The 144,179-nt window shown below is 44.9% G+C and overlaps 1 protein-coding gene across 1 annotated transcript; it reads right to left on the bottom strand.

Annotated features, from left to right (window-relative positions):
* Positions 1–65,278: 65,278 nt before the first annotated feature.
* Positions 65,279–135,513, bottom strand: LOC119186919 (uncharacterized). The gene is made up of 5 exons (XM_075883263.1): positions 135,210–135,513; positions 70,440–70,694; positions 66,991–67,041; positions 65,499–65,724; positions 65,279–65,388 (listed from the first exon to the last, which is right to left on the bottom strand). Exons 1-5 carry the CDS (start codon positions 135,324–135,326, stop codon positions 65,279–65,281), a joined length of 759 nt encoding a protein of 252 aa, XP_075739378.1. The 5' UTR covers positions 135,327–135,513.
* Positions 135,514–144,179: the final 8,666 nt, after the last annotated feature.

Raw genomic sequence — 144,179 nt, 5'->3', positions numbered from 1 at the left:
ATCTGCCTCTCGATGCCTACGGCATCAGATTTCTACCAGTATCAAATGAAGAAGGAATACCTTTCTACCTAGTTATGTTACTGGGCCTGCACGGTATATGGCAATCTAGAATGGCGGTGCGTCATGCTGATGTTAATACTCGTTCGGTTAGGCAATACTTCTTTCAATCTGTCTGTTCGTTCGTGGAATCACAAAAGGTTCAACAGCAGGTGCCCGAATGGCTTCATCAAGTAGAAAGCCTTCTACATATGAAGGAACTTTAAAAATCCTGTTAAATATGACGCTTTTTACCTCTTTTCTTTGTTTCATGTTTCTACTTTGCTTGATGTATATATGTTTGCGAAGGTTGTATCTACACATGCAATAAAAAAACAGAGTAGCTCAGTGGTAGAATGCTGGGCTGGCACCCAGCGGACCCGAGTTCGCGCCCCACCGTGTCTTTAATGCTATGTTTAGTTTTTTTATTTCGAGCGATGTTGTTACAGACACCGGCAGCGGTGGCGGCGGCGGCACACAATTGCGCGTGAACCGAGTTGCGATATCATAACCGCTTTCGCTGTAAAACCGACCAGACTAATACTAGAAGCCGGCAAAATAGCCAAGTTTTGTAGCAATTATGCAAGCCCACAATCATTGTCTCTGTCGGATGAAGAATTGTATTTTGTGAGCGTGCACCCGCTGTCCGCCTCGGTGTAACCGTGGGGGCGCTGCTCTAGTGCTGACCCAAAGGTCACAGGTTCTACCCCAGTGGTGACAGTCGCATTTAATGGAGATGAAATCATAGAGTCACATGTTCTGTGTAGTGTCAGTCCACGTTAAAGAACACGAGATAGTCAAAATATCGGGAGCCCTCCAGTACGGCATCTTTTAAATTCATATCGTGGTTTCTGCTTCCCTTCCTTTTTCGATCAGTCCGTGTTCTCTACTTTTCTGTCTCCCCTTCCCCAGTGCAGGGTAGCAAACCAGATACCTGCTTTTCGGTTAACCTGCCTGCCTTTCTACATAATATATATATATATATATATATATATATATATATATATATATATATATACATATATATATCCTGATTATATATATTTTAATCTTGATGAAGGCCAGACTACTGGACTTTATATATATATCATCAGCCTGAATACATCCACTGCAGGACAAAGGCCTCGCCCATGTTTCGCCTGTCAACTCGGTCCTGTGCTTGCTGCTGACATTTTATACCCGCAAACTCTTTAATCTTATCTGTCCAACTAACCTTCTGTCTCCCCCTTACCAGCTTGCCTTCTCGAGGAATCCGGTTTGTTACCCTTAATGACCAGCGGTTATCTTGTCAACGTGCTATATGCCCTGCCCATGTTCATTTCCTCTTCTTGATTTGAACTACGATATCATTAACTCCGGTTTGTTCCCTAATCCGCTCTGCTCTCTTCTTGTCTCTCAAGGTTACATCTACCAGTTTCTTTTCCATTGCTCGCTGCGTCGTCCTCAATTTAAGCTGAACCCTCTTTGTAAGTCTCCAGGTTTCTGTTCCATAGCTAAGTACCGGCAAGATGCAGCTGTTATATACCTTCCTCTTGAGGGATAGTGGCAATCTACCTGTCATGATTTGACGGTGCTTAACCACATTCTTATCCTTCTAGTTACTTTAGCCACGTGGTTTGGCTCCGTGGTTATGGTGCTTTGGTTGACATTTGACTCCATTCCTTCTTCTCCTTCTGTTTCTCTGCGTCGAATGTTGCCTAACGTCTTACCAACAAGGCCGGATTTCCTCCCTTGTCGTCCGCAGAGGTTGATTGTATTGTGTACTGTAATACCTGAAATGACTGGAGTGCTTTTAGCAGGTGGCACCCAAACAAACCAATAAGTGTAAAAAAATGTCCCACACACACTACGATTCAGGAAAATAACCGAGAGAGTACTAAAGCAGTCCGAAAGTTTACTATGATCAAGGTGAAAACATAAGTGTACACAATTAGAAACAATTTATTGGTGTAAACATGCATATGCATATCTAGGACAAGTATACAACAGGTGAGCCTAATCAAGAAAAAAACAATTATTAAGGAATGAAAATAGGCTAGTGCATTCGGCAGCTACTTCCACAGAATGTGAAGAAGTCAGCTAAGGTGATTAAGGTAAAATGCATGCAATCACTGCGTGCTGTCATCTCTGAAATTTGGGCCTGCAACACTAAGAAGAAAACAACAAAGACGAGAAGTTCAGTGCGCGGCAGCGAGCGATGGAACAAAAAAATGATAGCAGTACACCAAGCGAGTGGAGGCGGCTGAGTGGGTCAGGAAAAAATTAGGCAATGGAGGCAACCTAGTAACATCAAGGTAAAAAAAATGCATCTGATGTGCTCACAAAATACGTAGCCGGTGGACATTGCGAAATACGGCAAAAAGTGGAAAATAACACCAACTGTGTGGTTACCACTGGACGGTAAGCGCAGCCGAGAAAGGAAGAAAAATAGATAGTGTGAGAAAATGAAGACGTTCTTAGGTATAAAATAAAAAAAACAGCTTGACCTGGATAGGGCGAAATAGAAGCCATTGTGTAGGTCTTCATATCCTGCAGTAGACTCAAACAGGTTTAGAATGAGGGTTATAATATTAAGTGACGACGTCCTACAAGAAAGTAGCAAGGTCATACTTTAATGCAAATGCACGTGGCCCAACTGAGACAGGCCGCCTGACAAACAATGATACAACTGTTTGTATGTACACATGAAAATTATGCGCTAAATATCAGCACCCACACTGTATTCCCCCGTTCGTTGGACAGCAAATTAGCAATTTGAGCAAATCAGCAATTATCAGTTAGCAATGGCCTGTGTTTGATCCTCGCTCGACCCGGAAATGTCCTTTTTAAATATATTGGCACATTTCTAGATTCTTCGGTCATGGACAGGATTATGATTTGTCCCTCCCAATCAACGAAGTCTAATGCCAACGCTGACGCGGACGCAGATGTTTCCACGAAACGAGGTCTTCAACGCTATCGCGTTGAGATAAGAGAAGATGACAGTCGGCTCAACAAATGGTTGTGCGGCAATTAAATTTTTTCAGCCTACCAGAAAAGTACCATCACACACAACAAGTATGGGGTACAGAAAATATCCCATTCCCAATACTCACGACTGCTCCACTAAAAATGAAGCAAACAGCAGTTAGTCCTAAGCTAGGGAACGGGAAAGGCAACGGCGGCTGTGAGAGAATCTGAAGTGACGGAAGGCATCATCTTGACACCGACATGCACGTAGTTCTATGAGAGGTGTGAATGCTTGGTTTCGGAGTGAGACTCTGTCCACCGAGTTTAGACGTCCGGCATGTGTCCGTGACTCTGCGCGGCTTACCTCGGACCTCCCTGCTCGAGAATCAATGTAGAAACAACCAGCATCGTCTAGTCAAAGTTTTTCTAAGAGCTAGATGCAACAAAACAAACCCTTCAGCACCCAGTTAATACCTCTAAACGACCTAGGAGCTGGCCTTCGGCCAAGTGGGTGAGGGAGGCTGGAAGCGGTTGTTTTATGAATAATGCACTATTGAAATGCAGAGTTTTCACAACCTTTAAAAAATTCAACCAACCAAAAAATTTCTGGCTATGAGCCTGCCTAGAATGAACCAAATTAGTTTTATGCATAGCCCAGTTTCACTGTTCCAAGGCTTGTGCAATTTTATCTTGCTTCCTTCACAGAACCGTCTATAGTATATTGTGTTGCACTGTATGTTTAATAATATAGTCGCGCATTTTGACTATTGTCTGTGAAAAATACAAAGGCTCACCCAGGAAATTAGCTGCAGTGTATTGGAAAAGGAATTTCTCTCTTAAAAAAGGCACCGGTACTAGACACATCCTCGGTGTTTTCAGACTCTGCTGGAAAGCCTCGAACAACAGTCTTGGCAGTGTCATTAGTAGAAGCTAGCGGAGCATACTGAATGGGCTGTGTGCCGAAGGAAAGCACGGTCAATAATCGTGAAAGTCTCAGAAGGGGAAATAGGCAGGGTGGCGGGGAATAGGCGCCCAAGGTTAGGCATAGGTGTAATTCGTTGACCTGCACACTTTATCGCGCGAAAGTTTGTACGTTGTGCAAAGGAAAAACCGGCCTCATCTTCTAGCTCCTGCGTTGTAACCAGCATGTACTTGTTTATTCGAATGTGAGAGTGGGAGTAGCTCGTAATCGAAGGTACGGTTCTTTTCTTTAGTAGCCATCTCCCTCGACATAAAAGGTGTCAGGCAGAAATTAATGGCTTTCGAAGCGAACACAGCCATAAAGATTTCAGAAGTCTCTTGGCAATTATCAGATTAAACCAAGTCTTCCATCAGTATCATCAGCCTGTTTCCGTGTGCTCTGCAGCAAAAAAAGCCAGTGTCCCATGACTTCTAATTATTATAATACTGTGCTAGCTAATTCAAAGTTTTATCGGCAATGTTATACTATTGCTCCACATCACCACATTATCTGCCATGTTTACTCGATTTCCTCTTCTTACACAAGAGTTTTGTCATTCTTATAACATTCCAAAGAAGGGGTTTGCGGTCTTCTATCTATTTTTTACACTCTCCCAATCGCCATCTACCTCTTCTTCCACTATAGCCTGTTTTTTGTCCCTTTTTCAGATAATTCTCTTGAATTACTACAACCTCCCAGCCTGCTTTTTCCATCTTCCGGAGACGGTATAGAAGTATATATTGTTCCGGAAGGGCACACAGAGAAACGAGGTGATAGTTGAAATATACTTGCACGACGTCAAGCGTAAGCCGAGATGGCAAGCGAGAGCGTGCACCACAACCCAGAATCACGTCGTCTTTCTCGCTGTCTGTCTTGCTTCTTCAGCGTGGTGTAGCCTTGTAACATGACCCCCGGGTGCAGAAAAACCATTTCGGTGCTTTCTGTTGTGTTGCGGATCGGTAGAGCTTCAGGCGGGAGACATGAACAATGTCTGTAGACAGTGGAGCAGAGGGAGATGATTTCAGTGGGGCTATTTCGTAGGTAATTTTGGTCACCTGGCGCAAGGCGCGGTAGGGGCCTCAGTACCGGGAAAGCAGTTTCTCAGAGAGACCAACATGTCGAGTCAAGGTCCACAACAACACAAGTAAACCCGGGGAAAAGGAAACGCCGCGATGATGTGCGTCGTAATGTTGCTTTTAATGCTCTTGCCATGGTAAGAGCTCTGGTGATAGTGTCACGGGCATATTCAGACGGCGAATCTACAGCTGTCGGATAGATGGTGTCTAAAGGTGGAGTTGGGTCACGGCTGAATAAGAGATAGAATGGTGAAAACACAGCGGTATCATGGCGTGAGTAGTTGTATGCAGCAACAACACACAATGCAACGCCCCAGATTATAGGTCGTCAGTGGAGAACGTACATAAAGAGCATATCAGTTAAAGTCCGATAGAATCGTTCGGTAAGGCCATTAGTTTGTGGAGGTTAGGTCGTCGCAAATTCATGTTCGGTTTTGCAAGAGTGAAGCAGATCGTCAATAACTCGGGAGAAAAAATAACGTCCACTATCTGTGGGGAGTTGGCATGGAGCACCATGATGAACGATGACATCGTAGAGAAACAAGTCGGCAACATGTGTGACACAGCTGGTTGGCAAAGCCCGTGTGATGGCTTACCGGGTTGTATGATCCATAGCGACAGCTATTCAATCGTTTCCGGAGGTAGACTCAGGAGATGGGTCTGGGATGTCAAGGCCAACTCGAAAGAAGGGGTCAATAAGAAGATCAAGTGGCTGGAGGAGTCAGGCAGGATTCATAGACGGCTTTTTTTTTACGCTGGCACTGAACGCATGCTACGACGTAGCCGCGGACGGAGCGATAAAGCCTGGGCCAGTAAAATCGATGCTGAACATGGTCGTAAGTCCAAGAGACTGGTGGTGGGGGCATCATGGAGCTGGGCGATAACATTCGATCGTAGGAGGGAAAGCACCACAAGGAGCAGTTCGCGCTCATTTGTGTTGACATTGTAGCGGTACAAAATGCGTTTTTTAATCACAAACTGTACAGTAGACGGATGGGCGTCAGAGAGTTCCGCTTCTCAATAATGTCACGCAAGAAGGGATCTCGACGCTGTTCAACCCGGATGTTGTTCAAAACAGAGAGAGAGAGAGAGAGCACACATGGCGGTGCTTCATTCAAAGTCTCAGGGAAGGGGGGGGGGGAGGTCCAGTGGATGGCGGGACAAACAGTCAGCGTCATAGTGTCAACGGCCAGATTTATAGGACACTCAGTAGTCATACTCTTGGAGCCGTAGTGCCCAGCGACTGAGACGCCCAGTGGGATCCTTTAACGACAAAAGCCAGCAGAGCTCGTCGTGATCAGTTTTGTCGGTGAAACGGCGACCATGTAAGTAGAGCTGAAATTTGCCAACCACCCGAACTAGAGCAAGGCATTCCCGTTCGGTGATCGAGCTGTTCCGCTCAGCCACCGAGTGCAGACGGCAGGCCTATGCGTCACGTGGGCGCAGCCGTTTTGATGCTAGATCAAACAATACAAATTTCGTGACTGCTGGCATCAGTGCGGACTTCTGTTGGGGCGGACATGTCGAAATAGGCCAGAGTAGGTGGTGTTGTGAGCAACGCGATGCGATTAGAGGACGCCGAAGCTTGCATGCGCAGCGTGCCAAAAGAATGAAACATTCTTCTTCATCAAGTCCGTAAGTGGTTGTGCCACGTCCGCGAAAATGTTTACAAAAAGTCGGAAGCAGCAACCTACCCCTAAAATTCTGTGGACTTCTTTAGTGCTGGTCGGGACGCGGAAGTTTCGCGCAGCTCGAACTTTATCAGGATCAGGGCGTACGCCAGAGGAATCGACGAAATGTCCCAACGTGGTTAGTTTCTGGCATCCGAAGTGGCACTTCGTTCAGTTCAGTTGCAGTCGTGCGTTATGAAAAACAGAAAGGATGGAGGAAAGGCGGTCTAGGTGTGTTTCAAAGGTCGGGGAAAATACAATGACGTCGTCGAGGTAACAGACAAATTGACCACTTGAACGTGCGCAAGAGAGTGTCCATCTTTCGCTCGAAAGTGGTTGGAGCATTGCATAATCCGAAGGGCATAACCTTAAACTGGTAAAGATGATCAGGGGTTACCAATCCAGTCTTCTCGCGGTCCATGTCGTCAACAGCAATTTGAGAGTATTGTGATGGAAGGTCGAGAAAGGCAAAATGCTTAGCGCCGTGAAAACATTCAAGGGTGTCGTCAATGTGTGGTTAGCAGGTAGAAGTCTTTTTTTTAGTGATCCAGTTTAGATGTCGGTGGTCGACACGGAATCACCAGCTATTGTCCTTTTTCTTTCCAAGAACAACATGCCAAACCCATGAACTAGAAGTGGCCTAACTATTTCTTTGGGGAGCATCTTGTTGGCTTTCTTTTTAATGATCTGACGCTCCACAGGAGAAACGTGGTACGGCCGTCAATGTACCGGAGATGCATCGCCGGTGTTAATGCAGTGCTTCAGAAAGTTGGTTCAACCTAGCGTACGGTCATAGAAGTCAAATGCATCCAAGTACGTTTCTAGGACGTGATGAAGAGTTTTATGCGGCAAAGGGTCCACTGCCATCAATTTTTCCACATTAGAAGATGGACTCTCGTCAATTAACAGACTTGCGTTCAGTTGAGGCGACGCACATCATTGAGGTTCGAAGCTGAAATGACGCAATCCTCAGATGGTGTCAGCACGGCGAGTGCTATTCTACATGGAAGCACTTGCAAACACAGAGCAAAGTTCAGCAAAGTGATACAAATGCGGTTTTCCCGTAACGGATAATAGTGTGCAGAAAAGCAACACTGTGTGTCAAAAGGACAGATGTAATGGGCGTGAGCGCGTAGTCTCCATCAGGTTCAGGTGGCGACGCTGTTACGGCAATGCACGTAACTCTTTGCGGTGATAAATGGACATGTTCAGCAAAGCAGAGACGAACTTGGAGCTGACTGGGCGTTTCAGGGCAAGTCAAGTTGCACCGTGCCAGCTGAACAGTCAATGAGGGCCTAATTGGTGGACAAAAGGTCTAGACCGAAGATAACGTCATTGGTGCAGTTGGTGAGAACAGTGAAGAGACGGATGTTTGTTGGCCGGCTGTAGTAACGCGTGCTGCAATGCGTGAAGGGGCTGGAATCAAGACTTTCTTTAAGCGGTCACGAAAGTGTGAGCTCATATCATAAATTTGGACGTCAGAGTAAACTGAAGCTTTAACAGAAAAACCATTCACGCTTACATCAATCAGGTTCTGGATGGTCGGGAGGGTCAACAAAGGAATTGTAGGGCAAGTCGTAGCAGCAGCGTCACTTCCAGGAGCTGTGCACATTAGTTTCCCGAAGGAAACCGTCGCGAAAAGAACGAATGGGGAATGAGGTGGTGGAGGAGACCACGAGAATCTACTCCGCGGTGAAGGCGACTGGCTGTACATGGCGTTGGTCTAAGCTGTCATGTCGTAATGAGCTGAGCCATGACGACGCGGTGGTTCTTGGCCAGAATGGCGGGCTGTTGCGTCAATTTTCGTGAAGTTTGATCTTGTGCTTTGGCAATGACGTGAAAAGTGTCCCCCTCGTTCCACCGGAAGCAAATCGGCCAGTCGTCAGGCGTCCTCCATGCGTGTAAATCTCGGTTACGGGGAGCAGGACGCCGGTAGTGCTGTTGGGTGTTCCAGTTAGGTGGATGGACATCGTATTGGCGCACAGAACAGATCGTCTGAAGACCCGAGTTCGTGAACTCTTGGCGCAGAACGCTAGAACGCTCTGTATGAGGGATATGGTGGGCTGTGGATCATTCGGCGTCAAGACTCTCAAGTTCTGGTGACATCGCTTCGATTTCACGTTGAGCGACCCTCGCAATGCCAGCAGAGACTGGATTTGGCTAGGTGTCAAAACGGAAGTCTTCACAAGTTGACGCTGCACTGGTGTTGGGAAGACGGGTGAAGTGGTCGGTGATGCGATGGCTTTTAACGTCTTGAAAGCGTCGGCACTTCTTAATGACGTCTTGGACTGTCGAACAGTCTTTAAATACAAGGATGCTTAAGACATCCGCAGCGATGCCCTTGAGTACGTGCGCAATCTTGCCAGCCTCGGTCACAGTGTTATCAACCTTATGGCAGAGGGTCGAGACATCTTGAATATAGGCGAGGTAAGACTCCATGGGTGTCTGGACACGGGTACAAAGTTCTTTCTTAGCGGTCTGCTTGCACCCGGCAGATTGGCCGAACAACTCGCGCAACTTCGTCTTACAAACGTCCCTGCTGGCGATATCTTTTATGTTATTGTTGAAGCAAGCCTTGGCCGTACCTGTCAAGTAAAAGAGAAAGTTTGCCAGCATCATGGTTGGGTCCAACAATGATTTCCACTAACGAGCTTGTAGAGCTGGAGCCACTCATCGCCGTCTTCACCGTCAGTGTCCCAAAAGTTGCTAGGATTGGGGGTGGAGTGGTCACAATGACCACAGGTGAGGTGGGCGTCGTTGATGCGTTGGGCATGGCTGTTGGCGCATCATTCCTGTCGGTAGATATGTTAGAACCGGCAACTTGACATCTGCTGCGAAGCTCCGTCGTGCTTTGCTGCCCAGCACTTCCGCCAAAATGTTATGGGTGGGCACACAGAGAAACGAGGTTAAAGTTGAAATATATTTGCACGACACCAAGCGTAATCCGAAATGGCAAGCGAGAGCGTGCCCCACATCCCAGAATCACGTCGTTTTGCTCGCTGTCTGTCTCTCTTGCTTCTTCAGTGTGATGTAGTCTTAAAACAATATGTTTGTTAGAGATGCCTTTTCGACCTTGCCCCGAGATCCCTGGTAAAATACCGCGTTGAGTACACCTTGTCGCTTTGTGGTCATGATGCGGAAGTAGAGACCAGTAACGTGAGACTTAGAGTCGAGTCCTTTTCGCAAGAGGACCATGCTTCCAGGCTGCACACTGGGGATCTTTGATCGACGACGCTTATCAAAACTTCTATTCATTGTATGGCTATATCGTTGGTTCCACTCAACCACCATATGTTGTTTTTGAGGATATTGTCCCCTAAATCCTGCTCTATATCAGGGGGCAGCCAACTTGATTTTCCGAAAGCCAGGAATTTGTCTTCAGGGTGATGTTGGGCTGCAAAGCGTAATTTATGCCCTTTTCTTTTTTGCACATTGTCGAAGCTTAGGACTTTGTAAAGCCCGTCTGTTCTCTGCGAGAATTTCTTTACCATCTCTGAGATAATCAGGGTTAACAGTGGAGCTGACTCAGACAAGCTGGACGACGTTTGAATAGGGGGACTTCTCTTTTTCGTTGTTTCCATCTATCGGCTTCCATCTAACGTCTTTGAAGATTTCCCGTTTGAGATATGAAATTACTGCATTCGTATCTTCTCTGCCTGCCTTAGCAGCTACATGGCGCATGCACTCATTGACGACAACCAGAAATGCTTGCATTTTCAGCATGTCCTTACCTTCTTCCTTTCGGCAAAGTTGAGGTGCAGTACCTCCAGAGATACCTCAGAGTATTTCAGCGTTATCGTTTATTGTGGACAAAATTTTGCTTTGAAGACCCGGCATTTGTGGCATGTTTAAATGTAATACCCGCCTTCATGTTCGTCCACGTGAACCTTGCAGTTAGCTTCTTGTACGTTCTTCGAAATTCATCCTGCCCTCCAGATTTCGGGCTATTGTAGTAGAGCCTCAGAATGGTTTCCACTTCGGTATCAGCTACACGTACTTTTCCTTTTCAAAATATGAATTTAGTAGTTGCTTCCCACGGCCTTGCCAAGTTTACGTGCTCAACTGTCCTTGTATTGGGGAATGTGTGTTCTGGATATTGCATCCGCATCCTGGTGACTTTGTCCCGGACGATGAGCTACATCGAAAGTGTACTGTTGAATTTCGCTTATCTAGCGCGCAATTCTCCCCTTTGGCTGTGCCAGAAGCCGCCGAGAGGTGAAAGTCGGGCTGTCGGTGAACAGCTTAAATAAAACATCTCCCTTTCAACTATGCTCTAAAATAACTCAAGGCCTTAAAAACTGCTAGCTGTGCTTTTTCTCTGATGTAATTATATTTTGGGTTTCAGTAAACGTATGTTGAAAATATCTGATCACTTGTAGCTGTCAAGTCACATCCTCTTTGTCATTTCTTTGGTAAAAAAACAGCCCCATTTCCTTGATGGGAAGCACCGATTTAGAGTTTGAATGCCAAGGTAAAATCTGGAAACGTCAATACAAGGTCACAGGAAATGGTGGTCTTTCGCTCTACAAAGATAATTTCACATTTATCAGTCCGCAAGAACGGAACATCTTTTTATGTCAAGGTTACGAGGCAATTGGTCTTCTTGGCCTAGTCTGTTACAAATGCTCGGAAGCGCCCTGCAAGTCCTATAACCACAGGAAGTGAAGGAACGTCGTGGGGCTCCGCAGAAGATCTGATTCGCTGCACGCTTTATTTTTTTGGTACTCTTCGGTTTGTCATCTACTCTCTATTTTGCGCCTGTCTGAAAATACCACCGTGTGACTAAAGAACTCAATTTTCTTCGCATTGATTTTTAGTCTTGCATCACTGAGTGCTTGCAACACTGCTGGAAAGTAAGATATATGGTCGTCACTTGTCCATGAATACACTAGGGTATTGTCAACGTACACATCACAAAACTTTCTGTTAAAGTCTCCGAGTACACTGTTCATCATTTTCCTCAAAACAATTCACCGCAGGTCTTCCACCCGAACGGAAGTCGGTTGTGTTCGAACACGTTAAATGGTGTAACAAACACCGTGAACTTTTTCGTGTATTCCATCAAGCGTACTTGCCGGTATCCTTTCCTCAAATAAATTATAGAGAACTAGTCGCATCCGCTGGTTCATTGATGATTTCGTCTATTTTTCGCATATGGAACAAGAACTGGTCGGTCTGGTGGTTGATAAGCTTGCAATCCGCGCATAAGTGAAGTATATTGTCTTATTTAGGCACGATGGTAATTGTTGAAGCAAGCGACGATGTGGATGGTCTGATGATTCCCGCGTCCGGAAAACCCTGAAGTTCTTGCCTTAACCGGGATTTCATTTCATGGCTCGAAGTATAAGTTTTTTTATTCCACGTTTTTGACACGCAGTACGTTACTGTCGCACAGTCTTTCAAGTTGCTCAACTAGTGTGGTTTTCGTCGCAGCGCGCAGTTCCCTCAAAATGCATTTTTGGCCTTTGAGAGCGAGCGGCAGGTTTTCAAAGAAAACAACAAAAATTTTGGAGGTATTTTATTATGGTCCAATTTTGTTTTATTGCGGAATATAATGCCGAAAAATGTTACCACTGGCCAAAAACATATTTACCGGGCTCATCGACCAAGTCATTAGCGCCAGCTAATAGACCAGACGCCACTGAGGGTACATAGAAGCAGCGCTCGTTAAGCGTGGTACAAAGTCCTCAGACGTAGGACGAAGTCTGGAGACGGCGAAATCCCACTAGGCGCATTGAAAAGGGCTGGTGCTGTGTCCAATTTAGGCGTGCTAGCAGGCGCCTATCAATATAGCACGCTAAGTGAACGATCGCGTCACCGGTTCTCTGAGTAGGCCTCTCTCTCTTGGGATTACCGCAAAGGGGAGCGATGCAGCGAAGCGGAATGATATGTTTTGTTAGATTTTATACTAACTAAATATGAAAGTGTGCTAAACAAAAGTGTCAGAACCAAAGAATTCACTAGATTTATTATCGGTCCTACACTTCTTACTACGAACAACGTCACATGCAGGCTGTAAAGCAAGATAAGTGAAAGCAAGAAGTTCGTGTCGCTCATTTTTATTCTTCTCTGCTGCTAGAGTAGTTACAATGCTGAGAAAAGAAATGAAAGAGAAGTCATAAATGTTCATGTTGGGCCTCTTTATAGGGTATCTTGTTGCATTTAGTGTAAAGGAAATAGTAGAAAACGGCACTTGTATCAGAATTTGTCACCTTTAACCGTGCTGGGGTGTAATTAAGTGCTGCATGTTTTAGTATGACTACCTGCCACACGCACGGGAAAACTTTGTTTCTGTGTGTCGCAGATCGTTGGCCTTCAATACGAGTTAAATATTGATTGAGGTAGGTTATTTCATTCTGAACATGAAGTACTAATAAAAGGGAGAGTTAGAATGGTTCGTCCAATTTCATTTTTAAAAAGCAGAAAAAAAGTTGAGAACCGAACTCTCTGTTTTGTTGAGTACTTGATGCTCACAATTAAACTAATCTATCTCACTCATTATTTAACTAATATTGAAGGCCAGTGATCTGCGACCACACAGAAATAAAGTTTTTTTCCGTGAGTGTGGCACAGGAGTCGTCACACGAGCGCTCGTGCTGTTAAGGCTTTTGATGTTTCGTTCTCTTGTGAGCCATGTCAAATGAAAGCATAGTGTTCAGAATATATATATATATATATATATATATATATATATATATATATATATATATATATATATATATATATTCACCTATGATATGAAGACTCAGTCATAACTAAAAGATGACGCCTTGTTTATCAATTACACAGCTTCAAGTTGCTCCTCGATTAAAAATGGTTCGTCCGAATGCGCCACCACCACGACGTACTCACTGCCTTCACAGGTTAGAGCAACTGAACGTCACTGACGGGATGAAGTTGGGTCGGTGGGGCCTTTGAGATAGGAAAAATACGCTGTGCTCTTTGCAGTGGTTTTCTGTGGTCAAGTTTGTTACAGAAAACCCGCCATTGGTTTCTGTCTAGCTAGTAATTTTCTTTTGCATATGCCTCGCGTCGCTTGTGTTATCTGTAGACAATATCCTACGAGCACGTAATTCAGATCTGTGTTGCATTGCCCGAACACACTCATACTGCACGCCAACCGAGTCGGTTCATGTTGCTATTTAGGAATGCTGCTGTGGAGGCAGTGGAGTGCGCCTTGCTTGGAATGCTGAGTAATCTCACAAATTAGGATAAATGGACAGCTGTCCGCAGCATATCGAAGGCACGCAAACGTCATGCAATATTTTGTGAAGACTCATAGGCCTATTCAAGAAAAAGGGCGTCTCTCATAATCATTTGTGGTTTTTGGACGTTAAACCCCACAAATCAATCAATCTATTCAAGAAAAAGAGAGCAAATGGACGATACCTAAGTTTTGCTTTGCGTCTATCAAGAAAAAAGTGGTTGGTGCATGGCATGCATTTAAACAATCAATTTTACCGAGCCCATACTAAGCCTACAACTGCTGCTGACAAACAAATGAAATAAAAAAACACTTCTGAGCAGCATCGCATATGTAAAAATATGTGTATCAAGTGCTCAGCGTCTTCCTTTATTATTATTTGAATTGTTGCTTGGTCTGAGACTTAGCTCAACGCAAATATATACGATTAAGTATTGACCGTATGCAGCTTTTATGCGAACACGAAGTTCACTTCCTTTGGAAATTCCGGGTAATCAATCTTGACCAGGAACGTCACTGCCACGAAAATGGGAGGAGCTGCACGTCGAGAGTCTTATTTACGTAATATAAAAACGGGCCTGAAGATCAGCAGCAGTACTGAATAAAAACAGTTTAACAATTGCATCAAATTCAGCAAAAGAATATCAGGCTGATTAATGTTTCCAATACAGATTAAAAATGCTTACTGAACTGGAGCATGCGACCTAACACATTAGGTGATGCATTCTTTACAGCATATATTGTAGGATATGGAAAGTGTACAAGTGTTTGTATGGAGACAACTCATGCCACACCGAGGCAGTTTGTTTATTTTTTGAAAATTGTTTTCCAGTAGTGCTGTTATGGTCTCTGTGTGCGGTGTGTTTTATAGAATCAAAATTATCCCCATTTCAATGTCCATTACCCTTGAACAATGCCACATACTTCCACTTGAAAGCAAAGGGGGTTTGATGAAAAGAGCAATCATGATAAAGACCCAAGGTGAAGTTGCTTAACGTACAGCAATAGTTCGTCCTCAGTAGTACACATCATAATCATAGTAAATATCAACAAAAAAGTCACACCTGCTCGCTGTACAAGTTTATACATAGGCCAGTAAGTACTGCGACATTCACAGCCTGGTATGCTACAGCGTACGCCGAAAAATAGTATGCCATGCGTGAACTCTTACTGGTCTAAACCTGGATGCATATGCTTTCTTAATACGAACAATAGTTCACTGTTTCGAGGCTTTAAGCGTGCAACAACTGAGACAAGCGCAAAACGATGTTACATAGGTTCCCGTGTGCACCAACTGTTTCAGCCATAAAATCACAAAGGTTTTCTACTATAATTATGCACCTAATAGCTCGAGTAGTAACGCTACAAGTAACGATTTTTAAGGCACATATTTCCACAAGATCCACCCTTATTTCAACGAATCTGTGTTCCAGCAATTACGTATTTTAATCATGACACCTACACAACAAGTATACAGTTGTGTAGGCGTCAACAAGTATACCGAAAGTGCATGAAGAGCTTACAGAATAGAAAGTTTATTCCGTAGTGTGAAAAAGGTGCTGTGGTGCATTGTTCGCGGGTGCGATCTCGTTCTGAACCAGTGTTGTTACGCAGACACGGTACTGGGTCTTACACGGTCGATGAAAGGATTCCGCGTTTTCGCGTTGTCTGCAACAGCTGCTCTGGTTCTCAATTATGGACTAAAAATACAGGCTAGCTGTTAAGCCGAAGCGACAAGATTTCCTCCGCTTGTTCTTTCTGATGGCGTTGCTGCGCTGGGAAAACAAGGTTTGGAGAGGCTGAGCCAAGGCGTAGGCACGAAGAACGTGGAATTCTAAGAGCCTGAGACACCCGCGAAAATATAGAGGTTGCTGAACTTTCGAAAAATTTCAGGTGTTTTACGGCCGCAACTTGCACTTAAAAATATATCCATTTCAAGGTGATCGTGTACCCACCGTATGGCCTTAGCGAACGTTTCGTAACAGTGTTTTGAAAACATAGCATTCAAGAGAAACGAGAACTGCGAAATACAATATCTGTTTGCCACATTTCGCGTCACAGAGTAGGACTGAAAGTGACATGCTATACAGAATAATTGCATTCTGAAAAAAAAAGAAACACTAAAAAATATACAGGATGCATTCAACTTTTCTAGCATCTTTAAACATTGGAAAGCGTCGTAAGTACAGCACTGGGTATAGGGGTTGTGGTATCGATCCAAAAACAAGGCGCAGCGCAAACGTCTAGGCGCCGCTTCAATTTAACTGAACTTTATTTAGCTGCCTTGTAGAGTGAAAATTTATGGCATGTACACGGTTTTTCATGCTTTATGATGTTTTGTGTGAGTGTTCACATACTATGACGTCAGAATTTTCTTCCCTTAGAAGATGTCAAGTGCACATGCGTAAATAACAAATCGTGACTGATGTTTTTCGAGAACAGTTCTGCTGAAGACAAGTGTTTTGTCATGTATTTATTGGCCTTTAGTTTTAAGGTGCGTAACGGAGATTACCGGCACAACAAAGTGCAAAGACTGGCTAGTAAAGTACTGCTCGCTTGTTCCCCGTTCTCCAATCAAGAAAAACCCGGCAAGAAACAGGCCTTGCAAGATGCGTCGTCTTGCATATAGCTTAATTCAGTGTGCAATACACACAAAATATGGTAAGTTCAGAGTGAAGTTGATTGAGTTTACGACTGACATTTCTATAAATGAAAAGAGCATATTTATCACGCAACATTAGCACAAACACCTCTTACAATACACAATAGAATATTGCTGAATACCACCGAGTAACAAACGAATGCCTCTTCACTGGGACTACCACAGACTATTCAAGATTTTTTAATGGAACATTAGGACAGCAATGAAACATGACCCTTGAATTGCGTACTAGTTTGAGTTGTTTTGGGTGTGTCCGTGGGCAAACGAGTCCACTGCTCAGAGACTAAGCACCTCATAGGAGCGAAAATGACTTAATAAAATATACGTTTATTATCTCGAAACAGTCTTCCGAGCTCGTGATTTCTGGGTCACCCTAGCTGGGAGGGTCCCTCATTGCAGGAATCCTCTGGGCGTGGTCACTTTTCTGACGACGAGTGGTATTTCAATGCCTGTAGAGGACTCCATTGGAAATCTTGGCCTCCCACGTTTTGGAGAGGAGGCACTGTGTGTGGGCGTTACGGGATAGCGATTGCCATCTTCGTGGCGTCGTGAACCCTCGTGTGCCAGTGCGCATCGCACGTCGTACATCATGTATCCATGAAGAGTCGGGTAGGTTCAATGTGGCAAGATACCGTGCGTGTACGTTTTACCTTCAAGTCTTCGAAATGCCGAGGTTTCATCTTTAATCTGGTTGGTGTGAGGTAGCTGGAACACCCTGCTTGCTAGGTGATGCCTATCAGTGCAAGTCAAAGGTATTACATAGTAGACGGTTGATATTTCCTGCAGCACCACAGATTTCACACGCCGCACAGTCTGCCTTCGTGAGAGAAAACAATAACCAAAGCCGAGAAAGGAGAGAAGAATCTCCTCGACGTCTTCACTAAGGAGGCCGGAGTTGCCATGAATGTAGTCTCGTCATCTTACGGGAGGTCTGTTTAACAGAGTTAGGCAGAGGCAACGTCCAGGCACCGAAAATGACATGCAACGCCTATCCTTGAAAACAGAATCGAGACGGCATGCATTTTTTCATGTCATGTGTGAGCCACCTTATATGCGGAATTAATACCACTGCTTCTGCGCTGCCCAGGTATAATCGGAAAAATGTAACTTTGTTTAATTTCCCATGTTGTCACAATTGAACATTTACTCTTTCATATTGTGACTGTCAAGAAACTTCTGTTCATTAAGGTATATAAGACGTAAACAATGTCCATTCATTTATACATACCTGTACGCGGAATCACATTTTCACCCAATGAAAGGAAGTAGCTTGGCTACTTTTTAATATTTCTTTTGTCTATTGTCTATTTGTCTTGACATTATTGACTAGTCTTTTCCTAATAAAATATTAGCCAAGGGGAAGATTTACGTTCAAGTTTTTGCTAACACTGAAACGTTTAGCATGCCATAATGTCAGTACAACGAAATGATGCAAAGAATGATGTTGGTTTTAGGTGCTCGGACAATGTCTCTGTAGTGTCTAATAACAAAGTGAGGGTTCGAGATAGTCGGTACCCCAAGATCAACAATTTGCAGCAAACACTTTTGAAAACTAACGAAAGAGACTCGGACGGGCACCTGTCCCTGTCTGTTTTGTTAATTGTATAATAAATTCGTCGGAAGAAGCAGGCTAATTGGTACACGTTAAGAGCCACATTCAAAAGAGAGATAGTCACGTAATAGATACGAAATGTAGAGCAATGTCGAATAAAACTAGAAAGTTTTATAAAAAAACGATATCACATGCTTCAGGCAGGAAAAATAATACTGTCAAAATCCCAACGAATGGAGGAAGAGAAAGATTTTTGTCTGATATATAGAAGCATCCTGGTGTTGTTGTTTTTTTGCACTGCTTTCAGTGCTTCAAATGTGAAACTTGATTGTTTTGTCGACGAATACTTCAGCAACGTTCTCTAATATTGGTTTTTCAGTTCAAAGTGCTAAATACTGCATAGGCTATCCTTTCAGAAAACCAACGAATCTCTAAATACTTACACAGCCATGTTAATTTAAGGGCTATTGTGAACACTTTCTTTAAGCTAATTTTAGTCGATGATTGCTTCTTTTAAAGAGAAAAACAGGGAAAAATATTCTTTCATTCACCTATAGAGCAACAAAATAGATCATGCCGCGTTTAGAGCCTAAAGCTAAAACAAAGAAAGAAATGCTTCGAATGAGATATGACTAACGTTGACCAACTATATATAATAATAATCAATCTGCGCACCTCAGTTCTTTCGACCCACGGTGCTTTCATAAAAAAAATCGATGTTAAAACAAAAGCATGTACAATTGACTGCATGCTTTCTAGTATACGTGTAGGCAGCTGGTAGCGATATGCTGTATTTTAAAGGAAGTGTGTTCGAAATTTATCGAACGCTTCCTCAGTGATACACTGAAAAGAAAAAAAACTGAATAAAGTACCGTATTGTAAATCATAACATGCAAGCCCTAAAAAACAAACTTCAGTCCAAAATCCGAGACGATGGGTTCACTTTTTTTCCAACTCCTTTCAAGCGAAGCACGTGAGGCACGATGATGGCTGTCATACTTCAACATTACCCTGTAGGCTTTCCTAGAACGAGTTGAGACGGGGTGGCGTATTTGCTATAGCAAGCTGTCTGCAGCATCTGGTGCCGCTAGGCTGAGAGTCCGAAAGCTAAAGCGTTGACTGGGCAGCCGTCAGGCGTCCTTTATTTGCTTTATGTTTCAAGTGATGAAATATAACTGAGGAACGGGCAAACAAACGGATATACTACCCACGCCTCGATCCTCTCTGAGGCACAGAGTGTGAAATGTAAACATTCATGGTGACAGAGAAAGTCTTACATTGGCACGTCGAAAGAGTAAATTGTCACTACATTTGCCGGTTCACTGCCTGGGGAAGTCTATCTTCAACATTTTTGGGGCGATCCTGTTTATTCTTCCACTAGACGGTAGTTTTGGCATAAATTTTGATCGGGGCAAAATGTGGACCCGTATGCGAGGCCATTCTACCACTGCTTGGCCAATGTCAGCATCGCAGTAGGGACGAAACATATTTCAAAAAGTCTGGCCATGTGATGTGTACATAGGGTAAATTGTACAGTGAGTAAAATAAGCGTAAATTAGGCAAAAAACTATTGCCTTTAGCAAGCCATAGAAGAAACACATACATAAAGCCTACTAAAACACTATCCTAGAAAGTGCGCAAACATATCTATGAATGGCCTTTGATTTGAGCTTCTTGCACGCATAAAAAAAGGAAACCTTAGGGCACGAAAAAAGAACGGTATATAATGTTCGAACACGCCATAATCTCTAAACGTCTGCATTGATGGAAATCTCATTGAAAGAACATATTCTTGTGTATGCTTTTAATGAAAATATTTCCATAATTCGACCTTTTGAGACAAGAAAAAAGCAGCCATAACGTGTTGTCTTTAGTCACCTCTACTATATTGACTCGGAGCTTCGTATTTTGGTAGTCAAATGCACTTTTTCAGAAAAGAGATGACGTTACAGTTGTTAAGGTGTCATTTGCTCTCGATTTTGCATCGCTTTACTTTGAGGCGTAAAGAACAGCGTCTTGCTATGGATATTTTGCTATATCTGCACCGATGGGATACAAATTTCTGGTATGTTTATTCATGTGTCGTCTGTTTTAAATACATTCATATTCTCATTTGGCGCCGAAAATCTAAAAGATACGTTGTTCTTTGCTTTGTCAAGTATGGTTGGGGCTTTGTAGCCGTAACCCACTGAAGCTTCTAGATTGTATTTCTATGCGAGTGCGTGCAATACAAGTAGTTATTTATGCAGTCTGCCACGCTACTCACTTGAATGTAGCTTGATAGTTGGAAAATCCTTAAACAGGGTTGGTGTGCTCGTGTGGACGTTTGGTCAAGTTGCCATGTTTTCTTCAAGAATTGAAGAATATTGACGAACACAAGCCCACTTGTCGAAACGACGGAACGAGCACACAACCCCCTGTTGACGCATTTGCTTTATCCACTACATCAGGACATTCACGAGAAATCAGCGTGGCCTTTCTCGACCTTTGTTCAACGCAGTGAAATGCTGTACGGCCATTAATCTAATACAATTAACAGCTTTTCCGAGGTCGTTAGGTGAATTACCACAATATCGACACATACAAATACGGCATATTTACTTCCATTCAGGCTTATATACAACAAAACCAGAAAAGACATATCGTACAAAGTCACCGAGAAGCACAAAATTAGCTCGCAAAGCAATAACTGAAAGTTTAAATTGTGTTAAAGAATAGGTAGTTCATCTGTAAGCAGAAAGGAGTCTACAATTTTCGCAAAGCGATAGCTAAACTTTGAAAATTATGCAAGCATTTTTATGAGTCCTTCACGTTTTCATTACTAAAAAAGCTCGAGGAGGTGCAGAAAATGTTATTTATTGTGCGTAACACATTTAGCCTGACACCTCAAATAAGACAAAAACCTGTCCTTCATTTATGTCTATATATTGTAAAAATCAACTAGCATTATTTCATTGCAATAACTTTTCTGCCTATATTAAAATGAATAGGGCCCTGGAGAATACATTATGCAAAAGCAACACCCCAAAATTGTTTTCTTTTTTTTTGAGTTATTCATTGCGCTGTTATTATATAAGATGCAATCGCCTACTTTATTAAGCAGCTTACGCAGTCGTGCTTTTATTCCAAGCAAATTATGTTAATCATTTGTTGTTAAACCAACTACTTGCGGCCTCCTTCCTTCTTTTTTCTGGTCAAAAGATCTTCAGTGTTATTCGGTTCATATCCACTTCGGTAGTCTTGTAGTTATGGTGTTCGAGTGCTGACGCGAAGGTTGCGAGATGAAACGCCAGCAATCGCGACCACGTTCAGATGAGAGCGGAGGGGTAGAGGTCTTTGTACTTCAATATATGTGCACGGTAAAGCATTCAAGATGGACAAAATTCATAGAATTCCTTCGCTACGGCGTTCCTGATAATAACAATGTGATCTTTGAACGCAAAGCCCCAACAATCCTGATGATTGTTTTGTGCACAGGTGTCGTGTACGACCATGCCGGCTCATCCGGAGAAGAGAAGCTCCTGTGGCAAATGCTCGACCGAGTCAACCTGAACGCCAGCGACGATGGAGAGAAGCCAACGTCAATGACTGGTAACACAGGCACCCACAAGTTGGCTGGCACTTCTAGCAGAGCACCACACCTCAGCCTGGCAATTGAGAGAATCGATACGGAAGACACCTTCAATCGGCAAAGAAAGGTGAATGCCCGTAGCATCACTAAGTTTGCCGAAATAATAAGCTAAATAGCCTGCCGCTAGTTTTACCATACATTGCTTGTTTATATTTCATAAGAGGCGTGTCGAATGAACCAAGAGCGATGAATGAAGTCAAAGCATTCACATATACGTTGTCTATGTGCAGATACATTTCATTAAGATAGAATAAACAATACCTTTGTAAGCACATCTCATGTGTGCACGTCAATATCTGCACAGCACGTGATTCACCGATTGTCTTCGTCCATTTATGGACACTCTTAACTGTTTTAGTATGTCCCATTCAAGGAGCGTTGTAAGACTTACCATTTGGAAATACAAGTTATTGTGTTGCTATAACTGACACAACTCTTGCTTGTAGTTGAATGAATGAATAGACTTTATTTGAAGTCCGGCAGTTTTACCGGGCGAGGCTGGGGAAGAGGAGATAAACCCCTGTCCCTTCCTACTCTCCGTTGATTATGATGGCAGTAACTCAGGTGACCGCTCGAAATCCTTGCACCCGGGCGGCATCTTCAGCACCGGACGGCCCAAAGCTGGTCGGCCAGCTCGTCGATTGTGAGGGCCGCCTCCCAGCGGCATTGCAGCTGACACCGCCTATCGGCAACAGTGACCGCAGCCGCGGCGGAGGCCAGCCCCTGCCCTCGCGCGGTGGTGGCAGCAGCGATTGGCCTCGGATTTCGTCCCTGCCTGACATGCGTCGTGAAGTGAGCGGCAGCAGTGACGTTAACTTTTTCAGCCCACTCCCAAAGCATGTACTGCAGTGTGGCCCTTTCCCCGCACGCTTTACACGCGTCTGTCGGGTATAGATGAGGATAACACAGGCGTGGGATCACCGGGCTGGGGTAAGTATTTGTTTGTAATAACCTCAGAGCTACGGCCTGTTATTTGTCCAATTTATTGTAAGGTGTTGGGTATTTGTAGGTAAAAATTAGACAAAAGATACGTGTGTATTTTATACGAAAGTTTGCGAGGTTCAAGAAATTTTTTGTGCATTTACATAAAAGTTTTGCACAGGTAAGCCATTTAACAAGCTTCCTGGCTGTGCTTGAAATAAACGTCATAACGGTTGCTAATAAAAACCTAAATTTTAGAACTTCGTTCACTGTTTTTGTGCGTAAAAGGAAGGCTTGACGCCAAAATCACTTCACTTGTTCTTCTGAAAAAAGTTAGGAAGAAACACTTTGAGTTTGACGTCTCTGCCTACTTGCATAGAACACTATGAACTCCGTGACGCACAATTAGTATTGTGTTTATTTTTTTTCAGTTGGCGTCAATAGCGGAGTTGCGGGAAAATATTATTCCATTGGAATGAGGAGCAAAGTTAACCCGACTCAATCAGAAAAAATTGCGGGAAATTCAAGTGCAGTTGGGTGCCATGGGACATAGGGTGATGCAGCATCAATGAAAGTGAACAAATGTACGACTTTATTTTTACTTCAACATTATATAAATCATAAAATAACGTATTATTTTAGGCGGCGCTAATTGTCATTGCATTGACAAGGAATTTTCTTTATTTTTAAACACTTTATACTATATTTAGAGGGCATGATTGAAGGGCTTGTTAACCGCCGCAAGTTCAAAGGCGAAACAGTAGTGTCTTTCTCGCCTTGACTACACTTCCCACAAGCGCTACCTCTCTTCGCCACTCATTTCTTGTAAAGCACGCGCAAAGTTGGCACTAAGAGTTTAGCCGGTTATGATTTCGTGCCTCTCGGCCACACGCTGCTGCCTGTGCTTGTGCTGTCGTAAACGCAGTACACGAAGTGAAATCAGTTCATCACGCGTGATAGTCATACATTACAAAGAAGAAAGACCATGTCACAGCTTCGTAAAGCCTTGTATGAAGCAATTCACAGCAGATATGTCACCTATAATAAACAATTGAGAGCTTATTTTGCCCTGACGTCACGTGATCAAACTGCAAGGTCGCGAACTGTGCCGCGAAAAAGATAAACTACGTGAGATAATACGAAGCTGGTTTATTGTTTTCTCAGAGGTGGTTCAGGGGTCCTCTAATATAGTCTCAGTACAAAAATAGGGGTATATCTGACTGCATATATAAAGTGTTCTCTTTATAACGCATAAAGTTTTTTATGTGTTTATTATGACTACAAAAATGAAACAAACGTAAGCGTTTACGGTGCAATTGTTCGTCTTCCCTTGGGCATACTATTATTTGTAATAATCGCCATAGTGTTCTCTAGCGATATGTTCGGTGTTTGGTTCGCGCGTCTGCGCTGTATTTACAACAATCGTTTTGTCATACCTTACGTCGTCTCACAAGTGGTGGAGATGCTAGGATCGTCAGTAGGGGCTGTAAAATCAAAATGAGGAAAAATTTGCTGACGTGAGGCGTCGCTTCAGGATTGAGAAAGCAGCTTCACAAATGGAATTATTCCTAAGGTGTGCGCAAGTAATTTTCCACACCAATGAAAAGGAAGCTGCTAGTCAGTCGAATCGATTTAGACATGTGTATTGTATATAACCATCCACTCTTTCGGAGAGCTTAAGCATAAAAGGACACTAAATGCAACTATTAAGTCGACGTTGATTGTTGAAATGGTGGTCTAGAAACCTCGCAGTGTTACTTTCGTGCCAAGGAAGGGCCTATTTTGAAATAACATCACGTTTTAGTGCTCCGCCTCGGGTTAGCACACTTCAAATTATCCGCTTCAAGAAGCGGACCGACCGGACAATCTCACGTCACTGATGCCGTGCACAACGTTGCTCGTCTTTAGTGCGCTAGTAGCAGCATACCGAAAGAAGCAGGAACAACAGCTGCAACAAAGGCCATTGATCAATTTACCGTCATTGGCTTAGAGATTGCAAACGCTTCTGTTTCAACTAAATATCTTTTGTTTCAAATAAATATCTGCAACAAAGTTACGTTATTTCCCACGCACTTCAACTATTCCTGATGATTGGCGCTCGGTAAAAATTATTCCCCTCCATAAGTCTGGCTCTTCTCTAGAAATTAGCAACTACAGACCAGTTTTCTTAACGAGTACTTGTAAACTTTTCGAGCATATTATTTGTATGGCCATCATTACTTACCTCGAATATAGCAATTTGCTTTATTCCAAACAGCAGGTATTTAGATCTGCTTTGTCAACTGTTACCCAACTATCTGAAATAACTGATGACTTAATTATTACAATAAATACTAATGGTCAAACTGACGCCATATTTCTAAATTTGTCAAAGGCGTTTGATGTAGTCCGCCATCTCGATCTGATTACAAAACTTCTCTCAATTGGCGTTGAACAAAAAGTAGTCGCATAAGTAGTATGTTACTTAAGAAATAGAACACAGTGTGTCAGTTAATTAATATGTAGGGTTTAACGTCTCAAAACCACCATATGGTTATGAGAGACGCCGTAGTGGAGGGCTCGGGAAATTTCGACCACCTGGGGTTCTTTAACGTGCACCCAAATCTGAGCACACGGGCCTACAACATTTCCGCCTCCATCGAAAGTGCAGCCGCCGCAGCGGGGATTCGAACCCGCGACCTGCGGGTCAGTAGCCGAGTATCTTAGCCACTAGACCACCACGGCGGGGCAACACAGTGTGTCGCCACTAACGAGTGTATCTCTGAAGAGTTGGATGTGTGCTCTGGAGTCCCGCAAGGCAGGGCTCTGTACTGGGCCCTCTACTTTTTGTAGTGTATATAAATGATACTTATCTTACTGTTGAACCACTATTCATAGTAAATTATTTGCGAACGACTGTGTGGTATACACAGCTATTGAAACCCGAGATGACGAAATTAAGTTAAACAATGCTTTGCACTCAATTGAGACATGGTTCACAAAGTGGGTATTTTTGAAAACACAGTTGCGCTGTACTCTTCCTGCTGTGAAATTAAACGCTTATAAGGCACTAGTACGACCTAAATTGGAGTATGCAGATGTCATTTGGAGCCCTTACCAACAATACTTAATACGTAAAATTGAAAGAGTTCAAAAATTAGCTTTGCGCTTCATTTATTCTGTTTATTCGCGTCACTCGAGTGTAACCACTTTACGTAACAGGGCAAATCTTCAAACACTCGAGCAACGTCGGGTCATATCCAGATTAAAATTCCTCTATCAGCTTTGCTACGGTGACTTCAATATGTGGCGGAAACCTTTCAAACAATCAGCGAGAATTCATCACGGTTAGCCGATTAGCCACATTTATTTGCATAAGTTTTCTTTGTTTTGTTGAAATATTTCTTATTGGAATATGTTACCTGAAGAGACGATCAACTTTGTGTCATTAGAGGTTTTTTCTCCGCCTTTTTAATATGAGCTTTAGTTAAAGTGTCATTTCAAAATTGGAAGACATTATTATTGTGTTCTTTTACCGTATGCATAACGTATCGTATGGTTACACGCGATTGTGTAAGCATATTTACGCCTCCCCTTATGTGTGCTGTAAGTTTTCAATTTACGTCAAGCAACACTGATGAATTGTCAAGTTGTATGTCGAATTTCTGTCAACGTACTTCTTTATTTTCACTCCTGCATGGGCCCGAGTAGGGCCTGCAGTATCTATAAATAAAAAAAACTACGCCCCGCTAGATGGCATCACCTGTTCCATGTAACCATGCGAAAATTGAATTTTCGAACCATTCGCACCATTTCCCATAGTAACGTCCGGCAGTTCTGTTTTTTCATGAATCAAACAGAAACGAATCTTGATGTACGGAATGTTCTTTATTTAGGGCAGTGTGACCGATTACTAGTGATTAATTGTAGGCAGTCCATCTGGTGTCATCGGGATCATTTTGAAGATGTCCTACTGCAGCGCTGGTGGTTTTGTTCTTGTGCATTTACCTAATTTCTGGTTGAGTATGGCACTGTTGTTGATAATATTTTCACGGGGGGAGAGAAGACAGAGGGTAGAAATATATTTACCGATTGTAGAAGGAGTACACAGTGCCCTTGAACGAAGATGACGGAGTGGCAAGTACACACGAGCTTTTGTTTATTCGTCATCTTCATCGCCTTTACGGTGCATTCGTAGATGTTAATGATGACTTGTATCATATAGCCGCCGCCGGTGAAAGCACCGTCTCGGCGCTTAAGAATTAGTGCAATCCTGCGCAGAGAAGTACAACTTAAGGCGGGAGACGCGTACAATATCAGTGGATGGCAGAGAAGATGACGATGGAGTGTCCAAGGGGGCGATCTCATAGGTGACCTCGGTCAGTTGGCACAAGACTTTGTAAGGCCCGTTGTAGCGAGCGAGGAACTTCGAGGACAGGCCAATGTGACGAGAGGGAGTCCGGAGCAAGACCAATGATCCTGGGGAGTAAGAGACAGCCCTGTAACGGCTGTCGTAGTGATCTTTTTGAGAGAGCTGCGAGGCAGAAAGGTGATCCCGGGCACTCCGGCGGGCCGCTTGAGCCCGAGTTGTTCAATCGTGAGCGTAATCGGTAGGAGTATCAGTATGCGACGGCAGAAGAGTGTCAAAAGGCAAAGTGGGGTGACAGCCGTACAAGAGATAGAAGGGAAAATAGCCAGCGGTGTCATGTCGTGACTAGTTGTAGGCAAACATCACGTAAGGCAAAGTGACATCCCAATCACGACAATCTGCGGAGACATACATGAATAGCATTGTCGTCAATGCGCGGTTAAGGCACTAAGTGAGTCCATCTGTTAGCGGCTGGTAGGCCATCGTGAGTTTATGACGTGTGAAACATGAGCGAAGAATGTCGTCCACGACCTTGGAGAGAAATGAACGACCACGTTTGGTCAGCAGTTGACGCGGTGCTCATGGTGGAGAATAACGTCATGAAGCAGAAAGTCCGCGACATCAGCGGCACAGCTTGTTGGTGGCGCTCGCGTGATGGCAAAGCGTGTCGCATAGTCTGTAGCCACCACTACCCACTTGATCTCACTCAGAGACGTTGGAAATGATCCAACGAGATCGAGGCCGACGCGGTAGAACGGGTCTGTTGAAATGTCGATAGGCTGAAGTGGGCCTGGTGGTGCCAATGAAGGATGCTTGCGGCACTGGCAAGACTCACAAGATGCAACGTATCGGCCCGTAGAGCGGTAAAGGGCGGACCAGAAGAATCAACGCCGTACGCGGTGATACGTGTGGGCTGCTCCGAGATGTCCAGCAGTTGGCGCATCATGAAGTTGTTCGAGCACAGTGGAACGGAGGGTTTTAGGAACCACCAGAAAAAGTTCTGGGCCTTCGGTGCTTGTGTGGCGCCGGTAGAGAATTTCGTAATGAAGCGTGAACAGGCGAAAGGAAGGATCGGAGGCGTCAGAAGGTAGACGGCGTATGATAGACCGCGAATTGGCATCACTGAGTTGTTCCCTACGTATGTCCGTGAAATCAGAAATGACAGACACAAGCATCAGAATCATGCGCTGCAGGTCAGGGGGATCGACGGGATGGCGAGATAGACAGTCGGCATCTTGGTGCATTCGGCCAGACCTCTAGGTCACGTGAAAGCTATATTTCTGTAGCTTTAAAGCCCAACGACCCTGGCATCCAGAAGGATTCTTGAGGGAGGACAACCAGCACAGGGCGTGGTGTGATGTGTGGTGCGCGTTTAAAGTGCGCGCCTTCGAAAAGTGCGCGTCACGGAAAAAAAAAAGAAAAAAAAAAAAAGGAGAAATACCAGAGTGCACGTGCGGTGCTGCTTAAACAAGAATGACGACGTTAAAGAGCGTCAAGCACGAGGATGCGTGGCAGGACGTGAAGTAAACAAAAAGGTAAAACCTCCAATGGGCAGCGAACACGGAGATTTCAAGGCCCAATGGCTTGACACCACGAAACAGCAGTATCTCCAGTGAGAACGAGACAAGTGGGCCAGAGCTGAAGCAGGAGCCTGAGCAGACCAGAGCAAGGGGAGTTCGAGGCAGGCAGTGCAAGCGGAAGGTCGTCACCGGACCGGGCGCTGAAGATGAGCCGTTGGGTTCCGGACCCGAGCCTACAGGACTTCAACCGGCCGGGGCCTCCTGCTGTCGGGTTCCCGTTCCAAAGGACCGTGGCCATCCGGTCCTGAACTCCTTTCCAGGGCCTGCGGACTTTGGTTCCGGCAGGCGAGCTACAGCCGTCGGGCTCCGGGCCCGAGCTGTGCGCCCAGCTGCTTGACTAGGTCGACCCTAGTTCCCTGACGCGTCGCCAGCAGCCTGCGTTCTCCCGTCTCCGACGTGTACACGCTCCTCAAGCCGAAACCATCACGATTTGGTAGGGCTTTCCGACGTGTCGCCAGCAGCCAGCGTTCCCTCGTCCTCGTCCAGCCCACGCACTGACGCCGGAGTCACGGCGTTCCGGTTTCTCATCACCGCCGAAAACCAACTTGTGGGTGAGACTGCACCGATACTCTTGCGCTACTCTCATCACTCAGCCCCTTTCGAACGTTAGGTTTAGTTACTGACTTTGAACGTTCTTGTTGGGTGTTTACAGATGTGTTTCGTCATGTCCAGTCAACTGTTTATTAAGTGTTTTGTTTTGTGAGGAATTTTCGCTTTTTTTTACTTTTCAATTAAACTTTTTGTGTGTTTCTTGGAAACCGAACGGCTTTGTCCTTATTAACAAAACTCTCTGAGGCTCAGCCCAGGAGGAAAACAAATCAGCAACAAGAACCTTGCATCACAAAAAAAAAATCAGCAACAAGAACCTTGCATCACAAACTGGCGTCCGCGACAGGACAAAGTCGTTTGTTTTTCCAGTAGATTTTTTTTTTGACGCGGTTAACACGATGACGAACACGTGGGAGTTAATTGAGTTGGCGGATAAAATGGGACTGACGGGAGCGGAGTTTAGAGTATGGTACGAGGAGCGGATGGAGAGGGAGCGTGAGCAACGGGCTGCAGAACGAAAGGCGGCGAAGGAAAAGCTTGAATTGGTGCTTAGAGCTAAGAAGGAGGAGCTAGAGCGCGTAACGCGTGAAAATAAAGTGTTGCTAGAGCGTCAGACACGCATACTGAAGCAGCAGCTCCAATTAGAGAGGGTGGATTTCGAGCGGCGACTCGAGCTTGCGATGGCGAAAAGGGGGCAGCTGGCGATGCCGAAGGTCGAGCAAGCGGTGAATGTTTGCTCCGATAGCAGCGTTTGCTGGAGGGAAGTCGATTCCTGCAAGGTTGGCCTCGAGCCTCGCGACAGCCTTACTTCGGAGCGAGAAGCTCAGATAGAGGAAGGCAGAGAGGTGGACAGCCAAGAAGGCAGGAGTCATGAGGAGCTTGTTGAAGCGACGGAAAGCTTCTCTGGCTGGGAACATATTACTTCCGTTAGCTGCTTGGGGACCTCTGAGAGGCCAAGCACCTATGAAGAAGAGCGCCTGGATATGGGCGACCTAGAAGCTGTGAAAAATGTTGTGGAGCAAAGCTTCGATAGCAGGGAACAAAGAAGTTCCATTCAGAATGAGGTGTGTATCAGAACGTCTCAAAGGCCGAGCACATTTCAGGAAGAGGTAGGGCTACCTCTCAATAGCTCCATGGAAGGAGCGCTAGAACGTCATTGGGATGATGGCAGCGAATGCCATGAAGGCTCTGATATAGTGGCCACTGATTGTTTTGTACCGACAGAGGTAGCAGCAGGCACCATGTCGATGGTCCTAGACCATACGTATATCTCGCTCAGAGAGAGAGGGGATTCTAGTTCACAGGATAGCGTAACTGCTATTTGTCCGAGAAAACACGATGGGAGTGCTGAAGCACTCTTCAAAATAAACAGTATCGAATCGGAGGTGGGCTCGATAGTAGGTATGGAGAATGCCAGACAGGGTCTTGAACCTGAGAACGTGATTGGTTTTGAACCTATAATTAAGTCCACTCAAGATGAGCTGTATAATGACCGAGCACAAGGGCATTCCTTCTCAAGAATCCAGGAACCTCACACGCTTGTCGGAGCGTTTGGGCTTGTTGAGGGCACACCGAGCTTGTGTTCATTAGATGGTGAACTAAAAGAAAGCATTTGTGTGAGAGATTGTGGCATTTGGACATTCGTGTCTCAGTGCGTTTCGTGTCGACGCCGACGGCTCGAGACCGCGCCCTGTTCCTCTGTGACCGGTAAGCGTTCATGTGGCCGGCGGGGGCGCAGACACGCGTTTCAGCGAACGTGCATAAAAGCATGTTTGCCACAGTTACTTTCGAAACGTGCGAGAAGGGCAGTGCGTCTGGTTTGGGACGCAATAACCTGAGTGTAGAGTTAGAAAACCGGTAGCTCTTTCTGGACTTCGACTTTTAGATGCGGACACAAGTAGCTTTGTCCATAGTCGATTTTGTAGTAAAAAGGTTTATTCTGTGTTTCAGAACTTTTAAATGCAATTGGGTGAATCTAAAGTTTACGTGTGGACATTTGGACGATGTAGCGAACTGTAGCCCGGTGATGTGTTGAACTGCGTGGTGCAAATATGTGGTTTAATTGTGACGTAGTGCAGAACGCGCACTCATCGGCAGTTTTTTTTTCTAAAAAAAAAAAAACTTGAATAAAAGGGGGGCGTATGTGATGTGTGGTGCGCGTTTAAAGTGCGCGCCTTCGAAAAGTGCGCGTCACGGAAAAAAAAAAGAAAAAAAAAAAAAGGAGAAATACCAGAGTGCACGTGCGGTGCTGCTTAAACAAGAATGACGACGTTAAAGAGCGTCAAGCACGAGGATGCGTGGCAGGACGTGAAGTAAACAAAAAGGTAAAACCTCCAATGGGCAGCGAACACGGAGATTTCAAGGCCCAATGGCTTGACACCACGAAACAGCAGTATCTCCAATGAGAACGAGACAAGTGGGCCAGAGCTGAAGCAGGAGCCTGAGCAGACCAGAGCAAGGGGAGTTCGAGGCAGGCAGTGCAAGCGGAAGGTCGTCACCGGACCGGGCGCTGAAGATGAGCCGTTGGGTTCCGGACCCGAGCCTACAGGACTTCAACCGGCCGGGGCCTCCTGCTGTCGGGTTCCCGTTCCAAAGGACCGTGGCCATCCGGTCCTGAACTCCTTTCCAGGGCCTGCGGACTTTGGTTCCGGCAGGCGAGCTACAGCCGTCGGGCTCCGGGCCCGAGCTGTGCGCCCAGCTGCTTGACTAGGTCGACCCTAGTTCCCTGACGCGTCGCCAGCAGCCTGCGTTCTCCCGTCTCCGACGTGTACACGCTCCTCAAGCCGAAACCATCACGATTTGGTAGGGCTTTCCGACGTGTCGCCAGCAGCCAGCGTTCCCTCGTCCTCGTCCAGCCCACGCACTGACGCCGGAGTCACGGCGTTCCGGTTTCTCATCACCGCCGAAAACCAACTTGTGGGTGAGACTGCACCGATACTCTTGCGCTACTCTCATCACTCAGCCCCTTTCGAACGTTAGGTTTAGTTACTGACTTTGAACGTTCTTGTTGGGTGTTTACAGATGTGTTTCGTCATGTCCAGTCAACTGTTTATTAAGTGTTTTGTTTTGTGAGGAATTTTCGCTTTTTTTTACTTTTCAATTAAACTTTTTGTGTGTTTCTTGGAAACCGAACGGCTTTGTCCTTATTAACAAAACTCTCTGAGGCTCAGCCCAGGAGGAAAACAAATCAGCAACAAGAACCTTGCATCACAAAAAAAAAATCAGCAACAAGAACCTTGCATCACACGTGGTGAACCGTGATGACCGAAAAGTGGCGGCCGTACAAGTCTACTCTCAACTTGCACCTTCACCGAAAAGTCACGAGGTGAGAGTAGGAAGAGGGTAGAAATATATTTACTGATTGTAGACGGAGTACAAGTACACAGTGTCATTGAACCAAGATGTTGGTGTGGCAACCACACACGAGCGTTTGTTTAATTGTCATCTTCATCGACGTTATGGCGCATTCGTTGATGTTAATGATGGCGTATATCAATATTGCTGCGATACTGAGGGGACGCGTGGAAGAAGAGGAGAATGAGGTTGGCATGAGCAGATATAGACCAGCCGTCCTGCGGCTTCGGCGTAGTTCTTGAGGTAGCGCGTCCGTTATCATTCGCCTGGGATCGCTCCAATGTACCCCGCACCTTCCACCAATATTGTTACGGTGAGATGTCTTTATTTGCAAGAGCTGATGTATGATGCGAGAGTCCAGGGATCTGGCAGATCACCGCTCGTGCCAACCTCGTTCTCCTCTTCTACCACGCGTCCCCTAGGTATCGTAGCTGTATTGTCGTTTTAGATGTTGTTATACACTGAGCTTTCACTCTGACATAAACTTCTATTAGACTTTAGTATCCTTTTATTCAAGATCGCACTATCAGCTCCTACAGGTCGACTATGACGCAAGAGGTCTTTTGTTTACACTTCTCAGTTCAGCAAAACCCCACCTCCCTTGGGGGCTGTTTTGTAAGCGTTCTATATAGAACGTGAGAGAGACAGAACAAAAGGACGCAAGGGAGCAAACAGCCAACAGGCGAGCCGAGACAATAGAAAATGCTTTCAACGCATGAAGACATATACAAATTATACAGCTCAACATGACTATTGTCCGACATTTCATTCAAATTTTGAGATTACAGACCAAGATGACCTTAAGAATTTATTTGTGGAAATGTTCTGAGTGTACGTTGCCGTCACAATTTAGTGAGTCGTTCGGGGTTTTTCGACATATATAGCACAAGATTGGAGTAAGCCAGGCTCAAAACAGGACTAAATTGATTATCTGCGTTGAAGCACTTACGTTCCACTAGAATTCACGTAATCCAAGAAATTGTTTTTTATCCGTTCTAGTGATAGAACGGGACTGGACCGTTCTATGCACATTCTATGGCTATTCTCAAGCCTTTACTGTCGGGATGCCCTCAACTAATCCGTGTGTCTACCTTTCATCCCTCTGTTTCATACCACCCACGGCAGAACGCTTACAAAATACCGCCCCTTTTCTCGACACACTTCCCCCTTTAAAGGAATTCCTGAGCACCGGGCTGATTCTGCGGCTTTTTTTAGAGATTCAAGTGGGCTCTCATATAAACCTATCCCATGTTTGTAAAGAGCTGTAGACACCGTCGACATATTGAGGCATTTGTAGTGAAGCCTCGACGCGTATGCTCCGCCCAGCTTGATGCTTGCCATGATCACAAGACTACTGCATGACGCAGCAGCTACAAAGCTGCCTCTGAACTCCGATCCAGCTTTGCAGCTTGGTGACATCCTGAGGCGTTTGTAGCACGACGTCACAAGCTGCTCAGTAGGTCGCCGGAGCCTAGCCCTGTTTACGAACATTATTAGGTCTATGGAAAGAAACAAAACAGCGTGGTGAAGGACCCACACCTGAGACTGCGCGAGTGCTTGTGGGCAGTTTCCGGCAGGTGTTACTAGAACGAAAAAATGGCTGCATATCCACGGAGTGAATGATGGATAGTGGGGCGAAGCATCCACCCGTCCATTCGTTCTTGCTTCCATCCGTCCATGCGTCCGCCTGTGTGACCGTCTGTGCGTCCATACGCCCGTCCGTGCATGTGTCTGTTCGTGCGTCCACACGTCCATCTGTGCGACCATCCCTGCGTTCGTCCATGCATTCACTCCTGCGTCCGTCCATGCGTCCATTCGTCTGTGCAGCCATCCGTGCGTCCATCCATGCATCTGTTTGTCTGTCCGTTCGCCCATCTATTCAACACTCCAAGTACCACCTTCTCGCATTTTTTCATCATATATTTTCCAAATAGAAGCACCGCCATTCAGCGGACATTCCAAGGATTAAACGAGAGTTGGCACACGCACACTTTTTTACGGCTTGCGCTTCGTGTCTACTTCCCACCTTTATCCACCTCGAGTTCATGGTATATACTAGTTCACTGTATACTCATGGCACTGCGGCCCAACGCTCGCTAAACGTTTGTAAAACCAAGAAGGTTACGCCGAGCGAGTGTAACGTATCAACCCTTTCTTGTCTGATAGTGCTCAATGTACATGCCAATGGCTGCTAATGGAGAATCAGAGACAGGAAAATTCGGCTTTTAGTTAACGCGCACGCTGCAAATGTTTTATTGTCCAACAACGCACAATTATTTTTTCGCTTTTCGGGTGAAAAAATACGAAAAAACGCTCAACCACTTCTGTGAAAATGAAGTCAACGATTGGTCTAAGGTCGCCACCTCGTGCTTCTTTAAGACATTTAAAAATACTGAAGCTGCCCAATTAGAAATGTGCCGTACGGGAAGAACCAACACCTCTTCAGAAAATTATGCCTGGAATGTGAGCCGCGAACGCGCTGCTGTATACCCTCCGGTTTTACTCTCGTCTTTGAGTACGAAGGCAAGCGTCTCTAACAGCTGCCCCCTGAAAAGACAGCAATGCTCTCACAGTTGCCTCTGAGCAGCCATGATGTCACGTGACAGAGCGGTACGGTAATGTCACGTGACTGAGCGGTACGGAGCCGAGCGGTCTCATAAGGCGGTCGGTCGGAACACAAGGCAAGAAGCATGGCCTCCAAGATTAAGTGCTGAGAGTGACGTTCCACGCTTAGTTTTCATAGGAGGCGTTGGAAGGACGCATAGATTTGAGACGTTGCATGAGCTAGGAAGCTCCGGCCATGATGAACTGCCAACTCGGTCCTGTGCGTGCTGCAGCCATTTCATACCCGCAAACTTCTTAATCTCATCTGCCCACCTAACCTTCTGTCTCACCTTAACTCGCTTGCCTTCCCTGGGAATCCATTTAGTTACCCATAATGACCAGCAGTTATCCTGTCTACGCACTACCTGCCCGGCCAATGTCCATTTTCTCATATTGATTTCAACTATGATATCCTTAGCCCCCGTTTAATTCCTAATCCACTCTGCTCTTTTTCTGTCTCTTAAGGTTACACCTACCATTTTTCTTTCCATTGCTCGCTGCGTCGTCATCAATATAAGCTGAACCCTCTTTGCAGGTCTCCAAGTTTCAGCTCCGCATCTAAGTACCGGCAAGATACAGCTGTTATATACCTTCCTCTTAAGGGATAGTGGCAAACTACGTGTCATAATTTGAGAGTGCATGCCAAGTGTGCTCCACCCCATTCTTATTCTTCCACTTACTTCTATCTCGTGGTTCGGCTCCACGGTTATCACCTGCCCTAAATAGACATAGTCTTTTGCAACTTGATGTGCTGTATTACCTATCTCAAAGCGCTGCTCTCTTCCGAGGCTGTTGTACATTACTTTCGTTTTCTGCAGATTAATTTTAAGACCCACCTTTCTGCTCTCCTTCTCTAAATTCATTATCATGAGATGCAAATTGTCCCCTGAGTTACTCAGCAATGCATTGTCATCAGCGTAGCGCAGGTTACTAAGGTACTCTTCAATAACTCTTGTCCCTAACTGTTCCCATTCTAGGCTTCGGAAAACCTCCTGTAAGCATGCGGTAAATAGCATTGGAGAGATGGCGTCCCCCTGCCTTACACCCTTCTTGATTGGTATTCTATTACTATCTTTATGGAGCACTATGGTTGCAGTTAATCCTCTGTAGAATTCTTCCAGGGTGTTTATATATACTTCATCGACGCCCTGATTCCGCAGTGTCTACATGACGGCCGATATTTCTACTGAATCAAACGCCTTCTCGTAATCTATCAAGGCAATGTATAGTGGTTGGTTATATTCTGAGCAATTCTCTATTACCTGATTGATATTATGAATGTGATCGATTGTTCAGTAGCCCGTTCGAAATCCTGCTCGTTCCTTTGGTTGATTGACATCTACTGTTTTCTTTACTCTGTTAGCAATAGCTTTTGTAAGTAGCTTGTATACTAAAGAGAGCAACCTGATCATCCTGTAATTCTTCAAGTCTTTGTCATCTCCTTTCTTATGTATTAAGATGATGTTAGCATTCTTCCAAGACTCCGGTACTCTTCCCGTCAGGAGACACCTCGTAAAAAGGGTGGCTAGTTTTTTTAACACAATCTGTCCTCTCCCTTTCAGCAGATCTGATATTACCTGATTCTCACCAGCAGCTTTGCGTCTTTGCACGCTCTCCAAAGCTTTTCCGACTTCTTCTATCATTACTGGTGGGGTGTGGTCTGGACTACTGCTAGTTCTTATAGTGTTCAGGTCGTGGTTGTCCCGGCTACTGTACAGATCTCTGTAAAACTCCTCCACTATTTTAACGATCCTATCCATATAGGTAGTTCTTTTGCCTTCTTTGTCCCTAGTGCATACATCCGATTTTCGCCTATCCCAAGTTTCCTCTTTACTGCTTTGACGCTTCCTCCGTTTTTCAGAGCGTGGTCAATTCTCTCTATGTTATACTTTCTTACATCGCATAGCGTACGCCTATTAATGAGATTCTTTGTTTCCTGAGAAAGCTTGCCAGTATCCTGTTTAACTACCCTGCCTGCTACTTCCACTGCACACTCCATAATGATACTCCTCAGATTATCATTCATTGTATCTACACTAAGGTTGGTTTCCTCGCTAAGAGCAGAGTACCTGTTCTGCAGTGACACTCTGAATTCCTGTACTTTCCCTCTCAGTGCTAGCTCATTGATTGGCTTCTTGCGTATCAGTTTCTGTAGTTGCTTCTTCAAGTCTAGGTAGATTCGAGACCGCACTATTCTATGGTCACTGCATTGTACCTTGCCGAAGACTTCCACATCCTGCCCAATGCCTGGGTGTGCACTCATTATAAAGTCTATTTCGTTCCTATTTTCGCCATTAGGGTTTCTCTATGTCCACTTGCGGTTTTCTCGTTTTCGGTAGAAGGTATTCAAAATCCGTAAATTATTGCGTTCTTCGAAATATACTAGAAGCTTTTCTCTGGCGTTCTTAGAACCGATACCATAATCTCCTAGTGCCTGGTCTCCAGCCTGCCTCTTCGCTACCTTTTCATTAAAGTCTCCCATCTGTATAGTATACTGCGTTTTTACCTTGCACATTGCCGATTCCACGTCTTCATAGAAGCTTTCAACTGAAGTGGCATCATAGCTGGATGTGGGTGCGTAATCCAATACCACATTCAACTTGTATCTCTTATTCAGTTTAATTACAATACCTACCACCCTTTCAATAATGCTGTAGTATTACTCTATGTTGCCAGCTATATTCCTGTGACTTAGGAACCCCACTCCCAGTTCTCTTCTCTCAGCCAAGCCCCGATAGCAAAGAACGTGCCCATTCTGTAGCACCGTATATGCCTCATATGTCCTCCTAACCTCACTGAGGCCTATTATATCGCATTGAACACCCTCTAGCTCCTCGAATAGTACAGCTAGACTTCCCTCACTAGATAAGGTTCTAGCGTTAAACGTTGGCAAGTTCAGGTTCCAATGGTGGCCTGTCCGGATCTAGAGATTCTTTGCACCCTCTGCCTTGTTGCAGATCTGACCGCCGCTGTGATCAGTTGCTTCGCTGCTGCTGGTAACTGAGGGCCGTGAGTTAATTGACGTATGCATGTGGTAGGTAGTGGCCAGATACTGCGCCAGGGTGGTCAATCCTTCTCTGGTGAGGGAGTGCGTTAGCGGCATTGGTTACCGGTGAGGCCGCACCCCAGGCCTCTTAATGCAGTTCCATCACCAGGAGGATTTTTTAAAATCTGGTTGGGAGCTGCGCGGCACCGGGATTTGAACCACGGACGTTTTGCATGCGAAGCTGATGCTCTATCCACTACCCCACCACCGCACATAATGAATACCACGCGGCAAAATGCCGTGGAAGACACCGAAACGAAGGGGTTTGCTTTTCCCCTCATTCAGGAAAGCACCTGATAAACTGGCATATTTTTCGAACAGCTTCAAGAAAGCGCCGTAACTGGCTTGGTTTCACACGAACACAGAGATGTCACCCACATAAGCGGTGATGCTGACTGCAGGCCTGTCAATGGAAAGCCCTGATTACTAGGGCACATTGCCACTTTTCTAAGGAGAGGATCTATGGAAAGAACAAAGAGCACCGTTGCAATTGGGCATCCCTGGTGTCACAAATTCCGTTAATTAGGGAGGTGATTGCCAGGCTAATTCCAAGGACCGAAATATCGGCCCCCCAAACTGCACCACGAAAGCATGGACAATTTAGAAGTGGTTCTATTTGGCGTGCCAGCGGACGCCGGCTGTGGCCCAAAGAACAAGTCAGAGCCGAGAGTTGATAAACAAAGTAAAATTATATTCTCAATTATGTCAGATGAAATCTACACAAAAATATGCACACTCGGCAATAGTTGAATACGATATGTCACCAATCAAACAAAGTACTACACAGTACAATCAGCCACACTCGAAAGAACAGACACAAACAACAATGCGCACTACAATGCAGTCGCATGCATCGAACAACCAAGACACTTAAAGACTAAAGGGTTTAAAACCTATTCAGTCAGAAGTCCTTGAAACAAAAGTCTGGATGATACTCTTCCGAGAATCACACACTCAAAGTTCAGCGCTGTTGTCATTACACTGCGCCTGAGGTTGCTCTTCCAGGAAACCTCGCGTCTTCAATTGGCTGCTCTCCATGCACCGAGCTTCTTCGCCGGTAACACGTCGGCTTCCCACGCACAGCTGTTGCCACGCGTCTTCACTCGCTGGTGGTAGACACACACTTCTGCCTGTAGCACGAGTCTTCACCCCTCAGGTGGAAATCCTCTAGTTATCCTCCTTTGTCACTGAGAACAAAAGCCTTCGCCCACACGGCGGAAAGACCCTACGCACACTTGCGCAAAACTTTTATCTTCTGCCTGCGCACACGGGCGCGACCTTTCTTCTTCTCCTCCTTTGTCACTGAGGACAAAAGGCTTCGCCGACAGACACGGCGGAAACAACCAACGCACACTGGCGTGAAATCTCTTTTTCTCCTGATCTCTCATCTCTGCTGCTCGATTAAATACCCTTCGCGCTAGATTTCAGAAAATTCTCATCATTTCCGTCGGCGCGATGCGCAGCGAAGGCTGGAAAAGCGCGAGACCTTTTGAGGGCCGTCCGCGACACATTACGCAACTCTGAATCACCACGCCCCTTACCCTCGAGAACCTTCAAGGGCTTGCTCGGTCGACGATGTGAGGTGGTTAGTCGGCAAACTACGCATTGGAGAGGAGGAGGAACGGCGCACTTAGGTAGTCTTTGGATGCTCGTTTTTTTTCTCTATCGTTGACCTTGAGGCGCCTCTCTACGCTTGGTATGGTTACTGTCGCTAGAATTCAGCGGCGCGCGCTTTTTTCGGAGGGCTCGTTTGTGACACCTGGCGAACACCTCTTGTCACTGGAAAGATTGCTGTCTCAGCGCCGTTGATGCGAAGTCGGCTGGTCATGTTGGTGTATAAAAGCTTTATTCAGCGAACGTACTGCTCAGGCAAACCAAACAATTTAAGTACGCAGTAGAGGTAGTCATGTTCGACCCTGTTGAAGGCCTTAGCTTGATCCAATGACATGAAAGCACCGGTAACGCTTTTGGCGTTGACATAGTAGAACAAATCTCTTATCAGAGTAAGTGTTTGCAAAATTGACTTACTCGGCACTGCACACGTTTCCGTGGGTGAGACTTTATCGGGCAGAAAAGGTTTTAGCCTGAAGCCAAGGATCGTAGCTACAAGTTTGTAGTCCGTGTTAAGGAGGGTAATCCTCCTCTATGACCGTGGATCGTCAGGATCCATGCCCTCTTTTGGCAGTAAAACTACACGGCCCTCACTGAAAGACCTCGGCTTTTGCCCATCGACAATGAACCCGTTAACCATGTCAGTAAGTGAGTCGCCTAGGACGTCGAAGAAAGTTATATAAAACCCCGTCAGTATTCGGTCTCGACCTGGAGCCGTGTTAGGGTTCATTTTCCTCAAGGCTTGCCAAACTTCATCTTTCGTCGCCTCAGCGCAGAACATATCAGACGCCTCAGGACACAGCGTGGGCAAGCCTTCACAAAAGTCTGCGATTCTTTGATGCTGGTTGCCGTCTTGGGAGCGATGATCTGCAGAGCAGAGCCTTTCAAAATGTGCCCTTAAGACCTTCTTGGTTAATTTGATATCTGTGACGATGCTTCAACACTCTGTCCGTGCTGCGGCGATAATACTGGGCTGGCGTTTTCTTACCCCTACTCGCTGTGCGTATGCCAAGTTACCAAGTTTATCCGTAGGCAGGTGCAGTTCCTCTCCGCGTTTAAAAGGCCTGGACCTTGCCCTCAACAACAGGTCGTATTTAGCCTTTTTGGCCCCATTGTACTTTTTAATTGCGCCTGTTACATTACCTGCGCGCTCAAAGATTTGAATACGCCTCAATGTTTCATTCATTTGTGATGTTAGACGTGCATGGCGCATTTTCCCGGCCTCCCGTGCAATCACTCGCCATCTGGCCTTCAAGAGATCCCATGCTGTCGGCGTTATTTGCAGTGTGTCTTCCAAAGATGCATGGATATTCGTGAGCATTTCAGGTACCGAAACTTCATCATTTAAAATTGATGAATCCATTCGGTACAACTTTGAGCAATGACTTTCTAGCTAGGACTTCAAGGTGAACAGCCCTGGCGTGTGGTCGCTGAGCTTGCGTTGCCCAGCCGCTAAAGAAATGACATCGCATAACTCTAAACTTGTAACGAGCTCTTTTGGAATATAGAATCTGTCAATCCTGCTCTGAGAAGTACCCTGAACGCGCGTGGCTCCAAAGGTGTTTCCGTGAAGCGTTGCCCATGCATCGATCAGCTTCAACTCTACATATTTTCTGCAACTCTTTCGAATGATATGTGCTTTGTCCTTGACTAGGGCCTCGGACATCTCAAAATGAGTCCAAAACACAGTTGAAAACACAAAACAACACGCACGGTGCTGAATTTAGAAGGAATGACCTGGCACCTCTAAAAAAGTCATTGGCAAGAGACCTGTCCACGGGCGCGTAAAAGTTGGTGAATCGGATTTTCTGGTCGTTTATCCACATGTCCACCGCAATAACATGGCCTTCTTCATCGAAGAGGCAATGTGCACCCCGCCTGAGTCTCGGAATGAGAAACACGACACCGGTGCTACGCGACATTGTCTGCGTTAAGGAGAAGAAGGCTTCAACCTAAAATCTAGCACGGAAGGCCATGACGTCTTGCCGTGTTCGATAGTTGGTCTCTTGCAGAAAAGAACGTCGACCCGAGCAAGCGCACAAGGTTCATTATCTCCTGTTGTTTTACAAGATCTTTGAATCCACGAACATTGAAAGTCGTGAAAGATAGCCTATCCATTTAAAATAGATTTTGGGGGAAACGAAACAATTGTTTTTTTTTCTTTTTTTAACAGTGGTGTATAAGGGGATGGCACGGCCTCCCCTGTGTCAAGTGGCAGTACATGTAAACAAAGTGATGACACTCGAAGGACTGCCGCTAAGATTTACTCACGCGCATAGATAGAATGCACCCATTAAGCAACCCCAATGATAACAGACTAGTACACGCAGCATGCAACGTAACTCGCATGATTCAATTACTATAACAGGGCATAGCCGCTAATAACATAGCACTCACTAATTGGCACATGAAGATTCCATTGTGAATGACAGTAACATATGGAATACTAAACAGTTTGCATGCATCTGAGACAACAAATGCATAGTGGTTGTACGGCTGGGAAGCAAGCATAACAACGGTACAGGCAACAGGAAGCGGAAAGAATGGATGTGTGCAGCACAAATTGAAAAAAAAAACCAGCGAGTCCTCACCCGCTTCAGGTGATCGATCTCGGTTTGGCGAATCCACTCGGGGCTTTTCGGATGTTCTGGATGTGGTGACATCACTTCCACTGCTTGAACTACCAGGCTTGGTGCGACGCTGAGAGTTTGTGACTCTAGAGAACTTGTCGGGAGAACACGTATTTTCAGGAGACAAAGATACCGATCGTGAGACTTGCGAAAATCTGTCACTCTTTCAATTTCGTGATGGTGACCGATTCCTACGATGTCTAGATGTCTTGTCAGACGTTTCTTCTTGGGCCTGTACAGTGTGTGTGCGAGGCGTTTTAGGTTTTCTTCAAGACGTGTTCTTTACTTTTTTCATGGGCGTCGTCTTCACGCTACGTTCCAGGCCCAGCGGTGGCCGTTCATGGAGCTCGTCACTTGCACTTGTTGGCTCTGAAGGTCGGAGCAATTTTCTCGTTTTGCCAGCGCCCCGAAATGCTTGAGGCGCTTCCTCCAGTGGTGATGCGTTCGAGGATTTTTCGTTTTCTGTGGCCTTGAGTTCCTCTGAAGAAGACGTAGCAGACGCACTCGGTGCTTCACAGCGTTGCTGGGCTCCTCTGACGACGTTGTCGGAGATCACAACGCTGCGGTGTCCCCAGTCAGCGCAGAACCGTGGTTGTCACTCGTTGTGCATGGCGACGCGGCATCAACGCCGCTGGCATCTTCTGTCCTGGCGTCATGAAATTCTGTGTCGGTTGCGCTGTCTTCATACCAATAATCTGGAATCTTCTGTTGTCGTGGCTTGGTTTGCGTTGCAAAACTTCCATGTGTCTGGAGGTTCCAATTTGGGTTGTTCTCTTCGAAGCAGACTCTCCAAGTTCTGGCAATTTTTTCATTGACTGTGAGGTGCTCTGTGCTGTGTCTGCGTATGACTTGGGACAGAAGCGATCTTTCGTCACGTGATCCCCATTACAGCGCTTACACCTGGACACACAATCCTCAGATGTATGGCCGAAGGTGCCACGTCGTTGACAGAAGGGTGTTGTGCAAGTAGCCGCAACATGACCTTTTCTGCTGCACCCTGCGCACAATCTGCGCATACCGCGATACTCGAGCATCAGGCGGTGACCTTGAATTGGTAGGAAGTTAGGGGCGGGCTTGGCCACCTCGATTTGGACGATGCGGGTACCAGTGCACGTTGATTGATGCCTTTGCAAGATAACAAATGTGATACCCTTCATTTTTCTGTATGACTGAAGAGTTGAAATAACTGCGTCATCTGACACGTACAGCGGGAGGCGGAACACACTGACTTGTACGCTGTGCGCCCCGACTGTTTCAACTTGTACCTTGTGACCTTGTAACTTGAATCCTTGGTTTACCACCAACTTGGTTGCTTGTGCAGCTAACCGATCCGCCACTAGGAACTTCGAACCTCCGAGGTGTTGCAGGAACAGCACCCCTTCCTTCCCCATGACGTCTTCGAGGCCATCGATGATCTCGTCAAGAGATGCCGTTTCCTCCGGGACGGTGGAGTTGAAGCAGTGCTCCTTGAGGGGGAGCGCCGCAGGCCTTGACGCCATCCTCGCTGGTCCCGGCAGGGGCTGACGACGATGGATGGGAACAGGCCTCAAAAAATTGGCTGGCAAAGTCGCGAGTGGACACCCGGCAGCAACGCCGCCGGAACGCTGACCGCGTTGAAGACTGGAACGCCGAAGCTCCTTATAGGGGCACCCGTTCGTCCCTCGTAGTAGTAGTAGTAATCGCAGTGTGTAACCAGTCTTACATTTTGACCTCCAAGAAGGTGCCGGTGAGACAGTTCTTCTCTGCATTGTTGAACAATAAAAAATTCGCAGCGTGCGTCTTAACTAAAAGCCGAATTCTCCTGTCTCTCATTCCCCCCTAGCAGCCATTGGAATGTACATTGAGCACTATCTGACAAGAAAGGGTTGCTACGTTATATTTGCTGGGCGTAACCTCCTAGGTTTTAGAAAGGTTTAGCGAGCGTTGGGCCGCAGTGCCATGAATGCAGTGAACAAGTATATACCATGAACTCGAGATGGTTAAAGGTAGGAAGTAGACACGAAGCGCAAGCCGTAAGAAAGTGTGCGTGTGCCTCCTCTCGTTCAGTCCTTGGAATATCCGCTGGATGGCGGTGCTTTTATATGAGGAATATATGCTGAAAATATAAAAGATGGTGGTACTTGCAGTGTTGAATAGGTGGAACAACGGACACACAGACAGATGCATGGACGGATGCACGGATGGCTGCATGGATGCCTGTACGGACGGGCAGACGCACGGATGGACGCAGGGGCGGATGCATGGACAAAAGAAGGAACATACCCACAGATGAACGTGCGGACGCACGAACAGACGCACGCATGGATGGACGGAAGCAAGAACGAATGGACGGATGAATGCTTCGTCCCACTCTTCATCATTCACTCGGTGGATATGCTGCCATTTTTATTTACATGCAACCCGTGAGCGCAGAATGCGGCATTTTGATTTCGCTTGTGGAGTGGGTTGTCTGTTTTTTTTAAATGTGTAGCATTTTCTAATCACACTAGGCTGCAAATCAGTCGTCGGCGGTGCCATTGACGCTGCCACTGCGCATGCTGGCATGCTCTGTGCAAGTTTTTTTTTTCATTTAATGTGCAGGAGGGCACGCATCAGTATGACAATTTCCTGAAGTTGATTGAAATATGGGGTTTAACGTCCCAAAACCACTATATGATTATGAGAGACGCCGTAGTGGAGGGCTCCGGAAATTTTGACCACCTGGGGTTCTTTACCGTGCACCCAAATCTGAGCACACGGGCCTACAACATTTCCGCCTCCATCAAAAATGCAGCCGCCGCAGCCGGGATTCAAACCCGCGCCCTGCGGGTCAGTAGCCGAGTACCTTAGCCACTAGACCACCGCGGCGGGGCCGATTTCCTGAAGTTGAAAGGAAGAAACAAGACGTGGCGTAGAACGGCTATTTGGGCTAAAAGAACTTGTTTTTCAGGCTAGTTGGTGCATACTTGGTGCAGAAGTCTGAGGCGCAAAAAACATATCGTGAAGCAGGAAGAGCTTCTGCTCTTCCTGCTTCACGATATGTTTTTTTGCGCCTCAATCTTCTGCACCAAACATTTGAGCTAGTTGGTTAAATTCCATGGTAATAAGGGTTGCAGCGCAAGCACGAAGGTCCAATTTTGTTTCGTGGGGCGGGTCTCTTTATAGACAACGTAAGGGAGTCTGATTGGGTCAAGGGTCGCCCCTGTTCTGAGTGACATTTTTCTTGCCAAGATTGACACGATCCTCAAAAAAAAGCTCGTAGATTTAGTACAAACCGCCTTCAGATATGTCGACGACTATTTAATTTTGCTGCAGCCTTCCGTAGCGAATAAGAAAAACCCGCCTGAACTTGCATTGAGCGCTTTCTAAAACACATAGGGGCGGGCTAGAGTTCACTTGCGAAGTTCCCCAACAAGGATCGTTGACGTTCTAAGATAATATTAATACATTGTTTTCAAGTCACGTATGCTGGGAATACCGACCGCAAAGTGTAAAACCCTTGTTAACCTATGCTTCATGCCACACGAAACTGGTCAAGAGAGCTATCGCTTCATCGGCTGTAAGTGCTGGCTTATCTAAATCTTGCCTACAGAAGTTAACTGATAGTGTAACAATGGAGATTAACAGACTTCTGTCAGAGATATTTCCAAAATCTGTTTTTTCTTCAGTGTGCGAAACTTTTCTGCAGAAAATCAAACAAAAACAAGAAAAGGCAGGACGAAAAAAAGAGCAAAAAAGAGTTGCTGTCAATCCATACTTCCACAATATATCTCATGGTTTGAAATAGGTAGGTTCGAGATATGGTGGGGATGTGGTTTTATCAGGCCCGTTCAAAGTAGACCAGATTTGCCGAATGACGAAGGAGTGCCTCAGTGGAATCATTACAAAAAGTTGGACATGCGCCATAAAACACATTGTAACGAGGGCAGTGCACACTCTATAAATAAATTTATGAAGCGTGCAGTTGATGTTGTCTACATGCTTCTTTAACGTGCGGTCGTTGTTATATGGGCCAAACTGGGCGGTGCATTGAAAAAAGGTGGGGGGAGCATATGAATGATTTATGCGAAGAAATAAGTTCAAACCTTGTTTTGCACTGTAAAAGCTGCAGGTGCCAGCCTCGATTTCCGGGCGGGAGGGCGCTGGTACGCCATGTGGACAAATTAACCCGCGAAATAGCTGAGGCATATCATATTAGAAAACGTGGTGACAAATGCGTGAGCCAGCCTTCGGTGGCCTTGCATGACAAAAAGATCGCGCTTTTAGATAGGGGTTAGCCATTTTATTATTGTGCCTTCTTTCTTTTTACCGACAACTTAAGTCCCCAGAATATGTCACTTTGCTCACGTTTGCTGTTAAAAGGTTGCCTGTTGTATATATTATTATGTGTGCCGCGAAAAATAAAATCAGTTGGTAGTCAGCGCTCGTGTTGTCCTCTTTGCTATCCTTGCCTCGCCTTTCATTTCACGCTTCTTCTAGCACCTTCGTGCTTGGGCTGCAACCCTCATGGCCATGGAAGGCTTGACGTCACTTTCTCTAAGAGAAAAAAAAACTAAAGCATTGACATAGTATCAATTGTGTAAACCGTAACCAGTCGGTAGTTAATTGATAGATCGCTACTATCGAATCAAACATCCATTTCGACTTCCACTCCAAAATCGTCTCTCCTATATGCAGATGGCCAAGGACGCATGCACGCAAGGTAACCACGCGAACGCCGCAGCATGAGTGCATCAGTAAGAAATACTACCTGCTCTAGAGAAAAGGTCGTTGATCCGACCAAACTCGGCGCTCAGCATAAGTAACTGTCTTGCTCTCTCCTCGAAACGTGCCGGCGCCGTCAAGTCTGGCGCCAAAGTCGCGCTCTCAAAGCGTACAACGCTTCGCACACGTCGGCGAGGCTTCCCCTGTTTCTCTTTTCAACTACCTCCCGAGAAGCTGCAGAAGCAGGTGACAGGGAGGAGGTCTAGATTACGTCTAGACTGAACGTCACCGGCTCTGCGACGATCTCGGGCTGGTTACAGAAGCGCTTTGGTCATTTATGGTCGGCCATTTGCACTGCGAGTTCTACGGTGTTCAGTGGATATGTCGGGGAATGTAAAAACGAACATCAAGGTGTTTCGCTTGTTGCAGAAGAACGCCGCACGCGTTCCGAGTTTTATGTATCTGGTATGAAACGCTGCGCGTTGCGTAGCAGTGACAATTGATACTTTTTTATTCTTCAGTAGTCTACCTCGACGAATACTTGGTTTTCTGAAAGACGCCATTCGCCCACATATGCGTTCTTTTGATTTGAATGCAGTCGAGATTACTGTAAATGAACAAAATACTGATAATGACGTTGTGCTACCAAAACATAAAGGACAGATGACAAAAAAAAAACGGAACGATGATAACTCAAGCATTTTCATTGTGAAGGACGTGGGGAGTAAATGTAGGTCGGCTAAAGTAGCTTTTCACAATATTCCGGCAAAATTAGTTATCACAATAATATACGGCACAATAACGGCACTTCATTATCTAGAGCATAGGTGGAATTCGGTAGACCACCTGATAAATATCTGTACGCAATAAAATAGTAATACGACCTCTAACGTGTCAGAATTGAGGCTGGCCCGCTGCTTTTGCGCGGGCTTTCCCGCCTTTTATGCCGTTCTCATGTCCTGACATGTCTGCCCTGCTTTGCTGTCTGCCGCGCTGGAAAGGGTGGGGTGGCTTTTAACTCCCTCACCCGGTAGCAGATGTTGACTGCGGCGCCGCGCGGGGAGCCTCGAGGTTTTCGCGCGCTGCGTCAGGGGCAGGCAGTACTCTCCGGGACAGCAAACGGTGAGCACACAATCTTTTCCGTCCGTCGACTCCCGTTGTTAGGAGCTCGTCGGACTTCGCTGACGGCGCCTCGCGCCCGAGGCGAACGCTCACCTTTTGTTGCCCCGCTTCGTACGCACGGCCGAGGGGTGGTACGGTGTCCTAGTGCGTGGCCTAGCTACGCCGACCCGTCTCCCTTCGAAGCCAACGCGAGCGCCTTTGCCCTCGCTCGAGCAACCGGGCCTTTGTCCCGGTGTCTCCGTGGATCACCTTTACCGCGGAGACGTGCTCGTGGCACCCTGTGTAGTACTTTGTGCCCGTGGCGTGTATCAACCTACTTGCTGTCCCGCCGCGCCTTTTTGTAACGGGCTGTACTGCGTTTGGTGTTGCCACAATAAAGTGTTGCGACTTTGAGCAATATCGTGTTCTCGCCACGGCGACGGTTACCGCGTGCCCTGCGGCTCGCTAAGACCGGACTCACGCTGGTGGCCGTTCTCCTTCAGGATACGTGTACACCACAAACGATAGGAAGGCAAGGTAATGCAATAACGATAATTCGCCCAGATTTCGCTTATATAAGCGTCTCCAGAAAGGACAAGTGCAAGAATGCTTCAGTCACTGGCAAAAGCAGTGCTTCCTTACAATGATCTATACAAGACAAATTCAGCAGCTGCCATGCTTTTAGTCGCTGATTTGACCAAAATAAAAGCAGCAACAGAAAAAGTACTTGCCCTCAGTGCAGCCAAAAAATTTGTTGGTGTTAATTTTTTGCTCACACGCGAGAAAAAGAAAAGATACGCACGCTGACATCTCGCACGCTCTGCTTTCTGCGCTACTCGGGGAACCCCCATTAAACGCGCCCTCTAGCAGTAGCCGGGCACGTGAGGCGAGATTCGCTGGTTTTGCTGGGCAGTGCGGTAATTGGAACGGCCGGAGAGAACAACGCCGCGCACCCACAATCTCGGAGGCCATGTAAAAAACTACATGACAGCACTTGGATTGTTCACTAGATGGCGGTACCTGTAGATGATAATGAAAGATGCGAGATGTTATAGTAGAAATGATGTCTAATATGACGCCTGTCATTGGTAGAAGGCAATCGTTCGATTTAGTGCGGCGACGTAGGCTATGGGGAGCGTTATAACAAAATTCGTTCGCTACCAAGATCCTGCCGTACGAGAGCGGGGGGGCCCATGCGGCACGGCATACACACACAGCTTCCCCACGTCTCTAAATAACGATCGACTCGGCGAATTACATGGAGGATTCCCGGTTTACAGATGATTTCCTCCGTAGCTTCGCCCACACATCATCCTTGACCCCGTGATATGCTGTTATATTTTTAGGTTTTAAAGTGTACCTATATTCACTGCGCTCGCTACGTTTTTTTCTTTTTTTCAGAATTTATGATTGTTATAGTGAATTGTAGACCGCGCGGGTGCCATATAGATATTTTTGGTATATTTGTTGCTAATTGTGTTTCATCGATTAGCTTCTAGTGTTTATTTTCCTGCAAATCATTACGTAACATTGGTGAACGCGATCAGTGGCATTATGTCTCCTATCAAATTTGTAACTTCATGAGACTATATTTGAGAAAATAGGAGCAGGAAATTTGAAATTATGTTACTAATTTCCGCGCAATTTATATGGAAGCCGTCAGTGATAGCGTCTATAAAAATCAATAAATTTGAGCATCTGGATAATAAAGTGATAAAACATTTTCATTCCACATACTGGTGAATGAATTTAGGAGCATGCATTGACAGCCATGCGTAAAACATTTCACCCCCCTTCTACAGCATCTCATATAAACACATATTAAATTTAAAGAATGAAAACCCTATGCTTCCTCAAATATGTGTCCCTGTAAGCCACGCTGGAGCAAAGACCGCGGGTCAGCGGTCGCATTTTCAACTCTGTCGACGTACTTCAATACAGGTGGAATGCTCGATGCTTGTGTTGGGCACTATTAGTACAGGTTAAAACACTATATTTGCGACTTTCATACATCGGCTAAGACTAGCAACTGCTCACACAAAGGACTTACTTTGTATTCAGCCTGCACCATTCTAAACATTTATGTTCGTGCGCCCAAGGTGACGAGGATGTGTGTCACCTGCTGCTCGACTGTCTCAAACAAGAGACGCAGATGGCGACTGGAACAGAAACTCATCACCCTCGTTTGCCTATTAATAGGGTTAACCCTACAAGGGTCAATGCAGAAATGGATGAAAAATCACATACAGTTCAATGAAAAACATTCACATGATACCCTCGGGCTTCACTCCTGCATATTTAAAGTATCGATACCCCCTTGGTGCCTTATTCTACCCACACTGCATCTTAGTCTACCAGGGATCCGATTAAAATCTGAGCTTTCATCGCCCGTGCATAAATAATGGTCTCTTCTTCTTTCGCACGATAATTATTCAGACAGTGTACATATATATATATATCGATAGCTCCACGAACCGCCAGTGTTCGTCAGGTGCAGTAGTTGTCCAAGCAAGAGGTGTTACCATCAGCTTTAGGACTGACCACTCCACGGCATCTACAGGAGCGGAACTAGCTGATTTGCGCGCTGCACTTTGTGTGGTCAATCAGGAACCACAGCAACAATGGTCAATTTTCAGCGACTCAAAGGCTGCCCTACAATCTGTGCTATCAGTAATGCGTCGCGGGCCGTACGAACAGCTTGTTTTTGAAGTTAGGTGCCTTCTCTACACTTCACACGAGAAGGGGCATCATGTGACGTTTCAGTGGCTAGGAAGTCACTGCGGCGTCATACGGAAAGAACAGGCCAATACTGCCGTGCGGGCAGCTCTTGAGGGAACATGAGAAGCAGCCATACCACTTTCGCGGACAGATGCAGCCAGTAATCATCGAAGACTTGCGCGTGAAGTCACGTTTTCACTATGGTTTCCACCAAGCAACGAGACGAGTCATCAACACCACCTGTCCTCTTTGTTGGCTCGCCGCATGCCCACTGGGCTGCACTTTTTTTAAAACTGCACTTTTTTTAGAACTGCACTTTTTTAGAACGCACTGACAAAGCTGTTCTTCCATCAATCACCATGCATCGTGTTTGTGTTCAGCAAACTGCAAGCTAAACCGTCATTGTTCATGCCAACATATTTCTGGTATGCCAACATATTTCGTATTTTGTCGCAATCTCTACCAGAGATTCTGATCGCATGCACACTCGAATGCTTTCAACACATAATCCACACTTGAACTACCATCAAAAGTGTCTGGGTTTAATGTTATATGACTAATTTTAGATGATGTCAGCATCGTTAAGAGTGCTTGTGTCTGCCGCAGCTCTATTTTTCGCAACATAGTAAATCGCAACATAGTAAACTGAATAAGCACGTTCGACAACATTGTCGTATTGGCGATTGCGTCGGAATGGCTCGACATTTTCCCTTGAAGTTTTTTTTTCAAGTTTCTAACTCTGCGTGTGGTATAATATTCTTTTACAGAACTTCTGGTGATGACGCCACTGATTGGCTGTCGGGCGCTGGTGGCGATAGACTCGATTCGGCTTGTTGTCGTCATCGCTTCTGGCGCGCAGCAGTTCTCGCCGTACAGTTCGTACCCTGCAATAAGCGGGTGGCCGTCCCGCTGTGTGAGGTAGAAGATTTTCCGCATCTTCGGGAACCTGTCATCGACTGCACCAAATATAATGTTTCATCAAACGTAGTTTACCGTCACGCATTTATTTACATTCTTCCAATCTTTCTCTACTTCACCTTCGACTTGCATTTTTGTACCCTTGTACAGTCATTTTCCTTGAATTTTTACATGGCAATGGCCGATTATGTGCAGATGCGGCGTAGCTAGCCTTACGCATTCGATAAATCCATCATTACTCTCCTGGGCCAGCAACACCCACAGAGCGTAATGGACGGCAGTGTCCAGAGGCTTCAACCGAAGTCTTGATGGCAGGAATGGCAGCGGGGTGGCCACGCACGTCGGTCAGGCCCGTGATGGTCAGGTCGCCAAACTTCGAAGGAAGAAAAATTATTCCTCACATTTTTATTATTATTACTTGATTTGCATACACGGATACACAAGGACATAGAGGAAAGAGAGAGAGAGCAAGCTGGCGTCTGCCACCTGGAGGGGCACAACGCATGCACACTCTTTCGAGGGAAGGGAAGAAACAGAGAAAACAAAGATTAGAAAGGAGAAAGGAAAAGAAGATGAGGAAGAGAGAGAAAAAATTGACGTAGATTTTGACAAGTGTGAGTAAAAATAAATAAAAATAATAAAAAAGAATAAAAAAGACTGTCTATGAACGGGTGGCCAGGTCCATTTGGTTCATAAATGTAAGGAGAGCTCGGTGGGCCTGGTCGCGTCAGAAAGCACTACTACTCCGTAAGAGTTAGTTGTCTAGGGTCGCGCACTTCAGTACTAGGAATTTATATTCCTTATTCAGCAAAGACCGCTGCGTAGAAAGTGCGGGACAGGATAGATGCTCAAGTGTTTCGCAGGAGCCACAAGCTGCGCACAACAGGCTGTCCACACGCCCTTGACGGTGTAATCGTTCACGCACCAGCACAGAGCCCACTCTGAGTTTGCACAACAGCGCTCAGGAACTACGAGACAAGCCATGGCCACGAACACGGGGAGGGAACGATCCATTCGCCACACGCTAGTCTGGGTGCTGCTTTAGAAGGTATCAGCGTAATAGCATACGAGCGTTGTCCATCGTCCATAGAATTCTCGGACAGTCACAGTCATCATGGTTGCATGACGAAGCAAGGCGATCCGCTTCTTCATTGCCCGCGATACCCACGTGCGAAAGTAACCACTGTGCAGCTAGGCATACCCAACGTGACAGAATATTAATAATGAATACAATGATGTGGCTCAGAATACGGCTGTTCGTCTCCTTGCTGGTGAGTCTGCTAAGAGCACCACGAAAGTCGGTGAGGATGACAACCTTTGATGCTGGTAAACCTTCTTGTACGTACTGAAGGGCGACATCAATCGCTGCTAGCTCGGCTGTCACCGACGATAAGGGGTGCGGTATTTTGCTGTGTTAAGTGAATAATGAGGATATGGATAAGGGCGCTGTTCATAGTAATCCAGCGTCCTGCTTTAGTCTAGTAGCTGTGTTTAAGCATTATCTTAGTTGGACAGCTCTTCCAGTGGTGCCCGGCAGGTGAAACCTCGCGCAACCACAAGAACGCGTTCATTATCATGAAGAGAGGCGTGCCCAGGAGTCCAGACGATACGCATCGGGCGTAATGCGGATGGCGAGACAGATTTGATTGATTGATATGTGAGGTTTAACGTCTCAAAACCACCATATGAATATGAGAGGCACCATAGTGAAGGACTCCGGAAATTTTGACCATCTGGGTTTATTTAACGCGCACCCAAGTGTGAGCACATAAGCCTACAACATTCCTGCCTCCATCGGAAACGCAGCCGCCGCAGCCGCGATTCGATCCCGCGACCTGTGGGTGAGCAGCCGAGGACCTTAGCCACTAGACCACCGCGACGGGGCGATGGCGAGAGAGAAGGACTCTGTGTGTGTGTGTGCAGCCACAAGTCCTTGAGTGAAGTCGCGGTAAGCAGCTTATGTCACTATAGTGACAGGAGAGTCATGTGACAATATCTTAGCGTGAACAGTGACTAGACTGAGACCTCCTGCTTCTGTGGAACTACTGTTCGTAGTGCATAGTGTGGCAGACACTACGATGGTGTCTGTGTCACCTAAGACGGCTAAACACATGACTGGATTCTCTGGGTAGCGTGCTGCATCAGTGCAGATGCAGAGGAGTTGTAAATCTGCGGTACCATCACAAAAAACGCGTCTCAAGGCTTGACGTCGGCCACGTCGACTACTGGCGTGGCGCACGGGATTCTAGTTGCGCGGATTCAAAGCCACTTTCATGAGAATATGGAGAGTAGCGGCAAGTTTATGTTGCGGTAATTGTGTGGGTGTTGCGGAAATAGGGTAGCTCGGACGAGGCATTATGGCGCAGCCCTGACGAGTCTGCCTGAACCGTTAGAGCTGACTATTGTGCTGGGCTTCGAGCCGTTCGGTTACGATGTTTGGCACACTGAGTTGAAGGAAGCGTTGCGTAGATATGCGTCGAGCCGAGCCGAGAGCCGTCTTCACAGCTGACGGTGAAGGGATGTCCAACTTTTTTGGTTTGAACTAGTGTTAGATTATGAATGGGAAGCTGATAGGGGAGCCGACAATGAGTGCTTGTACTGAGCGGAGAACATTTTTCTCACAGAGTCTTCTCCTGCGATTCCAGTTGCGGTGGATCATGTGTGTAATTTGAGTTATCTGTTGAGCCATAAGGTGTGTAGTATGCGACGCTTTGCCATCATACTGAACGTAGAGGCTATAATACGAAGTTGAAGCACCTGGGAGATCATACGGCCATCAAATCAAAGTGAACTGTAAGGAGAATCAGCCGTCTTGTGGCACCGCTTGTGTACCACTAACAACTACGACTTCTCCACTGACCACTTAAGGCTGCAAGCCGAAGCATAGTCCTAAATAACAGATGCAGCTTCCTGGTGGGCGTCCTAAATGGTTCCGTCTTATACTTTCGTTGCCCAAATAGTAATATCATCGGCAGAGATGGCATGCGAGATATTGAGAATCTATTCTAATAAGGAAGGGAGTTTAGTCGAAGCCAAGTTAAACAAAGTAGGCTAAAGGACTGAGTGCCCGGACGTTCACGTTTAGTTCTCGCAGCGGTGGCTGGTAGCTTCGTTGGAGTGCCTGAATAATGGCACTGGCTTTGTGTTCACGGTCACCTAAAAGCCGCTAAAAATATAGACTGGAATAGCCGCATTTCTTGTATAAAAGTGACAAGTATGAAGGTGTTGCATAACACGAGCCCGTTACCTGCACAAACATTATTCACTTATGTACTCATAAGCGCGGTTTAAGAAAACAGTGGTTTATTATTATTTCATCACCGTTTGAAATGATTATAATGCGTCAATCATCACTCACACCCACTGAGGATTATAGGAGAAGTAGTTATATATATTTTGAGGTCTTTGAAGTGAAATATATTATTGTATCCAAAGAGGACAGTATGTACTCTGCAAAAATACTCGATCAATTTTTTTTTCACAATTTCGACCAGAAGGTATTGTTTCTATTTTGAATATAGGTTACCGCATTATCCCCCAAAACGAAAATTATTTTTGGATTCTCATAATTTATGTTATAAGAATACATATATGACCTGTCATTTAGAGGCGAATTTTTAATTTATTAAGGTAACTTCAAACATCATCAAAGGCGTTCGTGTGGCTGAAGCCCTGAGCCACGCTAGTGTTACAACTACTTTCTCGTTTTCAAGGAGGTCACCACTACTAGTTAATGACCCTAGTTGTGCGCCGAAATAGAAAAACAATGTCTGCCACAATACTATATGCAAAGTGTGCTTTCTAACTAAAATGTATTTGACTGGTAAAGCAATGTTGTTTAAAGATAAGGTATACCGTTCGTTTCATTACCGATCTCCCATGGTGCGTTGTGCCAGGCATAGAAAGGCCAATGCTTTCTAACTAAAATGTATTTGACTGGTAAAGCAATGTTGTTTAAAGATAAGGTATACCATTCGTTTCATGACCGATCTCCCATGGTGCGTTGTGCCAGGCATAGAAAGGCCAACCAACGAACGAATAAACGAAAGGGTGATAACATAACAGAGAGGACTTATCATGAAGGCCGTCGTTTCAAGTTAGAGTAATAGTACAAGTACCACGGCGTCAGTGAAAATAAGACGAAAATTCGATATCTCAGATATTTTGCTGGGCAATAAGTTCTACTAAAGTACCTATATTCCTCAAAGCACCACACTCTTGTTGGCGTCCCGCAGTTCGTATTTAGATGCTTATTCCAATCGGCCTTGCATTCACCGCTATGAAAGCGCAGAAAACGCTCACGAACCACCCTGCACAGTCAACATGCTGCCCGCACTAAGAATCTGTTAGGACTCTTTTAGGAAAACATGCGCCTTGTGATACTGTGGAACGGCATGTATTTGTTTCTCGTTTTCCCGTCTTACAAGTAACGTTTTTCTCACGATTGAACCCATTTTTATAAACAGTGGGTAATGAAGTTTTCAGTGCGCAATAACTTAAAATGAAAAATAGGAGAATGAAGGGTGGCTAAAAAGAACCCAATATGAATAAACGGCAGAATATTAAAGCGCAAACAGGTGGGATAACATGGTACGAAAGCAACACAAAGGCGCTATGTTCGAACCATGTACTTCAGCATAGTTACACAACCTTTGAGCATGTAGAAATAAAAAAAAGGTTAAGCGTGGACACTCCCGTAGACCCCAGCGGCCCAATCGACCCTAGCACACCTGGTGGTTGGTCAGAGTAAGTGGCGTGCGCGTCCTGTTTCGGTTGCACTGGCGCAAATTTCGAATTACTTTGCGTAACCGACGTTTGGCTATGACGAAAGTTCATAATTTCAGACCAATTTTCATCGCCCAAATGGATAGTTTTTGTAGGTCGTTTTGATTTAGCGATTCCCTGTTTTGTTTTGTTCAGTGGTTCGTGCGAATTGGTCGTGACGTAATTTTTATTTCGATTAAGGTATAATGAATAGAGATACAGGTAATGATAATTCACTACGGTTTTATTCATCGCGCTTGTGTTTTTCTTTTGGAACAAGTGATCAATGTATATATCAGTCAAAGAGACAGAGTATCCGCAATGTTTTATTCAAAGGCAAAATAGAGTCTTAGAATATAAAAAGCACATTATGACAAAGGTAGACAACAAATGCATCTCGTATTACAAATAAATTGTAACAGATACACAGAGAACACAGACAACGCACACATCGCTAGAGTTGGCAGAAGCCGAGAAGCTGGTGAAGTATGACACACCGGGCCAGTGGGTAAGTAAGGATCTATGGCAAAAACACAGCGCACAATGCTGATGAAGAAGGAAGAAGTGACATATACACAGCAATGAAGTCGCGAATCACGCCTGGGGTTAACCGAAATAATGCATAGAAAAAAAGAGCGCACAGAAACCACACGACACAATATAGCAGAAAGGCAAAGGTGCAATGTGCTGGCTGTGCTTAAGAACAGCTAGTCCAAAATGAAAAAAAGCAGACTTGATGCCTGCTTGTCCTCAGAAAGGTAAGGCTTTGCAGCTCACTACGTGATAGACAAAATTTATGCTACAACACTGGCAGGTCTCGTGGCTCTTCTTATGCGTCGCCTTCATCAAAAACTTAAGACCCCAAGCGATTTGCGTCTGGGTGTTGCTGTGACGCTTGCGAGCTAAAATAGATTGTAGTCATCACTTATCCAGAATTGTGGACCTTGATTGGTACTACGAGAGCGGTATTACAGGGCTAATAAATAGCAGAAGGAAACCACTTTGGCTCATTATTTTTCACAAAGGCTCTACATCGTACGTTATCACTCACAAGCTATATAAAAATAAAATGGCAGCGTCCGCCGCCCCATCAAACGCTACAAGTTTGGGTATTCTTTTGAAAATTTTGATGGGGGAGATGAGGAGGTTGATAAGAAGCTAAAATACGAAAAGCGTGATAACGTGAACCGTGCCCGCTTCATACTGTGTTCCTTACCCGCTCGAAGACATTTCAACAAGCGGTTTTGTTATTGATATATTACTTGAGCTGGAGAGATAAAGCATACACAGTGACCAAGCGACCTACAGTAAAGTGTACAGTTCGCCCGCATTTGCTACAAAAATACAGACAGGATACCCAACTTTCTTTTTAAGTTTATGCAAATCACTTCGAGCGAATATACAGTGTCCCTACTCCTCATAGCGATATCCTAAACAATGTATGCAACGAAGGAGTGGTTAGTCCAGTTGAACTGAATATAAGCATATAAGACCATAATGAAGTCTGCTGTAACGAAGTAACAACATAACAAAGCTATTGCAGGATTTGGCTCAACTCGAATACTTTAGTGTAAACCCGCCGCTAATTGCTAACCTTTGAACTTGTCAAGCTGTATGCCTGAGATTGAAGACTAGAACCTAACCCTATCTAAGTTTCGGTTCACAAAACGCACATGCCAACATAAACGAACCCGGCAAAACATTTTCAGAAACTTCGCGCGACACCCAGCAGAGCAGAAATGAAAATCGAAAACACTTGACAGATGGTGATACAAAACATCGCTCACTTTCAGGTGATGTGCAGTGGCCTCAATCATGGCAAGAAAGTGAGATTCAAGTTGTTGTACGTATGCAAAAGCTGCTTCTGATGGCACAGTGAGATTCCCAAAAAGTTTGCTGGGGACGTGGTACGCTTTGAGCATTGCGAAATACTGGTGGGTCCGCTGTGCTGCTACTTTGGCCTGCAGATGTTTTATGGTTTGCTTGTACTTCATTGATGGAGACATTGTCGCTGGCGCACAGGAACGCACTGCAATAAACAAAAAATGGATGTAAAAGCAAAGAACAACTAATCCTATACGAGCACTTTCCTCGCTCTTTCAGACCCAAGGTGCACAACTTTCTGTGGAGCAAAGTTTTCGATTCCACTACCTAAAAACAAACCATTCACAATGTGGACAATGCACAAAAAAATGAACATCACTGTGAGCCCACTCTTACATTTTGTAAGTGCACACGTAGTGTCCTTTTGAGGATAGTTTCGTCAGAATGGTACTCGGCTGCTGACCCGCAGGGCGCGGGTTCGAATCCCGGCTGCGGCGGCTGTATTTCCGATGGAGGCGGAAATGTTGTAGGCCCGTGTGCTCAGATTTGGGTGCACGTTAAAGAACCCCAGGTGGTCTAAATTTCCGGAGCCCTCCACTACGGCGTCTCTCATAATCATATAGTGGTTTTGGAACGTTAAAGCCCACATATAAATCAATCAATTAGTTTCGTCAGAATGTCCTAAACATAAAATAGCACATTAAAAACAGCTGCAATAAAAGCATAGTCACCAATTTCTCTAGGGCACTCAGGCGTGGAGCTGTTGGCAGAGACATCTTCTGGAGGATCTTGTGAAGCTTGTTCAGTGCCTCGGACAGTGCTGTCGGAACAATCTTGCGAGCAGCCTGCGGAAGTCTCTATATCAATCCACTCTGGTGTTGAAGTGAACATACAACTTACCGGTCACACAAGTTCCTTTTTTGACAGCTGAACGACTGGTTAAGGTTTTCTCCGGCAAGACGAAGTCAGCAGAAATTCTTTCACCAGCTACAAGGGAGCTGCCACCTGCAGAGGTTTGGTCAACAGTAAGTTTGGGTAAAAAAAAAGAAATCGCGACACTGAACGCACCCTGCTCATCGGGGCTCTTCAATGTGTGGGAGCCGCTTTTTGAAGCCTCTACCGCAGGTCCTGAAGAAATGAAATTACGACAATGTGCCAGTAAGACGCTTAAAATAACACAAACTGAAGCTCATCCGAACCTTGCAGTGCAGCTTCTGCAGTCATGTCACAGTCACTATTTGAAGCGACGCTCAGAGAATGAGCATATATGTGCAGTTGGTACAAGTTACAAAGCTTGTAGCATGGGGAAACTTAAACAGCTCTTTCAAACGCATAAATTGGTCAAACGTGGAAGAAAAGAGAAGGCACCAACTAGGAAACAAGTAATTTGTGATTCTTGGAATCATCAACAGTGCCAGCTTTCACCGATGAAAGGTATATGTACATGTGCACTCAGGCTTGAAGATAACGTGAAATAGCCCTTTAAAGTCTTTCAAAACAAGTAGCGTAGGTCAAGAGCATCAAAAAACAACAGAAATGTAAAGCTGCTGTTAGGAAGGTAATAGCGCCACACTTCACAAAATTTAAGACTTTCCAAGTGTTACTTCTATAGTGAGGTTTCTCCATCGGCTACAAAGATCTTCGCGGTTAACTGTCACCACTGATTCAATACAAGTGGCTGCTATTGCACATATTTGAGTTTCAGTCATTCACTTACATGGTGCAGCTGGTTGCACACTGGGAACAGCCATTCTTGTAAGCCTTGTGTGCCCAGGGTCCATGAAACTTTGAGCAGTAAAATTGTCACTACAAACCCTGTACGTTGCGTACAATAGGCTGGCCGGCTTACTCAGGAGATCATTGCGTCCAGCATACTGCATCCATGCTTTCATCCTGCATTGGCAATGAACTATTAGCTGAAAGGGGAAGTGCTTGAATAGTGATTTTTTATTGTTACCCTCACTGAGCAAGTATGAACAGTAAGCCTAAAGACATGCAAACCAAACAAAAGCTTCAACACACCTGCCATCCCGTGGTATGCGGAAGAAACTCGTCCCAGGCTTCTTGTGGGTTCTGCCATTGTTGAAGCACCACGATACACAGCAGTAGCTGCCGTAGCTTGGACCGCCGGACGGCATGGCATCAGCGCAGTCTGAAAATGTTAGTAAGTGGATGCTTCGCTGTCAAATTACGAAAAAGATATGTGCACGCCATAAGTGTACCAACAAACCCCGTTGAATGATTACCTAATCGATGCACAATTCAAAACCAGTGATACATCTCTGACCCATAAAACTCTGACTTACAAAGATACACGTCAAGACCACGTACAAAGATCTTCAGAAGTTTGCAGGCCGCTATCCCTTGTAATGCAATGGTATCGCGGCCTGGGAACTTTAGAACACCTTCGTACGTACGCAGTATCAGCAGTACATTGGGAAGAAAAATCGTAGTTGAAATTTGTGCAGTAAAATTATACTGGAAACGTCAAAAAAATTTGTGAGCAGCTTGCACTAGTGGCACAAGGCTACCGAAGAAATGAGGATGATGGCCACTTGGCTAGCCCAGATTTGCCTCCGGCACACCAAGAATTATTCGTGTTCCGAGCCTTCGGGAAACGCGTCGTGAAGCACGCGAGGCCCAGCGAACGCTTCTCAATATTTTGCACCGAGCCACCAAGCCTATGACCTAGCTCCCCAGCTATGCTCAGCGCACAGACGCTCGCGTCCGTGGCAGACGCAGCACGCGTCGCCTCGGCTTGACGCCGTGCCGCCTTTGCTATACTGCATACGTTGCACAATGTTCCCGTCTAGCCGCCGCATAGAGCCACAAACTTTCTTTTTAGCGAACCTCCCAGTCCTTACAAGCTTCAGAAAAAGGTTACAACTGCGTGAATGAGACGCCACGTCAGAAACAAACTCGCACACTTGAAACGCAACGTGTGTGTGTGAGTGCATCTTTCTATGTTTGTTGCATGGTGTCTTATTCGCGCAGGTGTAACCGTTTTCTGAAAAAATGACCCAACAAGACCAAGAACATGTCATTCAATAAGCTTCGCTTGAAAACGTGCCTCACCTGTTATCTCACGCACGAAAACGCCGACGCAGCCGACGTTGACGAAAGCGACGAAAGCTTCTCGCTGTCAGTAATGCATGGGCTTGTCTCTGGGTAGATGGTGTTTATGACAGTATGGCTGAAGAAAAATAATCGCGTAAGGTGTGTTGAATAAATTGTTTTTATGTATAAAGAACATACCGAATTTGGGCGTATAATTATTATTTTGTGAAAACAATTCTGTTGCATTGATTATAACTGTTTTTTTGCGCTTGCGTCCTCTGACGTTTGGTGAGAGCACTAGATCGTTACGTAGTCGTGACGCACTTCCTGAGGCCAGGTTTCGCGGAGTGTCCTCTCTTGTCTTCTTCTTTCTCTATGCTTTGAGCAACAAGAAAATCAGTCAAGTTAAAATAATCAAACTGCGATGATTGTCAAGAAAATATATCAAGTGCTTGCCATGAGAGTACTCGGTCACATTTGTTGACGTTGGCTGCATCCATTTTTCTCGCGTGCCTTATAATTGATACATCATCATAGCGGGGAGTGTATACCTGCGTTTAGACTGATGGGTGGCAGACCAGGAAAATGTGTCCGTGGCCTCACAGTGGTTCCAGTATAGTTTGGCAGAACAGATGATACGCCTAAGCGCAGAAATACGGAGCATACGAAGGCCGACTGCACAACAATAGCTGCGCTTGACAGTAATATTGGTGGCTTTCCATCTCAGAACCACGATATGATTATGAGAGACGTCCTAGTGAAGGGCTGCAAAAATTCTACCTATCTGGTGCTCTTTAACGTACGTTGACATTCCACAGTACACGGGAATCTTCCATTGCGCCTTCATCGAAATGCGACTGCCGCGATCGGGATTTCACTCCACGACTTTTGAATCAGCAGCCGAGTAGTAGCCACTTGTACCGACGAAGCTGAACCCGTTCGACACTTATTCAAGCCTGCTGAAAAAAAAGAGTAATAACAGAGCAAAGGGATCCCTGTGCTTGAATTCCGTGTTAACGCTACATTTGTCGCCAACTTCGCTGCAGTTATGCCTAATGTGCTCAAAAAGAGACGTTCCTCGAGCGGGAAAAGAGCATTCTGAAAAGTGTTACAGATATGCAGTTTTTGTCGAGGCTTTCCGAATATGCAATATAAAGCCCACAGTGTACAGATATGATGAGATATGGAGTCCGAACGAGTTTTATCTGACGAATGCAAACAATATGTGCTAATGATTGATTGATATGTGGGGTTTAATGTCCCAAGATCACCATATGATTATGAGGGACGCATTAAACAATACGTGCTAAACCCACGCATTATACAGGAATAATTTTTGAAGTACGTTTGTACGTCCCAAAACGGTGATATGAATATTTGGGATGCCGTATTGAAGGACTTCAGAAACTTCGGTCATCTCGGGTTCCTTCACGTGCACATAAGTATATGTACACCAGCCTCGAGCACTTTAACTATCACATATAAGACTGCCGCTGCAGCAAGGTTTCGCCGCAATTTTCAGATCGGCAGTGAAGCGCCGTAACCTCTAGACCACTTCTTGCTCCGTGCTCTAGACACCGTAGCGAGTGGAGAAAGCAACACTGATTTTTTATGAATGCTTTACGAGTTTAAGTGGGAAGTAGAATACGCTAAAATATTGCACACTGCAGGTTATCACACACAATTGTGTTTCGGAGGTGCCTGTTATTATATAGCCGGTGTAAAAATGCTTTTCTTATAGTACCTTGCTGAGCTTTAAGACATGAATAATCTGAGCGCGCTGTAATACTTTCCGAGGTCTCCCACTTAGGTACGTCCGCCATGCTATCTACTATAGCGCCATCTCAGTTGAAAGTTGAGAAGGCATCTTCGCCTCACGGTTATTCTGCTATTGTTGAAAAAAAGTCGGAATGCACATGAAACACACATTTCACTTCTATAAGTGAGCCGAAGTTGATTCTGCAGAGTAAATGTATTTAGAAGGGTTAAACAATTTAGAGTACTTGGTACTTCATACTATGGGAGAGCAGAAACCTATCCCAGACAGCATAGTAAACGATGGATAATCTGCGAGAAAGAATATTGGGTAACCCCCTAACTAGAACCTCACACTTCACCTGAAGACGACTAATGTGCAGCCTTCACTTGTAGTGTATCAAAACGTTCAAGCAGGGCGTAGCCATGGCAGTGTATTTGACGAAGTATGTGCTCGTGGTAGGGTGAACTAAGGAATGCTTTTCAGGTAAAATGAATAAAAGCCTGCTAAATGACGACCAATTTTAACATACTTTTAATTGCTTCATGATGCACATTACAAGGACATTACTCTTGCTCCAAAGAAGTGCTCCTGCCTTATGAGGGCTCGCGCGAACACTGTTCTGGGATTACGAATCACTTTTGTTTTCTGGCTGAAATATGTGCCTTCGAGCTTGCAATCTCACCGCCTTGTTCGCATAGGCAATCCTCCTCTGAAAATCTTGCGGAAATGTTATTATTACGTATGTAGTGGCTCTGTTTTAGATCCTTTCTTCAAGCAGCGTCACGTGTCCAAAAATCAGCAGAAGTGCGTACAACCTAAATATTGTCTTAGCTGTTGAGTGATCGCCGTGGTGGTGGAGTCTTCTCTTGCCTAGCGTATTAGCCAGATGTCTCCGAAAGATTTTGTCGCTACGAAGAGCGGCTATTAGGGCTAGTTTGTTAGAGTGCTAATTGAAAGGTGTTGCAGTGCTGCCACAAAATTGAATTATTGAAGGCGCAATAATAGGTGAACTATAGGGATTATATAGTTGTTGTTTCTGGAGTTTGTATTATTTTCTATAAAGTTAATTTTTTTGCATTGGTGTTGGCAATTTATAGCCTTTTTCCGGGTCTGTATTGGCAACCACGTGACCATATGACGTGGGGTGGTGAACTCAAATTAGATGTTGCGCCCTGTTTGATAAGTCGCAAAAGCTTCAAAATTTCCGAAGCGGCAGGTGAGTAGTTAAAAGACATTGCATAGTATCTTCGCGGAATGGGCTTGCTTGGCGGTATAATCGATTAGTTGTCAACTGAATGCCGAGAACCGATTATCAAGAGCCACACCGCCGTCCGTCTACCGACAAGACAGACCGAACTCTTCGGAAGCTCAACACAACGTAAAGCAGGCGTATGTGCTACAGGCGGCAAGAAGTACCGTGGGGGATATTGCATCCATTACCGTCACAACAAGGCCACGCTCTTTCCCGTTCCTGCTTTGGCGCGGTGAAGACAGATTGCATAACCTGGTTGGCCGTATAGCCAACCAGGGTGGCCCACCAGCAGCTTAGTTACTAAATATACATATCGCACCACCTCCCAGGTATGTTTTCGGCCCAAGTAAATTAAATATATACTGTGACGTTCCCGCAAACACAGATTGAACCTCGGTTCTTTCAAGATGTTTTCACTCGTTTCTCAAACCCGCTACTGAAAATTCCTACATGTACAGGACCTGCCCATACGATGTTATTGGATACGGGGCATACAAGTGTTACGGGTCATACAGGTGGTACGGGTCATACGGGTGGTACGGGTCATACGGGTGGTACGGGTCATAGGGGTGGTGCGGGTCATACAGGTGGTACGGCTCATATAGGTGGTATAAGTGTAACGAATATATGGGTATTACAGGTTATGCAGGTGATATGGGTTGGATTAGCTATTTGGGTCAAAATTAACATGCAGTAAAAGAATGTATTAAGAAAGGCATGCCAGTTCATGAAGCACCCAGTAAAATAAACAATGTAATGTAGGTACGCTGCAATGATATCAAATAAACACAATAAGGCTAGAGTAATGTTTGGACGACTCATTTATTTAGGTCGTTCAACATTTCAGCAATGAATCTGTTCATTTTTCTTAGCCTCTCAATGGCTGCCACTTCACTTGGTCTCTCAGCAATGTACTTGCTGAAGGCATCTGTAAAAATGAGCAGGAATATGTAGCAATTAGGAACTTACTGGTTCGTATAGTTGATAAATTTTATTGTCCCTAAATTCAGCAAAATATACTAAGCATGTAACACTTACTTCCGACTGCCTCCAATTTCTTAGGCGTGAGTGCCCTTCTGGGTGGTGCCTGGTTTCCCGAGCGCACGTAGCGCCGATAAGGGGCTCCTGTGATGCTCCTCTTGTGGAGAGCACTCACACCCCACAGAAACTTGGTCGCCTCCTTACAGAACAAGCTGTCCCTCGGACGCGAAAGCAGCCATGCCCATTTTTCCTGCTCCAGAAATATGCCGTTTTCTAGGTGAATCTGCGCTAAAAAAATGTGGAATTATAATAAAAGACTCAAGAGATATCTTGTTTTTGAAAATGTTAGTTGCGCTCTTTGGTTCTGCGAGTAATGTTTTGCTCGTATGTATTCAAATAGTTCTGATGAATCTTACATTTCACTTCTGCAACTGCATGCCAACTTGTATAACACTGGCATACTAAACGTTATCCAAATATTCTTTTTCTAAAGCAAGTACAGTTCACAGAATGTATGTAAATCTACAGATGCATATATTGCTCATTAATGGCAATACTACACCAGCCTTCACAAGGAGAATCATTAATTTTTATATACTAAAAGACTGGGCAAAAAGTGGGGTGGCATAGTAAGTTAGAAAAAACATCAACACAATTTCTATTTAGAAATTTTACACTAATGTGGCTCCAGCGAATCAAAAAAGCATTCCTTTCAATGATCAATGAAAAGCAAATCACATACATCATTGCTGTCTTTAATTCTCACCTGAACAGTTTGTGAGAAACTGTAAGACATTTTAAAAAGAAGCATATTTACAATTTAGAGTGCTATAGATATGTGTGTAAGGTAAGTTAACAACTACATAACATATTTTACAGTTGTGTTACAGTTGTTAGTAATGTTGAGTCCATAATATTCCACTAAAGTAGAAGAGACCACCAGACACCCGAAAAGGCACTTAGAGCTGGCACTGACAAAAAGTGCTCTGGCACATTGCAGATGAAAATTTCTTTTGTCAAGTCCAATAATGAGGCACTCAGGAATCAAAAAGACTCAGGAATCAAAAATTCATTCCCCTTTATTCTGACTTTAAGACTTGTCACAAAAATATTTATAAAGCTTGTACTGAATGCCGTCGAATGCCGTGACATTCCAAAAAAGGGTAATGCATTAGATTGCACTGGTCATTCGTGAATTAACCTCCTTAATCTCTAAATGCACCAGTCCAGTTCATAATTTGCAAAATTATCCGTAGTAGATGAATAAGCTAGGCATAGACATACAAAGAAGTGAAAGTGCAATGCAAGTTGCATAACAATGTATTCAACCCAGTAGTGAAAGTATTGCACTGAATAAACATTAATTTAGAAAAAGTAGAGCTACTTCATCGTTCAACTGAATAAAGGCATGTACACAGAGACAGACACTAGAAAAAGAAAATCCACACAACATAGGCGGTGTTCAAGTGTGTGTACGTGCCCTTATTCATTTAAAAGATGAACGAATACCAACTCGCCTAACCATCCAAGCTACTGTAAAGCTACTTACTTGATTGTCCACCTGGGAAAACAGCGGCAGTTCATCACTGGAGCCCATACCCTAAAAGGCAGAACAAAGGAAAATTCGATCAGCTGTAAAAAATATTAGGCACACATATGCCAGCATGGCTTCCAGCTATGAAAGTTAAGCATCATTTCCAAAACTTTTTTTTTATTTTCAGACACAACATAACTATCAGTCCTTATTTGTGCTTTGTTCAGCCCAATAACAGCTGCTGAAACTTTTATCCCTATTGTTTTTCCAGCTTATGCTCCATAAATTGTTAAAAGCCCAATCACTGAGCTGCACAACGAACTGATCAGTGTTCTACATAGTGTTTTTGAAACAACCTAATTTTAATCCCACTTAAAACTAAGTTCATGGTTTATACAGTTTCTAAAACAAAGCTCCCTTTTAATTGACTACCATAGTTTAATTCCTGCAATTTGGTGTCTTTTCTAGGCCAAAAAATTGAGCCTAACGTGAAGTTTACCCATCATATTGCTTATGGTAAACAAAAAACTGCCTTCGGTGTACGAGCCCTCATTAAATCTTGTTTATTTATCTCCTATGATGCCTTATTGTTGTTCTGCTTTCATAAACAGTCAAATCACCTATGGCATTATTACATTGGCAAATATGCATAACAATTATCTTTTGTCAATACACAACATTCAGAATCGGGGCATACACATATTTCCCAAGAGATCTTTTTACTCTAATGCTGCTCGCCTTGTCTAGGCTAACTTCATACTACTTGCATCTTACTTGTTATCACTTAATCATAACGGTATTCATACTAGCTTTTGTATGAACCGAGTTATTATAAAATGTTCAAAAATAATAATTGTGCAAAGTTCGCCCATATTTACAACTTCCTTACCCCTAAACATACCTCAACTATGGCAGAATGACATCCTACTTTACAGTGATTAAAATATAGGACTTACTTCACACAGTTGAATTTCATCTCCTAAAACTAGCTTGTCAAGAATGTTTATTCATGCAAAAAGCATATGCAATTAGCTTAAAAATCTTTGTAAATTTACATTTAGGTTTTATGGTGAGTAAAGCTACGTGTACAACTATTATTATGTAGAATTCGACTGAGAGATCTGGAACAGCCGCCCAAGTCTTGAAGCGAGCACACGGCTTACACCGTTTTTAGGTACTGTCAGTTGGGAAAGCCCACTATGGAGGCGGCACCGACTCGTACACGCTCCGAGGGGCGTGGTGCTAAAGTAGCCTTGAGAACGAGCTACCGCTGGCTTCCCGCGGCAGCGTTGAATTTGTTTTTTCCTATTAGTTTGCTTGCTCAGATTACAGAGGCGGGAGCTTGAAGGTTAGATTTCTGTCAGGAAAATCGTATTTAACAAGGTACACAACAATCAAGCAAGCTTGAGTGAATTAGCAGTTTAACACAGTAAACATGCCGACCTTCAGAGCGCCGGGCTGTACAGTGGCTATGCCTATGAGGAAAACACTTGTGATCAGCAGTACTTCTTCAAACCCCCAAATTACCCTGCAGTTCTCAAGGACTGAACAGCTGTTATTCCATGAAAAGTCTTGCAGGTAATGGTCAAAACATACATAAATAATCATACATTTCTTAGATACAGGCCCGAAGCTTATTTATCACTAAGTAGTACAGTCGATCTCACATATAACGACCCCACTTAAAACGAACTTTCGCTTCAAACGAACAATATCCGCGTGACCATGAAAATATATATTGGTTCAATGGCACAAAATCGCACTTACAACGAACGTCTCCGAGCGCCGCTGATCGGTTACAGCGAACAGTCAGCGGTCTCCCGACTTCCCGGAAAGCCAGTTTCGACCCCCGATCAGGCATCGGCGAGGTGCCCATACATTCTTATTGTTAATTGCTGACCCTACCACCGCGACCCTCTAGTTGCTGCTCCCCAACCCATGAAGAAAGGAAAGTGCCGACTGCTTTTTGTTATGCACCCCTCCGTCCTTTGTCCCCCCCGCTACTCTGAGCGCCCCGCATCGCCAGACGAGGCCCGCGTTTTCACACTGCCACCGATCTTTCGAAGACCGGTCGGCCATCTACCCTGTTTTCATTCGCTGGTACTGTCGTTGGCATCGCCGGCCTGGAGTGACCAGACCATTTGCCAACATCGTCGGCCACCGACTGTATCCGATAGTCTGCGTCTAGTGCACGGGTGTACGCTACCCCACCTACTCTGATAATTTGTGGTTCGTTTCGTGTTAAGGACTTGTTCTCTCGCTCGCTTCGCACTCGACTCGGCATGCCTTCCGCGCACGTTCGGAAGCGCGAAAACGGCTGTTAATTTGCGCGGGACGAATCACGAAATATCGAAGTTTGTGACTCGCCGGCGCAACAAAAAGATTTTTTGACCACAGCCGCCAATTGTTCGAACACCCCCGCGCACTGATCCAGGCGGCCATGCTTTGACTTCTGCGCGCACAGCCACTCTTTCCAAATTTTTCTACGTGCGAGTTTCGCGGACCTATCAAGCAAGCTACCCAACCTGCCTCCTTCCCGTGCGTTTTGGTTTTCTAGGTCGCCCTTCCGCCGCATCCTCTCCTCTGTTGTCGCCATTTGGAAACTAATTTTCTGCTATTTCACATGCAGAGGTAGCAGATGACGCTCCTTCACCAATCTCAAAGCGACAGCAGCGCCGCCTCCGCGGGATACAAGAGGGGGCAGTCCTCGCGGCTGCGGCAGCGCGTGCTTACCCAACTGACTGTATCTAAAAACGTCTTACAGCAAGCCAAATCTACCACTGGAACACATGAATGCTGTGCATGAGGTGTCCAGAAGCTGTTTATGCATACGACACTTAAACCGGCTCCTGAACTTTTTCGACGTAGCCGATAATATTCGGGCATCTGCACAGCCGGTCAGGCAACTTTTTTTAAAAAATCACTTCCACACACGGTTTGTGGTCGCTGCTGCTACAACTGTCAAAACTTTACCGTCAGTTCATCCAGCAAAGTCAAACGATGCCATTTTTAGATTGTAGAGAAATCCATAGGATGATGAGACACCACCTCAAAAAAACGTTAAAGACAACCTTATTCCCCGATCGTACCAAAAATGACAGCCCCGCATTGCCGGAGTTCCAGAAAAGTCTACCTTTGCCAGATGAAACAACATGGAAGCCCCATTGCGGAGTGGTTTGCTCTGAATCTGCCAGTAGAAAGCGGGAAATTGCTTCGAATTGACCAGGAGAACCCGGCGAGAAAATTTTTATCCTGCTCAACCAGTGCGATTCAACATTGACAGATGGTCACACTGCATTTGCTCAAGTTTAAAATACTTGTCTGCATACCTCTAAAAATGACTAGATGTATATTGATTAAATAAACAAACTGAAAAGGTACAGGAGGCTAGCCTCACAATATAACCCCTAAATCAGATTGAAAAAAAAACAAAGAAACAGCCATTTCAATTATAAAGTACACACCTGGCTGGTAGGTTCTTGAGAACCACTTGAAGTAGTTCCAGGGTGTGGTACCGGTAGCATCAATGGGCGTGGCTGCTCTGAAGAAGGCGACGGAGGCTCTGGTAGCAGTAAGCGCTGCGGCGGTGGCAAAGGCTGCGTTGCTGACCACCCTTGTGGAGACAATGGCGAGCACGGCCATAGTGGTGGTGGTGACGGTGGTGGTGGCGACGGTGGCGATGCGTGTAGCGATGGCTGCATGAACTGCAACGGCCTTGCCTGAAAATGCAAAAAAAATCTGTATTACACTTTTGAAGCATACAGCTTTCTTTTTGCATGTTGAATCAAATTTGTTTTTTGTCAGTTTTATAATTGTATCTAACTTGTCTAAACTCACTCCAATATGCTTTTGTCGCTTTGTTTTTGGTGCAATACAGTGAAATCTCATTAACTCAAACACGCTTAATTAACAAATAACAATTCACGGGACAGTGAAAGCTCAATGTATGTCATCTAAAACGACAGTATTATCAACAGCAGTGCCCTACTTACCGAGAAATTAAGGTAAATGCACGGGAACAAATGCGCTGCAGTAGGACGTTCGCAAAATGATCCTTATGACGACAGACAAACTGCCTACAAATAATCACGAGTAATCCAACTAGCTCACTAAATAAAGAACCTTCCAAGTATCAAAGAACGTAAAAAATGCTGCTTGTTGAGTTGTTTCTCATGAAAAAAGAACCGCCGGGAGTTACAATGGATAATGGTACAAGATGTTACAAAAATTCAACTTTTTCCTGGTTAAACTAAACAGGCCGTGCCATCTAGCGGGGCCCAATTGAACCAAAACATGTCTGCCATTTCGGAACCTATTGTAGGAAATTGATCGATGGCCACTGTTGCTGATGCGGCTCCTGGTGCTTTAGTTTCGCTAGTAGTGTCGGCGACCGTACAGTAAAAAGCCGGGCAACGTTGTGCACGGCAACAGTGACGTGAGACTTTCCGCTTCTTGAGGCGGGTAAATTAAAGTGCGCTACCTGACGCAGACCACTAAAACATAATTTTATTTCAAAATAAGCACTTCCTTGGCACAAAAGGTTTCTGGACCAGTAATACAACAATAAAGTTCAGCAACTTTCATTCTCCAGCTCGCACATTTGCCTCAACTGTACTGCTGAAATCACTTCAAGTCGACCTATGAGAAGTCTCCGTTAACAAAACATGGCTGCGCAGCCGTGTTTGCCAAGCCATAGTTGAGTGAGGTTTGTAGTACCATACTGGTTCGATTGTGCCACCATAAAGATATTTCCTCTTTCATACGTTGTGCAGCAATGTGTGATGATGCACATGGTTGACTGAATATTGCATCCAAATGTTTTGAAATCGGCGTGTCTAATCATTACTGAAGCAGGAAAATAACAACTGGGCACAGCTTTATTCCTCGTCACGGCTGCTTTAAAACAACAGATAACGAAAATCTTTTTCTTTTAGGTCGATTGTATTGACCCCCCACGACTCCCAACAGCTTTCTGCACTTCCAGCTGTTTCGCAAATACCTCCGGGATAGGCAACCTTAAAACAAGCAATGACATCATGTGACGTCGTGATGACACGACCAATTTGAGAAACTTGATTCTGATGCCACGATGATGGCATCACAAGGTAAAATTTGTCACTTTTGTTGTAGCTGACGGCCACTTTTCGAACTTGATGAAGCATCTTAATGCGTTGTCATATGCTCATACCTTCTCTTAAATGCTCCTGTGGGTGGCCTCATGTTTATAGGCGCCACGATTAGTAGATGTGCTTGTACTGCATTGGTGGCCGCAACAGGAACGGCTGGCCAATGTTTCTGTAAGAGAGCAAATGTGAAAAATAAAGAGCGCACATTTCTTAATTGCGTCCTGAACGAAGCATTACTTTTTCAGAACTTCAATATATTACAACCTGATTATTGCAAACATAATTATGTTGTATTTGCTCAAAGCTACACCAGCACGTCAGGCTGATATTTTTCCCGATTTTACCGGAGTGCTTTTTGCTAAAATCCTCGGGTGCCATATAACTCTTTCATACTTTGAACTTCTCCAACCAAGTTGCCTTACCGATTTACCTCTCTAGAAAACGTGTTATAAACAAAAGGAAATTAATCACATCTATGGTGTACTATACATTCCACTCAAAAAGATGGGTGAAGTTGAGATATTGAATGGAGCCTGTTAGGGTGAGAACATGATAAATTAATGACACCAACCGCGAAAAGGAATACAAATAAGACATTTCAGCTCTCATGATGGGAGTCTTGTTCAGAGTGACAACTAGATGCAGTGAAAATATGCTTATGGGGACTTCAAAAGTGACTCAAAACCACGAGTGTTGATAAGAAAGAAGGTTCCATGTGTTATCAATGGTTCCATGTGTTATGTGTATCCATTGTTTAAATCAGCATTGATTGCAAGTGGTGTCCTGGAGTGTTTTTTTTTCTAAGCTTATTACGTTATGCTAATCTATGTTATTGCTCATATTTTCAGAGTGTTTTGCCAAGGCATTGGAAGACACCTTTACCTCGTTGACATCATTGACATGCTGTCTGACCTGATGTTCGAAATTTCCAGTCTCACTGATATATATACACAATCACAGTCTACAAGGTACCCAATAGGCATCAAGATACCTTTCTTTTTTGTCCTTCATCTTTACCAGCCGATAATGCAATTTGTTGGAACGGAACTACTTGGACATCGTAATAGTTTTTGAACTAGTGCCTGACTCGCACGCATCAGACACGTACAGTATAGCGGCACGTTTTCTTGGGAACACACGATCAGATCTTTGCGGCTGAAAGAGCTAGCGTTTAACCAGAGTTCGAGTAGCCGGATGCTAAGAGATCACTGTGCACTTGCTGTAGGTCAGCAGCCCTGCTAGTCTGCATTGTGCAGATGCTATTGGTTCTAGCGACAAGTGAGACAACCACCGATATATTCTGGTTTGTCAATTGCACCAAGTCAATGCCGGTACCTGATGTTGTGTGTTTTTTTTTTTTCTGTAGACGGGAAACTTCAAACAGCACTGGTCACATTTGACTAGGACTAGCAAGCGTGTGGCCACACTTGCTGTCTTCCAGAAATGCTTTGGAGAAAGAAGTATCGTTGCTAGCACACGGCACCACACACCAAATTTTTTGGGTGGTTTGTGGCTTCCTCGATAAGCTCCGCTTTTTAAAATAGATGCCACAAAAAACGATAGAAAAGAAGCACTGCTCGTTAAATTGGCATGACCGAATACATTTTAAAAACGACGCTGTTGGTTGGCGCCCAATGTGCCATATTCAATGCTCCTCACTGCTGGTATTCAAAATGGCCGTATAACATTATTGGCAAGCTCCCAAGCAGGTGATTATTCAAACACATTCCAGTTCTGCATGCACAATGAAATGCAGGTAGAAAAGCAACTAGCTCACTATCGAGAAGGTAGGAGTCAGTTACCCCCTGAGAATAAATGTAGAAATGGTGGGTGCATATCTCGCCACACAATGCTAAGGTCACAGCATATGTTTTTTTGCCATTGTAAACACGTCTAAGCTAATTTCCAAAAAAAAAGTAATCACATACCTATGCCCTGGATAGTATTGCAATACGGGCGATACATCGTAAAAGTATTTCACTACTGAGATACAAATACATCTTTAAGAAGTATCTCGATACAGCAATACAGAGACTCAAAAGAATCTCTGAAATACTATCGCGATACTGCCCAGCCCTGCTCTTGAGACAGTTGTACACTAACAACTCCTCTAAGTGTCAGACAATTCAAACTGTTCCTTATAGTTTTCAAAGGCAGTCCTTTCTAATGATCGATTCCTGCTAAAGAGATGCATTTTTGTTACATAGTTTTTTTTTGAAGAAAGGTAATAGTTCCAGCAGGGTGGGTCGTGACGTTATATGTTCCTCCTCTGCTAAGCCGCCTGACCCCCCCCCCCCAGGTACATATGAATATAATGAGAAAGAATGCACTTTGATGGGTGGTGTCTGATGGCATCGTGCCTAAAGCCACAATTTTATCTGTTACCTTGCTGGAGCCGTCTACAGTTTGGTGAAAAAGGGTAAGAGGAGCGGAGTTCATTCATAGAGAACATATGCTTTGCTGGCTGCTGTTTCCTGCTAGTGCTGCTGTAACCACTGCACTGTCGCAGAAGAAAACACCATTCAGCAACTGTCACAGCTGTTTCCATTCTAAGTGGCCACTCTCTCACAAAAATCTGATTTTGTAAAGGACTGCATTGTTTTGGTTTAACTCTGATCATACAGTTAACGTCCGATTTCTCGGACTACCGAAATCCTGGACATGCCTGATTTCCCGGACTGATCTGTGGCACCATCAAGTTATCCATACAGTCAATGTAATAAAAAGTCCAAAATTTCGGACATTTATAGCTTTCACCGTCCAATTTAATTTTACGGCTAACTTTTTACTGCTAACAGCGGACTTGAAGTCACTATCAGCACCGCTATTTTGGTTCTTTTCGTACCCTCGAACCCACTGTGACGTGGCCGCCGTACCCTCGACACCGCAAATGCCGGAATCTAAGCGCACGCCAATTTGTAGCCAGCCGTGGCTTAGACAAACCTGTGGCCACAACTGCATGGTGCTGTTACTAATGTTACTATAAGGCTGTGCTCCGGTGGGAAAGCTACGCTGTTGACCTATAGTCTGCCGTCGGCATGCTTCCCGACTCATAGAAGGCGGTAGCGCAACAGACTCCCAGAAACTGTTTTTGCCACGCCAGCTTTAAAATGTACGCCGAGACGGCCGTCTCACCTAGAGATGTCAGCGTGTGTAAAGAACTTCCAACTGCGGTCGTTGCTTTAACGCCCCACACGGTGCTGGTGTTTCGATTTCAGCCGGGATAACCTTGGAGGGCTTTGCCGACGCTAGCGAAAATCTTGAGCTGTGTGCGGAATTTACCGGTGACGAAATCATTCAAGTTACTAAAGGTTTCGACAACTCCGACAAATAGATCAAAGAAGCAGAGCCTACACGGGCAAAAAGTTCGGTGTTGACGCGAGCATGACATCGTCATAGGTGTACAGTGACAGCATGACATCAACTGATATTGAGGCAAACATAATCGGGGCAAGTGGAACTCCGTGCAAACTAAAATAAGCGAGTCCCTTTAGCGCGTAATTTTTACAAATGCAGTAGCGTCGGTCACATCAAATTTTTTCTTTTCGCTTTTTTTACTACAAACGGCTCTTTTCGAGGACACCTAAATGATGCATTTGCTGAATTGCAACGAGAATCCTGTACTCCTGCCGTGACCCTTTCCGTCAGTGAAAAATACCTGTATGTGTATTTTTACTTGCATTCGTTTTTCCAGACTGCCTGATTTTCCGGACCTTTAGAAATCCGTTGAGTGTCCGCGAAATCGGATGTCGGCTGTAGAACATTATTCCAAAGGGCAATTTCAGGTACCACTTCCTTATTGTGGAACAAAAAGCATCGAAATACCATGAAGATGCCAAAGAAAATGTGTTAGGGTACACATAACCACAGCGCTCACTGACTGCATAAAAATTAATTTTTTTTAAATTCTAAAAGGCAGCATGGAATAAATATCACTTACTGTGTTCATTTTGCAGCATGTCTTGCAGCTTGTCATTTCTCTTCTCAAGTATTTCTATTTTTTCCTCTAGTCCTTTGTTTTTTTTCTTGAGCTGCCTCGTAAGGTTCCTCTCTTTTTCGAGCCGACTCAGTTCGAAAAGCTTTTCTTCGGAGCTCGCACTGCTTCGGCGCCTCTTTGTTCTTGGTTGCTGGTTTTTTTCTTTTTTCTTTTTTGAATGCTAGCAAATAAACACATCAACCCAAAGCCAACATCACTGATTAGAAGCCGAAAACGAGCAAATATGCCAGGAAACATACACGCTCCATTGATACAAACATAATTCAGGTTATAGCAACTACCTAGCGTATGAAGTTCAGTAAGGTTGAAAGCTGGGCTAGTTGGTGAGATGTCATTTCAACCTATGGTATAGTAGCACAACCTCGACTGGGACCTGAGGACAAGAAAACACGGCACTGTTTGTGAGACTAGCGAGTGCAGTGTTTTCTTGTCCTCTGTGTCCCCACCAAATTTGCGCTACTATACCATATGTTAAAATGATATGTAGCATATTCCAGCCATGACTAGTGAGCATTCTGACACCCTGTCACACAGCAAATCTAATGTCCTTCGTGTGCAATGTCCTTTCTTCGCTGTCACACGGGGAAGCTAATGCCATTTGATGAATACGACCTTTTTTGTGGAACGAGTTCCTGCAACGCAATCGCATTCGATTTCTGACTGAGTAGTCTCAATGTCAGGGACTTTTAGGGAAATGGCTATAGCTTCAGTATATATACATTTTATAATTTATGAAGATCTTGTTCCTTACTAGCTCAACTTATTACTGGTTTGATGACATAATAGCAGGTGCAAAAGTTAAAAAAACAAATTAAGGGAGCCTAAAGCTTTGTTTTAGGAGTTGAAGGCGATGAGGATATCCTGTTGCTACTACGTGCATTGAACACTTGGTGCATGAAACCTTTTTGAACTTCCTACGCATCCACTATGAGGCCTTAAGGAAATAGGTACAGTAGCGCATGTGCCTTTGGAAGTGGGTGACCGGTTTTAAACCTTCAAGCCATTATGACAATGACATGTTATGACGCCCGCTAGAAATGGCAGGTTGTACGACGCATTATTACTGCAATATTTCATGTTGCATTGTAAAGCATGTATACAGGACGTGTGTGTTTGTTAAGTATGAAAGGTAATTTCACTGCATTTCCAAGCAGAGTAAGTTCGTTCATTGCATTTCCAAACAGATGCGTGGCCGTGTGGTAGAACATCCGCTTGCCATGCAAACAAACTTCGTCTTAAGATTTTTTGTTGTTTATTTTAGTTGCATCATTCTCAGTTTTTTCAGTAGCGCATAAGATGATTTTTTCGCTCACAACCAATGATGCCTACGCCGGAATTTCTGCAAATCGAGCTCTCTAATGCCTTAGCGTTAAAAAGAAGCTACTCTCCATGACAGCAGCTGAACGCAGGGCATGTTTCGTTTGTGCTCTGTTGTCATTATTGCCTGTATTGTGGATAATTATCATGTGGTGACTAAGGTGGTGACTACACGAAATCGTTGCTGCCGTCTCATTTCTGCAGCGGGGGAGCAGGTTGTGCACCCTGCTTCAGTTGACTGTACTCATGCCCGGTCATACCATCGGCCAACGGTATTCGAGTGTGTCGTGCAGCTGTGGCAAGTTTTTATTTTAAAACTGCCACTTTTTTATTATAGGTGTACCTTTCCACCCATAAAACTTGTTTTTGTGGATACACGCATGTTACATACAAGTTTTATTATATGTTTATTTTTCCCAAAGCCATGGGTCAGGAGGGCTGAGGTCATGGTCATCATTTCAAAACGACATTTGTTTTCGTCATGGGACAGCACGCAGGTAAAATGAAATTAGGTCCACTCAATGTAATTTGTTGTGAATGGCATTGAATTTGCCGTGTGACAAGGGTATAACATCTTTCACATTGCAAGGCGTCCCAATAACCACCACAGCCACCACAGTCACAGTGATATTCGATTTCAAACAGTGCGATTTCCACACACCCAAGACTAGCGCTAAATTGCCTAAAAAATTCTTAGTTGCATCACAAAATCAATAAACACATAGTTACCATGACTGCAACAAAAACAACTATGCCATACCAACTTTTGCCACATAATAGGATAAAAGCGACAACACCAACACACGATGTCATCTAAAAAGCTTACAAATGCATATCTGTGAAATTTAACATGTTGCTGCTCTATGCCTGCTATTCTCTCTAAAGTCACTCTGTGCAAGGCAAAGTTACTACTTGTGTAACAAGCAGCCATATTATGCCTACCTAGCTTACTGTACACTGATCAGATTTATACACAAAGAGTTTTCAATAATCAATTACTTTTCCAAAACTAACATTCTGGGTAACTCAATTAGGTTTACTGGTCATTGATTACCAGTTATCATTGACTTTTTTCATAAATAATTAAGTTATAACCAGTATTCTACAACACATTTTGTCCTAATACCCTGTAAGGACCCCCCTCCCCTCTTTGCCAGACAATGGCCACAACAGACTGCACATGCATGCTCCTTTCCTTAAGGCCTTCTCAACTGTTGCGAAAGCAATGGGAGAGTTTCTCAGTATGTTTTGCCACCTATCGGTTGTAAGAGTGCTGCAACCCTGACTTTGCATCTCCTGTATCCCGTACACATCAGAAGACTGTTGCTCGATGTAAAACCGCGAAATGAGAATTGTCCACTGGGAGGGCAATTATTCAAGAAGCTGTAACTTTATCACCACTTCAAAACAGATGCTCAGTGTACACTAGCTGCATTGTCTTCACATAGTGCCCCGTAACAAGAGCTCTCCAAGACTTTTGTCCTTTCAAAGAACTTCTGAGCAGCTTCCACTGCTATAAAACTGCCAAACACAGTCACGGGAGAAAATCTCGTCCTTGTTTTGCAGCTTCATGAAATTTAGAAATATGCCATTTTAATACAGTTATAAGTGTTATGTACCAAATCTGGCCGCATAGTATTAACACCTATATTTGAAAATGCAGTAGTCACTTCTTGCCCAGGTGCCTGATGCAGGTCACGGACGATTTCAAGAAAACAAAGTTTAATGTGTGTTACCTTTTCAGTTGTCTTTTCTTCACTGTCTATGTCATAAATACAGTGTCAGGAACCGACAGCCGTTTTTTCCCCATCTTCTGGACAAGGTCACTGAAGGTGGCTACAGAAATTATCAAACGAAATTAAATTTCAGCAGGCCACTTAAGCACCATTGTGGTATGAAGACCACAAATGCATGCAAAGTACAACTACATATCTATTCTACCACAAAAGTTTGGTTCTGCAGAAAGAAAGCTGCGCTGTACATGCATTCACTTCTAGATGATGCAAGTCAATGGCTGATGGTAAGAGTTATGCAAGTATTTAAACCTTGTGACAAATCACATGTTGCTAGTTATAGCAAAAATCTTAATTATTTACCAGGTGATTACATATGAGCTATTGGAACACACATCATCCAAACAATTAGCCAAAGCTTTTGAACGTAATTCAGTCTGTGTGAGCACACCATTCCTAGGAATGCTTATTAACTGTCCCGCAGTAGCTTTTTGAAGTGCTATTTTATTACCAATGCAATCTATTCCAGAGAAAAAAATATCTAATTACATTTACCTCGTCAAAATAATTTTGGCATTGCCATTTACTTATAGCTTCAACATGCGGCAGTACAAAGATCTTGTCAATTGAAATGTCTAGGTGCAAAGATTGCATCAAGTTCAAACTAGAACAAGATAATCAGAAAATATGTGTAGCTCAGCTGATCGCAAGTTGGGCATTCAGTTCAGTTTATTACCTTAAAGGCCCCCCTTTCTAGGAGGGGCATTACATAAGGGGTGGGGTTTTATTTAGGTTAACAATAAGCAAAAAGAGTTGTTTTAGCATTGAAGATGATCAATAATACGATCTTGAAAGGCAGATGATGACATTTATGGCGTTGTTACAAGACATAGTATATACCCGCATTACAGAACAGGCCTAACCTGCCTGAACTGCCTATATGCCGACGGACCGCACGCTTTAAATTACTCGACCAGCTGCACAATATAACATTCCACGGACATTCTAATTGATCTTGGCGTCCACCGGGATGACTGTCACCGTGAATAAGTGCACAATTTGTCTTCTAGTTTCCTAGATTACAGAATGATCACTTGCTCGCTTTTTTTCCTGCTACGCACGTGTTTTGTTGAAGCCCAATGGTGGTGCGTTTGTGGGCTTAAAGACTGGTGAAACATTCCAATGACATTTAGAGTATACATGAAAAAGGTTTTGCCTCTTTGTATAGCAGCCCGCAAGGTCATACCGTATTCCAAATCATAAATTGAGTGCCCGAGACGACCACCACGTGCACACGAAAAGAGCTACGTGGGCTAATAAGCATGAACAACTTAGCAGTAGTTGCGCAACCACCACCAATGGATCAAATAAGGCACACTGAAAAACACAGAAGCAATTCCGTGCGTCTTATTTTGAATACGCGCCGAATAACACACGTGCAAGCAGCGACGTCTGCCACGCATTTTTCCTGTATTGTAAAACAGATTCCTAAACGCCACCAAAATTAGCACCTCAAAGAAGACAGAACTCACCACCAAGGAGGATGACGTCTCCTCGATAATACCCTTCGTCGACGTGCCCTGCTTCATTGCTCTTCCAATATATTTCTTTGTGTTTTTGGCAGTCAGCCACACTCGCTGGCTTGAAGTCCTTAATGAGCTTCACGCTCACTATAGCCCGGTAACCGTCGTCGTAAACGACGTAGGCCACCTTCGGTGCTGCCGGCATAATTAAGTGGGAGCGAAAAATCAACACTGACTCCAAAAACAAAAAAGAAAGACTGCAGGGACTACTACCGTGGCACGTCTCACTGGTCTCATCCAAAACATCCAGTACTTCAAATGTAGTGTACTGCACTTGGATTGGCTAAAATAAACATGCTAAAAACCTGACTTGTAAAACGTTTAGTGATTGTTGCGCCACCTAATGTGTAGAAGGTATACCATAATATGTGTATTTTAAAGTAAATGTACGCGCAAAATAATGTATTTCTGTCACTAGATGACACAACATGCTAGTGCAATTTAAAAAAAAAGGGTTTTGTTTGATTTTTGATGATTTGGCCTGTTGTAGAACAATGTAATTACAACTCATTCAACTCGAAAGGTCTGCTTAGTATTTTTAGTTTACTCACCTGTATTGCTTCTTGAGGGTGTTTTTTACTTCTATTTTGAGGGGGGGTTGGTGGGTTCGTGGGGCGAACATGTTATAAGGTAGCGTTATGTTTGAGGAAATGAGTTACGATAACAGCTAGAACATTACAAAACTTGTGGTTTGTGCACATCCAAAATGCGAACACACGCCACATCTACCACTTAACAGGACACTGGAGGAATAAATAAAACGTACTTGATTGACTCTTTTTTGTTCTTGCTTAATTTTAAAAACGTTGGTAGACGTGCGTGTTTTACACATCACCCCTAATCTTATTTATGAATATACAGGCGCGACAAGATAATGCCAATCAATTAATGAAGAAAGCAACCTATAAACCACTGCACTGCTGTTATGCGATATTCACTGAACGACACGATAAAAAATAAAAGCGCACGGCTTGCTATAATTATCGAAACGATAGGTATTTGCATATTAGAAATGTAATTGCGGAATGATAACACTCGCAATAACAATATAGATGTTGTGGTTTTACGTTCGAAAACGATGACGAATGAGACATGCGCCTTAGCGGCGACCGCATGGAATCCATAAACGTCCACCGAAGTCTAAGTACAAGGGCCTCAAGCATATTCGCCTCTACTAGAAATCCGGATTCAAACACAGACCTTCGGGATCAGCAGTGGAGCAACGGGAAAGGATTGATTCACATACCACACGGCATGTGAATGTCCACCTTCGGGACTGTATTAGGCTAATTTAGGGCTAACTAATGAGTCCATCTTGGTAGGAAGTGAAGCCACTATTACACAGGACACACAACACAAGCGCTTGTGTTGTGTGTTCTGTGTAATAGTGGCTTCACTTCCTACCAAGATGGATTCATGCCAACTGGCCCAATAAAATTGTTTATTGACTTACATTTATAATTCGGCGGGCTCTTCATTATTAACGTCTCTTAAGCGCTTGTGTTGTTTGTTCTGTGTAATAGTGACTTCGCTTTCTACTAAGATGGATTCATATCAACTGATCCGATACAATTGTTTAATAAGTAATGAATTCGTCTTGCAATATCGGCATATAATTTCGATTCAGACGCAAAGATCAGAGCCAACATTGCCTTTATAGAAACCACATTCGTCACAACATATTATGTCTATCCTCAGTATTTGCGCGTACAATTCGTCAAAGCAAAAAAAAAATAATAGCCCGTTTTTATCCCGTGAGTATACTCATGTGCGTAACATGTACCTGTACTTCAGATCGGCAAAGGAGGACCAACAGTAATGCTGAAGCAATCGATGGTGCCCTGCGGCATAACTAAAATTGAAAGAGTTGCATGTCGACATTGGCCAGCAATCATGTCTGCATCTTCACATGTTAAATGAATGCAAATATATGCATGTGCGCTGAGAACAACGATAAGCGGCAACATTTTCTTACGTCAATCTCCAGCGTGTTTACTATCTCAGGTTATCAGAGGTGTCTACCTGTACCCAGGACCCAGGATGCAGTCAAAGATTTCTTTTGGGGTGGGGGCAGGAGTTTGAACCCCCCCCCCCCAGCTACTGCAGTGACCTGCATGGTAGTAAGGCAGGTGTGACCTGGGGTGGCTCGAGCGCACGGGAAGCGGATATGTGGGCTTGAAGCATTGCGCTCAGAGAACTGCAAACATGGAGAAAAGACAGATATACACGATCGGTAGTGTTTAGTGATTTTACTTTGTCCTTTTTCCGGCTCTCTTAGTTGATTCAGCGGATAAACTTTGGGGTCAGGTTTCCGGGAAGTGCTGTTGAGACATGACAAATTTCGACAATCAACAACTGCCGGTGGAAAATTCTCGTATCGAAGCTGGCTCTTTATACAGAGGCATTCAATGATGGGCTTATGAAGGAAAGTACTTTTAGGTAGCCGCATCAGTGGGTTAAATAACAGTTATGCGCAGACTATTATTTTATGAAACTCTAACCACGGACAATCTCTCGGTCCCGTCTTTTGTTAAAAAAAAGTCTGTGCAGTGATAAACTTGCAGATAACAAAAATAGTGCATTCCTTGAAGTGACTACTTTTATGACCACCTGTTACGTGCTGTACATAGCAAAAGTACACGTCAATTGCCAGAGTAAACACCATTGTCGACGACAGCGCCAATTTTTATTTAGTGGGTTGCTGATCGTCACATGTTTTGCTTTTACATTGTCTGCATTCCGCCAAAATGTTTATTTTTCATACGTTTACATTCCAGGCACTATACCGACTATATTGCTACTGCTGTTAAACTGGTAGGTGTTCTGTGGGTTAATGCTGTCATTCATCCGTCGTCATCCGTAGCGTTACCTCCACCATTGTATCGTGGTCTTCAGTTGTGCTTTGTTTAGCTAGTCATGAGTCAACTAACTGCAAAGAAACGTCGAAAGCTGTATTTAGGACCAGACACTGAATTTGTAGTACCCCGTTCGAAGCGATGGTACAGCCAGCAGTCGACCAGCAGTGCTTCGGCAACCGCTACGACTCATCTCGCGGGTGTTTTGAACTCGCCACCAGACAGTTCTCACGCTTCCCAGGCATCACCAGGAGATTGATGTCTCGCGGACGGCTGTTCTGTTGACACTAGTTCTATAGGAGTACGAACATAGGTGCCAGAAGGAAGCGACGACTCCTTCAACAGCGCGCATGGCGCAGGCGACAATGCATACCAAAGCCCCGAAGAATGCCCTGACAACGAAAGCAATCATTCAAAAAATGACAGTGAAGACGGTGATACTCGACCTTTCCGAGATACAGATCAAGACCCAAGCTCCGGAACCGAAGAAGATAGTGGTGACTATCTTTGTGGAGACGGCGCTTCTGTAGATCGAGACCAAAACCCTGGAGCCGAAGGAGACATTTCTGGTGACCGTAGTTCTGTGCCCTCGTTCAACAAATCAAAATTGCTTGCCAGATGCGTCGCGGATTTTGGAACAAAAACACTTCCGGGATAAGCAACCATAATTGCAGTCGCTATCGTTCTAATAATGTTGTTCATAGCGGCTCATGGCCTTTCCTGGTCGCTGTGGACGACTTGTTGAAACTTGTGGAAGCCTGGTTCGGTTTCAAAAAGTGCGGCCTGCCGCAGTCGAAATACCTACTGAGAAAATTGTGGTCCGCGAAATGCGTATCCGTCAGCAAATACCATCATTGCTGTAGTCAGTGTGGCAAGCTGCTCGACATTTCTAGCGACAAAATCCACCTGACTTGAATGTCTGCTGGAGTACTGTGAAGATGTCGGACGTTAAAAGCGGGGGCACATTTTTTTCCATTCTGGATGTTGGAATGCAACTTTCCAGCACTATAGAAAGTCTCTCTGGTGTTTTGTTTGAGAACCTCAGCAAGTTGAACCAGCAGGCAGAAGTCGGGTGCCTCTTGATTTGTGACATCACAAGTGGCATGATGCACCGCAGTTAGCGAGAAAAGGGTGTGTTAAAGTGGAGCGATTTGACTATTACCTTGAACACGGATGGCAGCCCTTCATACAAATCATCTAATTCCTCAATATGGCCCATACAAATGATAATAAATGAACTTCCTGCGCCCTACAGATATAGAATGTTATTCTCGGAGGCTTAGGGTACGGAAGAAAACACCCCAACATGCTGGTCTTTCTGGAGAAGTTTGTTGAATCCTTGTGTAGGACTGGCGAACTTATTTGGAAATGCTCTTCAACTGTTATTCACAGCAAGATTTACACCATCTGTGTCTCTGTTGATGCACCGGCGAGGGCAGCAGTTGGCAACCAAGTTCAGTTCAACGGCTTTTTTGGCTGCCCGTGGTGCCTGGCTTGTGGAGAAAGCCAAGAGGGTAAGTGCACAAAAATTCATAAAGCCGAGTGCCTAAACAAGCTTTCATAATGCTTCAGCATTATCACCAGTCTTTTTTTTTTCAGGCAATTCGAAAATGGCCAATAGTTGTGTATGAGGAAAAGTGTTTGTATGGCGTAAGTAGACTTTGCAGTTGCTCACTGCTCGTTCAGTCTGTCGGAGTGCAAAAAAGAAAGAACATGTTGCCATTTAGTGAATATTCTTACAAATGCACCTACATGTGTCTTCTCTGTGCGCAAAATTTGAAAAAAAATAATTCAGTCAGTGCAGGTACTACCGAAAGAATGTATGTCGAATATGGCATTTGAGCAGTATGCGCTCATTGTGCCGATATTGTCAAAACGCATTGTGAGCAATATGAGTTTAAATAGCAAATTGATGTTTAGTCAATGACAGAGGCGTAGCCAGAAATTTCTTGGAAGGAGGGAAGGTAGTAAACTCACATTTTTGAAATGGTAATTTTTTGTTCTGTGCCACAACAAAATAAAATTTCGCCGATGGTGCACAGTGTAACGTTTGCAGTGCTCGCCCTCTTTCTACGTCGGGGCTTTCTGATAACATTGCCCGATTGCTGTTATCTTGCTGTTTTCTTTTCTTTCATGCCAACCTGCGATTGGCTGCGTAGCGCTTAAAAACGCGCCGCAAGGTGAATAAACTGGGATTGTCTTCCTGGCACTGCTTGAGTCGTCTCTTTCCTGGGCCGGCTGTCGTCCAGCCGCCGAATACGTAACAGCTGGTGGCAGCGGTGGCGGCGGTATGGAGCGCACGTCGAGGGCGGCCTTGGCGTCCGGTTTGGTGAGAGCACGGCTTGCTTGACTTCATTGGGAGCATTAGCAGCATTTACTTGGTAGTCGAGGTTCTTTTGTATTTGTTGTTGACTTTGCTAAATAGTAGTACACATAACGGGGTAGCACTTGTTAACAGCAGTCATGATCCTCACGTCGTTAACGAAACCCAACCTAGTGCTGCTAGCTGAAGAGCTCGGTATCCCTGTACAGAAGTCTATGCGGAAGCCTGCAATTATCGAAGCGATATCCAAATGCGGAGCAAACGACGACGAAGTCGAGGAGTGTTGGAGGGCAGTCTCGGAAAGGCTCAAAGAACGAGAAGTAGAACTGAAGTTAAAAGAGATGCAACTGCATAACCTTGAACGCAATGACAGTTTCGATATGCGAGGATACATGCAACCTTTCAAGGCTGGCAGTGACATCACTTTGTATCTCGTCAACTTTGAGAGGACGTGTACAAGAGCTGCACTTGCAAAAGAGACATGGTCACAACGCCTGTTGACATTACTTCCAAATGAGGCAGCCGATGTAATCGCGAGAATGCCAGATGAAGATGCTTATGATTACGAAAAAGTGAAACTTCATTTGAGGCGAAGGTACAGCTTGTCAACAGAAGCCTTGAGGATGAAGTTCCGTAACACGAGGCGTGGCCAAGGGGAGTCATTTTCAGAATTCGCCTACAAATCCATGAGCTTGTTAGAGGAATGGCTTAAGAGTGCCAACGCATACGAGGACAAGCAACGTCTGATTGAACTGTTTGCGCTCGAGCAGTTTTATGCGTCCATTCCGGACCAAATGCGGCTGTGGATTCAGGACAAGCCAAACGTAGAGACTTTGCAAACGGCAGCCAGCTTGGCGGACGAGTACCGTTCCCGTAGAATGGAAAGTTCAGAAGAACAAAGAAAGAAGCCGTCAGGAGCGTTCAAGAAATTTCAGAAAGGAACGAAAGAAACTAACCAAGGGAAACCAGGCGACAGTGTTCCAGCCCAAGGGCATGCAGCCAACGCGAGTGAACCGAAAAGTTCCAAGTTCGAAGAAAAACAACCGCTGGTCTGCTATAAATGCCAACAACCGGGTCACATCGCAGTCGGTTGCCGACAGCCAGCAGTTTCCGTCAATTTGCTAACCGAAGAGAGCGATTTACTCTTGCCCTACACATATGACATGAAGGTGAACGGCATCAGTTGCAACGTTCTGCGCGACACAGGAGCAACATTTGATATCGTCCACCCGTCATTTGTTAAGCCCGAGAACTTAACAGGTTCATGTGTATGGGTACGCCAGGCACTAGAGCCAGACATGAAGTGTTTGCCGGTAGCCAGAGTCGAAATGAAGGGCGCCTTCGGCACATTCGAAACTGATGCTGCGGTTTCCGATAAACTTCCTCAGAAAATTCCCTACATTTTTTCTAACCGATCAATGAGGGACTTCCAAAATGCAGGACTGGAACTTAATGCTAACCCTGTAATGGTCGTCACGAGGTCCCAAACAAGAGCTCAAGCTACCAGCGCTACCCGTCACACGGAAATTACAGACCAGAGTGAACCGACACAAGCTACTGCACCAAGCGAAACTGTTCCTGTCGACGCCAATTGTGTCGCGCCAGCCATTGATAGCAGCACTCCCGTCGGTAATGCGCTCTCAGGTGAAGCGATAAACCCAGTCAGTGAAAATTTTCAGCTTCTAGCAAAGTTAGACAAAAGCGCTCTCAAAATGGAGCAGGCAAACGACGAGTCGCTGAAGACGTGCTGGGAAAAATCAAAACGGAAACAAAAAGGAGCCGTATCGTTCATAGTCAAAGAAGGCATTTTGTACAGAACATTCAAAAACAAGAAAGGCAGAACCTTTGAACTGCTTGTCGTTCCCAAAAAGTATCGAGTCGCACTTTTGGGTTTGGTTCACAGCGATAGCTGGGCTGGCCATTTAGGTATCAACAAGACCAAGAGCAGGTTATTGAACGACTACTACTGGCCGATGTGCTTCAAAGAATCGGAGAACTGGGTACGTTCCTGCAACGTTTGCCAAAGGACGGGGCGGCCAAACGAAAAACTCAAAGCACCTTTGGTCCAAGTGCCTTTGATTGGCGAACCCTTTCGCAGATTAGTTGTCGACATTGTAGGTCCATTACCAGTAACAGCGGCGGGCAACAAATACTTGCTAACACTCATTTGCCCTGCTACGAAGTTCCCGGAAGCAGTGGTGTTACCCGAATTAAGCTCCACTGCAGTTGTAAACGCGCTACTCGGCGTCTTTGCAAGAACTGGATTTCCTAGTGAAATCCAATGCGACCAAGGTTCTGTGTTCACAAGCGCGCTCACCACGACGTTCTTGAAGAAATGCGGCATATCCGTTCACCACAGCTCAGTCTACCATCCGCAAAGTAATTCAGTCGAGAAACTTCACTCTGTAATGAAGCGCATTCTGCGTGCACTCTGTTTCGAGAAAGGCGCCGACTGGGACGAAGCTGTTCCCGCGATGCTCTTTGCTCTGCGCTCCGTCACTCACGAAGCGACTGGGTTCACGCCGGCGGAACTTGTTTACGGTCGAGCGCTTCGCTCCCCGCTAACGTTGTTGAAAGAAAAGTGGGAAGACAAGTTCGTAGACAAATCAGTTGTCGAGTACGTGCTGACCTTGTTGAAGCGCCTACGTGAATCGCAAGAACTGGCGCAGATAAACATGGCAGAAGCGCAGCAACGCTCAAAGGTGTACTACGACAGATCCGCACGCACACGAACCTTCAAGGAAGGCGATAAAGTGCTGATTCTGCGGTCGTCAAAGGCAAATAAACTGGAAGTAGCATGGGATGGGCCGGTCACGATTAAACAAAAGCTCTCCGATACCAATTACTTGGTAACGACGCCCGGTAAACGCAATGATGTGACGATATATCACTGCAATCTAATGAAGCCTTTTATCGAACGCAGTGAGACGTTGAGCATTGTCCTTAACGAGCCTGAAGAGATCAACGTTCCTCTACCCCAAGTGCCAAGGCCCTGCTCTTCCCCATCAACAGAAGAGATAGTCCAATCTGTCACTAAACAAGCTTCTCTAACTGACAAGCAAAGAAAGGAGTTAGAACTGCTTGTGCGCAACTTCAGAGACTTGTTTAGTCCCACTCCCGGCAGGACAAATCTCGTGGAGCACGACATTGAGTTAACATCCAACCAACCTTTCCGAACCAGGATGCACAGATTTTCCCCCCGTCACGAGAAGATCCTGAACGATTGTGTTCAAAACATGTTGACACTGGGTCTAATCGTGCCAGGAGAAAGCGAGTATGTGTCACCTATGTTTATTGTAGAAAGTCCAGGCAAGGAACCGCGACCCTGCATCGATTATCGAAAATTGAATGCGATAACAAAAACAAAGATGTTTCCCATTCCAAACGTTGAGGGCTTGATCGAGAAAGTGTCCGCGGCACGGTACGTTTCTACGTTAGATTTGGTACGCGGTTTCTGGCAAGTGCCACTAACGGAAAACGCCAGTAAGCTCGCCACTTTCATGACACCGACAGGCACATATCGCCCTCTTGTGCTCACTTTTGGCCTCAAGAATGCACCCTTCGCATTTTAATGCATGAAGTGCTCAAAGGAGCCGAGTCGTTCGCTGTTCCGTACCTTGACGACATAGCTGTTTTTTCGAGCACCTGGCAACAGCATTTGGAACATCTGCAGCAGGTATTCCTTCGAATACACGAGGCAGGCTTGACTCTCAAACTCGCCAAATGTCGTCTTGCGAGCTCTGAAGTCCACTACTTAGGGCATGTTGTTGGCCAAGGGAAGCGACGTCCTTCCGAAATAAAAGTTGAAGCAATCACTAGCTTTCCTTTGCCGAAAACAAAGACTAACTTGCGTTCCTTTTTGGGTTTAGCCGACTACTACAGAAGCTACATTCCCAACTTCGCAAATATCGCTAGTCCTCTCACAGACGCACTGCGCAAAACTGAGCCAACTATTGTAAGTTGGAATAAGGCTCGTAAAGATGCTTTTGCCGAGATCAAAAAGATTCTTGTCAGCAAACCGGTCCTCGCGGCACCAGATTACTCTCTCCCCTTCTTAGTTCAGTGTGACGCCAGTGACCGCGGAATGGGCGTTGTTCTAAGTCAAGTGAACAAAAAGGGCGAGGAACATCCTCTTGTCTACGCCAGTCGAAAACTAACATCACGCGAGCAAGCCTACAGTACAACTGAAAAAGAATGTGCTTGCTTGGTCTGGGCTCTCGAAAAGCTGTCGTGTTACCTTAAAGGCTCCTCATTTGTTTTTGAAACTGATCACTCACCTTTAGTGTGGTTAAATCAAATGTCGAACAAAAACAGCCGCTTGATGCGTTGGAGTCTAGCACTTCAGCAATTTGATTTCTCAGTGCGGCACAAGAAAGGCAAACACCATGCTAATGCGGACTGCCTTAGCCGAACCTATTAAGTGTTCCTTGTTTCTTTTGTGTGCATGCAACTTGGCGCAAGTATATATATTTTTTTTCCCTATCGTGTTCGGCTTTCACGTTATCTGCTCCCAGTGAAATCAACTGTCGGGCTTTTCTAAGCTTGGGCGCCAGGTTGCTTTTGACGTGGTTTCTGCGTTTCTACCGCTCGTCCACTCAGCCATTTCAGATCCTGTCGTACCAGATGGCGAAATCAACCCTGCTCCAGGCGCCTGCAGCCAACTCCCGAGCTGCAGCCAATCGACACTCGGCGAGTGGTGCCCGTTCTGAACATTGCCTGTTCTCGACATTGCCTCCTCTTGGCCTTTAATGCCAACCTTCGCGGGCGTGTTCCAGCCAGACGACGCGCAATGCCATTTCCATTTCCTTCTGCGGTGGCTACTTCAACGACCAGTGCCACCATGCACCTCAGGGTCTTCGCCCACGCTGTGCACAAAGACAACATGACCGTGCGAAACGTGTCAGTGCTGTGCTTGGAGACCTGCCCACGTGTTGGCTACCTGTTACCACCTCCAGCCGTTCATGAAGCGTTATCCTCTTGAACGCCTTCCGCTAGGGGTAGCTTTGGCCGAGTTGTAACGTTTGCAGTGCTCGCCCTCTTTCTACGTCGGGGCTTTCTGATAACATTGCCCGATTGCTGTTATCTTGCTGTTTTCTTTTCTTTCATGCCAACCTGCGATTGGCTGCGTAGCGCTTAAAAACGCGCCGCAAGGTGAATAAACTGGGATTGTCTTCCTGGCACTGCTTGAGTCGTCTCTTTCCTGGGCCGGCTGTCGTCCAGCCGCCGAATACGTAACAACAGGTACAGTGCTCCACCCTCTAGCTTGTAGAGGTGAATGTGACGTGTGGAAGCGCAATATTATTAACAGTAAATATAAGTACATGTAGTATTTACCATCCTAAAAACCATATGAAAACGAGGAATGCCGTGATGGAGGGCTGTGGAAATTTCAATCATTTTATGTTCCTCTAACCTGCACTGGGAACACACAGGCCCCTACCATTTTGCATCCATAGAAATGCAACCACTGCAGTTGAGATCAAACTTGTGACACTATGGCGTTGCTAAAGATATCGTTTCTCTCTATAGAGCAGTCAATTTCATGAACACTTTTGCACTCACCAACTGCGTTTAAACAGTAATATTAGTGTTGCATCTCATATAGCTTATGACAGTACATATATCTACGGTATTATGGTCACCTTTGCACAAACATTTCACAACACCACCGGCATCTGTAAAATCCAACACCTGCTGTTAAAACGAACAGAGGGTGGTAGATGGTCATCATTTGTTGCTTCTAGTGGGGATGAAAGCTAACTGTCAAGATTAGGTATCTCATTTTAATAAATTGAAACTGTACCCTCTCACATTCTCAACGGAACCTCGCCTTTGCTCATTGAGTGTTCATGAACATTTATTCCAAATGCATCCGTGAATTTCATTGAGTGATCCTGGACATTATCTAGAAAGCTGACTTGAATCCTCTTTTTTGCAGCGGTGGCTGCAAATGCAGCGGCGGCTGCATTTCCGATGGAGGCGGAAATGTTGTAGGCCCGTGTGCTCAGATTTGGGTGCACGTTAAAGAATCCCAGGTGGTCGAAATTTCCGGAGCCTTTCACTACGGCGTCTCTCATAATCATTTGTTGGCTTTGGGACATTAAACACCACATATCAGTCAACTTGAATCTTTTTGTTTTAATTCATGCCATAAAGCAAACGGTGAAAAAAAACAAAACAAAAACGATACTTCAGAGCCACTCAGCTGGTTCAACAGTGGCACACATAAACACTTGACAGTAGAAATCACAGATATCATTGAAGGTGAACGCAGAAATTCACGACTGAATACACTGCAATATGCTGCACCTTGCAAAATTAGCTTGATTTCAAAAGTGCTGACACGATACAGGTTCAAAAGTAAACGTGTGAAGGCAGTGTGCTTGTCATGGCAGTTGTTGTGGCGTACCCACTTTCCCATGAACAAGTAGCTTGTGCGCCTGTTTGGTGGTGCTTGCGTCCTTGAGGAATGTCTATTACATTTACTCAGTAAAATACTTATCTTGTTTTTGCTCTATTTCACTGCAGCGTGCCTAATATACTTGAATGCAGAACCTGATGTGGAGAGGACATCAGCAGGCATCCGAAGAGACATGACTGTGGCATCAAACTCAATCAAGAAATAAGAAACATCTAAGAGCAGTGTCTCCCCTAAAATAAATTGCTGCTTAAAAGGAACAAATGCGTCTAATATGATTAGGTATAAACTCAGTTGCAAGATTGGTGATCGGTCAGTAAACTTAACTCCTAATAAATGGAACATATTTTTCTTGTCCTTTCAGGGTCCGTTTAACTAGAGTTTACTGTAGTAGTCTTTTGTCGTTGGTATCCCCAATCGGTGTGTCATGAATTATGTTGACATGAAATGTGACATGCATTATGTTGACATATTTGGTGGTGTTTTATGGTACAATGGTTATGTGCAAGCCCTTCCTTGCCAGAGTCTTCATTAGTGATTTGCTTTCAAATCAGGATGGTAGCCCACTTTGGGCTTTGTTTTTTTCTGACCTCTGATTTATTTTATTTAGAAATATTGTCTCTGTTCACAAAAGTAGCAGAAGTGGGTAGCAAATTTCTCATGAACCATATAACCAAACAGACGCTAAGTCATTGGTTTATTGGTGGCATGCAGTTGTAAGGTGGTGGCTTGTCTGGCTCTATCTCAGGATTGCCTGAGTCAGGTCAGCAGTAAATGCTGTACCTCTGTTGGTGATGAGAAGCTCTGGAGCGCCATGTCAAAGGACGATGTTCTCAACGATGAACTTGGCCGAAGATTTCTGTCGGTGTCACTAGGTTACCTGTGGCTGTACGGGTTTGCGGGCCTTCTTAAGCCCCGAAACCAGTCCCTTACTTCAACCTCACAGCGAACGTCCTACTGACGACGGAATAGTCAGCTCCCATGACGACGAGAGCTCTGACGCTGTGGCCATTGATGAGGACGTCGAGGTTGCTAGTTCGTTGCCTGGTGTTGAGGTTGGGTCATGGCATCAAATCACGGCTACGATGGTTTGTACCACTGTTTCGACGTTGCGTCATCAGATCTTCTGGCCGCGAAGTTTCCACGTCGAAACTATGTTGAGGTTGTGATGGGTTCTTGAAGTTGTGTAGCGGTATTGTCGCCGTCAGTGATTGTTCTTCGGTTGTTCGTCCTGCAGCAACTGCGCCTCTATAGGTTGCTGTGCTTAGTTTTCCGAATATGAGCCAAACGGCCGGCCCCAGGCCTAGCCAGTGTAAAACCGGCAGTGAGGTGACATGTAGTGACCAGGTGAAGGTGAATGCAAGGACTCTCGGGGTGTCCACAGTGTGGCTGCGAGGTAGTCGGTGATGGCGCGCATTCTTTAACACCACTGTGGACTGGCGCTTCGATAGCGAAACCACACAGTCTTATTTGGTGGTACTGGCAGCGGCTGTAGGTGTGATCAGTTTCTTCGCAGTAGTAGCAGAGAGTTCGGGGGCACAACACACGTCGGTTTTTGCCAGAGCGTAGCACTGGCCAGTGGGTGGACGGTATGGCAGTGGGAGTGTCTGGTGACAAAAATGCATCAGCGCAGCCTCGCAGCCTCTTCTCGTGGACGTCGAGGTGGAGTGTAGTGTCGGGCAGCAGCAGCATAGCTCATGGCTTGGATTTGCGGTTGCGATGTCTCAGGAATATTTTAGAGCCGGAGTTTCTGTCTGACGATGTCTGCGATCGATGAAACTTGTGGCTGGCATGACAGAAACATTCAGCGAAGTTCTTCCCGCACTACGGCCATTATGGTCTTTCGAGCCTTGTTTTCCAGAGGTTCGTACTCTGGTGGTAAACATTGCTGCCTGCGGCTTGTTCGCTGCTTGTGGCCAGCGTGGGCGTCTTCACCGCGACGTAGAATGGGTTCACGGCTTGACGGGGAAGTCTAGCAAATGAAAGAAGCAGCACTTCCACCAGATGTCACGGGGGCGTGACGGGGACAATGGAAGCAGACTGTGATTGCGAGATGAAACTGTTTATTTGGCTAAACTTGTGGCCCATAAACTGAAGGTCAGATTACAGCGATTCTCACTGGCACTGATAGCAGTAAACAGAACGTTGGCCGTTAATTAACTGGCAAGTGGTTAGGTGCATCAGCGTTTATACATTTACCATCGACTATTCTAGAATTCTCGTTAGCAGTTACCTAGGTTCCAGAATATTCTGCAATGTTCAGAAGTGGGAGTTCTCTTGACAAAGTGATCTACTGCAGTCTTAAAGCTTCTTGAACATCGCAGGTGCGGTTTGTGTTGAGAATTACTGGCAGTAAAGTAGGGCAATGACAAAACTTGAGGAAAGAATATGGCAATACAAAACAAATTAACAGGTGATGTAGTTCTGTAATTTGCTCAACAAACTTTTGGAAAAGCAGTATGTAGAGTAGTTCGAGATTTCAACTACCAGTAGAACAAAATTTTTTAAAGCAGTTCAAGTGTGACCGGTAAGCAACAGTCCATATGCAATGTCAGATTGTACATACACTGGAATATATGAAAGAGAGAGGTTCCTGAATGTGATTATAAGTGTGAATGATCCTGCGAAGCATAACAATTCGTTGTTGTAAGCACCCACATTTCAATGTCTGCAATAATAAAACATAAGCATGCAATCAAGCTAAAAAATGTGAATGTAACAAGTGTAAATGACTTTTATTGCTTTTTTATGAACTTATTTCATGGTATTTCTGCAATTGTGTCACACTGTGAGGTGGCTGAACAGTTTAGGTGTATTTCAGTATCGGGCAAACCAATGATTTGTAAACAGCTGACTTTCATTTTTTGTTGCATTTTAAAATCTTCATTTAAGGTAATCGTTTTGATGGCCTTGTTATTTGTGCTTTTGTATATTACAGCATTGTAACTGCAACTATTGTCCTGGCAGGGGTGTGTGTATGAACAAATAAATAAATTACGTGATGGCTCTGCATTCCATTGCTGTGGAATGTGGATATATGCCTGTATGTTATAGAAGCCATGCATCATTTTGTATTAAGAAGCAGAAAACCTCAATAGCAGCAGCTATTTTTTCTAGCCTTGCTTTATGGCGATGTTTGTTTTTTGAGGTTTCCTGTAGTAGCTGTACTGAGTGTCAATGTTTATTTTTGAGGTTTGATGTACTAGTTGTACTGAGTGGGGAGTATGTTGCACCAATAGTACAAGGCTATCTTAATGTTTTCTTGCCTTGCATTGATTCGATTTCGAGATTTTATATATTAACTGTACGGGAGTAGAAGCATGTCCCCTGAATCTGACTCGTACAGAATTGACCACTTCATATGTAAAAATAATGAAACATGTTTTTAATCTTTTTGAGTGGAAAGCAATTTGCTACACGGACTCAAAACTTTATTACAAAGTGCTCAAATTTTAAAACCTTTTCACATGTCATATGAATGAGACATAAAACATAATAAATAACATAGACATACATAAATTACACTCTGACACAAACACTAAAATATATACCAAGCAAGAGCAGGCTGAAGGCTATTTTACCTATACAAAAATCCTCCACATGTATTCTAAACTATGTCATAATTTAGCCCGATATAGTTGCGTAATTCACTCTTTTACGTTAAGATTAAGGAACATCAATCAGTAGCACATTTACAACATTTGTATGAATTGGCTTTTGTAGACAGCACAAATTTCGTAAATGGACTTGAACATGTGGGCAAGTAAGCTAATTAGAAATGTAACTAAAAGGTTTTGGGAATATATCTTATATACTTTGGGATATACTTTATTGTCATGACATATACAAAATAAAAATTGTTTACTTCATGTGAAAGAATCAAAAAGTAATTGAGCTAAAAACTTACGGTCCTTTTTAGGCCCTTCTAATTTCAAAGGAATGTTATACATGTCTTACGTGAGTTACTTCAGAAAAAAATATATATAAAACTAATTGAGTTAAGAGATGTGGCATTTTTGAGCTCTTCATGTTTTCAAAGGTTAAGATGGAAGCACACAAAACACAATCTTGAGAACTATCTGCTCTTATTTAGCTTTTAAGCAATAAGTACAGCCAAGTACATTTCAGGAGCAAACAAGCTTGTGCCACCAAAACGCCATTGAACTATTTAAAGAAATGCATTGAGACTTGAACTGAATATTTGAACCAATTTTGTTTTAATACATAAGTGCCGTTGGAAATACATGGTTGGCTGGTGCATACATGCATACGTACATTCAACAAGCTGTTTTCAAAAGTTCGGAATAAAAGTTTGACAATTATTTGCTCTTATTCATATTCTGACAAATAAACACTGCCAAGTAGGGTTCTTAAATGAGCAAGCTTGTGCCAAGCCAACGAAACTCTCCGATTGACCATTTCAAGCACTGCGTGAAAACTTAAGCTGAAAATTTGACGTAGTTTTTTTTCAACAACCTAGCACTGCAAAACCTTTTTTAACATTTTATGATAAAGTTTATGTGCTTTTTTTATTGAGGGGAAGTATAGATTGATGAATGGCATTATTGAGGTCTTTCAGTGTTTAGAGCACAGAGGGCAGCTGCTACGTCAGAAGTGAGAGGCCTTGCCCCACGACCGTGTCATGCCCTCTTATAGATAGCGCAGAGCTGTGCCTCAAGATCTGAGGTGCATAGAGCTCATTCGCACTTTTCCTTGGTAATCCTGGCTGCTTGTGCCTTGAGGCAATGCCAGAGCATGTGAGTGAGACTACGTGTACGTACCTCTCCGGAATCTAATTCAGGTTGAATTGTCTGTTATATTTTTTGTGTATTGTGTGTATAATAGGAAGTTATTCACTATTTACCAGTTTAATGAAAGGATTATTCATTGCACAAATACATTTGAATGATCTTTTGCATAAATATCATGACGTAAATTGTGCAAATGTAAGTATGCATACGACTAAGGTGATCACAAATGAAATTACTTTGGTAAATATATGATATACTTACCTATTTTCTGTAGTTTATATTTGCATCTCATGATATATACTAATTAAAATTGGTGATTTCTTGAGATTTGTACAGCTAACTAATAAAGCTGAAGAAGTTAAAATTTGGGTACTTCAATACCAGTGAAAGTTATACTTGCCTAAATATTCTGTCTAATAAGTTCTATTCATGTTCCACATTCATTCTTAAGGGTGACATTGAGCCTTATGCAAGTCCTATAAATGGCCTTATTCAGCCCCATTAGCTCCTATATTGTGCTAGATGTGACCTACATAGCATTCCCATAGCTCCTACATACCCCTATATGTTCTTCCCCGGTTCCATTTAGCTCCTACATAGCTCCTAAATTTTCCTATATGTTCTGCCCAGGTCCCATTCAGCTCCTACGTAGCACCACGAAGGTCCTGTATAAGCCCTATATACCACATTTGGTCCTCCCACAGCTTCTGTATTAACCCCTGTAACCCCTGTATTGAAGCATGCGGATCCTGTATGAAATTATACAGGTTTTTCACTGGGGCCGCGCATACAAAAAAAAGGGAAAAGAAAACCTTTGGTGTAACGAATGGGCATTCCGGAGTGGAGTACCTGGAAGGATTATTTCTACTATTCTCACGGGCTCTCCCGCGCAAACGCGAGGACCGGGTGGCGCCTTGTCGTCTACAGACAGTGTGAAAGTGTACGGTGGAGGTAATTCGCGCGCACCCTTCAGATTTGTGACATGGGGGAGCAGCAGAACACCTTTTGTTGGTTCGAGGAATGTGACCCTGCCACAGCGCTTGTGCCGGGTCCGGTCTGACTTCTGTCAGCCTCCGTGGCTCCAGGACTCATTACTGTGTTCTGCACGGATGGCCGCCCGCGGCGTTGAATGACGAAGAAGTGGCGGCTACGGAGATTTTCGCGGTAGACGCCAAGCTGCATGGAAACGTTGACACTTGGTCTGGACATCGGCTCATCAAGTACCGGAAGCATCGGTACCATTGTTCGCCCGTAATTAAAGTGTCTTGGGACAGCTCGCCCATCCCTCTCTCTGAGGCTTGAGTTTGTACATCGTTACTTGCTCGGCTTTGTTTGGGAGAGGGTTTTCTACTGGTGCGGGCCGCGGGGTGGCCGTCGAAGATGATACACTGCGACTTACAAGAAAATATACCGCTACGATAGTAGCAATTGGTCTGGTTTCCCAGTAGGGCGGAGTAGGGTGCTAGAGGTGCGGTCATTTGCAAGTCGCTTGCGCATCCTCGGGACCACCACCCTGGTGAGCTCCGATAGTCAGGATCCGGTGAAAGCTTCACTGCGGCGTGAAATTCTAGCCACACAATTGCTCTCGCAATTTTTATTAGGCCTGAGGAATCCGGTCCACACATTTGTTCTCTCTCGGGACCGGAAAACGTTTGACGAGGCCATTGCCATAGCGGCGAAGGAGGAATAGAATGAAAGTGTCGTGGAGCCATTCGTTACCCGTTCGGCACCTAGAAGAGGACACGGATGTTCCTGAGATGCATAGCCGCCTTGAGCGCCTCGAAAAACTTGTGGAGAGCTTGGCAGTACGCAATAAGCTGAAACAGAATCAGCAGGAATTCCTTAAGCGGCTCCCTTATTCCGGCGGGTGCTCTAACTGTGGCAGGTTCGGTCACATTCGGCGAGAATGCCATCGGTACCGGCGACGAAAGTGGAATTCGGCGGGTGGCAGCCGCATTCATAAAGACAAGGAGTTGGTGACAAAATTTGAATCTGGAAACCTAGACGCAACTCCTCCTCATAACGTTGACGCCCAGAGGTCAATAGCGGTCGTAAATATTCGCGAGGAAACAAGCTCAGTAAAAACGAGTCGCGGTTCACCGTGTGCGGAGCGTATTGAGACATTGCGCGGTTTTAATAATTGATAACTTCATCATTTGTGTCGTCGTGTGTTTTTTATATGCATCCCCTTGTATTGTTACAGTTACTTTCTTTATGTGCCTGCCCTGTGTCGAATGTCGCAAATGTCCAAGTCATGTGTTATAATTTTGCGTAGTTGTTTACGTTCGCGGTATACGATGTTTTAAATAATAATAAATGAATCAGTAAACGGGAACAGGTCGTAGCGTCTCTTACTTCACGGCCTCAGCACGAATCCCTTTATGTGAGAAGTGTTTGAGACACGTATCCAAGAGGGAACCGGATAAAAAGGGGTTGAGTGGTCTTCCCTCTCTTTGGTAATCGGTGGCGTAGCGGGGGACGTCTTAAGGGGGGCAGCGGTGGGATTACTGCTGGGGCGACGGTGCGAGATTTCACCCTCGTACTAGGGAAGGAGAGGCGGCAATATGAACGAGCAGGCTACCAAGATGACCGACAGAGACGATCCACTAGAAAAGAGCACGTTAATGTTAGCGGACATGGTTCCGTTGTTTACGGTAGGCGATACGGGTCCGGATATTAGAGTTTTCTTGAAAATGTTGGAGCAGGTTGGTCGCTTGAGTGGATGGCGGGATAATGAGCTGATCTGCATAGCACGATGCAAGATGGTAAGCGCGGCGCACGATTTTAGGTGGTGGGATGATGGCGTCGCTGCGGCTTCAAAATTTTCTTAGTTCAAATATTTGGTACTCAAGAGGTTCGATACGGAGCCACTTATCTTCAAAATGGAAAGGTTTTGAAACGCGAGGCAGAAGGCAGATGAGGAGGTGCGGTCATTTGCAAGTCGCTTGCGCATCCTCGGGACCGCCACCCTGGTGAGCTCCGATAGTCAGGATCCGGTGAAAGCTTCACTGCGCTGCGAAATTCTAGCCGAACAATTGCTCTCACAAATTTTATTAGGCCTGAGGGATCCGGTCCGCAGATTTCTTCTCTCTCGGGACCCTAAAACGTTTGACGAGGTCATTGCCATAGCAGCGAAGGAGGAACAGAATTAGAAAGCGTCGTGGAGCCATTCGTTACCCATTCAGTATGTAGAAGAGGACACGGATGTTCATGAGATGCATAGCCACCTTGACCGCCTCGACAAACTTGTGGGGAGCTTGGCAGTACGCAATAAGGTGAAACAGAATCGGCAGGAATTCCTGAAGCGGCTGCCTTATCCCGGCGGGTGCTCTAACTGTGGCAGGTTCGGTCACATTCGGCAAGAATGCCACCGGTACCGGCGACGAAAGTGGAATTCGACGGGTGGCAGCCGCATTCATAAAGACAAGGAGGTGGTGATAAAATTTTAATCTGGATATCTAGACGCAACTCCTCCCCATAACGTTGACGCGCAGAGGTCAATCGCGGTTGTAAATATTCGCGAGGAAACAAGCTCAGTAAAAACGAGTCCCGGTTAAACGTGTGCAGATGTGGTTAATGCAATTTCCGTGATCGAGGACGACGTTCCGCCATTGAGCGAGTGTGTGTTTGGGGGGAACTCTGGCACGCCGGTGCCACTGGGTGAAACAAAAGCTGTCGAAGTTGCTGGAGCGGATACAGACGGTTTATCTGCAGTTTCTACCTCGAAGGTCCGACGAGACAATGAGGCATTACCAGTAGGAGTAGCAGATGTGGAGTTGGATGAGAACAGTTTTTCTGAGGAGGCAGTTGTCGGAGTCGTGGTCGACACGGTGGTAGACCGAACGTTAGAGAGACTAGATGAGATTAAGGAATGCCTATATCGCAACGGGGTGGTTTTTGTGGGGCCAAAGGGGAAGTGCAACACACTCGATGTACACCGCACCAAACCCGGACATGCGCAGCGGTGGTCTTGTCTGATAGCTTCGCACATGCCTCACTCCGCGACTGAGTTGAGTAGGTGGAAGTTCGGACCATCCAACGAGGGTCCGGCACTCGTAGTCAGGGAAGAAGTCTACATACAGGTAGACGCTGAGCGCTCGGGGATCGGCTAGGGTCATAAGAGTCCGCAATGTTGTATGCCATTTTATATCCTGTAATTTCTACACGGTCATTGTGCATGTGTGGAATGAAAGCGTATTGAAATGTGTGTATCCTCTGTTTGGTTGTGCCGGGAGTGGACAGTGCAGGCGAAGTGTGTGTTGTGCTCGCATGGTAGTGAACATTCCGCACACATGACTGAATGCTCCATGCCAAACCATCCGACGAGCAGCTGTGACCAGTGTGCGTTTTGTCCACGCATCATCCACGAGTTTCTGCGGTGATTCTGAAGGTTTCAAGTGTGTTGTGCACGGTCGAAACACGGAATCGAACTGCTTCGTGGTGGGTGATGATACAGCGACAATCACAGATTGGTTCCTCTCGGCGACGAGCTGCCGCCAGGGCTGAATCACAAGTGTGCTGTGTTCGCTTACCGTATTCCTAGGACTGCCGCAATGTCTCAATTTCGCTGCGCAAGTCGAAGGCGCTATGCGCCCACATTTCTCGTGCTTGAATTTCCCCGCTGGGGAAATTCTTCTGCAAGATAAAGAGATTGTGACGTTCCCGAAAACACGGACTGAACCCCGGTCCTTTTAAAATTTTTTCGCTCGTTTCTCAAACCCACGCATAAAAAACGGGAAAAGAAAACCTTCGATGTAACGAATGGGCATTCCGTAGTGGAGTACCTGGATGGATTATTTCTACTATTCTCACGGGCTCCCCCGCGCAAACACGAGGACCGGGCGGCGCCTTGTCGTCTACAGACAGTGTGACAGTGTACAGTGGAGGTAATCCGCGCGCACCCTTCAGATTTGTGGCATGGGGGAACAGCAGAGAGCCTTTTGTCGGTTCGGGGAATGCAACCCAGCCACAGCGCCTGTGCCGGGTCCGGTCTGACTTCTGTCAGCCTCCGTGGCTCAAGGACTCATTACTGCGCTCTGCACGGATGGCCGCCCGCGGCGTTGAATGACGAAGAAGCGGCGGCTACGGAGAATTTCGCGGGAGACACCGAGCTGCATGGAAACGTTGAGACTTGGTCTGGACATCGGCTCATCAAGTACCGGAAGCATCGGGATAATTGTTCGCCCGTAATTAAAGTGTCTTGGGACAGCTCGCCCATCTCTCTCTCTCTCTCTCTGAGGCTTGAGTTTGTACATCGTTACTAGCTCGGCTTTGTTTGTGAGAGGGTTTTCTACTGGTGCGGGCCGCGCGGTGGCCGACGAAGATGATACACAGCGACTTACAAGAAATTATGCCGCGTCGATAGTAGCGACTGGTCTGGTGCCCCGGTAGGGCGGAGTCGGGTCCTACAAAAAGGGACTACGAGACGATACGGGCGATCAGAGATGCGATGCGAGGAGAGGTCAGAGAGAGACGATGCGATGAGCTCGAGATGGTAGAGAAGCTAAGATGGAAATCACTGAGAGGCACGATGTAGGCGACGATGACGAAGACGATGAAGACGCTGGAGAATTGGACAGATCAGACCTCGACGCCAAGAACTTATCTTCGGCCCCGATTCGAGCAGCGAACTCCGAGGCCCCGACTACATGGACATTCTGTGAGACGAACTTCACTTCCCTTACTTAAACGAGCTTTGCGGGAAAAGATCCGGCATATTGAGACATTGCGCGGTTTTAATACTTGATAACTTCATCATTTGTGTCGTCGTCTTTTTTTATGCATCCCCTTGTATTGTTACAGTTACTTTCTTTATGTGCCTGCCCTGTGTCGAATGTCGCAAATGTCCAAATCTTGTGTTATAATTTCGTGTAGTGGTTTATGTACGCGGTATACGATGTTTTAAGTTAAAAATAATTTAAATGAATCAGTAAACGGGAACAGGTCGTAGTGTCTCTTACTTCCCGGCCCCAGCACGAATCCTTGTATGTGAGAAGTGTTTCAGACACGTATCCAAGAGGGAACCGGATAAAAAGGGGATGAGTTGTCTTCCCTCTCTTTGGTAACCGGTGGCGTAGCGGGGGACGTCTCAATATCACAGTAGGCTCGCCATTAGTGCAGCCATGTTTCACGGTAAAGAAGACAAGGAGGCTTGCGTACTGCACAACACACACAGGCTGCTCGGTGCCCCCAGTGTACTCGGAAAGAAAGCGCAGTAAACAGATGCAGGCCGCATCTCTTGTGTGTTCTTCTGGTGGCAGCACCAGGCATCCTGCATTTGTCATGGCCTCCAAGACTGTATCTTCCAAACCGTGATCTCGGAGGCCATGCGCTGATGCATGCTTAGTTCGTAGGGTAAAATCATGCATGTAGAGGTTTTCTGAGTGTGTACCAGAAGGAGTAGAGGTGTTGCTCTGAAGTTGGACTAGTCAGGGTTTGCAGAAGAGCCATTGGGGCCCTGTCATGAAGTGAATGCAAAAGCTGCCTAAAGCCCCAGCAAAAAAGCTGCGGGCACTTTTGTATGTGTCAAACATTTCGACGTTGAACAGGGTCCCAATTCAGTTGGCCAAGCAATGACCCCTATTGCATTCAGCTGAGTGGGATGTGGTGAAGCAACCTTCGCGATAAGGTACCATCGTTTCCCTCACGACTAGTTGTCGCTAGTCGTCTAGTAACACAATAGCACGCTTGCCATCACACGCGGCAACTGCGTGGACTGTTGCCTTATGGCGCTACGACATGTTGCCGAGTTAGTTGGTTGGTAATAATAATTTACGTGGGGCAGTCACACACGAGAGGGACAGACGACACGTAGCGCTGTAGATGCACCTCTCATTAATGTTGCGGATCTCGGCCAAAAATTTTGCTCCACAGCATGCTTCACCAAATCCAAGTTTGTCCTCGGTAGCATGTTTCAAAGTGGACAGAGGTTCTAGACTGTCGGTGTAGAAGCAGAGTATTGATGTTCTGTCAATTTGTATGCTGCTTTGTAGGAGTGTGAATATCATGCCTTCTTTCGTAAGTGTTGCATGAAGTGAAGAACCTGCTTGGCGCTGGAGTCTTTAGTGTAGTATCGCTGAATAACTGGTGGATGTGTTCTCAGTACACTTCTGCTTACACTGTGGGGTGAAGGGACTAGCTGCTGTGCTCGAGGGCAGAGGCGTGAACCACATTGCTTCCATCTGTTTCCTCGTCCCCTGTCACATATGCACTGTAAAGCCCATATGTCATCGCCAATGTAACATACTTTTAGCGTTTTGACGAGTGCAAAACACTATTGTTCACTCGTAGCCACCCAAGTTAGTTGCTGCTGCTCTCACGTAGTATGCGAAGGAGCGCTTCAAATGAGAGCTGCCGCAACAAATCGTGCCTGTGCTGTCACATAGTACGCGGAGAAATGAAGAATGCTGCAACCGCTGCCACAGAGGAGGCAACGACGTTGTTACATGATGCGCACAAAGAATGCTAAAAGAGTTCCTGTTCAGGAACCGCTGAAGTTCACGTTGGAGGGAAAACGTGCTGAGAGAACTCGAGCTCAGCAGCCGTCTGTGATCTGACACAGTGTGCGCAAAACACGCTGAAATGAACAGGTCCTATGGAGAACCCATGACGTGGTGCACAGCTGCGAAAAACACACACAGCTGCGAAACTACACAGCTGCGAAAACAGCTGTAGACCCTGCGACGGTGAATAAAAAAGACGCTAAAAGACTTCTGCCCAGGCTTTTTCGAAGTTTTGGCAAGGTATACACGTGAAAGGGCACTACAAGAACTTTTGAGAGAGCTGCACATGCTGTAAAGGCACTCGAAAAACACGCCAAAAACACTCCTCCTGAAGAGCGTAGAAGGTCTGGCACGCTACATGAAAAATCGTTAAAAAGGTTTCTGCAAATGGCGCCGCAAAAGCTGTGACGTTGTGCTGGTAAAACACACGAACTCCCCCCGAGGAGCGTGGAAACTTTTGTACGACACGCAGAAAAACGTCAAAAATGTTTCTGCGAAAGAGACGCAGAGGCTGTGACTAGTGCTCTAAAAACACGCTAAAGATTTCCTCCCGAGGAGCGGGGACGCTGAGGCACGGTAAGTAGAAAAAGCGCTAAAAGCTCCTACAAAAAAAGCCACAGACACTGCGACATCTCACTCGAAACCACGCTGGAAAGACGTTTTCCGAGGAGCATGAATGCTGTGGGACAGTACAAAAAAGAAAGCGGCTGAAGAGCTTCTGCAAAAAAACCATGGACGCTCTGACATAGAGCTCGAAAACTCGCTAAAATACTCCAAACAAACGTGGACGCTCGGTCACTGAGACCGGAAAAATCACCAAAAGCGGTTCTGCAAAAGAGCCTCGAAGGCGGTGACGTCGCGCTGCGAAACACGCGAAAAAACTCCTCTCGAGGAGTATGGACGCCATGGCATGGTACGCGGTAAAAGCGCGAAAAGTGCATCCGCGAAACAGCCGCAGAGGCTGTGACGTGGTGCTCAAAAAACACGCTAAAACAGACTCCTTCAGAGGAGCATGGCCGCAATGTCATGGTACACGGAAAAACGCCAAAAATGCTCCCGCGAAAGAGCCGTGGACGGTGCGACAAAGCACTCGAAAAACACGCTAAAAAACCCTCCCGAGGAGCATCGATGCCATGGCACGGTACGAAAAAAAACAACAAAAGTACACTTCCGAAAGAGCTGTGGACTTCGCGACCTAGCGTTCGAAAAAGATGCTGATGAACAACTCCTGACGAGCGTGCGTGCTGCGGGTTGGTACGCAAAAAAGCACCAAAAGTTGTTTTACGAAAATGCCGCAGCGGCTGCGACGTATAGAGCTAGAAAAACTAGTTTGCTCCCTAGGAGCATGGGTGCGGTGACACGGTACCGAAAAACAGCGCTAAAAGAGCTCCTGATATGACATAGCACACGCAAAACACTCATATCCGGCCGAGGAGCTGTGGGTGCCGCACAACGATACGCACACAACACACTAAAACCTATTTCCTTCGTTGCAGTCACCAACATGGTGGCATGGCACACGAAAAAGCAGCAGTAATTTACAAATGACGCCAGAAATTATGGTTTATTGACTCGACTGTCAGTAACAATCATTGCGAAGAACCCTTCCGCGAAAAGTTCTTTCAAATATCTTGACACTTCGATCGGGCGTTTAGGTCTGCTCTCCCTCTGTGAGTCCGGTCGAACAACAGCTGAGAATAATAAAGCACGAGAACTTGTTCTTTGCTTACTTTATTTATTAAACCAAGTCATCGTTACGCAAAATCAAACAATTGGAGACAGCATGCACAAAAATCACAGATGCTGCACTCAACTGCCATATTTGGCCCATGGGAAACTAGAAAAAACGTTCATTTATCAAGAGCGTGTGCGCAAAATATGATTACAACAAAGAAAAAACATAAAGTTGCTTCTTTAATATTAAAAAGAAAAGCGGTTTTTTCAGGTTTTATAAACGATCACTTAATTGTTCTTGATTTTCATGGACTACACCAGAGGCTACACAGTAAAAATTTTTACACCCAAAAGGATGTAAAAGGGTGCTTTTACGAGAAAGCACCCTTTGCGACATCCTTTAACACCCATAAATGGTCGATGGAAAAAAAAGCACACACTTGTTTGGGTGCTTGCCTCGATAGCACCCTAAAATAGGCTCTAAGGGTGCTTTTGAGCCTGAGAAGGGTGTAGGTGACGATTCATCAGATGGAATATGCAGCATAAGAAGAACATATAATTATAATACTTGGGAGTTTACGTCTAAAAACCTCGATATGATTATGAGGGTCGTCGTAGTGGAAAGCTCTAGAGATTTTGACCATTTGAAGTTCTTTATTGGGCGCTGATATCGCACAGTGCACAGGCTTCTACCTTTTCGCCTCCATCTGAATTCGACTGCCACGGCCAGCATCGAACCCGCAACCTTCGGATTGGCGGCCGAGCAGCGTAGCTACTGCACGAATATGTGGACCTTGCGTTAAATGACGGCCTAGACTTAGAATGTGTGAAGGTGCTCTCCGAACACAGCAGAATGTCAGCAGAAGCAAATCGCGTTTCATCTATAATGGCAAATAACTGCAATCCACGTTACGAAAGCTTACCTTAGCGTTGGTTATAAGCTACATGTTTGCTGTGGATAATATACAGGAACATAATGTTCGCCCGAGTATGGGTGTGTGTGCGTGAGCCTGCGCATGTGTTCGCGTGTAAGCGCGATTGTGTGTACACCCGTGCATGTGTGCGTGCGCGTGTATGTGCGAGTCCGTGCTTGTGCTATGCGTGCCTGTGCCCGTGTGTACGCCCATGCATGCGTGCGTTTACGGTTGCGTGTGTGTGTTGTATGTATACGTGTATGTGTGTGCGCCTGTGAATAAGTATGCGTGTGTATCGACCCGTGCGCCCTCGAATTTCGTGTGTGTGTGTGCGGGGGCACTGCTTCTAAGTGTTTAGGTCCCACACCTGTTCAGACTGGGAGTCTATATGGGAGGTGGCTTAAGGAATGACGGTGGTCAACGCACTGTACATGGACTATTCAGTACATGGAAAACAGCTGCACATTTTCGTACCTGATCGTTGCTTACGAACTTGCTGTGGTAGCTGATTAGGTCCGCTGAGGTGCTTCTACGCTCGAAAACGTTGGTTATAACCAATTCACACGGAATGTTGTCACTGCACTTATGCACAACCATCGATTATATTAACATTTAACAAGAACGTGCTCTGCCTTTGCTAAAGGGGCTTAGCTAGCTCATTGGGCAACCATATGGAATTATGTGCTGATCATGTGGTCAGCAAAGAGTTTGTTATAACAACCTCGGCACGTTTCGTGGTGCGTGACAAGCCTTCTAAACATCCGCGACTGTGGATTAATTTGTTCAAGCTTCGACTACGCATTCAGTGTTTGCGGCACCATACGCGGAAGTGCCAGACACAGACAATGCGAAAAGAAATTCCTCTGGAAAAAGGTGTAGAGATGCTCTCCCGCTAATGCCACCGAGGACGAAATAATTATTGTTTCTGGCCATTTCATCGTGCACTTTGTTTTCCGCAAGTTTTGCTTCACTATTTTTTGCCCACTGCAATCGCATTCCGTCAAAATACTCAAAGAACCCGAGGGTGGTAAATAACCTGCGTCGCTGTGCGACTGGCTGGAAGGAGAGTTGCCATTTACAAGGAGCCATTCCGCGTCGAACGGCCGTCCGGTCCGCCGTATGCGCCATAGCGTTTGCCTTTCGGCGCCGTCTTGGCGGATTTCCAGCTCCTCCTCCCCCCCCGCTCACCCCGGCCAGCGTTGCTCCCACAACGGCGGCGTAGATAAGCGAAGAGTTGCGTCACCGAACACCTGCGTCGACAGCTGCGGCGCCGCCTCCAGTGCCTCCTCCTTCTTTCTCTCAACGTCGCTCTCTCTGTCTCATCGTCTTTCAAATGCGTTGCGTTGGTCTGGGGTCTTGGTCGCTGTGTGTGTTCTAGCGAACAGGCGCATATTCAATGGTGGTCACGCATGAAACCGTGTTCGAAGTGACGCTCGGATTAAGGACTATTCATGGGGTGGCGGACACGGACAACGTGGGCCTGATAATGGTGAGTGTACTGTTTTCGTAGGTAGTAATCATACAGCGCTAGCTGGGCGCCTGCAGCAGCTCTGCCGAAGTAGGCTGCCAGCAATTTACAACAGCATGCGTTCACGGGCCTGTTGCAGATGCCCGATTAAACGTGTGACTTAACGAGGTCACACTGCTAAGCAGCTTTGCCGAAGTAGGCTGCCAGCAATTTACAACAGCATGCGTTCGCAGGCCTGTTGCAGATGCCCGATTAAACGTGTGACCTAACGAGCTCACACTGCTATGCGCGATGTTGTGTAAGTGCCTGCATCACTCATACAGTGAGTGATGTGATCCTTTAACAAGGGCGGGATTGGTTGCTGATTGCACATTCTCTCTACACTGCACAAAGTGATTGATATTGTTTTAAGTTATGCTTTGGGCTACTTCGTAATAACATTTCTATTAATACTCCAATGTGCAACGTGCTTCTGTAGGTGTAAGCGTAAAAAAAGAAAGAGAAAAAGTTATGTACAGAGGCGCACTGTACGAAATGGCTTTTTTTTGCTTAAAGACGGTATAATTGGAGGTGCTGACATGCCGCGATGCTCCCAGCACGTGCGCCTCGGTCTTTTAAGCTATTTAGGACAAGTGTAACCAGCAACAGGGAAAGATCTAGCAGACTTCCAAAGGCGCGTTGTTGTGGCCATCGCCGTGCGTTGTTTTCCCTCGTTTTTGTTTGCTGTTTTCGTGCTTTGCCTTCATCTGCGATAACGTTCGGCGTTATAACAGAATCGAGAGAGTATACGTGACTGTGGGAGCTATGTGCGGTAGCCCTAGCATAAGCAATGGCTGCTGCAACGTAGACGGCGTCCGCGCGCGTTGGTGTCGTTCGAGCGCTCCTACTTGCTTGATTGATTGTGTTTAACTGAGTATTTAGGCACGGGTTACGTTTGTGAACTCCGTGGTCAATAATCGCTAATATCGTGCCCCTGATTGCCATCAGAGGATGGGCTTGGTTGTCAAAATATGCCAGATGCTTTTTCTAAAAGCAAGCTTTGAAAAAACTTTTTTAAAGAAATACTTTCATACGTGCTAGGCAGTGCCTATTGCAGGCCCGCAACTCTTTAAAAACTGGACGAGCTATCACATCTTTTATCAAATTATAATAAATTAAGATCATTGAGTTATAGATGACGAATTTCTGTGCTAGATTAGGTGCACGAAACACGTGTTCACAGCTCTACGTCTAGAAAACAGGCAAATAGGAAGCACAGCGTCAAATTTGGATTAGATACCATCGACTGAGCGTCTTTTGAGGGTAGAAAAAACGAGAAAATTGTTTATTTTTGATGCCCTTATAAAGGCAGTCAGAATTTCACTCATTGGTGACTTGTAACAATTCCTCAGATTGTTAGAGGCGTGATTAAAGTCAGTAAATCTATTACTTTTTTGCAGACCTCTTCGCTATTTCCACGCCCAAGGTCATTTGTTATCACGTAAAAGAGAAAACAGACATGTCTTCACTGTTTGTACATGAAGAGGTAAGTTTCTTGTGCGTTTTGATTAATGATACATGTTCAGAACGTTGTACTTTAAGAAGTGTTTTTCACACTGGCTCACTATCGTAGAAGAAATTTGATTCTTAGGTGAGTTCAGGCTTCCGTAAGTGCCATTTTTGAGCTGTAGTCTTACACTTCGCCTCATTTCGGGAATTTGCTGTATGCTGGAAAACTCTTATCTTTACCATACGAAATTATTGGAATGTATGGGTTGTATGCTTCGAGTTAAGTGTAATGTCAATTACACGCCATTTCGAAGGATACACACTACACATTCTTTATATATGGTGCTGCTAGAACAGTACGCACATCCGTTTATGAGAAGTCATATTTGCTCTTATTACAGGATGAGAGGGTGCCGCTGACATCCTGCGTCGTCTACCCCGGCCCCAGCCTAGAGCAAGCCTACTTCCTGAACCTCCACATGGATAACCAAAAAACTTTCCGTGTCAGTAATGACGAAGAAGGAGTGACAGCACTGATGAGTTCATTTTTTTTTAATTTTCAACATTGTTTACGGCCGCAAGGCCTTTAACAACCACCGTGATTGAACGGCTTTTTCTCGGCGTTAGTTTGGAGTTTATCAAAGAAGTTGTTCAGGCAGTACGACGCTGAAAATTTTAGTGTCACGCTGCCTGAACAACGTTTTCTAGTGTGGTCATGGTTGATGAACAAATATTGTTATTTGTGTAAGTTATTTTGCTTGAATATAGCAGGACCATTCCATGCCAAACGTCTCAGCCACTTTGGCTACCATCTGAATTGTATTTGAAAAAAAATTGCTGACTTACTGCGTTTAAAACAGTGAACTGCTAGAATATTTCAGCGAGAAAAAAGTTTTGTTCATGTGGCTGGCTTATAACTTCCTGGTAACATGCCGTCTGTGTGCTGTTTGTGAAAAATTTCGTTTTAAAACTACCGCTTATCTTTTCTGAAGCAAATTCGGTCTACCTGTCAAGTAAATGTGCTTCTATAAGGTATTTGAAGCTCAATAATAATAGTGCAATTTTTTTGCCAGGAACAAAGCCAAAATGTGTTGTTTGCACTTTTTATTGCAATATTGCACTTTGTATGAATATCTGAGCAGTGAATACTTACTTCACAGAGGGTACATTTTGAGAAAAAAATATCTTTACACCTCTCAAGCTGCTGAAGTATACGAGAAAATATCACGAATTTCACGAAATCGTGATTTTTGTCCGTATTCAGATGCAAATTTCTCCGTGTTGCGATACAATGAAAACTCATCATTATACCTAAACTAAGAAAATGAAATTCTTTCTGTAATAAAAATCTTATTGCAAAAAGGACAAGAAAGAGCGCTGTCAACTGAATTTTATTGAAGGTGCTACGAGCGTTTTTATACTGAGCACAAGACCAGGGCTCATTTGCAACAACACAAGTGTAACCATGACAAAATAATTTTAACCGAGAAAAGAATACTCTTTTTCGGAAAAGATAAGTGAAGGTGTACTGATGCATTGATCCTTGGTCTTCCTGATAGAGTTCTAAAATCTCTCATTTTTCTGCTTGATTTTTTTCAAAAACCGTGTTTTATGACACCTAGGACTACACTTACATTCTTTACGGTGTCCGGCCATGAAACTACCATAGCCCTTCTTAACATTTAAAGCATGCTGTCTTGCTTGATCATTGAAGCATTACCTAGTTTGTCCTATGTTTACTTTTCCACGTGTTAGCGGTATCTCATACACATTAGATTGGCATTCAGTAAACCTATTCTAGTGACGAATGGTGCAAGATTGACTATTCATGTTGCTGTAAGTACATGCACTTTTGAAAGCTTGCAAGGTGTGGAAAACAACAATGTCATATCTGCTGGCTCTTTTCTTAAAATTGTGAGACACCTTATGTACGTAGTACCGTGTGACATGCAAAGGTCATTGGTCATACTCTTCTTCTTTTGGTCCTGTTTACTTTTACTTTACTTTCTGCAGGAGGGTTTCGCAAACAAGTGTGATGATGCTGTTGGGGTATTGGCTGGTGCTATCAGCCCAGGAGTGCTAAGAATGTTCTGCCTTTTGATAGTGGGCATTCAAAATTAGTAGAAAGAGGAATTGATACCACATGTATTCAGGCCACCCTTCAGGAGTCATGTTAGCCCAAGGGTGAGGTCAGGCTTAAAACCAGATTAAAAGACTAAAAGATGCTGGGTATCCCAACAGAATCATCGCACCCGTTTGCAAAACCCTCCTGCAGAAAGTAAAGTTAAAGAAGACAGGGCCAACAAAAACCAATAACCAAAACCTTTGCATGTTATACCACATCACGTGTCTCACAATTAAAGAAATAGCCAGCCGATAAGATGTTAGCGTGTTGTTTTCCACCCCTTGCAAGCTTTCAAAAGTGTGTGTACTAAATAGCGATAGGAATAGTCAATCTTGCCCCATTCGTCACGAGAATAGGTTTACCTAATGACAATTTAACGCTTGTAGAAGTATTTTTTATCAGGTAAACCAATGATCAGTGCATCACTACACGTTCCCTTATCCTTTCCGAGAGGGATTATTCTTTTCACAGTTAAGATTATTTTGTAGTGCTCACACGTGTCGTCGCGCATGAGCACGGTTCTTGTACTCCGTATAAAAGCGCTCGTAGCACATTCATTAAATTCAGTTGACAGTCGGTGTTCTTTCTTGTCCTTTCTGTCTCTTCCTAAAGTTGTCGCGCTGTGACTAGCACACAACCACGATGAACCAACTCTCCCAAATTAAGCTCTTGTTACGTAACACGTAGACCGAGTTTCGTATGGAAAGAAGGAGCGGTGCTTTTAAAATACAATTTTTCACATACTACACCTAGATGGCATTCCAGGAAGTTCAGAAGGCAGCCACGTGACCAAATATTTTTTCTCTCCTAAATATTCCAGAAGTTCACTATTATCAATGCAGCACGAGTTTTTCGAATACATTTGAGATGGTTGCCAAAATGGCTGAGACATTTGGCATAAAGTTACCCAGCTGTGTCATTAGCCATATTTATGCATTACCTCTTTTGTTTTTGTGTCCTGACTCAGCTTTGTGTTCGTTTTTAGCTTATTGTGTTTCTGATCATTGTATTGGTTTTTTAAGTATTCGCTAAAGTTATATGTGTGAAAACCCGTATATGTTTGCACGTACATCATTTCTCATAACCAATTGTTATGCATCCAGGAATACAAAGCTTAAACCACTGTGATTGTATACATTTGAAAACACTATTTGTATATATTTTTGTGTGCATCACTTCTTGGGAACGATTGTGTACATGGCGTATATAGTGAAATCATGGTGATTGTATATATTTGAAAAAATCATAAGTATATATTTGCCTGTATTTCATTCCTAATAAACGATTGCGTACATGAAGGAGTATTAAACTGGAAACCACTGGGATTGTAGATACTTGAAAGAATTATAGAAATATATTAGCGTGTATTTTATTTGTAGTCTCTATGTACTTGAAGCAGTATACTATACTTAAACCAGTGTAATTGTATGTTTCAAAGAATTGTCAATAAAGTGAAACTGAAAAAATATAATAAACATTTGAGGTGTTGCATGTGTAGTGTACGTATACGTGAACCTATATCTGGTAAAAAAGTTGTGTGGCAGAAAAAAAGTTTGTTTTATTTGCCTATTAAATAAACGCAATATGCAAGGGCAGCAAGGCTTCATTTTCTGTAACGCGCATTATGCATATACTGCGAAGTATATATAGATCCAGCACAAGTTCATACACGATTGTACGCGTTTATATTGTCGCAGGTTATAAATTACAGGGGGTTTATTTAAAAACACGGACAGTGGGACTTATAGAGACGCTCTCAGAGAAGGCCGCTAAGATTATCGTCTTCTTCACTCTGCTGCGCTGCGCCTCTCGAGCAAATCCGCGTTCTTCGTTGTCGTCGCTATCTCGCCGCTGAATGCAGCTATGCACGCGGCATTACCCTCCCGCCAGAGTGAGCGTCGTCCCGACGGAGGCTACCGTCGACTCCTGCTGCGGGGGCGCCTGTGACTGCAATGTGTATTTTGCGTTCTCCTTCGCGATCTCTTCACGGACGATCTGTCTAATCAGGTGGCGTAGAGAATACTCGTCGTTTTCGGTAAGTGCGGTGGCACCTGCCGCTGCGCCGGTGGCCGGGCGATCAGACTGTCGGTACCGTTGCTGTAGCGCACGCTCTATTGCGGTGGCCTCCCTGGTGAACTCGTCCACTGTTGTCGGCGGATTGCGCACAAGACCAACAAATAGCTGCTCTTTGACGCCCCTCATGAGATGGCTTAGCTATCGAGCCTCGGGCATGTTGGGGTCCGCGCGGTGGCACAAGCGCACCATATCCTCAGCAAACATGGCGACGCTTTCATGCAGCTGTTGTGTGCGTCCTTCAGAAGGCGTTGTGCGTTTTCGCGTCAGTCCGCGTTACCGAAGGTGTCAAGAAACCGTCGACAAAACTCTTCCCATGTCGTCAATGTCGCCTCCCGGTTTATAAACCACGTCTTCGCACCGTCTTCAAGGGCGAAGTATACGTGGAAGAACTTTCCATCAAGACTCCAGTAGTTCGATTTAGCTACCCGTTTGAACTGCTCAAGTCAGTCTTGCGCATGTTCGTTCGGCCGGCAATGAAATGGTTCAGGAATGCGCATATTCTGGACCGTCACCTGTGCAGGACTCCTTGCCATTTCTTGAGTAGGGGTGGTTGTCGGAAGCGTTGCTCCCTTTAAAAGGCCAAATTCTGGTTCAAGACCTTGAAGGCGACGGCTTGAGCGGTGCACAGGCGTCTCCACGCATGGCTGTCTCGTAGGGCTGGACTCGGGGCTTCTCACAGGGGTGCTGATCATGAGGTGGTAGTACCCAGCTTCTCCACCAGTGTCGCGGGTTATAAATTACAGGGGGTTTATTTAAAAACACCAACAGTGGGACTTGTAGAGACGCTCTCAGAGAAGGCCGCTAAGATAATCGTCTTAACTCTGCTGCGCTGCGCCTCTCGAGCAAATCCGCGTTCTTCGTTGTCGTCGCTATCTCGCCGCTAAATGCAGCTATGCACGCGGCAATATTTTTGCGCACACGCAATGAATGGAGCTCGACAGGTGGCGCACCATCGATAATGAGGACCACTTTCTTCAAGTAGTGTGTGATCAATGCATGCTGATATCTATTAATGCAGTCTAAAAGAATACTGCCACCCCTGCCATGGGAACCCTACACCCTTGTGCATCCTTCTCGCACCCTCCACAGAGGGTGCTAAGAAAGTGATGGACATTGAAGGCACCCTTCCTATAGGGTGTTTTTGTAACACCCTACAGTTTTTTACATGTACATCCTATTCTAAGGGTGCATGGTATAGCACCCTTTTGTGAAGGTGCTGATTAACACCCTTAGGGTGTCGTCCACGGGACAAGCTCATTTACACCCTTCTGGGTGTAAAAATTTTTATTGTGTATTATGGCGCCCGTGGTTTTCAGAGCCGTGTTCCATTTTGCGTGTACCTTCCACTGCCATGACTGCTTCAATCTAAATATAGTATGTATTCGAAACAAGAATGTATAGTAATGTGTTCAAAACAAGGACCGAAGGAGTAAGAGTACACAAGACAAGCGCTCGAATTTCATCTCGTGTTTTCAATCTCGAATCCACATGAACTCTGTCAAGCTCTTCGTAGAACCTGGATTATAGTTAATGCTAGTTAGTTAGATGCTCGTTAATAGGAAAAACGGAGGGTTGGCTGTGCTCCATGTTCGCAAAAGTATTCTGCATGTTTAGTGGCAATAAACTGCATTTCGTTGATTTCCTCGATCCTCGAAGCATTCCCCGAGCGAGCCGGCACAAACGTGGACTCAAAGAGCAAAAGCAGCGATCTTGGATAGCCTAAATGGCCGCGCCCTTGCGGAAAGGTGAGGTCGCTATCTGCAAGTGCGTAGCGGCACTTATAATAGTAAGGTTTGTGTTCAAAGCAAGTTTCGAGGTAAAACACGAGGGCTACCGTTGTTCACGAAGTAGTGAGTCACAAAAATCACCACATTTGCCTTGCTCGTATGCAAAATAGTTACTGGACTTCAGACTGCATTGATCGAAATGCATTGATGTAATAGACGTTCCTTGTTTTCATTCTACTATCGGTATTTCAGCGCTCGGTTAACTTGTAAAGTTCTTCAAGTCCCGCGATATCTGAAGTAACGATATTTTATTGCACAACAAGAAAGAAAAAAGCATTCTCTGACTCTCATTTTATTATTGTGAGACTCAGATATATGGCACTCTCTTAGAGAGGCACACTGGCTCTCTTTAAGAAATAGTCATGCACTGAGCTTTTTTTTAGACAGTGATGTTTGTTACGACTTCAGGTCCTAGAGACAGTTGACGTGCTTTTCTAAACATATATACATGCAACTTTGACATGTATGAAAAGATGGTCAAAGTTCTGAAAGTGTATAACCAATCCCTATTATGTGTGTAAAGGCTGTAGGACAACGCACAGTCAGCGCTCCTCCCAAGTCTTCCCCGTAATCGTCTTTGTTCGCACTGAAACCAAAAGTATGTTCCCCGCACTTGACTCAACTTTTCAGCAATTAATATTCACATCAATTCACGTGTGCAGAGATGGCATTGCTTCCCCGATGATGTTATTATATCTTACTGGCATCGGCCATTTTTTGTGCTTACTGGCGTAAACGTGTTTACTGCCGTGAGCAGAAAAGAAGTTCAGGTTCTAACAAAAGAAAGAAAAAAAATCTTTTCGATTGATTGATTGCTTTGTGGGGTTTAACATCCCAAAACTACCATATGATTATGAGAAATGCCGTAGTGGAGGGCTCCGGAAATTTCGACCACATGGGGTTCTTTACCGTGCACCAAAATCTGAGCACACGGGCCTACAACATTTTCGCCTCCATCGGAAATGTATCCGCCGCAGCCGGCATTCGAACAAGTGACATGCGGGTCAGCAGCCGAGTACCTTAGCCACTAGACCACCACGGCGGGGCAAAACTTTTGGAAAGCATTCCAACTGCTTATATGGCAATGCATGGCAACAAAGTATACTGCGTGGAAAGCTGAAATTCACCAATACAGCGACATTTACACTTTTTTCTGATAAATGTAATAATCAATTTATTTGATTGATATGTTGGACTTATTGTTCCGAAACCACCATATAGTTATGAGAGGCGCCATAGTGAGGTCTCCGGAAATTTCGACCACCTGGGGTTCTTTAACGTGCACCCAAATCTGAGCCCACGGGCCTACAGAATTTTCGCTTCCATCAAAAATACAGCCTCCGCAGCCGGATTTGATCCCGCGACCTGCGGGTCAGCAGCCGAGTACCGTAACTGCTTGACAACCACCGCGGGGCAAGTGCAAAAATTGAGTCAAGGATGATTAGAAGCACCTTTGCGTTATCTTACGTAAAGGTATTCAAGCAGAATAATCGTAAGTGGGTTCTCACATGTGCGGCGTCTTAATAATCGAGAACGCCTTAAAGGTGTATTTCTGAAAGGTATATTTATTCGGCACGACAGAATTTTTTCGCGATAGCGATAGCGATAATAAGCTTGAAACGATACTATGCAGTGAAAATGCTTCATACTTTTCATGTCTTACTGTTCATTTTTTATGTACAGTACTTGCTGATGTAAACGTGACTGTTTTAATTATAACGGCTACAATTAGCAATTGCTGTGCTAACTGCATCATGTCGCTGCAAATTATCGCCGCTAAAGGTAATGTTGGCTCTGATGTAAGCGCTTCCGTCCGATTTAAGCCGACATCGCACGACCTCTAAACTTTGCAAACGCAAGCACGTGTATTAGTCCTTAATTTTTGCATTTCATTGCATATGGCTTGTATTACGAAAAACTTTACTTCAGTTTTTCCACTTCGCAGACAAACACAAAGGCGCGTTTCATTACAGGCAGTGTAGGCCACGCACATAGTCCTATAGAAGTCAATACTTACATGATAATGATGATGTATGAGGTTCACCGTCCTAAAACCACCATATCATTAAAGCGACGCCGTAGTGGAGGGCTCCAGAAATATCAACCACCTGGACTTTTTTAACATGCACCAAAATCAGATCACAGGGGTCTACAGCATTTTTGCCTCCGTCAAAAATGCAGCCGCCACAGCCAGGCTTCAATCCCGCGACGTGCGCGTCAGCCGCCGAGTACCTTAGCCACAAGACCACTGCGGCGGGGCAACAATACTTGCATAATGAGGGTTTGTAAAACTTTGAAAAAAGAAAAAACGCTGGTGGCTCTGAAAGCAAAAACAAGAGACTTGTCAGAGAATAAAAATGAACAAAAGAATGGGCGAACTCACCGTAATCATCGCTCATGAGAAAGGCGTTGACGAATACGGAAATAGGCAGCGGAATGAGCAAAGTTCCAGTTGAAAGTAGCTTAAATTCGGCTTTAAGCGCGGGGAATTTTATTTGCGCCCGATCAAAAATGTGAACCGCCACCGTCAATGCATACCGTGAATAACTAAATTTTTGTAAGCAAGCAAGATACCTGAACTAAACCACAGTGGTCAATATCACATATACTCAGCGCGTAGTCAGAAAACGTCTTCACAGGATGCTGCAGCCGCTCTTGAAAGAGTCCGTTGCTGCCCGAAAATTTCTAGCCAACTAAAAATGAGCCAATGAATAAAAAAACATGCAAGCTTACCTACACTGGCATTACAAGCACTTGGGTCATCAACAATCTTCGCCAACATCGTCCCACTGATTAAACGTCTCTAGAAGTAAACCTTATCCCCAGAAATGGGAGTTCCAGAATGAATTCAAGACCCTACGTGCATTGCGAGGGTGTTTATTAACGCGGATATCCAGAGTGGTAAATTAGGATTCAGCGTTAGTTTTTACATGTAGTGCGGGAGGTGGCCCTCCTGTTAAAATATTTTATCCCAAGATTATCGGAGCTAGGAAGGTTAAGTTTGGTGCATAGTTTGAAAATTTTGAAGTGTCCATAAAAGTACAACAGTATGTCTGGAGGTAAGTTGCAGCGTTGGTCTCCAGAGAAATAGGCGTTTCTTGAAGATGCACCTAAATCAAAAGACCATGCTGGTGTTTCGGCATTTCGACCACAATGGGCTTCTGCTACGCTGGAACTCTTCTGTGGTGAAACATGCCGAGGAGGATAACCCTTGTCCGAGCTTGACAACCACCTATCGCCACCCACCACTAGGGTTTATATGTTTGAGCCATTGGTGATATTCGATGGCAGTGTGTCACTGCAGTCAATCATTCTACACCATTCGCAAATAATTGATTAGTAATTTTGCGTAAATGTACTTGCCCCTCTTCAAAGAGCTACCCTAGTATGCCTTTCCCAGGAAAATACACCCTACCCTGCACTTACGGAGTATACAGCGTCGTTCATAACGCAAAAGCTGTGTGCCAGTGGGAGATATCACCGCAACTGATTCAGGCCAGTTCCTTTGTTTTTTGCCACCATCATTACAATACGCCAAAACCACAGACACAAAACTGTGTTGGCTTGGGGTGGCCTGCGACCAGACATGCAGAGTCTACTGCACTTTCTAGGCAAAGACGACCCCAGAAAATATTTCATGGTACAACAGCTGCCAAACTGTGGCATTCGCGCGCGTATTGCATCTTTGACCCAGCTGCATGATATCATAGTGTTCAAAACTCGATTTGCTTTAACCAGAGTGACGCCACTCTTAATAAACAAAATGAGGACGACTTGGATAGCCTGAAATTGTCAAACTACGCAACCGAGACACGTCTCACTTTCAAGGCACACTCTAAATTTTAAACCCATAAGGGTGTATTTATTTTGTCCCATGGGCAACAACCTCTTAGGGTGTCTGGGAACACCCTAAACAATAAGGTGTTTAGAAACACCCTGAACCGTAGGGTGTAAAGAAACGTTACACCCTACTTTAATAGGTGTTTATAACACCCCTAAACTATGGGTGTGTGATGAAGCCACACCCATGCGAGTGGGGTGTACACTGAAAACCCCCTTGAAACGCTGGAGTTATATGGATGAGCATATTTGATCAAATGAAGTGCAATTAACGGGCAACAAAAGCAGATACACAGGAGGTGACGCTTAGACCTGTGTGTTGAGGAGAGCCATTTATAGCACTTCATTCCATCAAATGTGCATCACCAACTGGCCCAAGCCTCAATTGTTCTCAGGGAGAAGCATGTATGAACCTTCTCTGCGGCTGACAAAATAAGGTGCCATGGTCTTGAATGAGCTGCATGAGACCAGTGTATATATGTGTACGTAGACTTGGCCGTAAACGACAAAGACGCGGAAGGCACACGCGCACGCACCACACCACAGTAGTGCAAGCAGTAACCTGTAGTAAGGTTCATTCGATCATAACGCCGAAGCAAAAAAGAATTCAGCCCATATGCTAACATCTGCCTTTATCATAGAAAAACTGCAACTCTAACAAACAGAACTCTGGTGGCATTCTGCAAAATTTTGAAATGTCACGTGACCAAGTTTCTTTCTCTCTATACTAAGAATTCATTGTTTTGAATACAATAAATCTCTACAACTTTCAAAAACATTTGCGCTAGTCGGGCAAACGACTGAGACGTATGACATTTGATTGACACCTATAAAATAGAAAAAAAACACGTAGAAAAAGTAAGCGAGTTTCTAGAGTCACATTTACAGCATATTACATCTTGCAGTATAAATTTTGATATTAAACCATCTAATTGCAAAGCCACTCGTCACTGCTGCTTGCACAATCATCTTCAGCTGCTAGGATGACTGGTGCCTTCGAGTGGGGCGAATCTGTTTTTTCTGTACAGGAAATTCAATCCCCGAAACCTGAACTAAATACACAAGGAAGAATGACTGAAATTTTACAAAGAGTGCAACATACAGTGTGCACCATGCATAACTAACTGCTTCCATATGTGCAGGTATAAATTGAGTGCATAGCAAGCATATTCGTTGGCATCGGGATCCACTGCAGTGAGAAATGCCAGAAAAGGTATGCTGAGTAGGAACGACGACGAAGTGATTCTCTCACAGGACCTGCTTGCCGGTCTTGCCGGTCCTGCTTGCCGGTCTACGGTCTTGCCTGCTTCTTCGGACTGACGTTTGCCTGCTCTGAGGGTTTGGCCAAGAATTCAATAGTTGCGATTGATTTTATTTATTCTTTTTTTCGTAAGCGTTTCTATAGTGTCCTTATTGATTAGCGAGTGTATTTTCAGATAGTACGACCAGGCAGATGCCGTTTTCCTCACCTGGACCAGGGGCTTTCCTCTGGTCTGCTTCTCTTCCTTCGCAGGAATTACCAGTGGACTTGTTTTTACGCAATGGCATCTCATCCGTTCCTGTGGCATTGGTCCCAAGCAACGATGGTATCATACGGATGAAGAATCCAAAAATGATTCAGACAGAGCTGAGAGCCGCTACAACTCACTACCAAAGCATCACAGAGGTCAGGCAGTTCGGCAAGGGTGGCATTCTTTGCTTCTCGTCTGACGAGCTCTGTGTTCGAGACCTACTAAAATGCTCGGTATTTGCTACCAACCCGGTGAGCGCATTCATTCCACCTCACCTAGCTTGCGTCAAAGGCCTCGTTCGGGGTGTCGATGTCAACTTGACCCCAACTGAGATATTAGATATGTTTTCAGAAGCAGGTGTGATAGCTATCTATAGATGTAGTCGAGTTGTGGACAAGAACAAGGTTCCAACGGAGTCCGTGATTGCCACATTTGCCGGGTCGAATCGCCCAACCGAAATCAAAGCGTGGCCTTTAATATACAGAGTGGAGCCACTATCACCTCGTCCCCTACAGTGTATTAAGTGTTGGCGTTATGGGCACACAGTGAAAGGGTGCAGGTCAGTACCTAGATGCAGAATTTGTGGTGAGACGCACAATTCAAACGACTGTAAAAGTAATGAAGAAAAGTGCTGTCTTTGCCATGAAGCACACTGCGCTGATAATTCAAACTGCTCAGCCAAGGCACGTGAAATCCAAATACTTGAAATCGTAGACAGAAGGCGATGCTCCCGAAAGGATGCCATTGCTGAAATACAAGCCCGAACTCAAGGGTATGCAGGAGCAGCTGCCCGCCATAACATAGCAATGGAAGCATCCTTCTCCCTATCTATTGCGGATATGATCGAGAAGGCTGTGGATAAGACAGTGCAACGCCTTGCTACCACCTTATGTGAGTCGCTGTCACTCATTGTAAATAACCAAATCGCACAAGTCTATGGAGCGCATATAGATATAAGTACGGCTGTAAAAAATGCTGAGTCTGCACACCCGGCAAGTGAGGCAGAATCTGAGATAACTCCACCAGATGCACAGTCTACAGAGCCCTCTGGAGAAGGCGTTCAGAGGCAAAGCGAGGGTGCACAGAAAACTTCTCAGGACACACAAGATATGGACATAGATCCCAAATGCCTAAAGCGTTCTAGATCCCCTGCATCGAAAAAACCAAGCTCGCCGAAACATGTAAAAAGCAAGAAATATCAGAAAGACAACCTTTCAAAGACCGATTTTCTTAAAGAAAGTATTTTAGAAAAGGTGATTGCCGAAACCATTTTAACGAAATCATAGGGTCTCTCAAAATTATACATTGGAATTGCCGATCTCTTCACTCAGCAATAACAGATCTGTTATACCTGTCTTCCAAATTCGATCCGGCTAATATTGCATTACAAGAAACTTGGCTATCCACAAATCATGTATTTCACCTACCCAACTTCCAAACCTTTCGTCTAGACCGTCCATCCAAAGGTGGAGGATTAGCTTTCTTTATAAACAATAAAATTAGTTTAAAAGTCAAAAACTCATACAAATGTATGTCTTCTGAATGCGAAATTTTCGCGTTAGATATTACCTTGCCAGGATACTTGCCTTTCTCGCTAATAAACGTCTACTTTCCTGTAGGCGTTCAAGACACGAGACTGTTAGATATGGCTGCTAATTCAGGCTGTAAAGAAAAAATTATAGTTGGTGACTTCAACTCTCACCATACCTGCTGGGGTTTTAGAACTGATCAGTGTGGACAACGGTTGTGGGACTGGTCGGTAGACAACAACTTATTGTGCCTTAACGCTAGAGCTCCCACATTTATTCGAGGTCATTCACGCTCCGCCTTAGATTTAAGCTTTGTAAGCTCGGCCATTGCTAGTACATCGTGGACGGCCCTTGATTGCGCCTCCAACAGTGACCACTTTCCAATAATGTTCGAGATCGCTTGCCCCGTTAAACCATCATGCTTCCATGCCCGAACCTATATAAATTATGCAAAATTTCAACACGACCTAAAAACTGCTTTAGACGCTCCTTCTCAGGATGGAGATGACACTAAAGCTATGAAAATAAGCGCAGTAATTAAAAGGGCATACAAAAACGCTGAATTTACTGTTAAATCGGCGAAGAGAATGCCCTCTAGCCCCTGGTGGAATTCCAACTGTTCACGAGATCACAGACGAAGACAGGCAGCTTGGAAGAAGCTAATACATAATCAGTCCCCTAAGAACTGGGCAGATTATAAATTTCTTGCCGCTGTATTTAAACACACGGTGGCCCAAGCTAAAGAAGATTATGATAAAAGACATTTCGATTATCTCTCGAATTCCAAAAATAAGAAAGCTTTATTTCAATATATGCGATCTCGCAAAATCCTGCCGTCTACAATAAATACTAATTATGAAAAACTATCATTGGAAGAAACGAAAAACTCTTTAGAGTCAATTGGCAGAGGTCTAGAAATTAGATTTTCTTCGATTATGGCTTTCAACTGGCAAAAGTCTAGCATAAGCACTGACTTCGAAAACGTAACGCTGTCTGAAGCATCAAAAGTCATTCGAGATCTACCATCGTCAGCTCCTGGTCCAGATGGAATCACAGTTCCTATGATTAAAATTTTGTTCAAGCTATCCCCCGGCGACGTCATTAATCTCATAAACTACTCTTTAAAGAATGCCTGGATACCGTATGACTGGAAAATATCTAAGGTAATCCCATTAATAAAAAAGCAAGGAGTAGGTTTTACCATAGAAAATATCAGACCCATCTCGCTAACTTCGAACATGGTGAAACTCATAGAGAGGGTTCTAAAGGGCCGAATAAACTCCTGGATGACGAATAAGGTCATATTAAAGCCAAATCAAATTGGTTTTCGTGGTGAATGCTCAATTTGGTGCGCCCATGCGGATTTAGAGAGTCGAATACAGCTTGCTCGTAAAAGGAAACAGTACGCCGCATTAGTAACTCTCGACATAGCTAAAGCGTACGACAGTGTCGAGCACTCTATTCTTCTGACCACCTTGCAGAGTCTAAAGTTTCCTCAGTATATTACTGAGTGGATAGCGGAATTCCTAAAATCAAGGGAATTGTATTGCGTGAAGGATGGCTGTTGTTCGCATAAATTCAAACAGAAACGTGGTGTTCCACAAGGGTCCGTCCTATCTCCAGCATTATTCAATATACTGATGAGCTCTATTCCAATTGTTCAGGATGTCACTGTCTACATTTATGCAGATGATATCGCGTTCTTCGCTGCAGAGAGCGACATTTACTCACTACATCAAAAACTGCAAAGATATATTAATACACTAGAAATTTGGTTGCAATCCATTTCATTGTCATTGAACATCAGTAAAAGTGCGCTCTTGGTGTTTCCTATAGCAGATACAGTTTCAATTTCTGTATCGTATAATCGAGAACCTATTCCACAAGTAGATTCAGTCAAGTACTTGGGAATGATTTATAATGAAAAACTAAATTGGAGCCCACACATTGAATATATAACAGCAAAGGCACAACGGGCGTTAGGTTTATTACGCAGGTTAAGCAACAGAAATTACGGGCTGCGCAGACACACGATGTTAATGATATATAAAATGTATGTGCGACCAATATTGGAATTTGGGTGTGTATTATTCTCGGGGGCCGCTGATTATAAAATTAAACCGCTAGTATTGTTAGAGCGAGAAGCCCTGCGAATATGCCTGGGACTTCCCAGGTTCGTGGCAAATAGTGTATTGTATCAAGAAGCGCGATTGCCAACACTCCTCTGTCGATTCCGCATTTTAACGGTTCAAACCTTCTTAAAGTTCTACAGTTTACCGGAGCGAAGATCAGAGTACGCATTTATCAGCGACCCTGACTCTTTCTTTCTTGCACATTGGCCTCGATTTCATACCCCTCAGATAATTTTCGCTAAAAAGAAACTGGATTGCATAAATGTAGACATTAGCACAGTAATTCAAACTAATTTTTCTACCATCAACATTAGAATAGAGTACGATGAAATCTTCCCCCCACAAGCCAAGTTGCAATCTCTGAGATTTTTGACCACTACATTAAACGATTACTTGGTACATGCAGCAACAAAAAATGTAATAGCTACAGATGCTTCTGTCAACAATGAAAAGGCAGGGGTAGGAATTGCGTCTGATTCCCTCGGCTGGTCTTTTTTAGTAAGGCTTCCAGATTTTACTCCTATATTTGAAGCTGAGCTAGTAGCTATTATTTTAGCCCTTCGTAAAATTCCTACGACAGAGACCAGTGCAATCATCCTAACAGACTCACTTTCGGTGTGTGCAGCTCTGACAAACTCTGAACAATCTCGTGCCCTAGCAGCGTTCTACACATTAGCACCGCCGCATTTAAAACTTCTCAAATTAGTTTGGGTCCCAGGTCACTGCGGATTACAATTAAATGAATTGGCAGATGCTTTGGCACGAGCATCACTCGATGGACCAGTAATTTCAGTACTTCCCGAGTTAGAATACTTATCAGGGGTTAGATATAGGAAATTCGCTATTTTTACAGATAGTTTAGAAAATATCACACAATGGACAGATTATCAGCACCTCAAATTTCCATGGAAAGCCCAGTGGAGTCCGTCAAAAAACTTGAAGTTATACTTTCTAGATTCCGGTGCCGTGTCCCCCCATTAAATTTTTATTTACACAGAGCTGGTCTGACACTTTCCCCCCTTTGTCCGTTCTGCGAAGAATCAGAAACTATTGAACATTATTTTGGCTCATGTCGCAACTATGCATTAATTAGGAAACGACATTTAGATATTCCATTTGCGAAGCTAGGTTTAAATTTAACCACAGAAAATGTTCTAAGTTTTGGTGCCTCTGTTTTGGGAAATTGCCACAGAGATGCATTCGATGCGGTGTGTAATTTTATTCAAGACTCTAAACGTTTTTCAACATAAAGCCCTCGTTAACAAATACTAAAAAAAATGTCGAAAAGTAATTTTCTATTCTGGATAAATCCGTGACATACCAAATTAATCGCGTTTGGCAAAACCAGCTGTCTGGTCGGCTCCCAAAATCAAGTTGTAGCTATTAGTATCTACTTTGTTAATGATTTTTTTTCTCACTATGTAAATCTTTGGTTTATTTCTTTTTTTCCAACATACTGTCTTAACTATACAACTCCCCCCCCTTTTTTTTCGTTGTAAGCAATAATGCAGTTATCGTTCATATGAGACTATTTGTTCTCTTGGCCAATCCCCCAGAGTGGGTACGAGCCATGGATTAAAGGATACAAACAAACAAACAAACAAACAAACAGAACGCTTGTGCCCGTGTCTTAGTATTTTCAATTTGTTTTCCTGGAATTGCGGTGATGCTTCAGGACACACCTGAGAATGTTTCAGGGGTGCAACCGTCGCGCCGGACTTCGTCGTCCAGGAAGCGTAGCAACGCGTCAAGCGACACCGACAGTGAGGCAACCGATTTGTACTCGGACGGTTTTGAGTCATCGGATGATGACTTCACGGTCATCATGAATCGATCTACAAAACGAAGACTGCTGCGGACGGCATCGTCGGCAAGTACTTCCACCGTTAAGACTGCACCACAGCGGTGGCCGCACACTATGCTGTTTATGCCCGAAGACCCTGCATCTAACTTGCGACTCCTGAACAGGCAAGTTCTTTCTGTGCTTCTCGAGGAAACCGCACCGAATGAGATCAAAGACGTGAGGATCAATGCACGAAAGAATGTCCTTGCTGTAGACGTTATGCACCGTAGCGCACTGCAAAGCCTTCGGCACACAACAGAAATCGGCAACGTGAAAGTTCGGCCAATGGTCGCTACAGGTTGTAATGGCACTGTTGGCGTCATTTATGATGTGGATCTTTCCATCTCAGCTAATGACCTGCCAATACTAATAAAGCCAGCGACTGAAGGCACCCGCATCACGCACATTACCAGACTCGGCAACTCACGCTGCTTGAGGCTTGTGTTCGAGGGAGACAGCCTTCCCTCGTATGTCAAAGTTGGCCATGTTCGCCACTCAGTGCGTCCTTACACACCGAAGCCACTGCAATGCTACAAGTGCTTCAAGATGGGACACGTAAAAGGTGTCTGTGAGAGCAAAGTTGTGTGTCCGCGATGCGCTGAGTCTCACTCAAAAGGCGCCTGCAGTGCCACCATGCTACGATGTCCAAACTGCCACGGTGCTTATGAGGCCTCATCCAAAGATTGCCCGCGGGTGCGAAACGAGCACGCGGTACTCAGGCGTATGGTGCGGGACAATTCAACGCACAGGGAAGCTGCCGCTATAATACGCCGACGACGGCGTCGTGGGCGAAGACCATAACGAAAAAACGGCTCTACCGATAGAGAGATGTCCTCCTCTATCAAAGAGGCTGACCCAAAAACACCGAGCTCACTGAAGACGGATCCTGCCAAACAGAAGAAAGGGACAGCAGTCGCACCTTTTGAGCAGTGGCCCTCTCTTCCACGAAGCCAACCTACTTCGGAGCTGCATCAAATCCCGCCGCCCTCGACGACCCCTCACACCAATGATGCGATGAATGGAGATCAAGTGATAAGCTTGCTGCGATCGCTGATGAGTACCATGCGTGTCCTTTTGAGTAATATGAAGACTTCGGCTGCGCAGACCGCACTGCATGTGCTGGACACCCTGAGTCCGGTGCTTGCAGCTCTAAGGTAAAACCATGGCCAGCGAGGCAGCGTCGTTTCGAGCGGAAGTCAAGATTGCATCTGTCTTTCAGTGGAACGCCAGAGGACTGAAGTCGCGCATGTCTGACTTTAGACAGTTTGTATTTGTGAACCGCTTCCCCAATATCGTGATTTGTGAACCCAGTCTGTGTGCTTCAATCAAGCTGTCAGGATATGAGTGCTTTATGTCCTCCACTAAAAGAGACTGCAGCAAAGTTATTGTATTCATGCGCCATGACATCACTTACGTTCACCACCGAGTCTCGCCTGATGAAGGGATTCAGTATGTGTGCCTTACTGTAAAGAAGGATAAGGTTGCTTTCACGATTATCGAAGCTTACTTATCTCCATCAAGCCGCCTTGACTGCGAGCGCTTACGCGGTATTCTGACATCGACTCCAAGACCATGGGTGATCACTGGCGACTTCAATGCCCACCATTTCCTATGGGAAAGCTCCAGGAACAACTCTAGAGGAAGAAAATTGGTGTCCTTAGCCTCGGAGAACGAATTCTGCGTTTGTAACGATGGAAGCCCTACGCATTTACGCGGATCAGCCTATAGCAGCTGCCTGGACCTTACATTGGTTTCTCGCTTACTTACCAGGATAGTGCACTGGTTTTCGGATCTGGAAACACAGGGCAGTGACCATATACCAACTTACCTGTGTATAGAAGGTTTCACCAGCTCCAAGTCCTCAAGAGGCCTCAAGTACACCGATTGGCCGAAATTCAATATGTTAATGAAAGATTGCTGTACCGACGGCTTATCATATAACCTAGAGGACTCGATAAAGGATGTCCTGCAGAATACCTCACATACACATTTGACTAATCACAAGCGCACTGATTTCGACATCGAGCTTGAGAAACTTCGCACAATACGCCGTCGTGCAGAACGAAGGTACCGACGGACAAAGTGCATGGATGATTTGAGGCTGGCTAGACGCATTCAAAAGAAAATGCAGCGGCACATGGATAAACTGGCTAGGCGACGTTGGACATCCCTTTGCGAGTCATTGGATCCACGAAAGCCCCTATCACTGATATGGCGAACTGTCCGGGGTCTTAGCACAACCTTGGGTCAGCGACACCCGTTTACATCTCTGGCACTTCACCTTCGATGCAGAGAGATTGACGTCGCAGAATCTTTCTGTCGAAAAATTGCCGGTCATTCCAATTTCACAGTATCAAGAACGGGAACATTTGACAACCCACCGCCCTCACGTGATCCCCGCATGGAATGCCAGTTTTCTATGGATGAGTTAGAGGCGGCACTAGCTCTGTGCAGACGTTCTTCAGCACCCGGACCTGACGGCATTACCTATCGTGCCCTTTGTAATCTTGGAGACGAAGCTCGAAAGGCACTCTTACGCCTATACAACGACTCCTGGCAGATTGGTACGGTTCCCCAGGCATGGAAGTCAAGTCGCCTCATTCCACTTCTAGAGGCTGGTAAATCTCCTTTGGATATTGCCTCATACAGTCCTATCGCACTTGCCAGTTGTGTGGGAAAAACGATGGGAAGAATGATTCTAACACAAATGGAGTGGTATTTAGAGCACTATGAAATCTATTAAGTATCCATGACCGGATTCAGGCGCGGCCCTTTGTCAATCGACAACGTTGTTGATCTGGTGACATATGTTCAACACCAGAAAGCCTGTGAGAGACTGTGCGCCACCCTGTTTCTAGACGTTAAGGAGGCTTACGACAATGTCACCCATGAAGCCATCCTTGGTGCTTTGGAAACAGTAGGTCTTGGTGGCAAGATATATATGTGGGTGTACAGCTACTTACAGCTGAGATCATTTTACGTGATGACAGCGAATGGCCCAACACCTGATAATTAAAGCAGCCGAGGAGTTCCTCAGGGAGGAGTACTAAGCCCTACCCTTTTCAACCTAACTCTCATCGGTCTAGTCGAGCAGCTACCTAGCACTATAGAACTTTCTGTCTATGCTGATGACATCTGCATTTGGAAATCAGGTGTGACAAGGCCTCAGCTTCGCGCTCGCCTTCAGAAGGCTGCTACAACGACGTCATGCTACCTTCGTAAACAATGTCTCCAGGTGTCCTGTGCAGTGGTAGCGTTCACGCGGAAACCAATGTCTGCTTACAGAATATCGATTAATGAAGAATACATATCGTTCAGCAGAAGCCACAGGCTCTTGGGAGTCATAATAGATAGAAACCTGTCGTGGACTCCACACGTGAACTATGTGAAGAAGCGGCTGATCACAACATGCCACATGTTCAAATTCCTTGCAGGAAAGAATTGGGGAGTGCCCATACCATCCATGCTATAACGGTACAGAGTGCTGTTTATCGGATTCTTACGGTACAGCTTACCTGCAATATCTAACACCGGCAAGACCAACCTGCGCGCAATTCAGAGCATTCAAGCCCAAGCACATAAGATATGCCTTGGATTACCCCGCAGTGCTTCAACGGCTGAAACCATTGCCATCGCTCAAGATCACTCAATAAATATGCATATTATTACCGAGACAATGCGCATGCACAGCAGGCATTATGCCAGGACCCCTTCTCACCACCTGGCGAGCCTAGCTGCTGAAAGGCCCCGCACGACATACGGCACTATTGTCTACAAGCATCGTTCATCGTTTGCTGAGACATACGCACCTGCATAAAAGCCAGTGCTTCCTCCTTGGAGCTTGAGCCGGCCGCGAGTTAATTTAATGATTCCAGGAATGAGGAGAAAATTGGACTTACCGACACATGCCCTGAAACAACTGAGTCTATTCCTACTGGAACAAAACTACAGTAACCACGTGCACATTTACACGGATGGCTCTACTACGCCGTCTAGTTCAGGTGGAGCAGTGATTATACCATCACAAGGGGTAACTCGGTGTTTTAAGACTTCACATGTGACAACTTCAACGACGGCAGAACTCGAGGCTCTGCGCAATGCACTGGAACACATCAATTCAGAAGAAAGACCAGGTAAATGGCCTGTGTTTTCTGACTCAGAACCAGCGTTACAGTGCCTGATATCAGTTCTCCGTCGCGGATGCCACGACCAGTTGACCTACCAAACCGTGAAACTTCACCATCTTTTAATACAAAAAGGCCATGACATCGTCTTTCAGTGGTTACCTGGGCATAGTGGTATAGACGGCAATGATTCTGCAGATCATGCTGCTCGCACGTCACATAAAGAAGCGAACAGCGTTCCGATTCCGCTTTCAAGAGCGGATGCGGCGAGGCAGATTCGTCAACTGGCCCGCAGTCTCACACTGACTGAGTGGAACACACCAAGCATACGACGTACAAGACTGCACGAACTCGACCCTTCACTACAACTCCGGCCTCCACCCGGCCTACATCGACGTGCAGCTTCACTTCTCTATCGCCTTTGGCTGGGAGTTGCTTTCACGAAAGCTTATACCACGTTAATCGGAATTACTGACAGTGCGGCGCACGATGTTTGCGGCACCGACGAAAATATCGAACACCTGCTGTGCCATTGTCCTCGATTTGCCTCAGATAGACAAGTACTTGCCAACGCCATGCGGCGACTGGATGATCGGCCTCTTTCTGTGCAGGTGCTATTACAGCAACGTCCACATGCCTCGACAGCCCACAAGGCAGTGCAAGCCCTGCTGTGTTTCCTGAGAAAGACAGGCTTGTGGGAACGCCTCTGACATGCGATAGAGTTCTACACGCTGCAGTGAAATTACTGTCAGTCTTTCCCCCATCTTTTTTTTCTTTTCCCTCTCTTCTCTCTCGTCTTTCTTGTCCCCTTCCCTAATCCCCCAGAGTAGGGTAGCCAACCGGATGTCCTTCTGGTTAACCTCCCTGCCTTCTCCCTTTTTGTTGCTTCCTCCTCCAAATCTGAGTACGCGGGCCTTAAGTGAATGTCAAGTTCTATGCCTAAGTGTGCATCAACACAGCTGCATGTGTATTTCTGCAGATCTACCATGGTACTCATTCGATTAGTTTATTAAAAGGAATACAGTACGACGCGTAAGAACACATACATATTTTATCTGTATTGCAAAAAAGCACAATGCCACTTAACATACATGACGGTATGCGCATTGAGAAGGTATTCAGTGCAGGTAACTTGTAAAATTAAGTAATGTACAGTTACGTATTAAGATGCAAATGATACTAGTGTTCGTGAACTGGCTCACATTGACACGATTATATAATGGAATTGGCTATTGGGTCATTCCACATCAGACGTCCCAGCCATTTTGGTGACCACCGCAAATGTATTAAAAAAAATCGCGCTGATTTTACTGCCCTAAAGAGGGTAACTGCTAGAATATTTCGCAGACAAATAGTTTACTGGTGACGTGGATGCCTCCTGAACTTTCCGGAATCTCGTCTGGATGTTTGTGAAAAAAATTCTTTCTTAAGTATCTCTTCTTCCGTGCGGAATTTGGTCTACAAGTTAAGTGAAGGGCTTCCGTAAAGTGTTTGAAGCTCAGTAATATTATTACCATTTTTCGACCACATACGCCTCAAATAATTTAGCCGAAATGTGTTATATCTGCATTTCTCTATATCAATCCTGCACTTTGAATGGATATTTGAGGAGTGAATACTTAATCAATATAAGGTATATTTGGAGGAAAAAATATTTTAGACCTCTCAAGCTGTCACACTTTACGAGAAAAAAAAATCGCAAATTTCACAAAACAATTGTTTTGTCTATAATGAGACGCAACTTGCACCACGTGGTGGTTGAATTAAAATAGAATTTGTACCTGAATCGAAGCAAATAAACAGTTATTTTCATGTGCCATATTTTGTCATAGAAATTTATGTTTTGAGAAAAAGATCGCAGCATATTCACGGAGTGAATGATGATGAGTGGGGCGTAGCGTTCGTCTGTCCCGACGCACAAACGGATGGACAGACAGTCTGACGCCAGTATGGACGAACAGAAAGATGGACGGACTCAGAGACAGACCAACACATGGAAGCCCAGACGGATGGATGCACAGACGAAAGCACAATGTTCGGACGAACGATTCCCTTCACGAATATGATTTTGTCCGTGTATATGCTGTCAAAATCACTAACGCTATCTATTGTGCAACTCATCTAGTGGCTACATAATACTAGTACGACTACAGAGGAAGGAACGACCTACGGCCTTAAGAGCTTTGCCCCTGAATGATTTTTGAAGTTCCAAGATCCCCATTCGCCATTTGGTCATCTGGCAGCCGACGCCTCGAAGTTCCCCATTGCCGTTTGGGAACATTAAAAAAAATTATTCCTTCAAATAGAAATCGTAGTGATGAACTTGTCACATACAAAGAACTGTTTATTTGCTTTCAATTTAGGTAAAAGGTGATTTTTAATTGGACCACCACATGGTGCAAATTGCGTCTGAATATGGACAAAAATGACAATTCTGTGAAATGAGTGATCTTTTCTCGTAGAGGTTAACCGCTTAAGATGTCTAAAAATAATTGTTCATCAAAATATCTTTTTTGTGAAGTAAGTAGTCACAGCTCAGATATTCATACAAAGTGCTGTATAGCAATGAGAAAATGCAAACAGAACACACTTTGGCTAATTCTTGCAGACGTATGTGGCCGAAAATTTGTATTATTAGGGCTGAGCTTCAAACACCTTACATAAGCCCCTTTACTTAACGTGTACCAAACTTGGTATAAAAAAAGGTGCGGAACTTGTAAAATAATTTTTTTTCACAAACAACACTCAAACAACAGTCTGCAAAGTTTGAAAGGCAACCACATGACCAAAAACTTTTTTCTCTCCGAAATATTCAAGCAGTTAACTGTTTTCACTGCATTAAATCAGCAAGAATTTTTTTTCAAACACATTTGCCATAGCCGCAAAAATGGCTTGGAAATGTCCAATAAAGTGACCCTGTTACCTTCACTCAATGACCATTGCATACTGCTAAATTAGGGCCATTTGTTTCAGTCAAGCTGTCAGGGTGAGAAAGCATAACTCCTTCCCGATGCAGCGTAGGCTGTTCAGTGGCTGTGCGTGTTGTGTTCCCAGATAGATGTGCTGCCCATTCTTACATTTTGGCTGGAACACATGCTTAGAGACCGTGCAGTATGTATAACATTAAAGTGTTTTTGTGCTACAAAAAACTAATAGTACGCTTCACATAGCGAAAATACATTTAACGTCTGAAGTACTTAGCGAAGTTAAACGCCAAAGCGAGGCGATGGCAATAAAACTCTGAATAACAAGAATATTTTGAAAGTTACACATGATGGAAACAATCTGAATAAATTGAGCTCGAACGTTAGCAGTTATGTTCAAACAAGCGTTTGCGCTGTTCAAGTAGGCATTTCGACCACACACACATACTAAAGGTCTGTTCAAACAAAAGTCCAGCTTCAGTGCTCGATCCGCTAGATAGGCACGGCTGTCGGCAGTGTCACGCTACGTTGCGGGTGAACGAAGATACCGGTGCAGACAAATTTAACGAAATTGAATGTATTAGCAAGTAGGCAAACTTCGCGAGGTGCACCAAACGCGAAACAATATGCTGTGTTGTCACCCGATGCATCAACCCGAGTTATCACGGTAGCGTTACCGCACAAAACGAAAAAGAACCGAAAAGAACGACATGGACACCATGCCCTTGTTTTCTGTTCTCGGTCTTTTTGTGCAATAAGAAATAAAAAGAAAGTGAACTACCGACATGCCCAAGCATATGCGTCTTACATACGGTTGATGCTTAGAGCTAACAGGCGCCGTCCCCACACATGTATTATATAGTAAACTAAAATTGATGTGCAGCACGAGCGGGCCCCGTTAAAAACGGCTGCCAACAAAGGGCACCGCAAAAATCTGTTCAATTTCTTCGCTGAACCTCAGCGGCGCACGCTCACTCTGCTTTGTACTCCAAACAATCTAAACAAACAAAAAAACTTGCCCACAATCACACTTCGCCATCATCCGCGTGAAACAGTTCGGACAAATATTCTTGCTAAGTAAACATATGCTGATTTGTCATCAACTAGTTGAAAACAAAAGTGTTTGAAGGCGTTATTCTCGTGCTCACGCAGTTAACAAAGCGCTGAACGGAACAACGTGAGAGCGCTACTCACTATTTCACTTCGAGTGCTCCACAATATGAATCCACAGGTCCAGTCTTCAGGATGGTGCACCTTCGCAATAATCAGCACTGACAGAACACACTGGTGGAGCACAGAGCGCAGGCACATTTCAAACTAAACACAGACTAATAAACTCTGCTGATCGAGAAGCCACGCGCACCACACGCACACACACGGGAGGGTTTATCGCCAGCGCACGCAGTGACATGTAAGACGACGTCGACCCCTTTCCTGCGCTGTGCGCCCGGCGCGCAGCAATACCGGGCAGCCACGGAGGAAGGCGGGCAGCCAAGGTTGTCTAGGCGACGAGACTTGATGGCGCCTTCTGGTGCTCTCAGACTGGCTAGATGCGGTTTAATGCTCGCTCCGGCCCTCTGCTGATAACGCGGGCGCTGCTTTTTTTTTTTGCGGCAGGGATTTGTTGCGTTATACTCGTTCTTTAACAGTGCATCTGAATCGCAGTGAATTTTGTGACGGTGCAGTGCGGCCAGCTCGAGCTACTAGTCAGAACGCGCATTTGTAATATTCAGGAGATATGTTTAGCGCACCTTCACCGACCTAATGTAGTGAATTTACGTAAAAAAGCTAAGCTGATGCTTTTTGCTTAGATCTATGGGTCTTTAGGGACTGCACATTCAAGGTCACGCAGGCGATATTTTATCAGCACTTTCATTTCGGTAAATACATTGCAACATTGCATGAATCGGTCGTCACACTATTCGATGAGAACATATTGCCACGTGCGTACTACTAGGAAGACGAAGACGACAGCGCATACGCGCATCTGCACGCTTTTATGCAGCAAGCAATAACAAGAAAGAAGAGGAACGCTCTGGCACGCAGTAAATAAAAATACTGACCTGCTGCTACTTTCTGTTCGCAATTTAGGCCTCAAGGCTCCCGTCATTGTGAGCAAGGCTGCGTCAAGGCCACCGAAATGTCCTTATTCTGCATTTTTCTTTATCGTCGGTGTGCTCTTCCTAATTTATATGACGCACTCTTAAGGACACATGAAGATGAACATTCGCTACAGTAATTAAATAAAACGTGCCTGCTAAAAATACATGAAGTCAATATTCGTTTTTAAGGGACCCGATGGCTTGCTGACGTGGTTGTTATGGCTAAACAACTGTGCTGTTTTTTTTTGCAGGTGGTGGTTGTTTCATCTCCAGCTTTAAAAGCTTCGATCTTATGGGGTACGGTGGGGGGGGGGGGAGTGTTCTATGCATCGCTACACCAATGTGCGCAACGTTAGCTTGTTCAGGTAAATCAGTGTACTTTGTGAGTGTTGACTAATTACGCAAATGACACAGATAAAAGGAACAGGTACAGGAGAATTGGCCCTTAATCTATTGAGCAAGCGTCGCTCCTATTGTATCTTCCATCTCATCGTAGTTTGCTTGCTTTATCGATGAAAACTGCGATTCGGTCACATTACTTTCTGCTTCGATTCATTATTAGACTCGCAAGCAGCTAGTAGTGGGAACCTTGCTGGTATCAAGATGGTTAACGTATACTAACAGTATAAGCAAAACGGCCCGAAAATGTCGTGCATTTGTAGCTTTGTAGGCACGTGTGCTCAGATTTGGGTGCACGTTAAAAAACTCCAGGTGGTCGAAATTTCCGCTGCCCTCCACTACAGCGTCTCTCATAATCGTCTGGTGGTTTTGGGTCGTTGAACCCCACATATCACTCAATTATTTGTAGCCTTGCTCATTACACCCCAAATATAAGGGTGTTAATGGGGTGTTTTGAGGGTGTTTTATTTACGAACACCTCAAATTTCAAAAGGGGGCGTGGAAAGGGTGTTCATAAGGCTGCTTTTAATGCGTACACCTGTTTTACACTTTCTAGGGTGTAAATTTTTTAGGGTCATGCATCAATATATTTCACTGTTTTGTTGTTATTATGAGTCTTCCCACCTATATATGTGCCATTTTGAAATTGGTGGGCGGCCATATCTGCATACTGCTACCACTCAGTTCGACAAGGCTTGGTGCACACAAGCTAGAACAGAGGCAGTGTGCTTCGCTAAATAATTCCATTGTGACCATCCTCCTTCGGGTAGCGACACATACACCATGCATGTTGGGTTATAAACGCTTGTTGCGTGTTCTCGCCGGTACTTCGTAAAACGTTTAAGTCCTCGAAGCTCTGTCTTTTGCGTGCAACCTCTGTTGCCAGCGTTAGTGCACATTCCCGTCGGTGTTCTAGCCTTCCATTCGTACAAGTTTATGCGTTGATGGCGTTACTGAGTCCTCATGAAAATGGAGGCTCTGCAGACTGAATGCTTATATTTGTACTGCGTGTTGTATAGATGAATGCTCGCACGTGGCATCGTCGTCATTGAACAAGCTGCGCTGCTTTCCTCATTGAGACCACAAATCTAAGCAGTTGACCTTCATAACAAGTCATTAGTTAAACAATTGTCCTCATACTCTATGTCTTCGCAGTTAGTTATAACTCTTTCATCAACAGGAATGAAATCGAATGACTTGTCCACGACACTTCGCAAATCTTTCTCTGCCCACAGCCGTTCCTAGAAACGCTTCCGTTTACCCACTTCAATACTAGGTGACTCAAGTCGAGGTTGACAGATTCTCTTGCTTGTTATGACACTTCGTAACTGCACAGATGTAAAAATAATCTTCCAACAAAAGGCTCACATTTCGTGCTTGCTTAGGTGCAGCCATGTAGCCCCTAAACAGTGAATTGCACAAGCGGAACGTGCGTTGTCTATCTCATTGTGTCATCTATCCATCTTGCATTCGGAAGCGCGCATGTCATCAAAATTGCAATTCTCAATTACGCCGCTTCAGTCGCCACTAATCATAAGGCTTCTCATCTGTCTAAAATGTGACCCAAACAAAATCAATTCGTCGATGGCAGAGACGAACACCACCCCAATACAGAACTTCCTTTACAATTTTCTTATAGAAGGATGGGGGCTCGGGACATCAACTGCCCTCATGTTTTGCGAAACATCGTTGTCTCGGCCACAGTAAAGATTTGTTCACGTAAGCAGCAATATCTCTCCTTCGCCTTTCCCGTGACGCTCGCAAGAAAGTGCGGCGTCATAACCGTCAACCAACTAACGCGAGATAAGCGAAAACCTTCGGTCATTATGGTTATGGCACGTGACCGCCCTTATTTTGTCGTCACTGTTACACCCGCCGTTAAAGCTCTTCTGAATTACAAGGCGACAGGGAACGCGAAATTTCGCCTTAGAATATACGAGTCCTTCCTCGTCGACGGTCGCAGTCGGTATACCCTGCTCGAATGTGCGGCAAATCGAACGGTTTGGCTGTACATCATATTGCAATCCGTCATTGTTTTTTTTTTAGTTTTCTAACTGCCAGGGGCTTCAATTGCTAAAATGGTCTTACTGTGAGCCGTTCACTTGTTTTGCACTTGCTGTGCCTTGGTGCATGTAATCATTCCAAAATGGTTTAGTTGTTTTTTGACTCATTGCATTCCCGATGTCAAAAGTACGTTAGTTCAGTCGGGATCCTTGTGAGTGCCTGAATTTATGCTAGAATGAGTGTTGATACATGCGTGAGTGAAGTGACAAGCTGTTTCAGGTTTCGGGCGACCGACGAATCCGCTCTGTTTGTGTACGCTGAAGTACACAACCTAAGTGCATACTTTTGGCGTCATTTCAAATGGTAAATATCACCATGATACTGCTTTTGGCGCATGCTGATGTATTTGTAAAAGAAGGTGAGCATGCCACTTCGGTTGCATAGTACGTGCAGGTTACATCTTACGCAAGGCGACACATTCACCGGAAGTGACAATCTTAAAATGTGGTTCCTCGGCCGCTGGGCTCATTGACGTACCAACGTCGCATTACGACGTCCTAGTATTCCCCCTATAAATACTGAAAAAGAAAGCCTCATTAATAAACTCGGTGCTGTCACCCACCTCAGCCCAAGCACCTACAAATCGTCTGTCTTTTTTCAAAACACAAACCGGTCCATTGCATGAGATGGACCATCTTCTATTTTAAAGTTACAAATGCCTACGACAATTCAAAAAGACAGCTGGCGTTCGTTATCTCTTGCGTGACTGTTATAAAAGCTACAATACCGACACAGTAGGCTGCCTCGGCAAACAATCTTTTTTACCGTGGATGGAGTGAAGCCATCAGCTTGCCCACTTTGGTGAAAGTTATCGCATTTTTCTGGTTACTATCTCACCGGTGATAACTAGAATTCCTTGACACGCCCACCTGACCTCCATTGCCGTAAATGGGACATTGCGCAAAACTATCGAAATAAACTTAATACTGGGAGTCGTTCATCCTCACAGCTCGACTCACAATAGTCCTGTTCCTTCGTAGCATGCTCCGCCGCGGTGGTCTAGTGGCTAAGGTACTCGGCTGCTGACACGTAGGTAGCGGGTTCGAATCCCGGCTGCGGCGGCTGCATTTCCGATGGAGGCGGAAATGTTGTAGGCCCGTGTGCTCAGATTTGGGCACACGTTAAAGAACCCCAGGTGGTCGAAATTTCCGGAGCCCTCCACTATGGCGTCTCTCATAATCATATGGTAGTTTTGGGACGTTAAACCCCACATATCAATCAATTCTTCGTAGCATGAGGCAAAATTAGTAATTTTTTATCTTCAGCACGTCGTGTTGCAGCCTCAAGCGAGCACAACACACGCTACCAGTGACGATGGCTCGAAAAAAAAAGCATCCGGTTTTTGTAATGCGTGGCTCTTGCAATGCGCAAAGCAAAGGCACCACCACCCACATTTGCCAGTCAACTTTCACACTAAGGCTGGGGCAAACAGTGCTCGTCCAAATTACCACTCATCGTATCCGCATTAGCAAATCCACTAACATAGAGAAGAAACAAGAGGAACATTGAATTAGTACAACTAAGCCAACTAATCATTACAAACTTATCTTAATAACAGACAGGCCTTACCTCGTGGTGTTCGTAGCGGTCGAGTTCCAGATTCGTGTGTCGCTGCTGTGCGCAGCACTGTGAGAGCGGAAGTGGCTCAGGCTGTTATCAACAGCGATCAATTCGTCGGGCCAGCCTCGCATGATGCACCGCGTAATTAGCGACGAGCATGCTCGGCGACGAGGTAGCCCCAAAGCGCATGCGCATGACTGCATGGGCAGAATACCGCGGCTGTGGCCTATGATGTGATGTTACAGATCGTCATAGGATGTGTTTCTGCTCCCGTGGAGACAAATCGTGCCGAATGCGGACCACAATCATGGCGACGCCTTGACGCAAGATCGTGGACCATCCCATTTGGCCAGGAAGGCCGCAACTATCGCAACCCCATTGTGCAAGAGGAAGCGTTAGAGCACATTCAACATTTCTACTGGTGAACAAAATCAACAAAAAAAAACTATTGAAACAAAATCACAGCATATTCAAGGAGTGAATGCTGTTAAGTGCGTTGAAGCGTCGGTCCATCTGTCTTTTTGTCTGTCCATGCGTCTTGCGTACCGTTTTTTCGTGTCTGTCTGTCCTCTCTCTCTGTCCTTGTGTGTCCGTCTATGCGTCCGTCTGGCTGGTTACGCCTGACGAAGGACAAGGTTAGACTAAGAGGAGCTTCACCCGTAAAAGGCGACGCGATCTCCGTCACCTAAATGTCCCAGGTTTGTTTGAGACAACAAACGTCGTTATAAAAGATAGGTAGTTTAGACGCTACTGAAATATGTGCAAATCGCCGAGATGGTCTAGTGGCTAAAGCAGCTGGCTGCGGACCCACATGTAGTGGGATGGAATCATGGTCGCGACAGCCGCATTTTTTAAAGAGGCGAAAATGCTTGACGCTCGTGTTATTACACTTTTGTGCACGTCAAAGAACGTCAGGAGGCCAAAATTTTCCCAGCCTTCCAGTAAGACGTCTCTCTTTATGATAACTATATTTTGGATCGTTAAACCACAACAATTATTATTATATGTGCACAAACATTCAATGCTCACGTTCGTTACCTTCGCAAAACGCTGGTGTTTATGTAAAAATGTCAGTACGCGCGTGCGTGTATTTGTGTGCATGTGTTGAATGTATCCTGCGCGTGGGCTGTTCACACAAGCCCGCAAAAACATTTGCTGAAGTTCTTGCTTGCCGCACGTGAGATACAAACCCATGCCTGCGGTGAAAGCTCGACAGGCAAGGTGTCACACTGCTAAGCACGAGGGCGTGGATTTCAGTAGTGTCGTTTGTTGAGTTCAGCGCGCACACCCACATTCAAAGTATTCTTTCCTCGCACTTTCTTTAGGCATCGCTTCACCTGTGCTTATTTCGTCAATGCACTTATCAGCGTGTTAGTGTATCACGTGTTGCTTGTTTTTTTTTCATTTTAATTGCTGTATTCTTTTGTTAGCGCTCTTGTGATATGTGATACGTGAAAACTTTTTGTTTGTACAAGAAATGTATATTGGTGGCGAGCTTCAGGTGCAGAGGCTTTTCTCAGGCGTTGACGATATATATGCAAAGTTTAACGTCCCAAAACCATCATATGAATATGAGAGACTCCGTAGTAGAGGGTTCCGGCCATTTCAACCACCTGGGGTTCTATACATGCACCAAAATCTGAGCACACAGACCAACAACATTTGCGCCTCTATCGGAAATGCAGCCGCTGCAGCCTGGATTTCATCCCGCAACCGGAGGGTCAGCAGCCGAGTGTCATAGCTACTGGGCCACCACTGTGCGGCTTTTCTCGGGCCTATTTATTGCCTTTTTACTGGGTTTCTTTTTCTTGTATTCCAAGAAACAAAATATACTACTACTACTACTACTACTACTACTACTACTACTACTACTACTACTAGTGATAATGGTCGGGGCTCTCCGTCCCAAAAGCACGGTTAATTTATGAAATAAAAGCTCCTTTATTAACTGACTTCTAAAATTTTGAGAGGAATAGATAGCTGCATTCACCTGAACCAATCAATTTCGAAAATTTGTGTTACATTTTAAAACAACTTTATTATTACTTCGTGAGTATTTATTTGAGTAGACATTAAACTTGAATACGTCAAGTGCCTTGCATTATCTAAGTGAAAACATTCTGCGACCAACCCATTTCGTAACTTCCTATTCACCTTTCCACTCTAAAGTTGAAACATATTTAATCAACATTATTAAATAATGAGCAGTTGTAGTAACGAAGAAAAACTGCCGATTCCTATTGATTGCGGAATTCAATGAATAGGGTTAGTTTGCCCCATTTCTGGCTAATCCCAGCGAGTTGCCATGCTTCAATGTAAACGTCGTCATCATCACCATCACTTCTTTTTCTTAGAGCTTCTCGGGAAATGAATCACATGTGACGGCATCATTACAAACCATAACATTATCAATGGCACGTGGAAGGAGTCAAATTTTTGTTTCTCTTCTGCGCAATTCTGGTCGACAAGTATATACGCTTGAATATTTTTACCCCGTGCTTTCGGTTTTACCAATTTTCATCAAACGTGTTTTCAAAATTAGAACTGGCACGTAATCGACTGTTCGAGTTACAGTTAGAAGTTATACTTGACGCATGCATTTGACAGTGGACCATATGTTTAATTAAGGTAAAGACGTATTAGGTATCAATATATAATAAAAATTGATCGATTGAGCCGGAACAAACGCGATGGCTCGCGGAGCACATTTCAACAGCAAGTTTTTTCCTACGTTGCTCCTGGTATTCGCTTCAGCACTGTAAAAAAACATGGGCTTCCACAGGACGGCTTTCCGCTTTCCCATAGTAGAGTTCCCAGTACTCTAAATCGTTAACCACTTTTTCTAAACACAATTCAAGGTGTAGTTGAGGGATTTAGTGCCGCCAACGGACAAGTAAAGCGTTTCTCCAGTTGTTCTCGATAGCGGGGGTGGGAGCCCTTGTGAATGTTTGTGCGCATAAATGTATGTGTTCACGTGTATGGTCACGCATGCTCCTCCCTCCGTTTTATGGGACGGTCCCGTCACGAAAACAATGTAGCTATATTGGCGAGTTCGCAGAGCTTCGTCATAAAACAGCGCAAGTACACGAAGATGAAAGAAACAAATGGCAAGAAAGCTGACTACCGATTTAAAATTTTAATCAACACAGCAGCATATATCTATTTATCAGATATTCTCCTAAATAAACATATACGTAGCTAAGGTAAAGACTATTGCCAATAAAATAAAAGTTGCTGTTCAAGGAGTTCGTTCATACTTCCGAGAAAACAATGGTGGCGGGCAAGCTAGACAAAGTCATTGCCTCCTGCGCCCTTGCATAATTTTTTCGTAACCATAATTTTTGCTAGCGATAGTATACTAAATGAAAGCAAGCATAGTCGATAATGGTTGCCGTGCTTGCTTGCTTGCTTGCTTGCTTGTTTGTTTCTATATGTCTTGGCTCGTACCCACCAAAGTGAATTGGCCAATAAACCAGCCAATCGCTGCAACAATAACAGGCTGAAACCAGTCTCTTCACACTTCATAGTCGTCTTGCCCAGACCGGGACCATCTACTGACCATTAACACAACTCCACTGCTGCCTTGTAAGACTGTATAGGCAGTCGTAATCGTCTTTGAATGCTTGGTTTCTTCTTGAAAGTTTCGATTATTTCTGACTTGGTGGGTACCTTATACATATGTACTTGTACGACTTGCCACGTACCTTGATCCCACGTACGTTGATAATCCCACGTACCTTGATAACATCCCACTTACCTTAATAATAATGTGAAGCATGCAGGTGGAAGGACGTTAGCTACAAACACTACACGCAGTCACGCACTACCAGCATCAGCTGGGGTAGGCTGAAATGTTTCATTATCACAAGATGGTGGTTACGTGTGCACACATTGCGAATACGAGTACATCTGTAAGGTATCTGTAGCTTCCATGTGTCAACGGGTGATTCATAGGCACGTCCAGTTGGTTGGTATCACCTCTTTAACTTGGGCAACTAACTGTGAAATGCCAGCACTATAAGCAAAAGTATAACTGTTC

This window comes from Rhipicephalus microplus, unplaced genomic scaffold (assembly GCF_043290135.1).
Source record: "Rhipicephalus microplus isolate Deutch F79 unplaced genomic scaffold, USDA_Rmic scaffold_15, whole genome shotgun sequence".
NCBI classification, from domain to species: Eukaryota; Metazoa; Arthropoda; class Arachnida; order Ixodida; family Ixodidae; genus Rhipicephalus; species Rhipicephalus microplus.
This window is presented reverse-complemented; position numbering and strand designations above follow the sequence as displayed.

Bases quoted from the DNA above. Each gene is read 5' to 3' on its own strand.
- LOC119186919 (XM_075883263.1), bottom strand. From the start codon at position 135,326: ATGTGCCTGCGCTCTGTGCTCCACCAGTGTGTTCTGTCAGTGCTGATT. The intron at 67,042-70,439 runs GTGTGTACTTTA...TCTGCCTTTTAG, and splicing joins CTCAAGAACCTACCAGCCAG to GGTATGGGCTCCAGTGATGA. The intron at 65,389-65,498 runs GTAAGTGTTACA...TCATTTTTACAG, and splicing joins GAAATTGGAGGCAGTCGGAA to ATGCCTTCAGCAAGTACATT.